The 109,555-nt window shown below is 44.1% G+C and overlaps 1 protein-coding gene across 2 annotated transcripts; it reads left to right on the forward strand.

Moving 5' to 3' along the window:
* The first annotated feature begins 2,563 nt into the window (after positions 1 to 2,563).
* Positions 2,564 to 89,603, forward strand: CD36 (CD36 molecule). Of its 2 annotated transcripts, XM_033162433.1 has the most exons (14): positions 2,564 to 2,644; positions 44,699 to 44,932; positions 61,073 to 61,233; positions 63,373 to 63,517; positions 65,823 to 66,005; positions 67,187 to 67,278; positions 69,406 to 69,452; positions 77,808 to 77,877; positions 78,903 to 79,090; positions 80,789 to 80,907; positions 82,864 to 82,937; positions 84,576 to 84,630; positions 86,309 to 86,473; positions 88,172 to 89,603. In XM_033162433.1, exons 2-13 carry the CDS (start codon positions 44,813 to 44,815, stop codon positions 86,471 to 86,473), a joined length of 1,419 nt encoding a protein of 472 aa, XP_033018324.1. In that variant the 5' UTR covers positions 2,564 to 2,644; positions 44,699 to 44,812; the 3' UTR covers positions 88,172 to 89,603. The 2 variants fall into 2 exon arrangements, with proteins under 2 accessions (XP_033018324.1, XP_033018323.1); XM_033162432.1 differs by lacking the exons at positions 2,564 to 2,644; positions 44,699 to 44,932; positions 61,073 to 61,233 and having other exon boundaries at positions 63,357 to 63,517; positions 88,189 to 89,603.
* Positions 89,604 to 109,555: the final 19,952 nt, after the last annotated feature.

Consider the following 109,555-nt stretch of genomic DNA (forward strand, 5'->3'; position numbering starts at 1 on the left):
GGATATTTTGATTTTTTTCTTTATTAGCAGCAGTTTAAGGGAAAGAAGATGTCTGATATGATTTGATTTAAGAATAATATGTTAAGATATGAAGAATAATATGTTAAGATATGTTAATAATATGTCAAGATATGAAGAATAATATGCTAAGATATGAAGTTTTGTTATTAACTATATGAAGTTATTATATGAGTTGATTTTATCCAAGATAAGAAGTGAAATATTATTGTAAACTAAAAAACAAGATTTTAAGAAGAATGTTAAGTTTTGAATTTTTAAAAGAATTTAATTTTAGAAATGGGAAGTTATTAAAGTAAATTTGGAATAGGAGCCGAAGGAGAGAAAGCAGGGGAAGTCAATAGTGATGATTCGACCAAGATTTTTTATTATTATTATTTAAACAAGAAGAAGAATCGTTGGTGTGTTTGTATTTGTTTAGTTATAGTGGTGGGTAAGTGTTAGGGTTAATGTTGGTGAAGGTGTTGGAGTGTTCTTTGTTATGGAAAAACCAATAAATTCTTTATAAAAAAAAAATTTTTTTTAAAGGGGAAAAGTTGACAGCTATGCTGGTTTCCCATGCTGAGGTGATTGCCTGAGTGACGGACCACTAAGAGAACAAAAGCTCAGTGGAAGAGAGCAAATGGGTGGGTCTCCCCCTCCCTCAACAGACAAAGCCAGAGTTCGAAGTGGAGTTTTGCAGGGATGTGGCCAAGAAACGAAGCAGCGAGTTGGAAAGCCAGAGAGGCAGAGCAACGCTGTGTTTCTGCTTGAATCCAAGGCTGTGGCTATGGGAAAAACACGACCCTTTGGGGTGTTGGTGCTGTGAAGCCCTCCATCATGGGCTCAGGTTGTACATATGTGTACCAGCAGCTTCTCTGGCAAAATGCATGGACCACAGCATCGTACCTTGAGATGATGTGAGGCAGAGGATTTTTTGTGTGCAACGGTACTCACCAATACAGATACTGTCTCCTCTTATTTCCCTGCCCAGGTAGCCATTTTGTGCACTGCACTTTTATTAAGACACTAGACATTAACCCCGTTAAATTAACGGGCGCTAGAACATATGCGGTCAAACTGTTGCCCTAGCAACATCGGGGACATGCGCAGAGCTGACTGAGTGGCTCTCGCTTGACATCGCTCGCCCGCCGCCACTTGTAACGGCCGCCGCCGCTTAGAAGTACGTCCACGCGAGCGCACACCCGCCACGTGCCCGCGCACACCCGCCGCTTCAACAGTTTCGCCCGGCCGCCCGAAGTCTCTGCGCTCCAAGTCCCAACGGCTGTCCGTGGGGCACCTGCGCAGTAGCGCAATCCCATGGACACAGGGACTGGACGCAGAGACACTTGCACTTTATTATTGTAGATGAGTATCAATATGACATCCTTTTATATATTTGAACATCCTTTTATATATTTCCGCTTCTCTGGAGCAGCAGAAAACAACCTTTCACCCTCCTCTATATGACATCCTTTTATATATTTCAACAAGCCTATCATATCACCCCTTAACCTTCTCTTCTCCAGGCTAAACATACCCAGCTCCCTAAGCCGTTCCTCATAAGGCAGCATCGTTTCCAGGCCTTTGACCATTTTGGTTGCCCTCCTCTGGACACATTCCAGCTTGTCAGTATCTTTCTTGAACTGTGGTGCCCAGAACTGGGCACAGTATTCCAGGTGAGGTCTGACCAGAGCGGAATACAGTGGTACTATTACTTCCCTTGATCTAGATGCTATATTCCTATTGATGCAGCCCAGAATTGCATTGGCTTTTTTAGCTGCTGCATCACACTGTTGACTCATGTCAAGTTTGTGGTCTACCAAGACTCCTAGATCCTTTTCACATGTACTGCTTCTCTAACCAGAAAAAGTTACATATATGGGGTTAGTTTTCTGAGGAGTCATTCGCTTTCTCACTCCCACTCTCACACAAATCATCACTTGATACTGAAGTCACCAAGTGACTAACGGGCACAAGAGGATCAGGTTTAAGAGTTACACAGAGGGGGAAGTTGCACTCAGCGTGGGTTGGTCTGTTTTTCTCCAGAATTTGAAAGCTCCGCCTGGTGAAATTCTACTTCCTTTGGCACTTGGGGATCTGGACCCGGCAACCCTATATTTAGCTAACCATGCTCTACTGCAAGTGTGGGGAAAGTTGGGCCCTCCAGTTGTTGATGACCTGAAACTCCCATCATCCCAGACCATTGGGCATGCTTGCCAGGGCTGACGTGAGTTGTACCTCAACAGCAGCTGGCGGTTGTCAAAGTTTCCTCACATCTGCTTTACTGGTTTAGGCTGTAATCCTAACCATGTCTACTCAGGCACAACTTTTTATTAAATTCAATGGGGCTTACTCCCAGGTAAGTGGGGTTAGGATTGCAGCCTTAAACATTTCTCTTTAAGCAGAAAAAAAACAGAGAAGCAAGCTGATGTGTTTAAGTTGTTGCAGAGTTTGATCTTTCTGCAGATTTCTTGGAAGTGCAGCTGAGTTAAGCTTGATTAGCATTTTACCCAGATGGAGGAGGTTAAGTACTTGAGAAACAAACTTTTAGGACACAGCCAACTTCCCGGCTAGGCAAGCTGTAATATTCTGGTGATTGGAAGAGTGATATGTATATTTCATGTCCTGCTAGGCCTGAAGGAAGGTAGGTACTTCTGAAAAACTACATCTCTCCACATAGAGGGGAAATAGCATTTTAGGAAAATAACAGCTATTAATAATATATTAAAACAAGCATTGCTTGGTGTATGATTTTGAAATTTATTATTAAGTAGGCCAAAGTAATTGATTTTTCTCTATGAATGCTTATGCTTTAGTAAATCTCTGTTAAAAGTAAAGCTTAACGAGAGTGATTTATTCAAAACTTCATGCTGTTTATGAGCAGTAACATCTGGGGAACTGTTTGGTGAACATTTTCCAGGAGGCTTCTGTGACACTTTTCCTCCTTAGTAGATGTTGCCATTGGCTTGAGAACCCTCGCCCCTTTCCCCTACGTTTTGTTCTGTTTTTGCTGTGCTTGTGTGGGTATCCCGCCCACATCTTGTTTCCATAATACAATTTCATAGTATTGTCTGGACACAGTGGTGGTTGACACACACACACACACACGTCAGAAATCTTGGGGAGAGTTCATCAAAGAGGCAGTTGCTTGTTCTCAAATTTTACTGGGAAATATGTGTCTTGAGTAACTTTTGCTTTTTATCTAGTTAAAAGACAAAGTGGCTGGAGAGCAATTTCACAAGCTCTTTGATTTTTAGATGTGCATCTAAGATAAATTTCAAGGGTTCCAAGTAGACCTCTTTAAGTTAATTGGGTCTACTCTGAGTAGAATTTATGTGGCTACAACCCTAAGTGTGTGCCGTAAAGTAATTGATAGTTGTCTGTAGGACTGCATAAAGCAGGTTGAAGTAACAAGGTTAAATATCACTAAATGCTAGTTTTCATGAGCTAATCAAATGAGGTATAGGGATTAGAGTGGTCAAATTGCCACTAGACGAGGGGGATAAATCTGATTCTGTTTGCCTTTTAATGCGAAACTACCAAAATTCATGCTTCTGAAACAAGAAGTGACCTGAGATGCAGTAATCCTTTGAGTTCCCTGACCCCAAAGTGTGTATGAAAACAGTGCAGTGTTGTGTAGTGGTTAGACTAGTACCTGGGAGAATGGGGCTCACATCCCCACTCAGCCATGAAGCTCGCTGGGTGACCTTGGGCTGGTCACTCACTCTCAGTCTAACCTACCTCACAGGGTTGTTGGGAGGATATAATTGCAAAAAAACCCTAAGTAATAAATAAAAGCATGTGTACTAGGGCGAAATGTGAAAGGGGCTTGTAAAAATGGATTACATTAGGAGAAATTGCTAGGCAAAAGTACTAAAAGCATTTAAAAATGTGCCCTTTATGAGTTAAGGACAGTTTCATGCAAATTTCACCCACCCCAAACTAAAGCGGAAATGTTAATGACAGGACTTAGAATTGGGGGGAAAAGAGAAAATGAAATGGACTTGTCATTACAGTTTCCTTTCCTTTAGAAAAGTTTCTTTGGAGAGGGAACAACTGAGACTGGAGAACTTGCAGAGGTGCATAAATAAAATATTGAATAATATTGAATATTGAATAAAATATTGTGGGTGGGGGCAGGCCTGGCTCTCTCAAATATTTTATTGGGGGCTGAAGGGACCTAGGCCCTAAGAGTTGGCTCCCATGAGAAGTTGTAATGGGGGGTGTAACCCCTCCTCACCTGCTCTTTCTTTATCCCATTATCAAAATTGTGGGGATGGCCAGCAGATGGACGACCAGTAATTGTGGAGTTCCTGCTCCCACTGCGCCGTGAAAAGGTCCGCTGGCTATGATCTGAAGGTTTTCTGTTGTGAGTTCTGAAGGTTTCTGGAGTTTCTGGGGGTTTTCTGCAGGTGTCTGTAGGTTCCGAAGATTCCAGAGGTCTCCGGAGAAGAAGTTAAACTAAACTAGATAGCGGCCAAAAATTAGACGGCCAAAAGAACTTTTTTTAAATAAAATGAAATAAATACAAAGGAGACTGCAGTCTGTTGAAGATGCTCTCAACTGCTCTGTGCGGCTGGTTTTGGTTTTGGTTTCTCTCTTGGCTTGCCACACACCGATGTTCTCTCTAGCTTGTCTCGCGCGTTCTCCACACTCGCTCCAGAGAGCGGAGGCTATTTATTGAATACTCAAACATCGTCATAACCATTACAATAACCAATCACAACCTTGTTACTGTGCTAGCTTTTGGGCCGGAAACTAATCACTGACCGTTGCATTGGCTAAATTACCGCGCTTCGCCCAAACGCGGAGGGATCCACACAGTGAAACTCCCTGTAGGATCTTTTACCCTTTCTCCCAAAAGCGGAAGGATACCTAAAATAAACCCAAACAAACAGGTGCAAAAGCACCTTTAAAAACATATTCCCACACAAAATGATATTAAGCTTGAGAACATTCAAAATGTAATTCCCCCCACCCATCATGAAGACTGAGGATGGGCAGGGAGAGAATAGCCCCGGGACTCTTTAATGTGTACAGTTTGCAGACAGTTTGTCCCTTAGAGACTGCTTCTAAGTCCCTTTATCACAATCTGCAAAGTTATCGGTGGAGTGTTAAGCTCGCAAATAAGCAGAAATGCCATGTACAATAGCTGTGTCTCTTGAACATCAGGTGGTGGGAAGGGAGAGAAGAAATGTTTGCTGAATACCTTTTCCTGATTTTTCTTTTCTTGATCAGCACATGGGCTGTGTCACAGTTGGGAGGAAAACCGCTCAATAAATGCAAGAAACTTATTAAAAGGCTTATGCAATATGCTTCTGGTACAGTGGACTTCCTGAGTACGGTGGCTGCCGATACGATTTAACGATTATCTGTCTGAGACTTTCCAATAGCCCTGACTGATTTGCCCTAACCGGGCCACTAGTTACAGAAAGGGATAAGAAAATGCAAGATGGAACTAGGAACAAAACAGAAGGCTTTTGAAGCTGCAATGGTAAACAAAAAGGAATTAAGATGCAATTAAAGCTTTATGAGCCTGAGTCATCTTTAATCTTGCTTGTCATGTGCTTCTCTTGTTAACGTTCAGTGAACTCTAGTGAACTTCCATTCTAAGGGACTGGAACTTTGTCCCCAAAGTGACATTTCTGCAGAAAACCACTTTCAGATGTACAGGTCTCCGTGAATTTCACTGACGCTTACGGGGGGGGGGGGGTTGGACAAATTCAGGGAGAGAGCTCTATCAAAGGCTATTAGATTTTTTTGTGTGGTGTGAAGGGAGTGTTCATATTCTCTTAATTTCACTTTAGACAAAATTTGGCAATTCTACTGTTGCGGAGAATCTTTGAACTCAAATTGTATAGCTCAGCTTTGAGTGCTGTTGTACCCATTAACACAAAGCAAGATTGGGAGCATAATATCCAGTGCTATTTTTCTAGAAAAAAGAGGTGCCAGAACTCACTGTGAACACTTCTCTTCTTCTCTTAGAATGGCAGTGGTGCCCACATGAGAGGGGCCAGAATTGAGTGCTGTTGTGTTCTGTCTGGGGGAAAAAAAAGCTCTGATAATAACTGTAGGTGAAGTGATCTGGGAAGGGTTAAGACTCCTGTGGTGAATCTAGGTGTCCCTCCTCAGTCATGTTTATTTGGATGGGGAAACTCTGGTCCTCAGATGGTTTGGCCTGTGTAAGAACCCTGAAATTCCAGATCATTTCTTTATTAACCCACAAGGTCAGGAGGGGTGGAACATCATTGTGAAACTTGGCATTTGTAGGCAATGTAATGTACCAGTAAGTTGGGGAGTTTTCTTCGCATGTTTGGGCAATGCTTGTGGGCTTGTGGTTGACACTAGCATATTTTGGGTGCGAGAGCAGCAGATGTGATGTTGTGCTCAAAGATAAGAAAAAAGCAAAGCACTTTTGATATGCTTAGGTGACTGAACATGTGTATGGGAGAGCTCTGTTGAGAGGGCCAGTGGGTGTGAAAGATGAACGCCGCCTATGAAGGAGCCAGGACTGTGCTGCCACACCTTTGGAAAACACACCGCAAGGTGGGAAGGTGGGAAATGATGTGTATGGTTTGAGCACTCTGAGGTTCTAGTGCAAATAAAATGAGCTTCTGTGGGCAGGAAGGAGGCCAGCTTATGTGGGAGTTCACGCGGTACGAGTCAGGCAAGCTCTCCTCCAGCCAGCTGCAAAACATTAGCTTCTTGTTAAATGACAGGCCAAGCAAATGCCTTCACTTCTGGCTTGGGGGAAAAAATGATAACGAGGCATTGGGAGTACAGTGGAAGAGACACGTGGCCTTACTGACTGTGAAAACCTCTTCAGTTTTCAAGTTCTGCTTCCCCCCCTAAAGGAGCAGCCTTGAAGGACGTCACTCTCTTGCAGCAGAATGTGCACATTTTGCATGTGGGGGGGTGGTGGTGGTGGAGAGAATGAATGGCCTTCATTCGGGAATGGAAAGGCAAAACTCTGCTTTTGCAAAAAGGCTGCTGTTTCCTTGCTGAATGACAAGAGGTGGTGGATCCAGAAGGCAGCGCTGTGAGTCAAACTAAATATGACTTCAAGTGCCGTTTTGTATTGTAATTTTAAGGTGTGATTCATGCTGATATCTACGGATGGAGGGTGGTATAAAATTTTAATAAAATGAATAAAATTTTAAGCAGCATCTGCAAGACTGGCTAAATCAAATTCTGTGGCTTTTTTAAACAGCCAGGGGCCTGGGAACAAGGTGTAAAAGGAGGAAATCAGCGCTTCCTGTTTTCCCATGCTTTCTAGGTACAGTTCTGAGCGTTTTTCAGTTCACCCCACTGCTTTCCCCAAGAAAACCCACTGTTTACCGCTGAGTTGGAATAAACCTCAATCTGCATAAATACAATTGCTCACTTTTTAATCTCGACAGCAGCCTGAAGTACAGAAAGCTAGCAAAGCTTTTCCTGGCTTGGGCTTCAAGAAACCAGACTCCTGCAGCCTCTCTGGTTGGATGTTGTTGGACCTCAGCTCCTGTCAGCTCCAGGCAGAATGGCCAACAGTAGGAACCGCAGTTCCAAATGTCTGGGGAGCTGCTGTACTCCGTGGGGTTAAGGGTTGAAGACGTAGGGGTGGAACTAGTAAATTGGTATGCCTCTGCTCAGATGCATTTCTTCTTCTTTGGCGATCACTCGTAGCTGAGGAAGATTGTCTTCCATAAACACGGTTTTAACAATGAGTCCGTAAATGACTGTGGAGGCCAATTCTGGATCCACACTTCCTTCCACAGTGGGGACAGAGGTTTCCGGGTGGGGTTGATCATGGTGAGGGTTTGCCAAATGTGCCTTCCTCTTAGTACGTTTCTCCCTTTTGCCCTGAGTTTGAGCATCTTCAAAACCCATGACACCTTTGGTAAAGGCTGTTCTCCAGTTGGAGCGCTTGCAGGCAAGTGTTTCCCAATTGTCGGTGCTTATACTACATTTTTAAAGATTTGCCTTGAGAGAGTCTTTAAACTTCTTTTGTTGACCACCAGCATTACGCTTTCCATTTTTAGGTTCAGAATAGAGTAGTTGCTTTGGAAGACGATAATCCGGCATCGGCACAACATGACCAGTCCAACCATGTTGATGTTGAAGAATTGTTGCTTCGACACTGGTGATCTTTGCTTCTTCTAGTATATTGGCATTAGTTCGCCTACCTCCCCAGGTGATGTGTAAAACTTTTCAGAGACACCGTTGATGGAATCTTTCATGGAGTTGGAGATGGTGTTTATAAGTGGTCCACTGTGGGAATACGTTTTCAGGTGCTCCTGCACCTTGCCGCGACACAGTAACCTTCCGTGCTATGCACGGAAGGCAAGGAGATCAGGCAAAGGTTTGTTGCCTGGATCCCTCCGCGCCTGTAACAAAGTGCGCCAAAAAAGCCTTTAGTAACGGTCGGAAAGCAGTTTCCCGCCCAGAAACTCAGCCAAATACACTGTTGTGATTGGTTTATGATAATGTTATGACGTTGTTCAGTTTACTAATAAATGGCCCCTGCTCTCTGTAGCGGTGTGTAGAGTGCGCGAGACAAGCCAAGAGAGAGAAAGCGAAAGAGAAACCAAGCCGCACAGAGAAGTAGTCGGGAGAGCGCAACTCCACCATTGACTGCAGTCTCTTAGTCTCTTTATCTTTTATTTCTTTATTTTATTTTTGGCTGCCTTCTTAGTTTTGGCCGCACTTTCTGCTGCTCTTTTTACTGCCTATCCTTTCCTCTTTGGAACCTCAAGCCTTTGTATCGACTCCAGAGAAACCTTCAGAACTCCAAACAACTCCTCACGACCTTCAGCTTCATAACCAGCGGACCCATTCACAACCAGTGGGAGCAGGCACTCCGGAATTACTGGTTGTCCCAGATGTTGGTTATCCCCAAAGTCCACATTTCACAAGCGTACAGTAAGGTTGCATCTACAGCTAGCTAGCAAGAGTGGCTGTGGATGAAGTCCTTTGATGGGAGATCTGTGACTGACAGCAGGCACATGGCTCAAATGTTAAACACATTGCTTTTCTTCTAGAAAAAGAGGTGCTGGTACTGCATACCCTTGAGGACCCCCACAAAAAGCAGTGGTTAAACCCTACTTATTGTTTGTTTCTGTTTTCCTTATTCAAAAGGACTGTCTCTACCAAGCAAAATCCCCCCCCCCCATTCTTTCAGTCTAGAATTCTTCTACTAGGGCTTCCATTCTCTCCTTTGGATGCAATCCAAGATGCTGCAGGATTTTTCCTGACCATATTCTGAGGCCTGCTAAATGAGCATATTCGATTTCTGTATAATTTAAAGATTTATTGGAACAAACAACCAAGCCTTAAAATGCTACCCAGCTGTTGCCAATGAGGACTCTCTCTCTCAGGCGTCTAAACTGCATGGTGTTCTGCATGGATAAGTGTTGGATAAGGTTTCCAAACTTGTGTACAGGTTAACTTATAAAATTATTGTGCTGAAATGCCTTTCTCTCTGTGTGTAGGCATTAATATCAAACCTGTATGCAGAACATAAAGGCTGCTCAAGTGGGGACCCATCCTACTGGGGAGAAAGGGGGCAGGCTTCTGGTTTTCCCCAATTCTGTTGCAGCCATTGCTACTGACCAGATAGGCATTGACAACGCAGCCTCTTGGGCTTGTGAGGGACTTGGACTGCAAGACTCGTTTCTGGTCTGTCGTCTTATTCCTGTTCTGAGTGCAATCATTTTCTTCGTTAGCAGTTTGGGGCCACAAGGATATCATTAGGGATGGCGATTCAGCTCCCCTTTAAAGATTAGTCTACCTAATTCACATTTTCTGAAACAATATGCAAACTGAAACGCAGCCATTCTTTGACATTTGCTCTTCCTCTGTAAAAGTGCAAGCCAAGCCAAGTGTGCATAAAATGCATTTATTGGTGAGAATAACATACTGTTGCATCCAACCCAGTCTCTGAGTGGTGCAAGATTCTAGCAGTACCAGCTCCTTACCCAGTGTTTGTGTTTGCTTTGTAATGAGATATAATGCAGACTATGTTGTCTTTATGATACATGGTTTATTTATATATATATTTCCAACCCGAGCTTAGGATGGAGGGGTTCACAGCATTTACACCCCAAGAGGGTCTTGCTTCTCCCATAGCCACCACCTTGGATACCCCTTCTTGGGGAAATTGTTTTGTGCTGCTGGAATCAGGTGCTGGTGGGGAGTCCAAGGAGATGAGTCTTCTCCTGTGTTGGGCCTCTTGCTACACGCCAGGTTTTCTCAGCTGTTGGGTTGTGCTTGTGATCAGGTGAAGGTGCAGGTTAAAGCCTCTTCTAATTGTTACATACCAAACCAACTAGAAGTGTGGTTAGGCACAGCTGTGTTCTGTTAGTTCTCCTACTTCTGCTTTGTGTTCTCAGCGATTTTGGAATATCTCCCATCTGTTTATGCCCTAAACCGAAGGGCGTGTGGGAAAACCTTTTAACAACACTCCACGGGCGACTAGGTGTGGCCACCGCATTGAACCAAAATTTTAGTGATGGATTTTATACTTTGGTAAGAAGGTAACAATTGAAATGATATCACACACACACACACACACACACACACACACACACACTCTGTGTGTGTGTGTGTGTGTGTGTGTGTGTGTTTGAAGAGTCTACATTTAAAATGGGATGGGACGCGGGTGGCGCTGTGGGTTAAACCACAGAGCCTAGGGCTTGCCAATCAGAAGGTCGGCGGTTCGAATCCCCATGACAGAGTGAGCTCACATTCTGTCCCAGCTCCTGCCCACCCAGCAGCTCGAAAGCACGTCAAAGTGCAAGTAGATAAATAGGTCCTGCTCCGGCGGGAAGGTAAATGGTGTTTCGGTGCACTGCTCTGGTTCGCCAGAAGCGGCTTAGTCATGCTGGCCGCATGACCTGGAAGCTGGCTCCCTCGGCCAATAAAGCAAGTTGAGCGCCGCAACCCCAGAGTCGTCTGTGACGAGACCTAATGGTCAGGGGTCCCTTTACCTTTACATTTAAAATACACAAATTAGAATGTAGTGGCAGGTTAATTCTCCCTCTGCTGACAGCTTTTCTGGGAAGATCTACTCCTGCATACTCCATAATAATTTGTTTAAGGGAGGTATCCTGTTGTGCCATTCTGAACTTGATGCAGATGCAGGGAACTGGTGACGAGCAGCTTTCTTTGTGTTCAGAAGCCATTTCTTCTGACCCTCTAATAGGCTGCAGTTCCAGGCCCCATGAAACCATCTCCATTCTACCCTGTAAATGTGGCTTAATCCATGTAACATGATTAAACAGGAAAATGTGGCAGTTATTTCTCTGTTCTCTTTCTTCAAGGGCTATTCTTTCTCTGTTCCATATCAGCAAGGATGGTGGAGAGTGATTGATTACTTATTTCAAAGGCTTCCATTGTCCTCCAAGTGCCTTCTAGCACAATGCTTAAGGTTTCTTAGGAATTCGTCTTACAGCCATAGTTTTCACAGTGCAGTAGATCTCTCCCTGCCCTGGGCCACCTAAAGAGGAATGGGAAGAGATTCTAGACTGGAGGTAGCCGGTAGGATTGTCACCCTACTTTCTGGCAGGGCTTCAATGACTTCGACAGTTCACTGAATGATACAAGATTCAGCAGGTGACATTCTTTCTTTGCATTGAGATTTGCAGTGCAATCCTGTGAACATCTACTTTGAAGTAAACACAACTGAGTTCAATCGTTCTCACTCCAAGGTAAGCATGTAGAGGTTTTCAGCCACAAAGACAAGTTGAAAAGTTGTAGAAGGGCACAAGGGTCCTGCGAAAGAGTTAAAAGAAAAGACTGGTGGCTTGCTCTTTATGTCCAGTAGGTTTTATAGTTCAAAATAGACCGAGCACAACAAACTATTTGAATATTTCCAGGATTGTTGTTCAGTCAATTGAATGTAAATGAATCCTATGCAAATTTGGTTAACTGCCTGCAATACTGTGGAACCTCTCATATTTAGATGACTACTTGAAGATTTTAAAAATTTGTTTTAAGCTCCATAAAATAAATGGGATTCAGTCTTAATGTGTCAAGTCCAAAGTCGCTGTACGTTTGTATGTTGGCTGCCTCTAACTGTGACTGCAAGCCATGGATTGATTTTATGTTTTAGTGGACAGACAGTGGGCTAACGGAGCCCTCTGGCCTTTCTTTAGCCTTGGTCTTAGGTCAGTTCTCTTACCAATAAGTTCCTTATCAGGTGCTTCTTAGATAGGGATGGATGGTGTTGTCTTACAGAAGAAGTGGTACATAACTCACCCACTTAGTCAAGGAAGTCTTCTCATGGAAAAAAAGACCTCGGTTCTCTGGTGGGTGATGAGGTGAGTTTAATTATTTTGCTTCTGAATGCATCAGTTGGATTACAGTGTTCAGCATTCACATACAAGAGATCCCAGCGATTAAACCCCTACATTGACAGATTGGAGAAAAAGCCTTTGAAGTATTTTGGGATGGTGAGGGGGGGCGGGGCGAGGAAGTTTCCAAATGCTTAAACTGGAATCAGTGACTTTTTCTAATGTTGCCATCCCTGGGGGTGGTAGCAAGCTGGCTGTCACTGTCATTAGCCACCCTGGGCTGGATCAAAGAAGCGTTTCAGTTAGATGCGTTGTAAATTTAAACAGGGAAAACGGGTAGAGAAAAACGGGACTCCACAGCGCCATCTGGGGGCATAATGTTATATCACATACACAACGTGTATAAATCACTTTTTCTTTACCAATTTAGCTGAGTCTTTGATATTGCCATTCCTCAGTATTTTTCTCAGTATTTTTCTATCTTACCCAAAGGCATGTAATGGAAGGCATTAAAACTCCTGACCCATCTCCATTGGCTAAGGGGCAGCTATGTGTACAGATGAGGGAGAAATTTGCACTTCTCCTAATTTTGCAAGGTAGTTTTCCAGCCAAGTGATGTGCACACAAATGCCTGTACTACGTTAAAGTGTGCATTACTTTAAGTAACACAAATCTATTTGACAGACTAGCATTGGTTTGCAAAAATGTATGCACTGGGTAAAATATGTGTATATGAGAAGAAATTTGCAATAAACTGCTGGTATCCCCCCCTCCCAATTTTTTAAAGTCACACTTTAAAAACAACAACACAGTATTACTAACTGATAAGGAATTGTGGAGAACTAAACCTAAAATTGGGGGAAAAAACGAGAAACTGAGAGAAACCAAAATGGACACATTTGCCCATTTCTAGCTACATGCAATGGGAAGATTGTGGGTGTCATTAGCCCTTAGCACCTCAATAAATATAGAGATGTACCACCCTTATTCTGTGATTCATGAGGTGCTGACTGCAAGGGAAAAGAGAGGCTATTATTGTGAAGCAGAATTCACAAAGTGTTGGAAGCTTTTAATGTTTAATATATCATTGCATTTAATATTCTGTTGGAAGCCACCCAGAGTGGCTGCGGAAACCCAGCCAAATAGGCGGGGTATAAATAATAAATTATTATTATTATTATTATTATTATTACTACTACTACTACTAAACAACCTACATCCTCAGCCCCAGATCACTGTAGATTCAGGTTGGTGGCATCAGGGGATCTTGCTATAATGTGTAGTTTGCTAGTTGTAGGTTGCGTGTCGAGGTCCCCAATCCACCCCTCAAGTAAAACACACTTCACACCAGATATAAGTTTTAGGTTTTTGGCATTAATTTGGCCACAACTTTATTGAATACAAATTAAGTGAGTGGTTGCTTAGGCATTGGTTAAGACTATCTGTTCCCCTGGGGACAGAACTGACACCCACCCACCTGTGGAGTCAGTATAGGGGAAAACACTTTGGGGAGAGAATGTGCGCCCGTTCTCCCCAAATGCTCCCAGGGGCTCTTGCGTGGGCCCTGTCCCCCGACCGGGGGAAACGGACAAGCATGGTGAGCCCCTGGATTCCTGTAACGGAATTCCCCTCGCAGCAGCAGCTTTGAAGGGGCAACCACAGCCAACCTGCCCCTTCGCAGCATAGGAGGGGCAACCACAGCCAACTCTGCCCCTCCTAAATCAATTTATAACCAATGCCTAACCGCCAACCTTACAAGTTGTGACTAATTGCTACGCAGTAGGCGAAAAACCAAATGGCAACATCCAATCAGCCAAGTGGCAAAAATTCCTACCAGGTCCCTGCTCAACGCAGACGACCCCATGACAGGCATAGCAAGGTCAATGCAGAGGCCTAATAACAGGGCGGGCGATCCGATGCACGAAGCCAAGAGGGCTCCGACGCTGAGTGCAGGGTCATTTATAGGCTCTGGGCTGTCCATCAACAAATTGCAACATATGAATCTCCCCAACGACATCCAGAGCCCAATCACAGTAGTGGCCATCCAAACTAACCCGCCCAGCAGCAGAGGGGTGACTTGTTAGCCCCCACCGCAACACGTGCTCTCCATGAAGGAGAACACGCTTTGTCCTTTTGGCTAATTTGAAGCCCCTCAGATGTATTGGGACCAAAACTTCCATCAGTTCCATCCAGCACATGACCATGGCGCACAAATGCTGCAAGGGAGACAGTTATACCTGCTTCAAAAATTCAGTTTAACCTCTCTCTTTCAGAAGGCCAGTGAAAAACATTGCTCACATTTCCTTTTCCAATGCTTATGTATTAAAATGGAATGTAAAAAAAACATTTAAAAATATGAGAGGGGTGTATTGTTGCCCATTCTACATGCTGGTTGTTTAGTGTTTCTCTTTTTATGAACTTCTGTATTCCTGTTACAGGTAGGTAGCCGTGTTGGTTTGCCATAGTCAAAACAAAATAATAAATAATAAAAATCCTTCCAGTAGCACCTTAGAGACCAACTAAGTTTGTTCTTGGTATGAGCTTTTGTGTGCATGCACACTCATACCAATAACAAACTTAGTTGGTCTCTAAGGTGCTACTGGAAGGATTTATTTTTTATTTTGCTCTGTATTCCTGCATTTCTCTGTTGAAAAGGCCATTGGGGTGCATGTTTGCAGTAGCATTTGGAGACATTTCGTCCTTGTAAGTTGTGGAGTCCTTGGGGCAATTATGGTTTTATACAGATTGCTTAATGGATATGACCTCGTGTACTTTAGGAACTGTTAGGCTTCCACCCCAGTGCTTTGTTTTGTCCCTGGAAAAGTTTATATGGCAGTGGTTCCCTTCTATTTAATGTACTTAATATTCTGGCTTTCTTTCCATTTCAGGGTTACCAGGAACCATATCTGTCAGCTTTCAAGCACCTGGGTCTATTGTTTTATGTTACCATATGTTCCAGAGGGCAGAATATGTCATGGGAAAATTGTCCCAAATTATTTTTATAGGGAAGCCTGCAGTTTAAATCTTATATAGCAACAACCTGTTGGGTCACAGCCATACTTGGATGTAGCCCATTACATTAAGTGTTTTTAAACTAATTCACTACAGCCCTTTGGGTGGAAGTTATATAACTTCTGTAATAGTCAATAATGTTTTGGATGGTTGGTGGAGAATTTGCCCCCTATCTGAGCCCTATGATCAGCCGCAGAGGCCTTGCTTGCAGACCTTGCATGGTGGGAACATGAAGTGAGGTCTTCTTCATGGCGGCTCTGTGGTAAAACAGAAACCTGTCAGAATGGAGATGGTTCAGTATCTATCCAAGGATGCTAACTCTATAAAATAAAGTATAGAGGGGGGTGTATTGGTGGTGATGGGTAACACTGTAAGTGAGAGGGCATGCAAACTAGAAAAATAAGAGGAGCAGCTGCCTCCACGGATCACTGCGGGTAGTAATTTTAGACCCAAATAGAAATTTTGTACTGGAAACTTTCTAACTAGCCCTTGACCAAATTTCTAAAGAGGATCTCAAGCTGGAGAAAGAAAACAGGAAGTGAAAGCGCTGTAAGGAGAAGTGACTTCACTTATCCCCACATGATCTCAGTTTGCAAAACAGCACCCTCCTGCTCTCTGTGGTCAGGATGTCCGGAGGAGGTGCAGGGTTTTAAAAAGCCCAATTAGCCCTGCCCCAAATAAAATTCAGCTCAGGTGTTCCCCAGGTGGTGATCGGCGGTCTCTCATTGGATCAGGGAAAGGGGCACAGCTCTAGTATTGTCTGTTCCATAGGCCTGGCAAAATGGTGATTTTGTTTGTTTGTTTGTTTCTAAACTTGTGTATGCGTCTCATATATTACTTGAAACATTTGCGCTATTTCTTTAGGAGTTTTAAGGTTTGCAAATGTCAGGAGCTGGAGTCAATGGTAGATTAATCAAAGGAAAACACAGTGTCAATGAAGTTAACCAAAACAGTGCAGGCCTAGTGATCCTTTTTTTTTTTTTAATAAGAGTTTATTGGATTTTAACAATAACAATACACAAAATACAAATACATACACTACAAAAAGTACACAAACTACACACAAACAAAACACTTATTTACTCATCCTTATCTTCTTTATAATCCTAAACTTGGGACTTCCTCACATCCTCTCTTTTGCGTTCATTTCTAATCTTCTTTAGTAATTTTGTAACATTGTAAAATCTACTTTCTTACATCTAAACTTAGTCTTACAATTGTAATCAACATATCTTAAATCTTATTCTTATCAAATAAAACATCAAATTCCACATCTCAACTTCTTTTATCCTCTCTTCACTTAACTTTGTTATGCTGTAGCCTAGTGATCCTAGCAACTCTTCCCAATAAGGCAGTTGCAAGGACGGAAGGTTCCTGCCTTCCCAGCACTCCCTAAGGCTCCTTCCTTGGCTCCTTCCCCAGCAGCCTAAAGCTCCTTTGCTTGACTCTTTGCCCACTGCCACCATTTTCCTGTGTGTTCTAGGAGACTAGTGGGGAGGGGAGCTTGTCGCAGCAGCAGGAGGAGACCCCCTGGCTTCTTCAGCAGCCTGCCTCATCTCTGCCTCTTTACCCCCTCCTCTCCAGCTTCCTCTTCTGCTTCTGATTCTGGACTGCTGTCTGCCACGGTGTCTTCCTGCTCACTAAACCCTGTTACTGCTTCCGACACCTCTTCCTCCTTGCCTGCTCCCTCTTCTCCCTCTGACCATTCATTGTCATCCCACCACCAATCCCTTGGTTCTGAGCCTTCTTCCCTTGGGTGTGTGTGTGTGTGAGAGAGAGAGAGAGAGAGAGAGAGAGAGAGAGAGCATGCCATAAGTTTCCATTTACGTGGAATGTTTCCTGCACTTACAGGGAGGCATAGCTTCTCCCCCATCCACTCACATGCTTATTAAATGAATTTAATTGCATAGATGCTTATAGAACAAATCCACATTGGGATTTAACACAAGTCATTAAACGGGCTGAAATGCAGTGGTTAGTTTTAATTAGAAATGCAAATAATCTGGGGTCTCTAAGCCTATACCTATTGAGTATACCGTTGAGACAACGGTTGCGTGAAGGGTAAAAACCCACCTCCAAAACCAAGTTGGGGGCAAAAACCCTCCAAAGCCATACCATACAAGGGAATCCTATGGGGGGTGTCATAAGAGGAGAGGGGAATCCTAAAATGGGGCACGACTTATGGTGAAAGAGCGTCAGCTGTCACTTTTAGTTTGTGATGGATGTATACCTATCATGTTTTCTTCACTTGGGTCAAGCGTAAATCCATAAATAGTTTAGTTAGGTAACAGGTTCTGCCAAACTTATATAAATGTTTGCATAACTGTCTGAAACTGTCTGATATAGAGGACTTGGGCTGAACCTGATTACTACCCAAGAGTGAAGGAACTTCCAGATGAGCAAGGGTGATTTCTGTTAGCTGGTACGCCTTGCATTATCTGTCTGAACCAGAACTGCGTGTCATGTGTCACATAGCTAGCAATTGCATTGGTTAACAAATAGACCTGAAGGGCTTATATCACCAATGTGGTGCATGGGGGGGCGGAGAGAGAAAGGACCAAGCATGAGGCGACCTAAGACCCTGTTCACATCTGACCAGACCATTAACCTGTTTGGAGCAAGGGCTGGAGAGTTGGTGAGTCTGTCTTGTTTTGTAGTAGATAGGCGAGAAGCAGGGTTACTATTCATGTATATTGTGTGAGCAATGAAGTCTTTGAACTTTATTGCTGAATGAAGTATTCCCTTGGGATGGAGGGTGCCTGGCTATTTCTGGGAGAAATATATAAGATCTGCTGGAGGTGATAGGATTTCCTGAGCTCTACACTTGTGTACTAAGCATCTGCAGAAGAGAGATGTCTCTGAGAGGTGAGATGAGGTGACCCTGCCCACTTGCCTAAGATGGTTTGATGTTTTGAACAAATAATTAGGAATAATAATAATAATAATAATAATTATTATTTATACCCTGCCCATCTGGCTGGGTTTCCCCAGTGATAAATTGTGTGCATCTTTGTTCTGCACATTAGATTGCAGAAGCTTTTTCCAGTCCAGTTTATTAAGTAAACATTTAGGGAATAATTGCTCTGTTTCATTAGCTGCTTTCATTACTAGAGCTTTGGCATTGGATGGTTTTCTTTTGGTTTTTGGTTTAGCTGTTCAACAAAAGACTAAATAGTTTCTGGGCTTTATTCTCCCCCTGATAGAATCTCTCTCTTGCCTCCTTGCTTCATCTGATGTAGTATTATTTCATGGGATCAAATTTTGGTAGACCAAAAATGTTGGGGGGGGGGGGAGACAATGTGTTCCTCAATGTTATTGTCCCACTTAGCACATTTTCTAGTTCAGGAAGCATTGGATTTCTGCTTCTACCCTTTCCTCTCCATCCAGTTTTCATTTTGCAAATTTCTGAACTTATGACTACGCCAGAGGACATGAAAGGAGTAAGTAAAAGCTTCTGGCTTTTTGACTGGCTTTCCCCACTTGCTCGTGTGCCAAAATGGAAATAAGATCCAGCTCACTCTTTCCATCTTGTTTTCTTCAGAAGTTATCCATGCACATCATACATGCTTTGGCACTTGTATGATGGTAAGTGTGCTCTTCTCCATATTTGAGGGCTGTTTTACAGCCTAGGTTTGTTTCCTTAAGGGTGCCTGTAAAATGTGGGTGGTAAAACGATGTTGCAAGCATGTGGGTGCGTGAGGCAGCAAATGGGGAGTTTCCGACAAACATAGGCTTGTTGGCTAACAAAGGTTTTGCAGTGTCCATGTGATGTATGAAACCATCCAAAAGATGGGAAATCTTGCAAGTGAGGGCAGCATATATTGTACCCAAATCACTTCAGCCAATTGTGTGGTGGCTGGATTGCAAGGAAAATTAGCATATTTAGATTGGCATTACTTTAACCCATAAAATAGGCGGTTAACCTAGTCACCTGCAGTGGTAAGAATTTCCTCCAGGTGACCAGGAAGAGAAGAGAATTGGAGGTCTCCCTCCTTATCTTCAGGATGGTGCAGGTGCATGAAAAATAGTAGATTTAACTATGCATTCATTACCACTAACTTTACTTGGATACTTTGATCTATTGCTCCATGATTTCTTAAAGATGAATGTTGTTAAGAGGCCTTATCGCCCCAGCACTTATCTGAATGTTTTTCTTATAAGTCTTCAGGCGCCTGATAAAGAATGCGGTTTGATTTTCTGCAGACCTCACTGAATCTGTTCCTTTCTCTTCTGAGCTTTTAATAACAAGCAATAAGGCTCTGTGTTGCTTTCTGTCACATGCTTGGAATTTGATGATTAAGAAGAGCCAAGTCGACATGTCTCAATGACCTCTTGAGAAATCTTGGCATGTCTTCCGATTGTCGTTCATTGCCACTTCAAGAAATATCCACACTGTTTCTTCTGCTTCCCCAGTGAGCTCCAAACTCTGACAAAGTGAAAGGGGTCTTGCAGTGTGGGCATACTGTCAACCTGGGGACCACTGAATGGGTTTCTCCTTATGATCTCTTTAGGTTACTACAGATTGTTTTAGCTGTGGAAACATTTTCAGGGAAGCAAAATGAGGGCATCCCGATCAAGTTTGCAGATGACACCAAGTTGGGAGGGGTGGCTAATACCCCAGAGGACAGGATCACACCTCAAAATGACCTTAACAGATTAGAGAACTGGGCCAAAGCAAACAAGATGAATTTTAACAGGGAGAAATGTAAAGTACTACACTTGGGCACAAATACAGGATGGGTGACACCTGGCTTGAGAGCAGTACATGTGAAAAGGATTTAGGAGTCTTGGTAGACCACAAACTTGACATGAGTCAACAGTGTGATGCAGCAGCTAAAAAAGCCAATGCAATTCTGGGCTGCATCAATAGGAGTATAGCATCTAGATCAAGGGAAGTAATAGTACCACTATATTCTGCTCTGGTCAGACCTCACCTGGAATACTGTGTCCAGTTCTGGGCACCACAGTTCAAGAAGGATACTGACAAGCTGGAACGTGTCCAGAGGAGGGCAACCAAAATGGTCAAAGGCCTGGAAATGATGCCTTATGAGGAACAGCTTAGGGAGCTGGGTATGTTTAGCCTGGAGAAGAAAAGGTTAAGGGGTGATATGATAGCCATGTTCAAATATATAAAAGGATGTCATATAGCGGAGGGAGAAAGGTTGTTTTCTGCTGCTCCAGAGAAGTGGACATGGGGCAATGGATTCAAACTACAAGAAAGAAGATTCCACCTAAACATTAGAAAGAACTTCCTGACAGTGAGAGCTGTTCGACAGTGGAATTTGCTGCCAAGGAGTGTGGTGGAGTCTCCTTCTTTGGATGTCTTTAAGCGGAGGCTTGACAGCCATCTGTCAGGAATGCTTTGATGGTGTTTCCTGCTTGGCAGGGGGTTGGACTGGATGGCCCTTGTGGTCTCTTCCAGCTCTATGATTCTATGAATGTAAGACCATTCATGAGGGATAAGGCTAGTCACATTGGCTATGTCCTCCCTCCACTGTCGGAGGCCCTGTGTCTCTAAATACCCATCGCTGTGGTCCACAAGTAGGAGGAGGACTGTTGAGGAGCTTTCTGTTGGCCTATGTTAGAGTAGGATGCTGGACTAGATGGGCCTGTGCACTTAGAGACCTATTCCAAGCATTTTTTCCTTTCTTCACCTGTTTTGTGCAGCTCCTTTTCTGTGCTCAAAGCAATTTACAATTTAAAGCAGGCTTCTTCAACCTCGGCCCTCCAGGTGTTTTGAGACTATAATTCCCATCATCCCTGACCATTAGTCCTGCTTGCTAGGGATCATGGGAGTTGTAGGCCAAAAAACACCTGGAGGGCCAAGGCTGAGGAAGCCTGATTTAAAGTAACATAACTTTATATGGTCTAATGGACAGAGAACGGAATGAAATCTGGATAGGGAGAAAAGCTGCTTCAGGTATACCAATTTTTGCCATGCAATGGCACCTGGCACCACTTCAGTGGAGGAGGGCTCCAGCCAAAGTTCAAAGGCTGTTCAATACCCCCAATAAAAACACGTGTGTTGAATAGCTGTGGTTGATAACATATCTGTAATTATGATCTATGTTAAAGAAATCAGTTTGGGTAGAAAAGTTTTTCCTTTTGCCAACACAGGTAAGCAACTGTTCCTTCTTGCTGAACAAATAGTACTTGCCCTTTTTACCTTCCTCCTGTATCCAGTAGGAATGGGCAAATCTGCTAGTTTGCCTTCTTTTTTGCTTTCTTACCTTTCCAGTCTCAAACACGGTTTTTCACATTTCCACATCAGTTTATTTTATTTTTTTAAGTTCTCTGGAAGATTCACCAGCATTTTAGAACAGTTTTCCTCCTATAAACATTTTGGTATGTGACTTTGCTCTAATCTTCATATTTTCCCCCCAAAACGTGATGTATTTTTGTGTGCATGTCTGGAGAACTGCCTTGGAGAAGGGCAAATTTTAAGGGATTCAGTTTGCCTATTGTTTTGGAATGTGCACATTAGGTAGGTTTGCCTTTAAATAAAACCTGAATTGAATTTACCTACCATCCTTAGTAGTAGTGTGTCAAAGCAGTGTCTGTAAGAAATACAGGTTTTCCAGACTATTAAGGGAATGTGGTATGAACGTTGCCTAAAATGGCATTTCTGCTGGTGGGAACTCTGTGGGAATGGCCTTGTTTGTTTTCACTTTGGGCTATTCTGTGGCAACTCGGATTCAACAGGGATAGGTTGCATGTAGAAACGTGTCTTGCATATTCAGAACGTTTCCCCATAGAATGGATTTTTTTTATTAAAAAAATGCTGGCTCTATTAGCACTTGATATGGGAGGGCTACCCTGCTTGCTCTTGACTGGGGATGGGCAAATAGGTTAGTTTCTCATTTTTCTAGTCTTCAGTTTTCCACATTTCTGCATCAGATTGCAAATTGCTTTTTAAAAAAGTCTTTATGAAATTCCATTATTTCAGTGTGAGTTTCTCCTAATATTTGTATGCCTAATGCATACAGTTTTTGCAAAGCTATGCTCTCCAATTTTCTGCAGTGTTGCATGTATGTTTTCACTAATATGCACATGGCTATGCACAGTGTACCTCAGTATGAACATTTTTTATGCATTGTGTGGCCGAAGAGCTGCATTGCAAAATTCAGAGCTGTGTGGATTTTAAATGGCTTCCTTTCGGTTTGCATCTTGTTTTGAAAAGTGCAAATTGGGTACAGTGGGGGGGGGATATTTGATCCCCTGCTGAATTTGCCCATTTGCCCTCTGACAAAGAAATGACCAGTCCATAATGGTAGGTTTATTGTAGCTGTGAGAGACAGAATAACAACAGGAAAACCCCCAGAAACCCAGAAGACAAAAGTCAGAGACTGATGTGCATTATAATGAGTGAAATAAGTATTTGATCCCCTTTGCAAAAGATGACTTAGTACTTGGTGGCAAAACCCTTGTTGGCAATTACAGAGGTCAGACGTTTCTTGTAGGTGGCCACCAGGTTTGCACACATCTCAGGAGGTATTTCGTCCCACTCCTCTTTGCAGATCCTCTCCAAATCAGTAAGATTTCGAGGCTGATGTGTAGCTACTTGAACCTTCAGCTCCCTCCACAGATTTTTCTCTGGAGACTGGCTAGTCCACTCCAGGACCTTAATGTGCTTCTTCCTGAGCCACTCCTTTGTTGCCTTGGCCGTGTGTTTTGGGTCATTGTCATGCTGGAATACCCATCCTTGAGCCATTTTTCAATGCCCTGGCTGAGGGAAGGAGGTGTTCACCCCATATTTGATGATACATGGTCTCGTCCATTGACCCTTTGATGCGGTGAAGGTGTCCTGTCCCCTTAGCACAAAAACACCCCCCAAAGCATAATATGTCCTCCTCCATGTTTGAGGGTGGGGATGGTGTTCTTGGCATCGTAGGCAGCATTCTTCCTCCTCCAAACATGGCGAGTTGAGTTGATGCCAAAGAGCTCGATTTTAGTCTCATCTGACCACAACACTTTCACCCAGTTCTCCTCTGGGTCATTCAGATGTGCACTGGCAAACTGCAGACAGGCCTGTACAAGTGCTGTCTTGATCAAGGGGACCTTGGGGGCTCTGTAAGATCTCAGTCCTTCACGGCATAGTGTACTACCAACTGTTTTCATTGTGACAATGGTCCCACCTGCCCTGAGATCATTGACAAGTTACCTCTGTGTAGTTCTGGGCTGCTTCATCACCGTTCTCCTGATCATTGAAACTCCACGATATGAAATGTTGCATGGAGCCCCAGACCGAGGGAGGTTGGCAGTTATTTTGTGTTTCTTCCATTTGTAAATTATTTCACCAACTGTTGTCACCATCTCACAAAGCTGCTTGGCAATAGTCTTGTAGCCCAGTCCAGCCTTGTGCAGGTCTACAGTCTTGTCCCTGACATCGTTGGACAGCTCTTTGGTCTTGGTCATGGTGGCTACTTTGGAATCTGCTGGATCGATTGCTTCTGTCGACAGGTGTCTTTTGTACAGGTACTGTACCGAGCTGGGATTACAGGTAAAACCACTCCCTTACAGCAGGTGCTTCTAATCTCAGCTCGTAACATTCAATGAAGATACCAGGTAGCCTGACATCTGGCTGGTTGATAGGGGATCAAATACTTATTTCACTCATTATAATGCACTTCAACCACTGACTTTTGTCTTCTGGGTTTCTGGGGGTTTTCCTGTTGTTATTCTGTCTCTCAAAGCTACATTAAACCTACCATTAAATATATGGACTGGTCATTTCTTCGTCAGAGGGCAAACAGGCAAATTTAGCAGGGGATCAAATACCCCCCTCATTGTAGATGCCTTTAAATTTTTTATTTATTTATATTTATTTATTAAATTTGTATACCGCCCTTCACCCATAAATCTCAGAGTGATTCCCAGCATAAAAATACAAGAGCAAAGCACAAGATGAAGTGATCAAGTTTCTGTACTGATGACCATTATTTTATTTTTATTTTATCAAAGCACAGGTAGCCAGCATGTTTGGGGGGCTAAGGGCTGCAACATCATAAGTTGTTGGCATTTGTCTGTCTTGAGGTGAGTGGAATGATAGCAGCACCAAAGTGACCTCCTTGGGGCGCAAGGCTGGGCAGTGTGCATGGAGGTCCTGGGCTGCCCAGACGATGACCCACCCCGCTCAGCCTCACTGATGTGGTCCAAAGGAAAGCAGAGCAAGATGTTTGTCACCAGCTTGGCTGCAGGACTAGTTGCCAGAAGGAAGCGTGCAAGGTGCCACCCAACCATCTTAGGGACTCAACTTTGGATTTGTGTAGGGTTTCCTCCTAAGTCCTTTCTTCTCCTGAAGATGTCGCTGGGTTGCCTTCTCTGGTGGATGAGCCCCACCTGCCCCTCACTTTCTTCTACAGCACATTCAGAAACCACCTTCTTGTCTGTTGGTCTCATTTGCTCAATCCACCAGAGCCTCTATTTGCATGCAGGGGGAAGTCACCCCGGGTTTTAGACCCATCAGCTACACTCACCTGGTTTAGCTGACCAGTAGAAGCCATTTCCCGGGGTGTGGCCTGCTGACAGCTTCTCAGAACCACAGGTGAGAGCTGAATCTGGCGTGGGGAATGTGTCCCTAACACCTCATACACCCCATGATAAGTTGATGTGGCCAGAGAATAGAAACAGGCATGACAAGAACCGCTGTTCTCAAAGCTGCCTTCCAAAAGGTCTTATCAGCTATTCAGCAGTATTTTAAGCCATTTTATTCTTCATTGTTTTGTTTGTAAGAGACAATTTGTGGGCCCTGCAAAACATTTTTTGGTATCACCATAAGGGATTTCCAGAAATACTAATCCTTTTCAGAATACAACTATTTTTAAATGACAAGCTTGGGGGAACCTTGATGGCCTTCGCCCATTTTTTTAGGAGGTCAGATATAGCCCACAGGTTGGTCACCCCTATTGTTGTTGTTCAGTTGTGTCTGACTCTTCATGACCCCATGGACCAGAGCATGCCAGGCACGCCTATCTTTCACTGCCTCCTGCAGTTTGGCCAAACTCATGCTAGTCGCTTCGAGAACACTGTCCAACCATCTTGTCCTCTGCCATCCCCTTCTCCTTGTGCCCTCCATCTTTCCCAACATCAGGGTCTTTTCTAGGGAGTCTTCTCTTCTCATGAGGTGGCCAAAGTACTGGAGCCTCAACTTCAGGATCTGTCCTTCCAGTGAGCACTCGGGGCTGATTTCTTTAAGGATGGATAAGTTTGATCTTTTTGCAGTCCATGGGACTCTCAAGAGTCTCCTCCAGCACCATAATTCAAAAGCATCAATTATTTGGTGATCAGTCTTCTTTATGATCCAGCTCTCACTTCCATACATTACTACTGGGAAAACCATAGCTTTAACTATATGGACCTTTGTCAGCATGGTGATGTCTCTGCTTTTTAAGATGCTGTCTAGGTTTGTCATTGCTTTCCTCCCAAGAAGCAGGTGTCTTCTAATTTCGTGACTGCTGTCACCATCTGCCGTGATCATGGAGCCCAAGAAAGTGAAATCTCTCACTGCCTCCATTTCTTCCCCCTCTATTTGCCAGGAGGTGATGGGACCAGTGGCCATGATCTTAGTTTTTTTGATGTTGAGCTTCAGACCATATTTTGCGCTCTCCTCTTTCACCCTCATTAAAAGCTTCTTCAATTCCTCCTCACTTTCTGCCATCAAGGTTGTGTCATCAGCATATCTGAGGTTGTTGCTATTTCTTCCGGCAATCTTAATTCCGGTTGGGGATTCATCCAGTCCTGCCTTTCGCATGATGAATTCTGCATATAAATGAAATAAGCAGGGAGACAATAAACAACCTTGTCGTACTCCTTTTCCCTATTTTGAACCAACCAGTTGTTCCATATCCAGTTCTAACTGTACCTTCTTGTCCCACATACAGATTTCTCAGGAGACAAATGAGGTGATCCGGCGCTCCCATTTCTTTAAGAACTTGCCATAGTCACCCCTATACCGCTGAATAAAGTTCATTCCATTTTAAGCAAGGAAGTTTTATCCTGCCTTTTCAGCAGAAATGCTTTTAAAGTAGCTAATAAATCCAGGAAGTAACAAATTTTAAAATAGCATAAAAAACAAAGCAGAAGTAAATTGTAAAAGCATACCAATTGTTTAAAATCATGAGACACAAAGTTTTTAAAGGCGATAAGGTTAGGCCAGCTTTCTTGGGGTGAGCACTCCAGAGATGTGACTGCAAGTAGAACCCTTTCTTGGTTGCCAGGTACCTGATTTCAGAAATCAGAGTACCTTGCAGAGGTGCCCGTGCAGAGAGCCATCAGAAGAGGATTGTCATTTATAGACACGTTTAAAGGTAAAGGGACCCCTGACCATTAGGTCCATTCGTGTCCGATTCTGGGGTTGCGGCACTCATCTCGCGTTACTGGCCGAGGGAACCGGCGTACAGCTTCCGGGTCATGTGGCCAGCATGACTAAGCCACTTCTGGTGAACCAGAGCAGCGCACGGAAACGCCGTTTACCTCCCCACCTATTTATCTACTAGCACTTTGACGTGCTTTCGAACTGCTAGGTTGGCAGGAGCAGGGACCGAGCAACGAGAGCTCACCCCGTCACAGGGATTCGAACCGCCGACCTTCTGATCGGCAAGCCCTAGGCTCTGTGGTTTAACCCACAGTGCCACCCGTGTCCCACTATAGACATGTTTATGCGAATGTAAATAAGAAGCTGAAAAAGCAAACCCATTCTCAGGACAGAATGTGAGGTTCATGTGCAAATAGAGTAACCCCTTCCTGTTTCTGGAAACTATTGCTGGCCTTTATATGCTCCATTTATCCTGTTTGAAATGAATTCATTGTCCTGTTTGCTTCATATCTCAAAGGGAAGGCGATAACAGGTCTTCTCACAGTTTTCTGACAGCTCATTGCTTCCCTGATGCTTGCAGAGAGAGAGTCAACTTCCTTTAAATAGAAAAAAAAAACAGTGCTGGGTGATTAGAACAATGTAAAAACAGAGGACACAGCAGAGATACCACGGGGCTAGGAAATAGTTCCTTCCCCCTGAACTACAGAAGTGGACAGGGCTACCAACTTGAATAAAATATGGGGGGGGGGACATAATCACAACACATGATGCATGCACGGCATTTGAATGGCAGTGCCCATCAACTTGGGGCTGCCCCCTCAAATATTTTATTGGAGCATGAAGGGACCTCAGCCCCTAGGAGTTGGCTCCTATGGAAGTGGATGTTTTTTTAGTAGTTGTCATTTCCTGGTCGATAGCCCTCAAACCCCATAGCCCTACAGTCTGTGGACTCTTCATTATGCACCCATCTGGACCTTGTGAAGCATCAACATTTAATGACCTGCCAGTTGTTTGTGATATGATCACAACATGAGATACAGCTTGCGAACCTTGGCAGGTCATAAAGCACATGACTGGTGGGCTGCCTTCAGATTGGTGAGTCACACAACTTGTGTGTCCGTACTGGGTAATCACTAGACATGGGAAAATGTGTCAATTTTGATGTCTCCCGGTTTCTCATCCCCCCCCCCCAAGTTTAAGTTCCATTCTCCAGATTTAGGCATGTTTGTATGGGGAAAGGTGTCAGTCTGTTAAATGCAGCATAGCATAGCATTGTTGTTGTTCAGTCGTTCAGTCGTGTCCGACTCTTCGTGACCCCATGGACCAGAGCACACCAGGCACGCCTATCTTTCACTGCCTCCCGCAGTTTGGCCAAACTCCTGTTAGTAGCTTCGAGAACACTGTCCAACCATCTCATCCTCTGTCGTCCCCTTCTCCTTGTGCCCTCCATCTTTCCCAACATCAGGGTCTTTTCCAGGGAGTCTTCCCTTCTCATGAGGTGGCCAAAGTACTGGAGCCTCAACTTCAGGATCTGTCCTTCTAGTGAGCACTCATAGCATAGCATAGCATAGCATAGCATAGCATAGCATAGCATAGCATAGTATAGTGTTAATGTTAAAAAATAACAATACTGCCAAGCAGTCATATTAACTTTGCAACACTGACTTTCAGACATTGTGTATGCAACCATTATAGAAATATAATGGTGTTTTTTTTTTGGGTATCCTTTTCTCTGACCAAGCAGAGCTCTTGTGTTCTCATGATCTGAGTAACTGTTGAGCATGTTTGTTATGGCTTTAGACATGACGGCCTGACAAGTCCCTGAGCTGGCTGCGCCACTGTGAATCCATGTTCTTTGGGTTCCTAAGAGATCTGTAGGGTCTCTTGAGCTGGGGTGGTGGTGTTTTTTTAACCTACCCCAGCTGTTTCCAGTTTGGCACCCTTATTTGTAGAAGCAAAATTGGTGTGTTTAAAATTGGAAACAGAGAATTTCAGCAGGGCAACTGTGTAGTTCTGCTTTTAGGCAGCTATGATACCATGAATGAAATAAGGTTGAGTGGGGTGATGATGTATCATACACAAAACCCTAACTAGAGAGAAAAGCTGTATGTTCCTTTTCCCTTTTTTTTTAAGAGGAAACTTCCTCTAGGGCCAAGGGATCTTGTGACTGTGCTTTCTTTAAAAGACAGCTTTGCTTTGCTGGCATGCTTGCTTCTCCCCACTCCGATGCCATTGCAAAAGTGTGGCTGTAACCACTGCTTCCTGAGAGGGTGTGTCTGTTTGGGAACAGGGATGTAATTACAGGGAGCGGTTGCTTGTCACACCGCAAGCAGGCTACAAGACCTTAAGGTCTGGAGCAGTCGGTTCATTATGCTTTCATCTCATTTCTCTCTCTCCCCACCCCCTCCATATAATTTCAAAAAGTGAAGTTGTATAATGACGCCCCTTTCCCCCCCAAACAGTCCCACCTCCAGTGGCATTTTAACTGAATGTTTAAAAAGGGGCAGAAGAGACCAGATTGTGTGCCAGCCAGGCTGAGAGAGGATCGTACAGTGTCTCCATCGAGACATTTCTCTCTGTTGCTGCGCCTTCCTTCCTTGCATTTCCTCCTATGATGCATCCTTTCCTCCCACCAGATCTTATCACTCTAGGCAGAAATCTCTTCCTTTGGCAGCTGTTGAACAGGCAGGTGAGTGGCTAGCAAGTGTGTTGCTTCAGCCTGCTCATCTGGTCTGAGCAGGTGTGTCTCCTCATTCCTTGTTGTGGACCAGAGTCTCTAGGCAAAACTGAATCAGTCTCCTTGAAGGAAGCAGCAGCTCCACAGCTCTCCTCCAGTGTGTGGAGAAAAGGAAGAAGACTAGAGACAATCTTGCTGGTGGGTTCTTAAGAGGACACTGTAGGGAGGGGAAGGGAGAGCTATTTACCTGGGACAGTGGTAATGTTCTCTCTGTAAACAGAGAGTTGGGAAAGAATGGCTGATGAAGCAAAAAAGTGTGCCATGAGTCACTTTGAGAGATGCCAAAGTGAGCCAGTGTAAAGGGATGCGGTAGGTGGACTAGAAGGATGCGGGTGGTGCTGTGGGTTAAACCACAGAGCCTAGGGCTTGCTGATTAGAAGGTCAGCAGTTCAAATCCCTGTGACGGGGTGAGCTCCCGTTGCTCGGTCCCAGCTCCTGCCCACCTAGGAGTTCGAAAGCACACCAAAAGTGCAAGTAGATAAATAGGTACCGCTCTGGTGGGAAGGTAAACGGTGTTTCCGTGCGCTGCTCTGGTTCGCCAGAAGCAGCTTAGTCATGCTGGCCACATGAACCGGAAGCTGTACACTGGCTCCCTCGGCCAATAAAGCGAGATGAGGGTCGCAACCCTGGACCTAAGGCTCAGGGGTCCCTTTACCTTTAGGTGGACTAGAGGACTTTAAAGGGGTCCCATGGCTTGGGACCCAGTTGCCTAAAGAATCGCCTCCTCCCACGTACATCTGCGTTGCCCTTGAGATCTTCTCCAGAGGTATCTCTCTGGATGCTCTCACCAAAGGACCTGTGGCTGGTGGCAAATAGAGAAGAGGGTCTTTGCAGTGGTAGCACATGGCTGTGCAATGCACTTGAAAGACTAGCACTTATGGTGGAGACCTTTTCTAGTCTTCTAATTTTTTCAATCTTAAAACATGTTATGGTAATATATGGAGATGTTTTGGGTATTCTTGGAATTAAGGTGTATGATATTTTGGTGTTCCTGGTTTAATTTGCTGCATATGGTTTTCTGCTCTCTTATTTCAGCGGTTTCAGATCCTGCATTAGCATTGGAAGCTGCCTAGAGAACCTTTGGGTGACATATAAGCATTGGTTGTATCCATTGAAGTTATCCTGTTTGTGCGAGGCATTATACGATGGAATGTCCCTTTCCTCAACTATCTGGAACAGATTTGAGGGTGTATTGGGAGAGCATGGGGAAAGGGACATTCTGTTGTACAAGTTGCTGTCCTTGCACTAATTAATGGAAATGGAAATGAGAGAGAAACATCAAAAAGGTTCTCTGTTTAAGTGAACATCTGGGAAGGACCAGCTGGACCAGAAGAACCTATGCTCACTGCTAATGGACCTGGCATACTGTTTTGACACTTAAAACAGACTTTTCTAGAACTTTGTAATATCTTTGACAATGAAAAATTGCTAATTTTAACATTATGAGCCCTCCTGACATATTACTATATTGCCTTTGCTGAAATTGTGGATGCTCCTTCTTGGTTTTAAAGTACCCATTTCCTTCCATTCCCATATTTAGAGAAAAAAAATTTATGAAGCTTTAATGGAACTGTTTAAAGGGTAAGTGGCTGCAAATTTTGTTTTGAATGTGCACAGTCTAGCTTGGCTGTGAGTTTGTAGGAAAAGGTTCTCAAATGATTTCCATGGTTGCTTAACCATTTGCTTGCATGTAATATGAGCTTTTGCTTGGTAGGGTAGCATATTATATCTGGTCTGTGGGCAAGATCCTTATCTCTCCTGTTGCCCACGGGCAAAGATTGACAGCCCTACCTGTCAATGTGATGTTACAATGATGTTGAATGAATTTTACAAGGGTGGTTGGAAATTAAACTATGTATGGCGTAGTTTATCTATTGATCAATCTATTGATCATTGGGGCTTCAAAGCACTGTGCAGGGCTCTCTGCAAGCCCTGACCATCTCCTGATTTGTCAGGGCTCTAAAAGGTGGTGCAGATCAGCTGATTGATAGTACTTTAGTGCCTAAAAGGAATAAATGCTGTACCAACCACCTGCCATATTAGGCATCTCAGGTGGATAGAGGTCTTTCTTTAATATGCCTGCCTTGTATCTTATCCCTTTGTTTTCCTTGATATTTCTGGAATAGGTCCATTTTGAAAGGAAGACAAATGTTTTCCAGCAGCATTATAGTGCTACAAAATGTGGTAGTACTCAATTTGTCTAGTTGTTTTTAAACTGATTTTCAAAATTTTAATTTACAAAGTGGTTTACAATAAACAACAGGGATCTTCTCCCCACCAAAAAAGAGACTAAAGACAAGGCAAGAATCATGGAGTAGGAAGGAACTCCAAGGGTCATCTAGTCCAACCCCCTGCAATGCAGAAATCTCAGCTACAGCATCCCTGACTGATGGCCACCCAACCTTTGCTTAAAACCTCCTAGGAAGGAGAGTCCACCACCTCCTGAGGGAGACGGTTCCACTGTCAAACAGCTTCTACTGTCAGAAATATTTTCTTTGTGTTTAGTCGGAATCTCTTTTCTTGTGACTTGAAGCCATTGGTTCGACTCCTATCTTCTAGAGCAGGAGAAAACAGGCTTGTTGTGTCTTCCATGTGACAGCCCTTGGGTATCGTATCTCCTCTGTCTCCTCTTGTCCAGGCTGAACATATCCAGCTCCTTCAAATGCTTCTTGTAAGGCTTGATTTCCAAACCCCGATCATCTTGGTTGCCCTCCTCTGCACACGTTCCTGCAGAAAGTCCCAAGTTCAACCCCCAGGTGGGGCTGGGAGAGAATCTTGTCTGAAAACCACTGCTGGTCAGTATAGACCAGGGGTCGGCAACCCGCGGCTCCGGAGCCGCATGTGGCCCTTTTACACCTTTGCCGCGGCTCCGGAGGCTGAGGGCGCTGCTGCTGTGCTGCTCTGCTCATGCGCCGTGCCTCGTTTCTGCCAGCGCAGGCGCAGCAGCAGGCAGCAGCAGTTTCCCTCCTTGGTGCCTGTATCGGAGGTGTGGCTGCTGCTGCTGGCGTGGAGCTGCCGCTGGCTGCTGCGTCGAGGCGACGACGAGGTAGGCAGCTGCGGGCTGGGCCAGGGGCGGCGGGTGGCGAGCGAGGGCGAGGGGGGAAGCCCTCTTTTTAAAAATGGTCGAGGAAGCGGCGCCTGTTTCCCTGCCGCTGGTTCCGCTTCGGCGGGCACGCTCCTGTGCGCAGAGCGCTGGAATTGGTGTGCCCGCAGCGTCCAGTGGCCCCCGCCCAGGAAAGGGCAAGTCCGGCAGGCGGCAGCCCCGCTCGGCGAGTCGGCCCCACCATGCGCTGTGCACGCCCCCGGCCGCGCCTCATTCCAGAGCTGCTGCTGCTGCTTTGGCTACTGCTGGCTGTAGCCTGTGGCGGTGGTGACATGCCGCAGCCTTTCCAAGGGCTGAGCCGGGCTCGCGCCTGCCTTGCCTGCCTGCCTGCCTGCCTGCCTTCCGTGGACTCCTCCTTTAAATCAAGCAAAGTGCTTGCTATTGCCCCCCGCCTTTGTCTTGATGAAACTTCCGACACTTTGAGTGGGGACACTTCGGGTTCCTGCAGCCCCCCCATCCTGGCTAGCGATGCTCCGGCTTTGTCTTACAACCCCCCCACCTCCTGCCACCCCCTCATCTCCCTATGGCCCTTTCCTTCCTTCAGCCACTGCCCTTTCCAGGCTGCGGGGGTGGGGAGGAGATGGGGGGGCAGGGAAGCTGCTGCTGTGCAGTGGAAACAGCTTGACAGGAAGGGGCATGGGGGGGGCGTTTGCTGTGCTGCTTTTGTAGCCCCAGAGCAGGAGAATACAGACACCTTTGCATTCCCAGAGAGGGAGGGGATTTTGAATGGGGAGGTGTGGGTCGCAATGGTTTTGTGGCTCCCAGTTTTTTTCCCCCTTCGGAAACTTCGGGTCCAAGTGGCTCTTTTTGTCTTAAAGGTTGCAGATCCCTGGTATAGACAATGGCATGCTAGATGGACCCAGTGAACTGACTCAGGGGTCATCCAGAGTTCTTTTTGTACTACGCTTTCCAGGTACAGGTCTGAGATACAGCGGTAAAACACAGGGTTTTTGGGGGGGAGAGCACTGGGAGGGGGGGAAGCCCCACTCCACTCAGACATGGAGCTTTGAAGTCTGGACCTGTGCCTAGAATTGCAGAACAAAAGCAAGTCTCAGTATGAGATATACTGGAAGCTAAAGCAGTTGCTGGAAAGAAAGGATATGTTATTGTACCACTCAACCTATGGTCCCATTATGTACTAATTGAAGCTTTGGAACTTTCTTGAAGTCCCACAAAAGAGTGCATTGCAATCATCTAATCTCTGTGTTATCAAGGTTTGAATTAAGGTGGCCTAGTCTTTGCAGTGTAGCTGGCAAATCAGCCGCGGCTGAAAAAGGCCTTCAGGGCTATTGCACTTCCATAAGACATTTCATGATCCAACAGGAGAAACTTGGCAGTCCCTCAGTCATTTGGGCTAAACCTCAGTTTACCTCAGTTGTTTGGAGCATCAGTGATTCTGGCACATGTTCAGGGACTTCACTACTCCATCCAGATCCAATGAAAAGGGAAATGGCATTGGAAATAATCAGCATACTGTTGGCTGGATATTTCAAACTATGGCACCTAGAGGAATCTCGTAGGTGAGGAATATCAGGCCTGGGATCGGAAAGATAGGGCTGCAGTTTGGCTCTGAGCAATCCCACAGCCACAGCCACAACCCTTGCTGTTCCAGCTTTACAACTTGTGCTTTTGTATGGCTGTGATGCGTCCTTGAATTCTGATAAGCCTTGCTTCTCTGGATAGAGAGGAGTATGTGTTTAGGCTAGAAAGTAGCCCAAAATTCACATTTGTTTCTCTGTCCACATTTGCTCCTGCCCTTCACTGGCATCTAGACTTAGGGAGGTGGCCCAGAAGGGGAAGGTGGCCCTCAAGCTAGCCCAGAGGCTTCATGGTAGACAAAAATGGTACCCTGAGGAGGACCAAAGACAACTCCAATAGGGTGTCAAAATAGCGTCCTAGTGCTGCCTTCTGAAACTTACTGCCCCATGAAGAACTAGAGTTGCTACAAAGCAGTGCCCTTCAGCCATATCCCCAAGTGATTTCAAGGGACCCTAGAGTTATCAGACCACCTAAATCTCTTGGGAGGTGCAGGAGAGATCACAGTTCTCTGGGTGGAAGTAGCTAACACTAAGGAAGACTGACTGGGTGGCAGAAAGCCTTGACTCGGCTGGTAATGGACCACCAGGGAACAGGAGGGATGGCAGCCGTGTTAATTTTGCGTAAAGTTCTTAAGCTTCAGACCATTACCAAGCCAACTTTTCAGCACAGCAACCTTGCTTTCCTGTGTGTCTTGTGCTCTCTGTTTTCCCTTCTCTCTCAAGTGGTAACCTGAGCAGGCTTGGTATACTGAGTGTGGAAATAAATACAGTGCCTTCCCTCTTTGTTTACCTCCCATGTATGTTGGAGAGGATTAGTGAAGTATTAAGGTTAATATCGGGGAAGAGTTTAGTAGACCAAAAGTGCCACATAATTGTTGAGAGTGATTAGTGAAGTTTCTTCATCCATTCAAACCAGTTCTCCTGGATTGTCCAATCCAATATATACTTGATACCTTGCCTTTTGGTTAAAGGCTACTGTACTGGAAGGAGAGAACTGGATGCAGTGTGAGTTTGTCTTATTCCACCACCACCCCTGCTGTGGTCGGTGCTTGTTGTGAAAAGTAGGGGAAAGGGTTTACTGTCCTGACTTCTGGCAGCACGTCTTGATCTCTGGAGACCATTAAGCCACTCAGGCATTTAAGTCTCTGCAACTTGCCTTTTTTTTGTCCCTACTGAGGCTGATGAAAGATCAACGGACTCTTGGAGAACTGGGCAGTCTTGTGGTGCCCTAGGTTGCTATAGGGTTGCTACAGCAACCTAATTTCTCTGTGAATAAGGGCTCGGCAAGCTTTTCTGCAACTCTACAACTCCTCTTGGAAGGGCTATTGAGAGAGAGAAGTTCATCCATTCTTCATCCAGGTTTGTTGGCATCTTCAGACAAAGATGGTGCAAGCCCTCAACTAATGGATAAGCTTTGTAGTGGTCTTAGATGCCAAGGGGCTATGTGGACTGGGAGATAGGTGTCAAAACTCATCTGGAAAGCTAAATTTTCATGTGAAAAGAAACTTCACATGTGAGGACTCCTAAGAGAAAATGTTAACATGTGTGCACGTGAACATACATAAAACTTTATGTGTTCCTCTTGATACTTGGGAATAGGTGTATTTTCAATGTCAAAATATTGTTTGGATTTGGGCCTGTAGGTAATCATGTATGCATTGATGTTTTTTAAATTACTCTAAGAGGCCAACAAGTGCTGAAAGATGCATCCAAATGCTAAGTTTTAAATTGTTTCTAATCATGTTTATAATCCGTTTGAGCTAAATGGCTTCATCTAATTAATTTCTAAAGCTAATGGGTGTATGAACAAGTGGCACTCTTTTCTATCTTTGTGAATCTGTGGTGCTGCAATTCTAAACATGCTTGCTACAGAGTAAGTACCATTTTGAAATCTATGATTGAGCAATGCTAAGTTTCCCCCTTGTTTCTAGTTTTATTTTCTCTCCAGCCTTCCTTCGTTATAACTACTTGGTAAATTTAAAACATGTAATTTGAAAGATGCAGCTAAATTACCATCTGGGAGTGTTTTCACTCACAAGAAAGTGTAAAACTAAGGAAGGCAGTGTCAATCCCTTGTATTCAATATTTTTCTGTATATGGGAGGGTCACTGCAGGAAAATAATGACCTGGAAATATTTTAGGCATATTGCAGTGGGATTTTTTTTTTTTAAATAAAGGAGTCATGCAAAGTAAAGTAGAATCTGACCGGAGAGAAATGACTCCCCTCTGCCCCCTTTGTATGTATGGACCTATCCCCTTGTGGACTCTTATGGGCTTTCAACATTGTGCTTTCCAGATGCTGTGGACTACCAGTCCCATAGTCTCTGACCTTTGAACATGCTGGCTGTGGCCAATGGGACTTAGAGTCCAGCAACTTCTGGTGGGCGCCCACAATGGCTACATCTGCTCAAAGGGTTCTTCCAGCGTCAACACTTCTTATCCTTGCAGGTGTTTTTTTCTCTTTCTGTTGTGTTTCTATCCCATGATGGATTTTGTTACAGATAAGTGCCCTAGTTAAGTCACCTGATGTGCTGATATGGTCGCATGCACCCAACTTTTTGTGCCGCAACCTATTCTTTCCAAATAGTTTCCATTTCCTTGGAATCAAGGAGGTTAAGTAGGAGAGAGGTCAGCACAAAGAGAGTGCCTTTTCCTGCCTTGCATAAGCAGAAGTGCTTCCTCTAAGACAAATTCACTATTGGATATCACATTTCCTGTTTTCTATCATGGAATCAGAGTATGATATCTTCTGTGATGGCAAAGTTGTGCCCCGAGGAGGGGTGGGAGAATTTGTAAGTTTCTATTTCCCATTTTTCCAATCTGAAGTTCAGCTCTCAACATTTCAGTTTGGGCAGGGGGGAGAAGCAGCCTCATTAAAATTCCACGTTCTAGGGCAAATCTCTTCATTTTTGCAAAGCAATTTTGCAAATACTTTTTTTGCAGTTTTCAACAACTTACGCTGTTTTGTATACAGCTTGCCCTCGTTGTATGCTTTTTTTTGGTAAACATAGCTTGGCTAGAGAATTGTGTTACAAAAGTCAGAAGAGTTTGTGAATACTTTCAGAAAGCACAGAGTAGGTAGATTTGCCTTTTAAGTGCAAACTGAATCAAATTTCTACCTCACCCCTAGCCACAAATCCGTAATTCATAAAGCAGACTATATTAATAATATACTGAGCAGACAATAATCATATTCGAATTGTTCAAAACCTCATCCCCTCTGAAGCCATGTGGTAGCTGCACATTTATCTGCCTGCGAAAGGGCAGCACAATCTGCACACAGCACACCTTGGAGGTGGGTGGAGGATCCAAAGGCAGGGGGCCACCACAGAGGAAGCCTGTCCATGTTAGGGTAGACAAATCTGAAAATTTTGGTTTCTCACTTTTCCAATCTTAAACCCAGTTCTCCATAATTCTGCAACATTTGGTAATACATCATTTTAAATCCTTGTGAATACAGTGGTACCTCTGGTTGCAAACAGGATCTGTTCCAGAGGTCTGGCCGCATCCCAAGGAATTCGCAACCGGAGGACTGCTTCTGTGCATGTGTGCACGGCGAATCCCGGAAAAATGCTTCCGAGTTTGCCACATTCACATCCCGAAGTTTATGTATCCAGAGGGATCTTAACTCATGAGCGAGTCAATACGAAAGGAAGTGCTCCCTCAGATGTTTAGGTCCCGAGATGCTGCAGGTTTTATATATCCATATCAGCACCTTGACTTGGGCTTTGAAATAATTTGGCAGCAGGTGCAGTTTGTTCAGTATGTATGAGTTTGAACAGTTGTGCCCACTAGGATGCATTTTGCACAAACTGGATAGCCTTCAAGGCTCACAAACTATGTTGCACTGCGTAGCAACTCACGTGCCATTTGCCAGCCCAGGTGACTTCAAGAAGCTAGTTCTGTCCCTCAACTCCTAGATACGTTCGCCGTTTATTTCCCCCACCCCGCCCTCTGATTTCTCCCCCCTCCCCATTGATACCCTGCTTTTTAAAAATATTCTTTTCTGTCCAAAACATTAAAAAAATGGGGGATTCTCCTTTTCCCCAGAACGGAATCCTGTGTTGTCATGTTCAAACTTTCTGTGGGGAGGGGGGGGGGGCAAAAGCTAAATTCACTGAGAGAGACAATAGCTTATTTCCTTTTTGGCTCTTTCACTCTGGAGGAATTTGATTACATTTATTTGACAAAAGAAGGAGTTGAGATAGCATTGTGATCGCATGCAGGATGCTCAATTTAGCTAGGAAAACAATGGCCTTACACAAATGTTTACAAAGCTCCAGAAACTGTCCAAAAGGAACATGAAACTGGAACATCTTACTATACTGTGTGAGAGGGAAGCAGCATTGGGTGTGACGCTTGTTACAGGGACAACTGATCTGCTTAAGGAGTTTCCCTTCTCTCACCCTGGCCCATGCCTTACTTGGGTCACCAATTCAGCCCCCTCCTTGCAAAAAGCAACACTGTCAGTGAAACTTTTTTTGCTGGTATAAATAGCCATTAAATGGCAATGCACATTCAGAGCATCTTCTGGCAATAAATGGAGAAGTCGAATAAGCCATCTGCCCCATGAGTTAATGGATTTTATTTTATTTTATTTTTGTCATTAGAAGGATATGCATTTGTTCTGTTGACAAAGTTTCTCTCAAACTCCTTTACAAGGAGGGGTCTCTTCTCTCTCGAGGTAAGGAGTTTAGAAGTTGTTTAAACATATTCAATATTTGTGGCAACTTCTAGGCTATTTCATATATTGGAAAAACGGTTTCTCTGCATTATTTGTAAGACATCTGGCTATTTAAGCAGCTTCAGTAGGCTTGTTCTGTGTGTTTATCTTTGGTTCCTTTATGATTTTAGACAATTGGAGAAACACAGTTAAAGACTCCCTCACCTTCTGTGCCGAGGGAGTTCTTCTCTGAGTTTTGGATTATTCCCTGAATACTCAAGAAATGCTTGGCAATTTTATTTGAGTACTTGTATTTAATATCCTGGGATATTTGGGTTCAGTATTGGACAGCTTATGTGTACTGGCATTTTGTTACTGACCATTTGGCAACTGAGAGATCACATTTGTTTGCTAAAGCAAGATATGCCCAGAAGTCTGGAGCATTTAATTTTGAATCCAAAACTTGAATGGAAGGATTGGAAACTCTTTTGTTGTTCAGAACTTAGAACCTTTCTAAATACTCCATTTGGTGCTGCTGTAATTTTCACATATAAAATGGCAACACCTTAACTTGAGTATTACAAGATAAACAAATAAACTCCAGGTGTATACAGACATCATTTTAGCCCTTTGTTGCTGCCTGATGTACTCGGGTTTCTCAGGTGCAAAGGAGGACAGGGTTTGTAGGAACAGAGGAAGCTGGCTCATAAGGAGCCAGACCTTTGCTCCACGCAACCCCATGTTTCATACACTGACTGGCAGCAGGTCTCCTACCTAGGGCTGGAAAAGATGCTAGGAATTTAATCTGTGACCTTCTGCATTCAAAGCATGCATACTGCCACTAAGCTATAGATCTACTCAAAGAATAGATAGTCCTCATCTAATCAGACCCTACAAGGCTTCAATTTCCAAATGTACCTATTAAATAGAGTCAAGGGTCAGAGAGGATGTCCCTGAAATTCTACCAAGGATGTCTGCAGCATGTCACTAATGAGGGGAGAGACGACTGCAGCTTCTTCAGTAAAACTAATGCATAAATATTGTGAAACATGAGGTTTGCACAAGCCTTCTGCAATATGCCCTCTGGCTCAAATGATTGGCAGAGATCCCGTAGCGCTGTGGCAGCTAAATGAATATCTGTCCAGATAGAAAATCATGTAGGATTCTCTGGACTTCCTCACAAGAATACTGTGTGCAAATATAAACAGACTGTACTGAAAGCTTCCTTCCTTACTTTCTTTCCTTACTTTTTTGTAAGATCTTCTGAAACCTTCCAAGGTTTGTTTGCATACTTGTGAGTTTTACCCCAGGGGTTGTCTTTTTTTAATTGTTTCCTTAATCTCCTTCTAACAACAATCTGTGTTGTCAGTAGCTCAGTCACTAATGGTCTCTTATTGACCCTCAACTGCAGTTATCAATAACCTTGTTACTATCTGAATACATTGAACTATTGTGAAATATTAATCAACATTGTGTAACTTGAAGGATGATTCTAGACTGGCTGTTTTTTTTTTACAGTTACAGTGGTGGATAGAATTTTCAGTAGCTGGCAGACTCTGCTAAATAGCTTGTTGCAAAAACTCGACAGTAGTTCAGTGCACACTGAACTACTGTCTGAAAAAAAGATTATGTGCTAGTACCAATATGTTTTCCAAGAGGTTGTTTACCATGCAGCCTCAGGAGAGTGTTGGGTAGACAAATATGGAAAAGGTGTTTCCTTCTCCTGAAGTTAGGATGACTTTTAAAAAAAAATGAACTGAGGATAGAGACTTCTTTCTTGTATCCCTAATCTATCAAACTGCTGCTTAAGTATCTCACAGCATGGACCCAAATAAATAGTCATTATTAGGTGTGCACTTATAAGGAGGAGAACCAAGATCACACCTGCTGTACCTAACGTTTACATGGTGATCCAAAGGGGGCCTTGTGCACATACAACTATGGGTTCACCCGCTGTGCAATTGGATAAACACTTCATTCACATCTATGGGTGACTGCATGGAGGTCAACACCGAGGGGGTGAGGGTGGGGTGGGAGCTCTCCTCTCCTTTCTCCATAGCCCCACTTCACAAGTGGTCCTTAGAGTGACTTGTCTGCTGCACTCATCTGCTGTTGTCTCTGTTGGAATTGCTGGATGCAGCTGGGGTCCCATCTGCACTACGCTGTTATCAGTGGTGGGTTTAGGGTATCATGACTGGTTTGATTGCACTGGGCATGGAACTTTGGGGTGCCACAAAGGGTGCTACAACTATGATGTAGCAAGGAAGGTGAGAAGCAGGCAGGGGCAGTGGCGGAGGAAGGCTCCGCGGTACCTGGGGGGACAAAGGAAACACCACGGGGGCAGGGCGCCGTGGCGTCACGTTGTGACATCACGACACCCCGCCCCTGGGGCATTTCCGGGAGTGCCGCCGCCGCTTCTGCAGCTCCCTTTTAAGCCGAAGAGCCCCCTTTTAAGCTCTGCGGCTCAAAAGGAGGCCGTGGAAGCGGCGGTCCGACGACAGAGGCGCACTCTGTCGTCGGGCCGTGCGCTGCCACTCCCAGGGTGACAGAGGGAGCGGCAGCGTGTGGGAATGGTGGGAGGGGCTGCCGCTTGTCACCCCCACGCGCCGCTGTTCGCTCCGTCGCCCCGGGAGCAACAGCACCGCACACACTATGTGCTGCTGCTCCGGGGGGACGGAGCGAACAGCGGCGCGTGGGGGTGACAAGCGGCAGCCCCTCTCGCTACTCCCCACGCACCGCCGGTCACCCCGGGAGCTGCAGCTCCTGGGGTCATGGAGGGAGCGGCAGCATGTGGTAATGGTGGGAGGGGCTTCTGCTTGTCACCCCCACGTGCCACCGCTCGCTCCATCGCCCCGGGAGCAACAGCGCACGGCCGGGGGAGCACCCCGTCCGTGCAGCCCTGCTGCTCCCGGAGTGACCGGCGGTGCGTGGGGAGTGGCGGGAGGGGCTGCCGCTTGTCACCCCCACCTTCCCCTGTCACCCGGGGCGTGCCGCCCCCACCGCACCCCCCTAGCGACGCCCCTGGGCAGGGGCACCAGATATTGGCACCACCACTGCTGAAATTTGAAAGCCCCACAGTCTGCCACTGCTGTTATGAGTTTAGGAGAGTGGTTAGGCTGCATGCCTGAGACTGCCTTTTAAATCTAGCATCTAGTCATTAAGGTAACAAAGGGTGTGGCACAGAGGGGGCACCTGGCCTGCCAGTAGTACATGTAAAAAGGGTCTAGAAGTCTTGGTGGACCACAAGCTGAACATGAGTCTTCAGTGTGATGCAGCAGCTAAAAAGGCTAATGCTATTCTAGGCTGTATTAACAGAAGTCTAGTGTCCAGATCGAGGAAAGTAATAGTACCACTCTATTCTGCCCTGGTTAGACCACACCTGGAATACTGTGCACCGCAATTTAAGAAGGATGTTTGCAGAGAAGGGCAACCAAGATAAAGGGTCTGGAAACGAAGCCTTATGAGGAAGAGTTGAAGGAGCTGGGCATGTTTAGCCTGGAAAAGAGGAGACTGAGAGGAGACAGGATAGCCATCTTCAAATATCTCGTGGAAGATGGAGCAAGCTTGTTTCCTGCTGCTCTGTAGACCAGTGGCATCAAGTTACAAAAAAGGAAATTCTGACTGAACATCAGGAATAAGTTTCTGACAGTAAGACCTATTTGACAGTGCAGCTGACTCCCACAAGAGGTGGTGGACTCTTTCCTTGGAGGCTTTAAGCAGAGGTCAGATGGTCATCTGCCGTGGATGTTTTAATTGACATTCCTGTACTGCGCAACCCTCAGGGTCCCTTCGAACTCTACGATTCTCTGTTTCCATGATTCTATCATAAACATCTTTGTAGAATCATGTCCCTGCATCTCAAGCTACACAACTACAGTTTGGAGTGTATATAATCTCCAGTGCGGCATTTGAATCTTGAAATTAACTTTAAAAATAGATTTTAACTCCTCTGTCTCCTTCACCAGACTCTGCAGCAGACATTTTGGTGCTCTGTTCTTGCCAGGAAGCAATGTTACACCTGTGGAAAAAAACTCTCAACTGTAATCTTGAAAATTAGCATGCAGATATCTGCATCTGTGTGTTCTCCTATGAACTGACCCAGCCCCAAAACTCATAATCTGGGGCCCTTCTTTGTGTGCTCTTTCCATGAGATGTTGGGGGGACGGACAATAAGAGAATGGGCCTTTTCTGCCTACTTGGGGAATTCTCTCCCCGGGGAGGCTCAGCTTGTGCTTTTGTGACATATCTTTAGGCACCAGGCAAAAACATTCATCTCCTCCCAGGCCTTTGGCTTATTCAACAATCTATGGTCTTTTAATCATATTTTTATTGTTGGGTATTGCTTTGTTTAGGGATGTGGGTGGCGCTGTGGTCTAAACGACTGAGCCTAGGGCTTGCCGATCAGAAGGTCGGCGGTTCAAATCCCCACGGCGGGGTGAGCTCCCATTGCTCGGTCCCTGCTCCTGCCCACCTAGCAGTTCGAAAGCACGTCAAAGTGCAAGTAGATAAATAGGTACCGCTCTGGTGGGGAGGTAAATGGCGTTTCCATGCGCTGCTCTGGTTTGCCAGAAGCGGCTTAGTCATGCTGGCCACATGACCCGGAAGCTGTATGCCGGCTCCCTCGGCCAGTAAAGCGAGATGAGCGCCGCAACCCCAGAGTCGTCCGCGACTGGACTTAACGGTCAGGGGTCCCTTTCCCTTTCCCTTTCCTTTTCTTGCTTTGTTTGTTATTATATTACATACCTATATACTCGAGTAGAAGCCGAGTTTTTGAGCACATGTTTTTTGTGCTGAAAAAGCTGCCCTCGGCTTATACTCGAGTGAGGCGGGCGGCGGCGGGGGGAGGAGCAGCCCGTTTCGGCCGCTGATCCCACCAACGCCGCCTGCCTCTCTCGCAAGGGCAGGGATCGGAGCCGCGGTTGGGAGGGGTACTGCGGAGATGGAGAAGCAGCAGCAGAAGCAGCAGCTCGGGGGGGGGAGGTGTGGAGAGGAGCGAGCGTGGCTCCTGCTTGCCCTTTCCACCTTCCACCTTTCCACCCTCCTTGCCTTCCTCGCTGCTGCTGTGGAGAGAGAGTCTGCTTCCCGCTCAGCAGCTGATTGCAAGAGATAGGCAAGCCAGATAAGAGACACTAGCAATAAAGGAGGCTGCCTGGGAGAGGGGAGGTAAAAGCATATGGATCCTCAGGATTTTTGCATTGGGTCACCCTAAATTCACCATCAGCTCACATAGCATGTCCATGGCTACAGCCTGCACCAAAAAAATCATGCATCCACTGTTTCGTGGGGCCACAATGGTGCAAAAACGTATATTAATTTGTCTAATCTCATTTTGGGCTGCTCCTTCCTCCTCTTCCGCCTTTGTCGCTGTTGGCATTTCCCACCCTCGGCTTATACTCGAGTCAATAAGTTTCCCCAGTTTTTTATGGTATAGTTAGGTGCCTCGGCTTATATTCGGGTCGGCTTATACTCGAGTATATAAGTATTTCTTTATACTGTGGTCCTTGGATTGTGTATAAATTTAATAAAGAAAGAATTAATACAGACCTGCTGAAGAATGCAGCAACTGATGAAGAATTGTGTGTGCAGGTTATGTGCAGGTTCAAATTGGAGCTTTAAATGCTTTATTAAGCATGGTGCTTTTCAGTGTTGTTGGTCTCTCATGTTCAGCTGCAGGTTGAGGGTTGAGTGACCACAGATGAACCTGGCCCCCTAAGACCAATCTTTTGATCCATTTTTCTGATGCTTCTTGCTCCAATATTGGGTACAGTGTTTCCTGTGTGGAGAGAGGGCTTAGGGCTAAGTAGTCAGCAATCGGCACATGAGTATGCATGAGTATTTGCTGTGCTTGAGTACTTACTTTTTAATGTTGCGAAATGTAATAATACATGCGAAAGGCTGCATAACTGAATTCTCTGCTACGACCTGCAAGAAAACGAGTGTGTGTGTGTGTGTGTGTGTGTGCAACAATTTTTTTTAATGGTTGGATTGGTGTGAGTGTGTTGGGTGGTATCTCCAGCTGTTGCTCATATTGTACTTCGTACTTTGATCTCTTTTGAAAGCTCATTTAGGACCTTGCTGTGTTGAAGGCTGCTGCTGGCGAGAAGGGTGCATGTGTTCCTGGACGGCAAAGTTGTAAGAGCTCCCAGAGGTGGAAGAAATTTCAGGCTAGAAGGATGGGCGGTTTCCTGAACTGTGGTTTGCTGAGTGGAGCAGTCATTGGAGCGATTCTAGCCATCCTTGGAGGTGCCTTGATACCGGTTGGAAACTATTTTGTTGAGAAGACAGTAAAAAAGGTAACGAGCTTCTATAAATCCTGTACATTTTGCTGTTGTTCAAATGCCCTCCTTGGTCTCCTAATGTGGTTATTACAGTGCCATTCCCCAAACACACCTAAAACAAAAGTGGGTTTGCGTGTGAAAAGAGTAAACCCTGTTCCAATACTAAAAATGAACTCCAGGATTGAGATGCATGCAGAAGTGTCCCAGTTCTATGCCCTTGTTTTGCAGTCTGCTTTAGCTTGTGGACTTTGGGTTTCCAGCTTGAAGTCCTCTCATCTTTCCGTTCCAGAGATGCCTTTATTTATTTTTGGCAGCCAATGTAACTTGTGATATTCAGTTAAAGGAACTTTTCCTAAATCAATCTGCACCTATGAATGAGGGAGGGAGGGAGAGGATACTTAATTGCAATTACTTGCTTCATTTTAAATTACTTCAACACTCTATTTCTGAACAAAATAAAATAAAAAAATCCTTCCAGTAGCACCTTAGAGACCAACTAAGTTTGTTCTTGGTATGAGCTTTCGTGTGCATGCACACTTCATACCAAGAACAAACTTAGTTGGTCTCTAAGGTGCTACTGGAAGGAATTTTTTATTTTATTTTGTTTTGACTATGGCAGACCAACACGGCTACCTACCTGTAACTCTATTTCTTGATAGAGTAGAGGGTTGGAGACCATTTTACCAAATCTATCCAGGGAGAGGAGAAATTCAGCAGTTCCTTGTGAGTGGAGCCCACCATGTAGTGTCATTCTGGGACATTTTGTGTCATGTGGAAACAGTGGGAAGTGGCCCTTTTTCTTGAGGAGAGTGAAAGAAAATAATATAAAAATGACTTCTGAGAAACTTCAGCTATCTATCTGAAAATCAAAACTTTCCTATCCCCATTCCAAGCTCTTTGGTATGAATTTGGAATGCATTTAATGAAATTTGAAGTTTCAGGCTGACAAGACCAAACTTTCCCCACGACTTTCTTCTGGGCACTGGAACCTGGGGGAATATTCTTAACCCCCACCCACCCTACTGAATGTTGGCATGCATATGTCAATCCAGACAATCTCTGCGTATGTTCAGAAACTCAGACACCGTGATAAATGTTGACTGTCATTGAATTCTGGTTGGCACCAGATCAGTGCAGATCAAACTGAGGAATTTATGTTTTATTTTTGGTCCTTGGAGAAATTCATTTGGGATTGTTGGCATTTATTCACATGTGAATTTCAGTGTTCACCAAGGTTTAGATGATCACTGTACACACTACAGCCTAAAATTCTGTCAGGGAACTGTCCCCGGTTCAGCGTGAGGTGGTGGAAGGGCTTTTGGGAGGCTACAGGGAGCCCTGGCCCCACCTGACTAGCAGCACCTCCTCCAGCAGAGGAAACAGCGATGTCTCCAGTGGGGAAGGGCAGGCGACCAGGGGCCATGAGCGTAGGGGCTCTGGGGATGCTGTAGAGACCCTGCACTCCCCTTGCCCGACGGGCAAGGAGGGAGGCACGCCATTTCCATTGCCCAAAACGCTCAGAGGGGTGAAATGCAAGGAGGAGAGGTGGAGACTGCAGGTGCCAAAATTCTTATGTTGGGGTTACAACCAGAAGGGCCCACTCCCAGATTCTGCGAGCGACTGATACGGACATGGAATTGTAGCTCTGCACTGTACATAGTATGCACAATAAACCTGTTAAAAGACAGGCGGGACTTTTGCCTCGTTACTCGCGAGCAACCATCACACGGACCTTACACATTCAATTGTATGTTAACAAGAGCATGTTATTGAGGAAGTTACTTTGACTCCCCCCCCCCCCAATAATATACATCTCAAATCTGTGAGCATACAGCTACTTTCTTCGAACACTGAATACTTGGGGTGATCATTGAATGCTGCGAGTGAAAGTCCACTTGTGCAATGCAACTTGTTTTCCTATCTGCTCCCCACATCTTTTCCATAACATTTTCTGGAGGGTCCACTACCCCCACAGAGCTGATTTTAGAGGGACACAAGGGGCTTCAATGGGGAAGAGAGGAAGGAGAGTCCTTTTTCGCTAAGGGAAGTCCATTCTGCTGGTGGATGGACTCAGCTAGCTATCACCTGGAATGTTTAAATATATATTAGTTGCCAACAGCAACACGCTTTCTCAATCATCATTTAACAACCTTTTGTTGTTGTTCAGTCGTTCAGTCGTGTCCGACTCTTCGTGACCCCATGGACCAGAACACGCCAGGCATGCCTATCTTCCACTGCCTCCCACAATTTGGCCAAACTCATGCCAGTCGCTTCGAGAACACTGTCCAACCATCTCGTCCTCTGTCGTCCCCTTCTCCTTGTGCCCTCCATCTTTCCCAACATCAGGGTTTTTTTCTAGGGAGTCTTCTCCTCTCATGAGGTGGTCAAAGTACTGGAGCCTCAACTTCAGGATCTGTCCTTCCAGTTTATTCCATGCTGCTAATGACACTGGCAGAACAGAAGCTTTATTTGAATCTAAGATCTGCGACAGATTTTGATGCGTGATGTGTCTTTGCATTAATCAATTTTTTTTGGCACTGTACAGGAGTGCCATTTTGACCCTGTGACCATAGGTGCCCGGGGTCATGGGTGCCATGCAGCATGCATGGCCCCGGCCCTGAAATTGGTGGGTGCCCAGCCCCTTCATGGGGAATTTTATGGGTGCTTAGACGGAATTGGCACCTATGGCGCTGTAGATGACATTTGAAAAGTGGTTTGCTTGAAATTTTTGAAACCCGGTTACAACAAGCCATGTGAGATCTTAGGGGGTGGAGCTTATAGTCACTGTAAAAACACCCCCCCCAAAAAACCAACCCCACTGTAAAGTGCATGTTTATGTACTGCTGTGTGCTGAATTTCTCTGGTATCTTGTTCAAGAGCCAACATTTCATAACACTTATCTTTTTATCGGTAGCTAAACTTTATGGCACAATACTCCATGGTTGGTTCCAACACTGAGTCATAAAAACTAGGGAACATGACTTTAAATACAGATAAAATGGGTTTCATTCCGGGAAGATGGAATCAGCTGGTGGGGAACTGTATAAAGTGAGTTTTTGCTCAATATTAGCTGCGGCAGAATTATTACTAAAGTGTTTTTCCAATAAAGCACTTTTGATTTCAATGACTCTTTTTGCTTGTACAGGGGCTCTTAGAGCAAAATGAGTTCCAGTGTTGTGGATATTTTTTAAAAGCATTGAGGCATCCTAAAATTTTAGAAAGCTAAATTCAGACTGGAGGCTAGAATATTGTTCCTATTGATGTGTGTTTGTCTTCCTGATATGAAATACATTTCTTTGAACAGTGGTTTCCAAATGGGCTTTAAAAATGGGTTAAAATAAAACCTGGGCTTACTCTAAACTGCTTGGGGTTCCTTCCAATGACAATATCAAAGGTGTTTGCCTATAATTACTAGTCTTCGAGGAGGAGGAGGAGGAGGAGGAGGAGGAGGAGGAGGAGGAGGAGGAGGAAAATTCTGGGATGCATTCTCAGTTCATGCAAAGTGATCGTTTTGCCCAACAATGTTGGCCAGATTTCCATATGAACTTTATGTTACCTAGAACACTTTGCAGAAAGCTGGGCATTACTTAGCAGGCTAGTTACTTGTGTAATGTTTTTTGTTGTTGAAACGCACAGGGTAGGGTGCTCCCAGAGGGTGGATGTTGTGGGATTTGTGCTCCTCAAGCACACAAGTTTCTTTTAAGCATCCACGTGATGTTTTATTTCTTTGTTTACTTGTTTTTATTATTGTCCAGAGCATTTGCTGCCTGCTTTTTAGCCAAGAAGGCTCCCAGAATGACTTACGCACAGTCGGTTAAAGCAGGGGTGAGCCCCTGGATCTATCTCACCCCCACCCTGGGATCCAATGTGGCTTGTGAGGTCGTTTCACCCAAACCACGCACACCTGTCAATCGGTTGACATCACTTGTGATGTCAGCTGGTGGGTGGGAGTGTGGGGGTCAATTCTGCACAGCTGTGAGTGTCTGTTCCCAGCAAAAATTAAACAGCTTAACAGTCTACAGGTGATGGTTAAGCCCTGCATAATTCAGCCAAGCCTGATCTCTGGGAAGAGGCGACTGTGGTGAAAGCAAGCCGGCATCATTTCAGAAAGGAGAGCTACCATCTCCTTAGAACTGTTTTGGGGAGGCTGGACCGCGCAAAAGGGTTTATCGTTCTCCTTTCCCTGGGAGGTATGTATTGAAAAAGGGTTAAGTTCTGCTCAGTTTTACTGCATGTAGCTCCCCGGGAAAGTAGAAAAAGAACTGCTTTTGCAAGCATCAGTCTTCCCCAAGTGCTGTGGTGAGGGGCCCATCCACATGCCAATCATGCCACACAGTGATGACATCACATGACTGACAGGTGGGTGGCCCCTCCCACATGTCAAAGTTGACCTGCCAGGCTGATCCTGACCAGCAACACTAAACACCTGGCTTCTAGTTGAGGCCAGCTGGACCTCTGTAACACGACAGTGGTCCTTATGGGGCCTGGAATCGTCCATTTAAGATTTACACCATTGCCAATCCAAAAACTGCATTGCATAACCCTTCCACATTTAGATACTGGGGTTCCATGTAAAATGTTTGGTACTGCATGTGGGAAATAGAGTTGGTATGAGCAGGGAGCCACGGTGCTTGGAACCGGAACACACCCACAAAGAGCACATTTTAAAATATTTACTGTGACCCTCATGAAGAGCAGTCTTTTGGTGTTAGGACTCAAAAGTGGATTGGCAGCATTGTACAGATCTCTTGGCTGATTGTGTTTGTGCTCTTGAACAGTCACTCAGTCAATACTTTTGAAGTGTTGCCAAAATACTGATGAAATTGTGTTCTATGGGAGCTTTCTTGTATTCTTTGCAATTTAAATTACTTTGGGTTTTTTTCGTTGGTTTTTTTTTAAAGTTCAAAGGGAAGAATTCAACTTTGTCCAAAGGTGCTTTTTCTGCCAGGGCAAGCATTTTGGCTTGTCAGACTCTCCTTCCTCTGTGTTCTGCTCCAGGGGGTTCCCCAACCCTCCAAGCCAATTTCAGGGGCACAGCAGGACATGGGGTGAGGAGAGGGGGAAGCCCCATTGCTCAAGCAGATGCCTTTGCACAGGGCTTCCGCTGATGGGACTTGTTAGTCGAATCCGGACCAGTATTTTTAGGGAAAATCTTTGAAATCTATTTGTAGGACATCAGCTTTTCTACCAAAGGAAGCTGAGGTCTGTTCAGCATGAGAACAGGGTTTGGGGAGGTTTGGAGTGCAATATTGGTGGCGCTGTGGGTTAAACCACAGCGCCTAAGGCTTGCTGATCAGAAGGTTGGTGGTTCGAATCCCTGCGATGGGGTGAGCTCCCGTTGCTCGGTCCCTGCTCCTAAGAACCTACCATATTTTTGCTCCATAGGGTGCACCAGACCATAGGGCATACCTCGTTTTTAGAGGAGGAAACAAGAAAAAAAATTTTTCCTGGTTTTCCTCCTCTAAAAGCCCTGTTTTTTTGAGGATCAGCTAAAAGTTTTGCAGCTTATTTGCAAAGGGAAAAGCCCTGGTTTTTTGAGGATCAGCTAAAAGTTTTGCAGCTTTTTTTGCAAAGGGAAAAGCCTGGTTTTTTTGAGGATCAGCTAAAAGTTTTGCAGCTTTTTTTGCAAAGAGGGAAAAGCAAAGCTCCTTTTGCGAAGGCAGAAAAGCAAAGAGGAAAAACCCCATTTTTATGGGGTTCAACTCACATTTCTGCAGCTTCTAAAGGAAAGGGAGCCTTTTCTACAGTTTCCAAACAACCTCCCTCTGCAGCACATTCAACAAAGGAGGGTGGGGCTGAAAGGGAGCTGGGGACTCTTATCTCTCTCCTGATCTCTTGCTGATCAGCTGCTGAGCGGGGTCCTTTCAACACCCCCTTTTCTCTTTGTAAAATAAAAAGCATGATCCTCTTTTGGCCCCTGGGCAATTCAGTTCCAGGGACCACCATTCGCTCCATAAGACGCACAGATATTTCCCCTTACTTTTTAGGAGGAAAAATGTGCGTCTTATGGAGCGAAAAATACGGTAACAGTTCGAAAGCACGTCAAAGTGCAAGTAGATAAATAGGTACCGCTCTGGCGGGAAGGTAAACAGCGTTTCTGTGTGCTGCTCTGGTTCACCATAAGCAGCTTAGTCATGCTGGCCACATGATCTGGAAGCTGTACGCCGGCTCCCTCGACCAGTACAGCGAGATGAGTGCTGCAACCCCAGAGTCATCCGCAACTGGACCTAATGGTCAGGGTCACTTTACCTTTACTTTTATGTCTAGTGCTATAAATTAAAATTCATCGTGAACGTCTACTCTGCCTTCTCCATAGAACTTCCTTAAGTCATCTGTGGCTCCACTGCACTATTCTTGTATCCTGTGATTTTTGTGTGCCGATGAAACACAGCTTTGCTAATGTGTCAGATTTTCTCCCCCCCTCCCCCTCCGCCTCCATCCAGTCCCCCGTCTTCATATACCTGTGTGGTTTCTGCTTAGATGTTCTGCTCCATCTTGGAAATGTCTAAATGTAGATTGTAAGCTCCGCAGAGCAGGGATTGGACTCTTTGCATTTGTATGTTCTGTAAAGCTTCAGACATGCTGATAGAGCTGCATACATTAATTAAAGCAGAGGTTTTCAACCTTTTTGAGTCCACGGCTCCCTTGACCAACTGCATTATTTCTGCAGCAGCCCTGTGGGGTTCAGGAGCCCAGTTGTGTTGTCCCTTTCCTGCAGAGCTGGCAGCCTCTCACCCTTTCCCAAACACCCTTCCTTGTGGAATGTTCTCTCAGCCTCCTCTCCTCTCCCTTCTCCTTGGGAATCTTCCAGGCAGCAGAGGCGTAGGAAGGTCAGGTGGTACCCAGTGCGGAAAATTTCTTGTCACACCCCTCCATTGATCCCCCCCCCTGCAAAAATGGTTTTACGTTGTTTCATATTTTCTTACAAAGGAATAATAACAAGTAATAATAATAAAAAACTTTTATTTATATCCCGCCCTCCGCGGCCGAAGTCGGGCTCAGGGTGGCTAACATCAGATACATAACATTGGTATAAAATCAAACAATAATTAAATTACCTCCTAAAAACATCTCAAAATCAAATTAAAGTCTAATTAGATGGCTTTCCACAGGGTTAGGGTTGGGAACAGTAAGTGCTCCACTGAACTGAAATTTCAGCCTTCACGACATAGGAAAACACATAAGTAAACAGCTATTTTTAAAAATACATTTATTAAATTTTATAAAAACAATTAACAAAAACAAACAAATACAAAACAATACAACCAAACAAAGAACAAACCTACAATAAAAACAAAAATCCTTATTACTGTCACTAACTTCTATTCTTTACATTGATTATTGACTTCCTCTCATCTCCCCTTCCTGCGTTCCTTGTCAATCATCTTTAGTAATTTCTATACGTCTTGCAAAATCTTATTTTACTATAAAAATACCTAATCATTAGTCTTATCTAATATCTTAACTCATTCTCTCACAATTCCTAAACACTTATCCAAACTCTAAATCTACAGTTTTAGATTTTCTTCCAAATTATATCAATTTTTCAATCATACAATGATTTTTAAATACAATTTAAATTTCTTCCACTCTTTTTCCACCGCGTCGTCCCTCTGGTCACGAAGTTTCCCGGTCATCTCAGCGAGCTCCATATAGTCCATCATTTTCATCTGCCATTCTTCAATCGTTGGTATTTCTTCTGTCTTCCAGTTTTTAGCTATCAAAATTCTTGCTGCTGTTGTGGCATACATAAATAAAGTTCTATCACACTTTGGAAGTAAACAGCTATTTTGGTGGAGGATGGTCAAGATATTAACCGATATGCATGAAATTTCATATATAGCTATATAATCCCTAGTATAGTGAGATAAGACCTTTGGATCAGGCATTTTTTTTTAAAAAAGTTTTTTTTTTATGAACCACCCTAGTAGGGCAGTAATAGTTCCTTGCTAATTTGTCACCCCCTCCATTATGGAAACTGGGGAGGCCCGCCCCCTATGCCCCCCTTGCTATGCCCCTGCCAGGCAACTCCTGCTTCCATCCCTGGTCTCTGAGCTGTACCCCACCTCACCGTAAAGAGAGGCACCTCCCAGAGGCACCAATCGCCTGCTGAGTTTATAGCCAGGGTTGCTGCAATGAATACCTGTGCAAGCCTTTGGGAGGCAGAGACACAAGAGGGCATCAGAGGAGGGAGGGGAGGAAAGAGGGACAGAGGCCAGTGTTGCCTGCGGCACCTCTGACCAACTATTCAAGGCACCCCACCGTGCGATGGTACATTGGTTGAAAACCACTGCATTAAAGTGTTCAGCCTTCATCCTTGTTCTGAGAATCTGTGTTGGGGAAACCCTGGTCTTCCGAGACTTTGCAATACTTGACTGTGTTTAAACAAATTCAATATAGCAGGCTGGTAGTTCTGAACAGAAGCTTCAAATTAAAGCGTAGGACTCCAGGGCAACCAAGGTAGAGCAATGTGAAATGTCCAGGTGTGTATAGAGTATCGTCCAAGAAACGAAGGTGTGCCCATATCTCCATTATTTACGAGGCTGAACTGCAATTAAGCTTCCCAGTAAGGGGTAATTTTCTTTAACCAGCTTAGGTTTCGGAGGCTGGTGGCATGAAAATGTAAAGGAAACTGAAACCAGCTTGTTTGGGGTTTTGGAAGTAGGGAAGGAGATTGCTAAGTGGAATTGGCACAGAAGTTTTAAATTAGATGCATGGAGTTCCTGTGTTCTCTTTTAGAAATGGGTTGGCAAAAGGGCATTTTTAATGTGGCATTTTTGCCGTATTTCCTTGAATTGCTTACTCCAGAATGAGCAGCCAAAGAGCCATTTTTTTTTGTCAGTCTAGATAATTATTTAGCACTACTGGAAGACATACCAATAGTATTGCAATGTGTGGGGCTATTTTATCAGTTTTGGCCTCCCCTTCTGATCTTTAAATAGTGGCTTGCTGAAGATTGACTAGCTATACGGATTACAAGGGACAACACGGCACAAGTCCTTTAGCCACTATTTGTTCTGTCGTTCAGTCATGTCCGACTCTTCGTGACCCCATGGACCAGAGCACGCCAGGCACGCCTATCCTTCACTGCCTCTCGCAGTTTGGCCAAAATACTATATTGACACTATACTGACACTAATTTTTAAGTGCCCCACTCTAAAGGAAACAAGACATAACAAGCAATATTATCCATAGCACTCTTGGGTCAGCTTCTTGATCTTCATATCTGATAGGCAGGATCTGGTGGGTTTTGTGTTTTGCAAAGAAAGTGGTTCTTTATGAAAACTTACTCTGCAAACTGCTATCTACTGATTTGAAAAGTGACCTGACTTTGCCCTTGGCTATATAAATAAAATGACTGCAAGCTATTCTGAGATAATGACATGCATTGCATAACTGACTTGGGTTACTCAGTTTAACTTTTTAAAAAAATGTAGTTGAGATACCCCTACCCAAACTTGTAACAGTTAACTCATCTCTGTTCTGCAAAGTGAGAAAAAAGCAGCTCATGAGTGCCCTGCATCAGACTCCTGATCCAAGAAATATGATGGTATGACGTACGTGTAGATCTATATAATGGAATTGTGGGTGATTCCCCACTTCTTCCTCCATTTCATCTGCATATTTGCTTCTGTTAGGGCTGTGTATCCAGTGCCAATTCAGGGAGAGTGGCCGGCAGGAGGGCCAATTGACCAGGGCCTCAAGCTCAAAAGTGGACCTCAAATTTAGACACTTGTTAATGTTTTGGCGAGACGCGGGTGGCGCAGTGGGTTAAACCACAGAGCCTAGGGCTTGCTGATCAGAAGGTCGCCAGTTTGAATCCCCGCAATGGGTGAGCTCCCGTTGCTCGGCCCCAGCTCCTGCCCACCTAGCAGTTCGAAAGCACGTCAAAGTACAAGTAGATAAATAGGGACCGCTCTGGCGGGAAGGTAAACATTGTTTCTGTGTGCTGCTCTGGTTCGCCAGAAGCGGCTTAGTCATGCTGGCCACATGACCCGGAAGCTGTATGCCGGCTCCCTCGGCCAACAAAGCGAGATGAGCACCGCAACTCCAGAGTCGTCCGCGACTGGACCTAACGGTCAGGGGTCCCTTTACCTTTACCTAATGTTTTGGCATTTGATCAGTTTTGCAACTTGTTTTTATGTGCATTGGACCAAAATGTGACACAGTCTCTTAGCTTTGAGCTGCAAATTACAGTGGTACCTCAGGTTACAGACGCTTCAGGTTGCAGACAAAGCAACCAACCAGAGGTCAAGTGACTACTGCAGTCCTATCATGCTGTGCACTCCTGGCAAACAGGATTACAGTGGTACCTTGGGTTACAGATGCTTCAGGTTACAGACTCCGCTAACCCAGAAATAGTACCTCGGGTTAAGAACTTTGCTTCAGGGTGAGAACAGAAATCACGCGGTGGCGGCATGGCGGCAGCGGGAGGTCCCATTAGCTAAAGTGGTACCTCAGGTTAAGAACGCACCATTTTGGCTCAGGGATGGGGAAGCTGTTGCTCTCTGGGTGTTGCTGCACTGTCTGCAGCTCCCCTCATCCCTGACCACTGGGCTTGCTGGCTGGGTCTGATGGAAAGTTCAACAAAACCTGGAGGGTCACAAGTTCCCCATCCCAGGTTTAGCATAACAATCCTAGTTTATTTCTCTTTGAGAATTCTATTGCATATGAGAGACTGACAACATTTAGCGTATCCCCAGGAATGCAAGCCTCAAAGTGTTTCAGGCAATAGCCATCACTACTAGCAGGATATTTTAAAATGGCATATAAGTAACTTCCAAGTAGAAAGTCACAATCTTGTTTTACTGTTTTTTTTCTTCCCACATAAAAATGCTGGGTCTTGCAGAATATGCAAAGCCCTTTTGCCAGGAATTGCAAGAACACAATAGTCTCTTTTGCCCACTTACCTCTGCCACAGTTCCACTGTTTCGAGAAAAAAGAGGGAAAATAGGATACACAGGAACTGCATGCGCACACACAGATACACACGATGTGATGCATTGGATGTGATCCAGCCTTTATATTTATCCTGGTTTAAGAGTGTTCAGGATTAATGAGGATGTGGCTAACTTGACCAACTCATTCGAAGGCCAACCCTCAGTGCTGGAGTGCAGAAGGTCTCTGGGTCAGACTGAGTAAGCCTCGTGTCTGATATCTCAGAGAGTTGTTGCCAGTCAGTGCAGAAAACACAGACTCGTCCATTGTGTTTACATAAGTCAGGAGATGAAGCAGAATAGTCACTATGCTAAAAAAAAATGAATTCAGCTTCATTGAATGTCCCCAAGTTCTAGAAGAGGAAAACCAATTTGATAAGGATATAATATAAATTCTCACTGAGGTGCATGGTGTAATTGAGATGCTTCTTATTGCAGGTTTCCCCGTGCAAATCTAGACCCCTGCTCATAGGAAAAAGCTCCAGGAGAAAGTTGTTCTTCCTAACAGGCTGGTTTTCTCTGTGTGGATCATAGCGAAGCACCTGAGGTCCCACCTGCAGTTTGAAGAGGGAGTCTCAGGAATACCGTCACAGAATTCTCTCTAGAATAAAATGACGGAAGGCTTGGGTTTCCTGTCCAACCTTACAGCTCAGGGGAGGTGGGGAGCATTTTCTTTGATGCGCATTTCAGGGATGTGATCGGAATGGCAAGTGCTAGCATGTGCACCATGGCTTTTGTTGCTTCACGTTGATGCTGTTAACACCCTTTTAATCGGTTTGTGGAGATTATGGATTGTTCTGCAAAGGGCAAGGAGGCCTTTGCTATAGGCTGGTTCTGAATGTTGAATTTCCATCAGGGTGACTGTTGCTCCTTCCCTTCCAGTTGTGGCCCAAATCAGGCTGCCAGATGAGTTTACCAAGCAGCCTGACTTCCCACTCAAGGAATTAACTTTACCCCGTTAACATGGGATGAGCAATAGGAGAAAACGGCTGTCAGCTGTTTAGCAGCGGTTGGTGCCAGTGAACTTTCTGTATGTTTGTGTCTCATAGGTCATGTAAAGATGGCCTTTTTTCCCCTCTGAAGGCCTTATCCAAAGTCCCAGACAAAGCATGTTGACCTTTCCCCAGTAGATTCCTGACTTTTCATTTCAACTTCTCCTCTTTCTCAGTGCTCCACATAATCCCTGGCCTCCTGGGACCTGCTCAGTGTTAAAATGCTAGGAATGTTGAGTCAGGGTGACACGAGGAATATTGCCATCAGGATTTTGCCTTCTGGAGCACTTCAGGCAGATCCTGTGACAAAGCTTTTTAAATAACAAAAATGGGTTGCCCTCTCTATCAAGTTCTGCTTACTCTCCCCCCCCCCAATGCATGTTACATTTCTTTTCTGTCTGGCTCTCTGTGAAGGGACTACAGACTCTGAAATGCAGTGGTTCCTGCATTAGATGGAGTTGTGGCATTTGCTTAGCAGGTTTTGACAGCACTGGGAAACACACACAAAGTGCATTGAAGGTCTTAAGGATGAGATCTTTTCGGAACCATTTGGTCCCAAGAGTCAACTTAATGAAAATAAAATCCGCTTCACTTAGCTGACAGCATTCCATGTTGAACTGGCTGCCTGCAGGGCTTTTTTCCAGCTGGAACTCACTAGAACTCAGTTCCAGAACCTCTCAGGGGGTGCCATTGCCATTAAAAGAGAACAAGGGAGGCGTTCAAGGTGAGTTCTGGCACCTATTTTTCTAGAAAAATAGCACTGGCTGCCTGTATGTGTTGCACCTGTGCATATTGCCAGATGCCAAATGGATGTAAATTGGCAGGAGGGCCACATGGCCTTGCCTGACTCTGAATAGCTCAAGTTCAGCTCAGTGCAGTGTATGCCTGCTGTACAGACACAATCCTTTGTTGCATATTTTAGAGTGAAGGTTAAGTCCTTGGCAAAAAGATGAAGTAATTATTTCCCACAGGAGCCTTATGGGGACTTGCTCAAAAGCTGCTCTTTTGCAAACTTTGAGAAGACATGTGAAAATCCTTCCTTTATTCACTCTGACTTTAAGTCTTCATTTCCTGTTGTTTAAAAAATAAATTTCCAGACATTCCCAATAATGGCTAAGGATGATTGCTCAAAAGATGGCAAAAGGATATTTCTAAGTTTATCGGGGGGGGGGGGGGGAGGCCAAGGATTAAACATAAGATACTTACATATATAAAAGAAAGAGGAGGCTTCTCCCTCCCAGATATTAAATTGTATTATGAGGCTGCATGTTTGGTTTGGATTAGGTACTGGATAAAACTGGAAAAGGAAGAAGCATTAGATTTGGAAGGTCATGATAACAGATATGGATGGCATGCATACTTATGGTATGGGAAAGGGAAAGTATATAAAGGATTTTACAATCATATAATCAGGAGATCACGAGAGTGTGGGAGAGGTACAAAGATTTAATATAACAAAAGACACTATGGTGGTTATCACCAGTTGAAGCTTCGTTGCTCAAACCACTTGGCAAAAATGGAAGTGGCCTACATACAGAGACTTATTGAGAGATCAAGATGGAAAATGGAAATTAAAAGATTAAGACAAAATTAAAGATCATGTTCAGAGTTGGTTGCATTACAGACAATTAAATGAGATTTACGAGGAAGATACCAAAAAGGGGTTTAGCTATACAACCTCTAGATTCCAAAAGGAGGTTATAGAATAGGAGTAGGCAACCTAAGGCCCATGGGCTGGATGTGGCCCAATTGCCTTCTAAATCCAGCCCGCGGGCGGTCCAGGAATCAGCATGTTTTTGCATGAGTAGAATGTGTCCTTTTATTTAAAATGCATCTGTGGGTTATTTGTGGGGCATAGGAATTTGTTCATTCCACCCCCCCCCCCCCAAAAAAAGGAAGAATGGGAACTTTTTACAAATTATTTAAAAAACCAACAAAAGGATTTGGACTCCTTGGCAGGTTTTGAATAAACACCCACAAATTTATTAGTAGAACATATGATAGATAAGGTAATGATTCTGTTGTTGTTCAGTCGTGTCCGACTCTTTGTGATCCCATGGACCAGAGCAGGCTAGGCACCCCTATCCTCCACTGCCTCCTGCAGTTTGGCCAAACTCATGCCAGTCGCTTCAAGAACACTGTCCCACCATCTCGTCCTCTGTCGTCCCCTTCTCCTTGTGCCCTCCATCTTTCCCAACATCAGGGTCTTTTCCAGGGAGTCTTCTCTTCTCATGAGGTGGCCAAAGTACTGGAGCCTCAACTTCAGGATCTGTCCCTCCAGCGAGCACTCAGGGCTGATTTCTTTAAGGATGGATAAGTTTCATCTTTTTGCAGTCCATGGGACTCTCAAGAGTCTCCTCCAGCACCATAATTCAAAAGCATCAATTCTTCGGCGATCAGTCTTCTTTATGGTCCAGCTCTCACTTCCATACATTACTACTGGGAAAACCACAGCTTTAACTATATGGACCTTTGTTGGCAAGGTGATGTCTCTGCTTTTTAAGATGTTGTCTAGGTTTGTCATTGCTTTCCTCCCAAGAAGCAGGCGTCTTCTAATTTCGTGACTGCTGTCACCATCTGCAGTGATCATGGAACCCAAGAAAGTGAAATCTCTCACTGCCTCCATTTCTTCCCCTTCTATTTGCCAGGAGGTGATGGGACCAGTGGCCATGATCTTAGTTTTTTTGATGTTGAGCTTCAGACCATATTTTGTGCTCTCCTCTTTCACCCTCATTAAAAGGTTCTTTAATTCCTCCTCACTTTCTGCTATCAAGGTTGTGTCATCAGCATATCTGAGGTTGTTGATATTTCTTCTGGCAATCTTAATTCTGGCTTGGGATTCATCCAGTCCAGCTTTTCGCATGATGAATTCTGCATATAAGTTAAATAAGCAGGGAGACAATATACAGCCTTGTCGTACTCCTTTCCCAATTTTGAACCAATCAGTTTACAACTGCAGAGAACAATATGTATAAACAAACCAGAGAGGGGAGCTGAGGGAAGTCTTTGGACAGTGGGAGAGGGAGGGTTGGGAGGGGGAAAAGAGGGGTGGGAATGTAATTGGTTATATTGATTGATAATATGTTTGGTTTAAACTTGATTATTAAAAATAATTTTAAAAAGAAAAGAAAAGATGGTGGCAGGAGGGGGAGCAGTGAATAGATATAAAATAGGACTGAAATTTTGCAGGTTTGATTCTTCGGAAGGCTAATAGTTTGACCTGAATTTCATGACAATAGGATCTAAAACAGAAAAGTTATAAGCAACAGGAGATTGGTGAGGTGTCCATTGAATTAAATGAGAAATGAAAGTGAATGAACTGCTTCAGTTATTCAAATGAATAATTTATAGAATTAATTATAGTTTATCCTATCTCCACACTTCAATTGTCACTTGAGTAGTGAAGCCAAGTGGCAAAAGGCGTATCACCAAAGTTATGTATTTAATGGCACTAAACAAATGCTAAGGCCAAAACCCTTGGGGGTATGTTTGTATTAGCCCTTCTGTTTGCACAGAAGATTCTGATCTGCTATTTTCTTCTAATTTAGAAATTAGGTCTAATTAACTTTCAGGCAATGTGCTAAAGTCTGCTTCGAAAATCATGGATCTAAGTTTTCAATGTCTTGTTTTCAAATGAGATTTTGTATCAATATCTGTACATTACTAGTTCAGAGTCTTCAGTAATTCTTATTGTTCTCTTAACTTGCAGGATTATTCTTACAAAGTGTGTTTCTCTGATTTGGGAAAGACCAGTCCTAGAACAGCTATTTGTAATTGATGAGCACTATTTTAGGAAATGTTAGTGAAGGAGAATCTTGCTAGAACCAACACAACTCCTATCTTATCAAATAAGATAATTTTAAGGCCACTATTCCTTAATGCAGTAGTTGAAATAGTTTCTCTTGACTTCACTAGAGGTCCCCCCCCCCTACCCGTCTCACACCTACATATTGATCTGGAATAAAAAGGAACACAGTTTAAATCTGCACTGATAAACGGAGCACTTAATTAATTAATACATCTTAGGAAACATTTTAACTATTTGTTTGAGCAATTATCGTCTACTTTCATAATGTATTTTCCAATTCTTGTCTCTTTTTTTTTTAAGTAACATTTTTTTTTTACACCAGGTTGAAATGTATGAAGGTTCACACTACTGTATTAGCCTGATTTGAGAGAGAACAACACACAACACTCCTCCTTTTCTCCTTGTTCTTTTCTTCCAGGAAACAGTCCTTGAAAATGGTACAATTGCATATGAGAACTGGCTAGTGCCCGGGAGTCCAGTCTATAGGCAATTTTGGATCTTTGATGTGCAAAACCCAGCAGAAGTAATGGAAAATGGATCACATCCAATACTCAAGCAGAAAGGGCCTTATACTTACAGGTATACAAGGTTTTTTGTGTTAAACGTGTGTGTATTTCTGTCCTTTTTTGAGGGTGGGTTGGTGGGCACACCTGATTATTCCAAATCTGCTGGTTCTGGTATTGTGCCAAAAACCTCTTCTCCAATTACTCAAGTCTTCTGTGAAAAAGGAGTCCCCCCCCCCCGCCGTGTTTTTCCTAATAGTTTACCCTGTACACCAGGGGTCAGCAAACTTTTTCAGCAGGGGGCCGGTCCACTGTCCCTCAGATCTGGGGGGGGGGGGTGGACTATATTTTGAAAAAAAAATGAACAAATTCCTATTCCCCACAAATAACCCAGAGATGCATTTTAAATAAAAGGACACATTCTACTCATGCAAAAAACACGCTGATTCCCAAACCGTCCACAGCTTGGATTGAGAAGGCGATTGGGCCGCATCCGACCCCTGGGCCTTAGTTTGGGGACCCCTGCTGTACACTCATCCAGACTCCCAAGCAGCCTGCATTTCCTGAGATTATTTTTAATCTCCATGAGAGGAGCTACTTTGTGCTGCCTTTCCTGAGCTTTAACACCTGGCTTGAGAGCAGTACATGTGAAAAGGATCTAGGAGTCTTGGTAGACCATAAACTTGACATGAGCCAACAGTGTGATGCAGCAGCTAAAAAAGCCAATGCAATTCTGGCCTGCATCAATAGGAAGTAATAGTACCACTGTATTCCGCTCTGGTCAGACCTCACCTGGAATACTGTGTCCAGTTCTGGGCACCACAGTTCAAGAAGGATACTGACAAGCTGGAACGTGTCCAGAGGAGGGCAACCAAAATGGTCAAAGGCCTGGAAACGATGCCTTATGAGGAACGGCTTAGGGAGCTGGGTATGTTTAGCCTGGAGAAGAGAAGGTTAAGGGGTGATATGATAGCCATGTTCAAATATATAAAAGGATGTCATATAGAGGAGGGAGAAAGGTTGTTTTCTGCTGCTCCAGAGAAGCGGACACGGGGCAATGGATTCAAACTACAAGAAAGAAGATTCCACCTAAAAATTAGGAAGAACTTCCTGACAGTAAGAGCTGTTTGACAGTGGAATTTGCTGCCAAGGAGTGTGGTGGGGTCTCCTCCTTTGGAGGTCTTTAGGCGGAGGCTTGCCAGCCATCTGTCAGGAATGCTTTGATGGTGTTTCCTGCTTGGCAGGGGGTTGGACTGGATGGCCCTTGGGGTCTCTTCCAACTCTATGATTCTATGATTCTAATTGAAGCATCAGAAGTTGGGGGAACTGAGTTTGGCAAGTCCATTGCACTATTTTCAACTTTGTTTTTAAGGAGAACAAACCTTCCGTCAGGTGGACCGTAGTTCACACCCCTGCCTTCCCCTGCTTATGGGACAGACTGGCTGGTGTCACTGGCGAGGTTTCAGGAAGTGCACATGGGTGGGAAGGCTGAACAGTTCAGATCACTGGAGAGATTATTTGTAAAGTAAACAAGTGTAGCGCCCCTCGACCAACTCAGAGCAACAAAAACCCTGCACCCAATCTATGACTTAGAATAGGTAAAAGAAAGGACTTCTTCCCGCAACACAAATTATGGAGCCTGCTCCCCCCAGGAGGCAGTGATGGCCACCAACTTGGATAGCTTTGAAAGAGGATTAGGCAAATTCCTGGAGGAGAAGAGGACTATTGATGGCCACTAGCCAGGATGGTTGGGCTCTGCAGCAATGCTTTCGAATACCAGTTGCTGGAAACCACAGGAGGGGAGAGGGCTCTTGTGCTCATGTTCTGCTCCCTGGTATCCTACAGACATCAGGCTGGCTCCTGTGAGTGCAGAATGCTTTCCTAGATGGGCCACTGGCCTGATCCAGTAGGCTCTTGTGCTCTTAACTCAGAGTAGACTCATTGAAATTAACCAATAATAATAAAATTAATAGTCATGTTCATTACTTTCAGTGGGTCTATTCTGAGTAAAACTTAGTTGAATACCACCTATATATTTTTTGTACAAAGCACTGTGATGAAAACTTATACGCAAAGCAACCCGAAAGATGTTAAGTGTGTTGGGGTAGAGGGAATGCTCTGGCACTGGAAATAAATGCTGATTCAGCTGGCTGGTGCTAAACAGGCATTCTTTCAATTCAGCTTTTGCAGTTAAATTTCTTCTTTGATTTCTAAGGATGCGCTATCTGCCCAAAGAAAACATCACTCAGCATAACGACTCCACCGTGTCTTTCTACCAGCCAAATATTGCTCTCTTTCAGCCGCATCTCTCAGTTGGGCCAGAAAGCGACACCTTCACAATAGTCAACCTTGCCGTTGTGGTACGTAAGACAGGCAAATTACCTCATTATGTAACATTCAAACTTTCTCATCTCCAGATTACCTTTTTTCTCACACATGCATCTTTCCAAATGCACAGGTTGAGTAATGAGGACCAAAGTTGTCTCCAGCTACAAAATTAAATCAGTTGAGCAATAGCGTGGTTGCCTTTTGGTTTTCTTTTTCCGCCACAGAAAAGGCACTGTGTGGAGTTTGCGTGATTCTAGCCATACTCTGCTGCCTCGGCCCTCTTTGCCTTGGCCGCTGGGGATGGAGAACCTTTCGCAAATCCCTTGTCCAGCCTATACTTAGCTTCTATGACAAGGCTACTAACAATGGTGCCAATTAGTGCCAGAGTGAGGCCTCTCCAGAGCCATCCAGCCCTACTGAGACTGTGGCTCTTAAGAAAAGCACATTGCCAAACCCCCTTGGGACCTGATTTGTAGAACGATACACTGCATGTTTGCATCAATTTGAATTGTTTGTTTCTTTATACGGGGAGAGTGTTTCACCGTTCTTAATTACACCACAGTAACGCTAATTTCTTCCAGAGTTGACTGCTAAAACAGGTAGGGCTGGGAATAGCCTTCATTTTCCCAGATTAGAATTTGAGGTTAGAGATCTAATGAGACTACTTTTCTTTGTGAACTGATGTTAAAGCTGCATAGTTATATTGATGATTAGGTGAATGTCGTTATGTGAAGGGCTTGAAATTATCTCGGAAATCTTGAGCATCCCTGTCATAGGCCTCTCCCCTCATCTCTCTCTTCTGAGGCTGAGAAAGTAGTAGCTAAGTAGATGAGATTGGATTGCCAACAGTGGTGCAGTTGCACCATTGACTGGCTGTCTCTCCCTCCTCCAATATTTACCAGAAATATCCCTTCAGGAATTATAATGCTCCGTTCTATATTTAGAGGCAGAAATGAAAGGTGGTGTGTGCTCTCCATTATAGCTGGGAGAGCCAGGATGGTGTGGTTTCAGTGGGGAGATCAAGGCTGAAATCCCCACTCTGCTATGAACTTCACCTGGTGGCCTTGAGCCAGTTGCCATTTCTCAGCCTCACCAATCTCTCAGGTTGTTGTGGGGACACAAGGGAGTGTGTGGGGAGAACCGTACTGGCTAGAATTCTTGGAGAAAAGGTGGGATTTAGGCACCTTTCCACAGATCTGTAGCTACGGGGGGGGCAATCCCAGATGAAGCCTCCAGAGGAGCACCATTGAGGCTTCCAGCCAAACTGGGTCTTTGACAAATAGGTTTCATTGCATCTCGACTGTAGCAGCTTCCCCTTAAAGAATCCTGGAATTTGTAATTTTGTGAGGCCCTAAGAATATGCTCTTTAGAGATACCACTTTCATTGCATTAGTCAATAGAGGTACTGTGGGAGAAATAATCATTTAGCCAGGGTAAGTTTGGCCTTGCAGTTGCCAAAACAGAAGTTTCCTCCCGGCCCTTCGTTGTCTGAGCCTTAAACCTCAGTTTTCTCTTTCCTTCTCACTGATTAGATATCCCTAATGTAGACAACCACCATATTCTGTCATACTTAATAGCGTGAAATCATGTCAAGCAATTAGATTCCTTGTAGAATCAGAAGTTGGAAGGATGTTGTGTGTGTGTGTGTGTGTGTGTGTGTGTGTGTGTGTTTAAAAATCCAGACATATATTTTTTTCATAGACTAGAAGACTAGGGCAGGCTTCTAGTTCTCTTTGTACACAGTGGGCTTTTAAAACATTGGGGAATGCGTCAAGATTTCCTTCCAAAATTAAATACAGCACTGCTCTGTTTCCAATCAACCACAATGGTTATCACTAATGTTCAAAAGTTTTCGTTGCCTGGTCACTGGCAGGGTTATTGCAGCCTCCCCAAAAAAGAGAGGGAAGGCATCTTGGTCGCAACCTGGGTGCAAGAGGGTTAGGTAAAGGTAAAGGGACCCCTGACCATTAGGTCCAGTCGCGGACGACTCTGGGGTTGTGGTGCTCATCTCGCTTTATTGGCCGAGGGAGCCGACGTACAGCTTCCGGGTCATGTGGCCAGCATGACTAAGCCGCTTCTGGCGAACCAGAGCAGCGCACGGGAACGCCGTTTACCTTCCCGCCGGAGTGGTACCTATTTATCTACTTGCACTTTGATGTGCTTTCGAACTGCTAAGTTGGCAGGAGCTGGGACTGAGCAATGGGAGCTCACATTGCAGGGATTCAAACCGCGAACCTTCTGATCGGTAAGCCCTTGGCTCTGTGGTTTAACCCACAGCGCCACTGCCAGTGCAAGAGTGTTAGTCAGAGGCAATATATGTGTTTGTGTTTGTCTCAGGCTGCACCTGCCTTGTATCAAAGTGGCTTCATACAAGCGTTGCTGGACATTTGGGTGAAGTCATCGAAGTCCCAATTCCTTCAAAACAGGACTGTGAAAGAAATTCTCTGGGGCTATGAAGACCCTTTCTTGAAGAAAATTCCGCTTCCAGGAGTTGAAAGGGTCGTTGGCATATTCCTTCCAGTACGTATGCATCCCAAAAGGGAAATAAACCGCTTGTCTTGGTGGTGGGGTGGTGGAGGAGAATGGAAAGGCCCTTAGAAATTGGATCTTAAAGCAGGCTGGGGAAAGGGAGAAAGTAGGACGGAAGAAGGGGAGGGAAACAACTCATCTGGGTCTTCCTTGGCTGAGCTTTCTCTTTCTCAGCCTTAAAGTAGCAAACCTGCTCCTTGGGGGCTTATTCCGCCATTGCCGGGGGCAGCAGCAAAGATTGTCCTTCCACAGGCCACCATGTTGCCTCAGTCCACCCCCGCTGGACTAAACAGTGATCATGGCCTCTCCAGACCACAATTCCCATCCGCCTCAGCCAGCATGTTGGGAGTTGTAGTCCGGCACCATCTGAAGTCCACCCCGTTGGCTAATTCTGATGCAAAAGGAGCAGGCGGTCTCGTTCCATTAGTGCCCACCTTTGAGAAATGAATAGGGTGATTTTCATTTCTGTGTCATCCTGTTGACTGAGACTTTACTTTGAACATTATTATTTCAGTATATCTTACTTTGGGTTATTTTTAAAAGATGCAAATTATTGGTGGTGCCTGACCCATTTTAAATAGATATATTGCTGACATATCTACTTTTCTTGCCTTCAGTTTTGGCAAATCCAAACTTTAGAATTGTATGTCTGCATGTAAAAATGGGTAATAGAAATAAATTGACTGCTAAGAAGCATGAAATGAGGAATAATAATAATAATAATAATTTATTATTTATACCCCGCCCATCTGGCTGGGTCTCCCCGGCCACTCTGGGCGGCCACCAACAAATATTAAAATACAATACAAAGTAACAAATTAAAAAGTTCCCTAAACAGGGCTGCCTTCAGGTATTTTCTAAATGACAGGTAGTTGTTTATCTCTCTGACCCCTGATGGGAGGGCGTTCCACAGGGCAGGCGCCACTACCGAGAAGGCCCTCTGCCTGGTTCCCTGTAGTTTTGCTTCTCAGTGAGGGAACCGACAGAAGGCCCTCGGCGCTGGATCTCAGTGTCCGAGCTGAATGATGGGGGTGGAGACGCTCCTTCAGGTATACAGGACCGAGCCCAAGAATGGTGCACATTTATTTGAACGTAGAAAAGAACCCTGGGATTTACCTTCATTATCAAACCCGTTTGTACTGAGAATTGTGTATTTTCTCTCCTCTCTCAAGTTTAATGAGACATTGGATGGCCTTTATAGAATCCACAATGGGAAAAATGACACAAGCAAGACGGCACTCATCGAGACTTATAAGGACAAAACGTAATGTATATTTGAAAAAGATCCAGGAATCGTATACTGTGGATCCTTTCTCACTTTGCTGTTGCAAACTTCCGTGTCTCTGTATGATTAGGCAGCCACCTGTTAGAAAATTCAGGATAGAACAAAGAAAGGACTTTCTCACACCATTGAAATATGGAATTTCCTCCCCCAGGAGGCAATGATGGCCGGCCACCAACTTGGGTGACTTTGAAAGACAAATCCATTGGGGATAAAGCTATGCCCTGCCTCGACTGTTGGAGGCAGAATGCTTCTGAATGGCCCTTGCGGGGAGGGTGCTGTTGTGCCCAAGTCGTCCTTTCAGGCTTCCCATGGGCATCTGGTTAGGAGAACAGGATGCTGACCTTTGGCCAGATCCAGCAGGTTCTTCTCAGATTGTTATTTCATTGCAGAATGATTGAACATAGGAGATAGCTTGGCTTGAAACTACTCTATTGCAGAGATGTGTTTGACAACACTTGTTCGGGATAAATATATTCTGTTGGCTTAATTAATTATTGTTAATAATAATAATTTATTATTTGTACCCCGCCCATCTGGCTGGGTCTCCCCAGCCACTCTGGGCGGCTTCCATCAAATATTAAAATACATTTAAAATATCACAGATTAAAAACTTCCCTAAACAGGGCTGCCTTCAGGTATTTTCTGACTGTCAGGTAGTTGTTTATTCCCTTGACCTCTGACGGGAGGGCGTTCCACAGGGCGGGCGCCACTACCGAGAAGGCCCTCTGCCTGGTTCCCTGTAGCTTTGCTTCTCGCAGTGAGGGAACCGCCAGAAGGCCCTCGGCGCTGGATCTCAGTGTCCAGGCTGAACGATGGGGGTGGAGACGGTCCTTCAGGTATACAGGACCGAGGCCGTTTAGGGCTTTCAAGGTCAGCACCAACACTTTGAATTGTGCTCGGAAACGTACTGGGAGCCAATGTAGATCTCTCAGGACCGGTGTTATGTGGTCCCGGCGGCCGCTCCCAGTCACCAGTCTAGCTGCCGCGTTCTGGATTAATTGCAGTTTCCAGGTCACCTTCAAAGGTAGCCCCACATACAGCGCATTGCAGTAGTCCAAGCAAGAGATAACTAGAGCTTTATGAGAAGATACAATGATTGTCGTTGGGTCCACATGCCTCCCTGCCTTGAAGCTATGGAGATCACTGCTTCTCAGCATAGACTACCTCACAAGATGGTTTTAAATATAAAATCAAATGTCCTATCTGCACCTTCCTGAGTTCTTTGTTTGGAGGAAGGGATACAGATGAGATTTTAATTTTAATTTTGTGGATGAACAGCACACTAAAGCCAAGCCTTGATTTTTGCACTAGTATTATTCTTGACAGAGGTGAATTTTGTAGACCTTCAAAGCCATTCCTACCTGCATGATCATCCTTTGGCTCATAGAGGCAGGTTCTTCAAATGCATTGTGTATATATAGCAATGCTTAATCTAGCACAGCATCCACCGTTCTAATGCACTGGTTTGGGCAGTTCTGTTTTGTTAAATATTTCACTTAGGCTGGTTTCACAGTTCTTGAAAGTAGTGTAGAGGGCAATGGGGAAATAATCACCTTGAAGTGGCTTCCCTCACTAACAAATAAGATGTAAACACAACCTTCAAATGACGAGGCTCTGGCAGTAAGAATGCATATGTACCTTTTTTGCGAGTTTGCCATAGAATCCTAGCACTGTAGGATTGGAAGGGACTACGGGGGCCACCAGGTCCCACCCCCTGCAATGCAGAAATCTTTTGTCCAATGTGGGGCTCGAACCCATGACCCTGAGATTAAGCATCTCATGCCCTACTGACTGCGCTCTCCAACATGCACGACTCCTTTCCGTTTAGCTGTGCCTGAGGCATGACGCGGGTTGTCCATGCTTGACACGGTTGCCACCTGCCAGTGTAAGCCCAGCTTGCGAATCCTGTAGCAGCCCTAGACTCTGGGTTAGGGAACTGCGTCATTGAATCATGCCTTTGATTTCCACAAGAGAATCCTTTTTAAAAAAAGCACTGTGGCATGAATCAGACTCCTATATTAATAGAGAAAAATGTATAGCAAAATGGATCTTCCTTTGAAGTTCTGTCACCTGACCTGCACCATCCCCCCTTTTTCTCTTTTAAAGCACCCTTCCATACTGGCCCGGAGGTTGTGCTATGATCAACGGCACAGGTAAGTTAGCGTGGGTGGCTGTAAACTACTGATATTTAGGACCAATTTCTTACTAAAAAATCTTGAGCCAGAGAGTTAAGAGCACAAGTGTTCTGCATTGTCAGTACACTTAATGGTTCTTCGATATGGATCTGTCCCAGGTTGCCACCAAGCACATTCCTACATGCCATACACCTTTCCAAAGAAAGACTCTCTGTCCTGGAAATGCATTGTCATATCCATGGGGTTATTTGTGGGCTGCACTGCGGATCTCTGTAGATAGAAGGCGGAGCAGCAGACCTGCCTGTTCCCATAGTGCTGTGCATGACAAGCTGATGCTCCAGACCCTGAAGAGGTTTGCTTGAAAATAAGACTATGGGGGGGGGGGGACCACACAGGAGTGCTCTTCTACAACTTTGGATTTAGGGGCACTAAAAATAGCGCTGGCAGGGCCTTCCCCTGGTGACCAATTCAAGTGCATTGATGAGCACAGAAAACAAACAAACCGTATCAGAAGGTTGTTGTTTTTTTAATTTGTCAATTTGTATTCTGCACTGCTGTTTACATTGCGTTTTGGTGGAATCTACACACGCATACAAAATGCTGTGAAAATGCTTTATTTTAAGACCTTTTAAAAATACATTGAATCTTGCACTGTCGCCATCTAGTGTCACATTTGTATATTGTACTTTACAACACCTTTAGAATGTTTTATTTGCAGCTGTGTAGCTGAGTCCCTAATGTGCTGTAGCCTGCCCTGAGGCCCTCTGGTGCAGGGCAAGTAGGAAAAATATAACAAATAATATTAAGTGGTACACAAGGCCTGGGGTGAAAGCTTTGAAAGGTCTTCCTGGGCTGGAGCCACTCTGCCGAGAGAATCATTACCTTGCTTTAGCTTGCCTCTTCCTCCCTGTTTTGGCTGCTGCTGTTCTCCTATTACGTGCGGAAATGCACAGCGAACACAGGAGGTTGATGACGTTTGTACCTTAGATGCCTTATCCCACGCGCCTCAGCTTTAGGATGCCTTTTTGGGGGGGATAGAGAAAAATGGAGCAACAAGACAACTAAGCTTAAAAGCAGACAAGTGCCAATAAACAAACTTTGTGAGATTTTATTGCAGCAACATCTCTTGGGAGCTCCTGTATGCTGTGTTTGTCCTTCAGCCATATGCACTGGCTGTGTGTTCCCTGCAGGCCATGGAAGCCTGTGGGAATTGAAGGAGCGTGTGTTTGTTATTAGTCAATAGAGACAGTGCTCCTTGAGGCGTGGGGCAGGCAGCCATAGCTCTGCTATGAAATCAGAGAGAATATTCAGATTTAGGTAAAGGGTAAAGGGACCTCTGACCATCAGGTCCAGTCGTGTCCGACTCTGGGGTTGCGGCGCTCATCTCGCTCTATAGGCCGAGGGAGCCAGCGTTTGTCCGCAGACAGCTTCCGGGTCATGTGGCCAGCATGACTAAGCCACTTCTGGCGAACCAGAGCAGCGCACGGAAACGCCGTTTACCTTCCCGCTGGAGCGGTCCCTATTTATCTACTTGCACTTTGATGTGCTTTCGAACTGCTAGGTGGGCAGGAGCTGGGACCGAGCAACGGGAGCTCACCCCGTGGCAGGGATTCGAACCGCCGACCTTCTGATCAGCAAGCCCTAGACTCTGTGGTTTAACCCACAGCGCCACCTGGGTCCCTGGTTCAGATTTAGATGTGATCAAAAAAGCTGGTGCTAACCTCTGCAGCTCATTTATTTCAACAATCACAAACAGGAGCACTCCTTACCCTTGGAATTGGTTCAGAGTACCTCTGACCTAGAGAATGGTAATTGTTCTTAATGTTGGCACCAATTATGAGTTGTCAATGCTGCAGTCAAACAAGTACCCACAAGTCTAGTTCAATGAGGTAGTAAAGTCCCATTCACTTATAGGAATGAGTCATCTAGGAATGCTTAGGAAATTTCTACAGTACTTGGCTGAACTCCACCTATTTTGGGTTTCTGAATTACGCACACTTAGTCCTTGGATTGGCACCAATAAATTAACCTAGCATTATCAGGTGACATCTATGTTTTCTTATTCTATTGTAGATTGTTTTCCTGTAGGTGCGTGCTGGGTCATGATAATCTTTCCTCCAATTTTGTCGGTGTACATTTGATTTCCCTCCTCAGGGCTCAGTTTATTTTCAAGCCACTAAACAGTATTATTGAAAACGCTTGCAAATATGAGCAAAGTGTTAATTGCTGTTGCTCTCCCCATATCCTACAATAAGGGTGAGCCTGGGTGGTAAGAAGGTGGCACCGTCCCTTCTGTCATTCTGCATGGTGTTACCATTTGAAATTGTTACAAGTAGGTAGCCGTGTTGGTCTGCCATAGTCGAAACAAAAATTTAAAAATCCTTCCAGTAGCACCTTAGAGACCAACTAAGTTTGTTCTTGGTATGAGGCTTTCGTGTGCATGCACACTTCTTCAGATATGCTCTACCCTTGCCCACCTCTTTAATTATAATGTCTGGGTTGTTCCTGAGATTATCTATGGCTCTCAGTATGGTTTAGATTTATCTGAAGAAGTGTGCATGCACACGAAAGCTCATACCAATAACAAACTTTGTTGGTCTCTAAGGTGCTACTGGAAGGAATTTGTTTATTTAATTTGAAATTGGTAGCTGTGCTCAGTGAATGATTTCCAAGCACTCTTAACTTGCTTTTCTTAAAAGAGAAAGAGAAGTGGCTGAATTGCAACTAATCACCAAACTTAAAACCATGGAGAAACCTGGTCTGAACAAAGACATTGGATTCTTATCTCATTGTACATGACAAAGCTATCTTTAGCCATCTCACCCCTTGCCTTTCCCTACAAGACTAATTGCAGCCGTTAAGAGTCGTCAACAGGTTTTCCTCACCTATCAGCTGATCACCCATTCCCACCACCCTTCTGAGTAATACCCCTCCCCACTCCCTCACTATATTTAAGGATCTGGTGACTTCTGTTTCAGTGTATCTGAAGAAGTGTGCATGCACATGAAAGCTCATACCAAGAACAACTTAGTTGGTCTCTAAGGTGCTTTGTTGTTCAGTCGTTCAGTCGTGTCCGACTCTTCGTGACCCCATGGACCAGAGCACGCCAGGCACGCCTATCCTTCACTGCCTCCCGCAGTTTGGCCAAACTCATGTTAGTAGCTTCGAGAATACTGTCCAACCATCTCATCCTCTGTCGTCCCCTTCTCCTTGTGCCCTCCATCTTTCCCAACATCAGGGTCTTTTCCAGGGAGTCTTCTCTTCTCATGAGGTGGCCAAAGTACTGGAGCCTCAACTTCAGGATCTGTCCTTCTAGTGAGCACTCAGGGCCGATTTCCTTGAGAATGGATAGGTTTGATCTTCTTGCAGTCCATGGGACTCTCAAGAGTCTCCTCCAGCACCATAATTCAAAAGCATCAATTCTTCGGCGATCAGCCTTCTTGATGGTCCAGCTCTCACTTCCGTACATTACTACTGGAAAAACCATAGCTTTAACTATACGGACCTTTGTCGGCAAGGTGATGTCTTTGCTTTTTAAGATGCTGTCTAGGTTTGTCATTGCTTTTCTCCCAAAAGCAGGCGTCTTCGAATTTCGTGACTGCTGTCACCATCTGCAGTGATCATGGAACCCAAGAAAGTGAAATCTCTCACTGCCTCCATTTCTTCCCCTTCTATTTGCCAGGAGGTGATGGGACCAGTGGCCATGATCTTAGTTTTTTTGATGTTGAGCTTCAGACCATATTTTGCGCTTTCCTCTTTCACCCTCATTAAAAGGTTCTTCAATTCCTCCTCACTTTCTGCCATCAAGGTTGTATCATCAGCATATCTGAGGTTGTTGATATTTTTTCCGGCAATCTTAATTCCGGTTTGGGATTCATCCAGCCCAGCCTTTCGCATGATGAATTCTGCATATAAGTTAAATAAGCAGGGGGACAATATACAGCCTTGTCGTACTCCTTTCCCAATTTTGAACCAATCAGTTATTCCACATCCAGTTCTAACTGTAGCTTCTTGTCCCACATACAGATTTCTCAGGAGATGGATGAGGTGATCAGGCACTCCCATTTCTTTAAGAACTTGCCATAGTTTGCTGTGGTCGACACAGTCAAATGCTTTTGCGTAGTCAATGAAGCAGAAGTAGATGTTTTTCTGGAACTCTCTAGCTTTCTCCATAATCCAGCGCATGTTTGCAATTTGGTCTCTGGTTCCTCTGCCCCTTCGAAATCCAGCTTGCACTTCTGGGAGTTCTCGGTCCACGTACTGCTTAAGCCTGCCTTGTAGAATTTTAAGCATAACCTTGCTAGCGTGTGAAATGAGTGCAATTGTGCGGTAGTTAGAGCATTCTTTGGCACTGCCCTTCTTTGGGATTGGGATGTAAACTGATCTTCTCCAATCCTCTGGCCACTGCTGAGTTTTCCAAACTTGTTGGCATATTGAGTGTAGCACCTTAACAGCATCATCTTTTAGGATTTTAAATAGTTCAGCTGGAATATCATCACTTCCACTGGCCTTGTTGTTAGCAAGGCTTTCTAAGGCCCATTTGACTTCACTCTCCAGGATGTCTGGCTCAAGGTCAGCAACCACACTACCTGGGGTGTATGAGACCTCTATATCTTTCTGGTATAGTTCCTCTGTGTATTCTTGCCACCTCTTCTTGATGTCTTCTGCTTCTGTTAGGTCCTTTCCACTTTTGTCCTTAATTGTGGTAATCTTTGTACGAAATGTTCCTTTCATATCTCCAATTTTCTTGAACAGATCTCTGGTTTTTCCCATTCTGTTATTTTCCTCTATTTCTTTGCATTGTTCGTTTAGAAAGGCCCTCTTGTCTCTCCTTGCTATTCTTTGGAAATCTGCATTCAATTTCCTGTATCTTTCACTATCTCCCTCGCATTTTGCTTGCCTTCTCTCCCCCGCTATTTTTAAGGCCTCATTGGACAGCCACTTTGCTTTCTTGCATTTCTTTTTCATTGGGATGGTTTTCGTTGCTGCCTCCTGTATAATGTTACGAGCCTCCATCCACAGTTCTTCAGGCACTCTATCCACCAAATCTAAGTCCTTAAACCTGTTTTTCACTTCAACTGTGTATTCATAAGGAATTTGATTTAGATTGTATCTTACTGGCCCAGTGGTTTTTCCTACTTTCTTCAGTTTAAGCTGGAATTTTGCTATAAGAAGCTGATGATCAGAGCCACAGTCAGCTCCAGGTCTTGTTTTTGCTGAGTGTATAGAGCTTCTCCATCTTTGGCTGCAGAGAATATAATCAATCTGATTTCGATGTTGCCCATCTGGTGATGTCCATGTGTAGAGTCGTCTCTTGTGTTGTTGGAAAAGAGTGTTTGTGATGACCAGCTTGTTCTCTTGACAGAACTCTATTAGCCTTTGCCCTGCTTCATTTTGAACTCCAAGGCCAAACTTGCCAGTTGTTCCTTTTATCTCTTGACTCCCTACTTTAGCATTCCAATCCCCTATAATGAGAAGAACATCCTTCTTTGGTGTCATTTCTATAAGGTGTTGTAAGTCTTCATAGAATTGGTCAATTTCAGTTTCTTCAGCACTGGAAGTTGGTGCATAAACTTGGATTACTGTGATGTTAAAAGGACTGCCTTGGATTCGTATCGAGATCAATCTATCATTTTTGAAATTGCATCCCAGTACAGCTTTCGCCACTCTTTTGTTGACTATGAGAGCCTAAGGTGCTACTGGAAATAATTTTTTATTTTGTTTTGACTATGGCAGACCAACACGGCTACCCACCTGTAACTTGCTTTTCTTAAACACACACCAGGAGTTCTCTTATCACACGTCTTTTAGTTCCTATCCTGTGACTATCTAATTGCAGGTCCAGACCGCACACTTTCTCCTCAGATAAAATACCAGTAAAAGACACAACAGTAGAACAGTGTCAATCCAGGCCACAATTGTATTGACTACAGATGAAGAGGCTTGGGATAGGCAATGGGTAACCATTTATTTCTGACCCGCCTGCCAGAAATGACATCAAGGTCAACCCAGTAGCGCGGATTCCTATGACTTACATCAAATAGAGGGATCCCCACAAGGATCGCTGCTGAGGCCCAAAGACCCTGTCGGGGAATATGGACAGAAACAACTTCACTGATACCCTCTTTTTTTGGGGGGGGGCAAGGGTACAACTAAGGTTACCCAGTGTCTAAAGTTGGGTTGATTGCTATGAGGTAGGCAAAACCTCCAGTCCATAGCCAATTCGCCTGATCGACAAATTCCTACCCAGCCCCGCTAATATGGCGACCACAGCACCCATAGCAAGGCCAATTCATTAAGCGAAATACAGAATTAATGGAGTGGGTGAGTGGTTGGCACTGATGCAGAAGAGCTGGGAGTCGGGGGGTGTTTAAATCCCCTGGGAGCGGACCTGAGGGAAGTCTGATTGTACCTTCAGGCCCGCCCCCCCAAAGAGCCCTCCCCTCTGCGCCAGCCTGCCATTGGCCAATTTGGCAGGCTGGCATGGAGCCAGATTTCAATCTGGGAGTGTGAGCTGACGCTCCTACTCCTGCCAGACTCCCCCCAGCATCCCAGCTCTGCATCACTGGCGGGTGGGGGAGGCACTGGCTGTCCCCACAAAGCTGCCACACACCCCAAAAGGGCTAAGCAGACTTGTGTGATAGATCTGAACCTTGAAGGTCTTTGACATCTTGCAAAGTTTGAGTTAAAATCCATGGTTTTCAGGTTCCTGAAGGACCTCCCTCTCAAAATACTGTTTTTAATAACAGACCAAAGCTTGATATTTTTAAGCAGCTCGTGAGAAAAACAGCGACAACATACCTCTGCACTCCTTTCCCCATTTTGTCATTTGGAGTTTTGAACAATAGCTCAGTGCCATACACAAAAGCAGGCTGGTCAGCATTTTGAGCAGTAGTCACTGCAGTTTTCGCTGAGATGTATGCTCATATTTAGGGACGCGGGTGGCGCTGTGGTCTAAACCACTGAGCCTAGGGCTTGCCGATCGGAAGGTTGGTGGTATGAATCCCCGTGGCGGGGTGAGCTCCCGTTGCTCGGTCCCTGCTCCTGCCCACCTAGCAGTTCGAAGGCACGTCAAGTGCAAGTAGATAAATAGGTACCACTCTGGCGGGAAGGTAAACGGTGTTTCCGTGCGCTGCTCTGGTTTGCCAGAAGCGGCTTAGTCCTGCTGGCCACATGACCCGGAAGCTGTCTACGGACAAACGCCGGCTCCCTCGGCCTATAGAGCGAGATGAACACTGCAACCCCAGAGTCATCCGCAACTGGGCCTAACGGTCAGGGGTACTTTTACCTTTACCTTTATGCTCATATTTAAACCAGAGGTAGTCATGGTAATCTTCAGATGTTGTGGATCACAACCTCCATCATCCCCAGCCAGCATGGTGATGATGGTCAGGGATGACCATCCGCCAAGGATGATGGGAGTTGTGGTCCACAATATCTGGAGGGCACAAACCCATTAAAACTATTTCAAAGATCCTACCTATGTGGACAGAATGTATCTCGCCTACTTTTTATGATCCATGTCCGCAGTCATTGGATGTCTCTAGTCTGTCACCCCTAATCATTACAATAAAATGCAAACTGGTCTGTTGAATGAATAAATGAATATACTTTGTTCGGTCACAGACCAGCATAAAACAAGATATTTGCATTTATAAAAACAATGTAAAAACAATGTAAAAAATATATGTTTAAATGGGTACTCATTACATGATGAGGGCATATTCAACATATCCAGCCTGACTTAAACCATGTCCTTAAAATCATTGATTAAACATAGATATAAGTAATAAAATTTAGACTCAGGTATCGGTTCTATGAGATAGGCTACTAAAATATAGATCCAACAATATTTTAGGCCACTATTTAAAGTTGATTTACATCACAGAACTGGTCTGTTCATTATCCTGTTTCCCTGATATCTAGGATATCTGAGAGGTGGAATCAGCCTCAGTTGCTAGTCAACAAGATGTGGGTGGTGTGTTTTTTTAATCACACCCTGCATTTAAATCCAAGGAATGATTTCTTCATTGCCATGGACTCTGTGTAACCTTAGACGACTTTCTGTATCTTGGCTTCAGGTCAACCAATGGGTGGTTTCCAAATTAATTCAGACAATACTTTTAAAAGTACCATTAAAAAGCTTCAAATCTTGCACTCTAATGTTAAAAGCCTTGGAAAGATGTCAGATGCCTTTGTTTTTGCCTTCCTCTGAAACGTCTGTCTGCAGTGTCTCTTAATCCAGTTGCGAAAATTGGCCAGATTTGATAGATGAACACAAGTGAACTGGCAGCTGAGTTTTGCACTTACAAGTGTGTTGTGAAACCTGATACAAGCTGGGAATTTATATGACATTTCTCATTTTATTTGCAGATGGGGCTTCCTTTCCACCTTTCGTCCAAAAGAGTGCAAGACTTGATTTATTTTCTTCTGATATTTGCAGGTAAAGAGCATCATAAAGTCCTTTTCTATACTTGAGTTATGAAGGATATAATGGTTAAAAGTTGTTTTTTATTTTTTTAAAAATCTGGCTTATAGTCAGCCTGGGGTAACATTGAAGAGAACCAACAACATTGATCTGACAAAGCTTCTGGATTGTTTGGGCCAAATTTGGGCATCACATGAGAGATCAATGACCAAATTCTTCCACATTTTTTTAAGTTTAAAGGCAGGCACAGAATGCCCCAAACCACACAATTACAGTGCTATTTGCCAACAAAAACGCTCCCCCAAAGTTACTATTTGTTGTTGTTGTTGTTGTTGAGTCGTTCAGTCATGTCCGACAATTTGTGACCCCATGGACCAGAGCACGCCAGGCACGCCTATCCTTCACTGCCTCTCGCAGTTTGGCCAAACTCATGTTAGTAGCTTCGAGAACACTGTCCAACCACCTCGTCCTCTGTTGTCCCCTTCTCCATCTTTCACAACATCAGGGTCTTTTCTAGGGAGTCTTCTCTTCTCATGAGGTGGCCAAAGTACTGGAGCCTCAACTTCAGGATCTGCCCTTCCAGTGAGCACTTAGTAACAGTGAGTTACTATTTACCCATATGGAAAACTAGTGTGTTAACTCCTCTGGTACCATTCTTTTCACCAGTTATTTTTTATGGCAGCCCATCAAATTTTTGGTCCCACTGTATCAAAAACTGCTGTGTGAGGTAATACTACTGAAGCAATATTTCTTCAGGCCTTCCCAGGAGGAAAATCATCCATAAGGGTTGCAAATTCAAATGTGTTTAGGCTTGTTTTGGTCACCTCATGTTTTGGAGGTGTTGAAAACACATCAAAAATAATGGGCACAGCTAGAAAATAATGGGCAGGTTGAAATCTCTGGATTGTATTTTAATTTTGCGGATAGCCACCAAATGTATGGGAGGTATATGGATAGCAGATTAGGATCATAGAAATTATGAAATATGTATGTTTGCTCTTAAATTAAGATGCTACCTCCCTGTTCCATTTCATATCCAGATCCATCTACAGCCTCTTTGACAGTGAACAGACTGTGAAGGACATCCCACTCTATCGCTTCGTGGTCCCTCCAGGTGCTTTTGCATCTCCTCTTGTCAATCCTGACAACATCTGCTTCTGCACAGAGAGAGAGATATCCCTGAATTGCACATTAGCTGGAGCACTGGACATCAGTTCTTGCAAACAAGGTATCTGCCTGCATTTTGAGTTGAGCAAGCTACTGGAGTTGTTAATATAGAGATTTGGATGTCCGGACAATATGAACTTGGGAAGTGGTCCTGCCATAGGCTGCGCCCTCTGTTGTCCAACTAACAGCTCTTTGGTAGGAACGGAGGCACCAGAGGCAAGGCTCTGTATTGGGTCCAAATTATGTTACTTGCATTGAGCTCTCGTTGATTTCATTGGAGCTTAAGTCATGTCTTAAGGTGTCCCATTAGATTCAAAAGAAAACCAACAGCCCTTTTTCTATAGCAACACTGCTAAAATGGAGTTGATCTGTTAAGAGTCAATCTATTAAGGGCTGCATCTGAACTCACTTGAGAGGGCACGTTGTGATTGAGGCTTTATAATGTAAAGCTGAGTAAAATTCAACAATGGGGTAAATTGAAAAAAAGAGAACTGGAATACTTGTGAGAGTTTTGTTTTTATTTTTGAAAATGCGACAGATTCCATTTGCTGTACACAAACTTTCAATACTTCACATGTACACACATCCATACATCTACATATAGGTGTGTGCATGTGTACAGGGAGCAGAATTCATTCCACATTGTAAAAGGTTTGCTTGCATATACAACAACCTGTACAACATTACTCATAAGAATTGCAAGTGTGCGTGGACTTTCACTGGAGAGAGGGTGAGATGAAAATGAAATAATTTGCAAAGTCTTTCTTGTTTGATGTTAAGCCATTTTAGCATTCAAAACTTAGATCTGATCATGTGGTTGGGGCAAAACAGACCTGAATTGTGGTTTCATGTCAAAAGTTTATTATCTGTGGTTGCATCATGTTTATTTACAGTATAAATTAATGCATATCTAAATTGTCACTGTTGCACAATGCAATGTCTTGTGTAATTTAAGTAGAGAGGTCATTATACTTGCCTCAAATGTTTTGAAAATAAGGATAGGCTGTAAAATTAAGGTTGAGTTAAATGATTTGGATTTAGGAGTGAGGTAAGATGTAGAGATAGAGATAGAAATTGTTATATTGTTATATTTTTAAGTAAGTGATAAGAGAAGGTAAGAAAATTGTTGTTATTAGAAGAAGGTTAGATATAGTTTAGATGGGAAGTTACTTAAGATATTTGCAAGGGACGCAGAAGGAGGAGACAGGAGGAAGTCCAATTAAGATGTGAGGAAAATATAGGTTGTTTAAGATAACAAGTTTTTTCTGTAGTGTTTTGTATTTTTTTCTTTTTTAATGTTTGTTTGAATTGTTTTTGTTGTTGTTTTATGTTTTGTTTTAAAATTCTTTAATAAATATTATTTATTAAATAATAAATATATATATATACTTGCCTCAAATGTTAGCATTGTGAGTCCAAAATCCTTTTCCAACTCAGTTTTAAAAAATGAGAATAACTGAAGAACTTCTGCCTTTTCTTTCCCCACTACCTGCATACCTTTGATCCCCCTCCATCTCTTACCCAGCTGCAAGCATGAAGAAAATGGCCTTCAATACCATTCTGAGCCCCTGGCCGGCTGCTGCATAATGTGCTGTTTGGTGGTGGCCCCTGGAACAGATGTAGTTTCCCCCATATAGGCTGAGTAGCATGGTTGTTTTTTTTAGCATGCTAGGTGCTAGAAAGAGAAGGGAGAAAATAATCTTGCTTGCTTACTGCCATGGGATTGTACTGATGTTTTTTTTCTCCTCTTCCTCTGCAGGAAAACCTGTATACGTTACACTCCCCCACTTCCTCTATGCAAGCGAAGAAATTGCTCAAGGCGTTGAAGGCTTGCACCCAAATCCGCCTGAGCATATGACCTTTTTGGATGTAGAGCCAGTAAGTAACCACACTGTACCCTTTCGCTCTCTCCTCGCCCCCCTTCCTAAGTGGTTCAGTTCTGTCATTTAGAGAAACTAGGATTTGGCTTGCAGTAGAGCTCAGACTGATATCCTTTACGTGCATAACTTAAACATAACTTAGATGTAGCCCCACAAAGGGGGTGCGGTGGGATCCCAGCATCTTCTGTCTTGTCACACAGGATCTTGGCACCAGCGCTCTGCTGCTGTGGCAGCCTGTAACCTATGGACACTGCATGTGATCTTGGGATTAACTTTTGGGGTTCGTGAAAGAGTGGCCTGAGTGTTTGCCTTGGGAAAAGCTCCCTGAGGAACCTCTTTGTTGTCAGACATTTCTGAACTTGGGCAGGGCCTAGTTTGCTTTGGAGTTTTAGCAGCCAGCCATGTGAGACGAGGGAGAAATATTCTCCACTCTTGGCAGAGGTCTCTCCTGCCTCCCGCGCCCCATTTCTTGATATCAAGGAACACAGGAAGCCGCTTTAGACCAAGTGAGACATCTAGCTCAGTCCTGACTACACCGACTGTGTGCACTTCTTCATGGTTTCAGATGCAGAATATTTCGAGCCCTAACTGGCAGTGCCAGAGACTGAACCTGCGCACAAAGTCCTTCCCATATTGAACAAAAGCCTGATACAAATCTGAAAGGGAAATGTCTTAAAACTGGCTGCCATCACTTTAGGGCTCTGGCTGAATTTTGCACTGTGGGCTCATGCACACCTCCTCTTGTGTGGGCTGGGCAAGCCCATGTCTCGCAGGCTGGATCAGGCATGGCGACCCTCTTCCCTATCACAGCACTTCCAGCCCAGCCATGCAGATGGGATGGGGGATTCACTGCCTGTGTTCCCCCACCCAGCACTGCACAGGGGCATGGGGGGGGGGAGGGGAGCAAGTGAGTGCAGGTTTGGGGGCACTTATCCCTGGGAGGTTTGACTATAACCCTCAGGTCAAACAAGGAGCTAGCTACCCTGATGTAACCCATGTGGAATGATGATAAATCCCCCCTGTTCAAGGTGCTGCAGCTAGGAATTCACTCTTCCCAAAAGAAAAAGTGGACTGAAACATAGCCCTCCTTCAAAATTCTTCATAGCACTTCTCCAGATTTTTGCAATACAGTTCTCTCTCCAAGTATTGTCTGCAGAAATGCATATACGACAGTTAAATCTACATAAAAAAGGTAAAGGGACCCCTGACCATTAGGTCCAGTCGTGGACGACTCTGGGGTTGTGGCACTCATCTCGCTTTATTGGTGTACAGCTTCCGGGTCATGTGGTCAGCATGACTAAGCCACTTCTGGCGAACCAGAGCAGCACACAGAAATGCCGTTTACCTTCCCGCTGGAGTGGTACCTATTTATCTACTTGCACTTGATGTGCTTTCGAACTGCTAGGTTGGCAGGAGCAGGGATCGAACAACGGGAGCTCACGCCATCACGAGGATTTGAACCACCGACCTCATCGGCAAGCCCTAGGCTCTGTGGTTTAACCCACAGCACCACCCACATCCCTTTGAGTCCACATAACAATGCTTATATTGCCAAAAGCATCTTAAGGACGCATTATAGTAGGGTAAATTGCATGCAAACATGTATATTAGAAGGAATTTGCACATAAATGCTGACAAATGTTCATGAGAGTTTCAAAATGCTGTGGAAATGTGAAAAACCAGACCTAAGATTGGTAAAATGAGAAACTAGGGAAATCTGAAATTGCAGCGGCACTGGGATTGCCAATCTCTAGCTGCAGCTAAAGTAACAAGATAAATCATGTAACTTTGGCTATTTCCTATTCAGCTACTCTTAAAATAGGAAATGCTCTAATTTTGGATCCAAATAAAAACATGTTACTGTATTTTAATGCTGCTAATCACTAGTGTGTGTATGTCCCCACAACATCAATTGTTCATGGCACTTCATATTTATTTGTGTTGTGTTTTTAAGACCACAGGGTTTACACTACAGTTTGCCAAAAGACTGCAAATCAATTTGTTGGTGAGGCCTACTACAAAAATTACGTAAGTTGCTGTTTTTATTGAATTAAAAAGTAGTGCATGTTGCTTCTCTGTAAATTCTCAGTGTTGGGTTTGTAAGTCCCTCTGCATACTTGAACCTGATCCTTTTCAGGGTTGGGCACTTCGTTTCTCAACATGTTATGGATACAGTAGAAATTATCACTCATTTTATGTCTGGACAGTTAATTCCAATATGTAGCGTGACATAACTGGACCCAACTCTATCCCGGGTCCCCTGCAATCTAAGGTAGAGTTTAGATGACAAGGAAAAAGACAGAAGTTTCCTGGTACTCGGCTCCTTTCTGAAGAATACACAGTATTCAAGTCAATATTATTGGCTTGAATAGGAATGGAGAGAAATCAGATGCAGTTTTCAGTTAAAGCCAGACTTGCAGAAGTTGCACTTTCTGAAGCAATAAAACAAACCAAAGCAGGTCCATCCTGTGATGGCAGAAGGGGCTGATGGGAGTTGGAGTCCAGCAACATCTGTAGAGCACTCAATTCGCTCCCGCTGCTTTAGATTTTCCGCTGAAGATGAAACTTCGGAAAGAACTTCTATTCCTGCTTAACGCAACATCATTTTGAGGAAAACCAAAGGAAAAGCATCACATGTGCTCTGGACATCTGTAGCTTCCCACCAGACACGCTGAAGTGAAATTTTTGGGAGAATCTTTTTTAGGTTTCAACTTGGTGAAAAATGTGAGGAAATTCGTGACAAGTCATATAGTTATTTTCTTCCATGCACCTTGAAGAATATTCACGTCTATCCTTAGGACAGCACACAATAGTGACAATATTGTCTAAAATGCAATAGGAAATACAGATCATTCTCTGTAGCCATCTATACTGGGCTGGTTCCAATGATCATAGCTATATATGTATGCAAATAATTTAATAATTTGGTTTGTTAGAGAGATGTGTTATTATTTTGCCTGGTCACAGGACCTTTGCTCCTCCCTTTGCAGCACAACCAATCAAACCAAGAAACCTCTGGAACCATAGTCTCCTCTTCTGTCCAAAGCAGGGAACTATATTAAATTGTATTAAAAATATATATATAGTAAGATTGAAATTTAGAAGAAACTTGTAAGAAAAGTTAGACTGCAGATTTAGGACTATGTTAAAGAAATGTGAAATAATGAATTAATAGTATAGTTAAAGAATTGGATAGGATCTTTTGAAAAATAAGGTTTATATAATGCAAAGAAATTACTAAAGATGAATGACAATGAACGCAGGAAGCGCAGATGTGAGGAAGTCAATTTACAATGTTAAGGAAAGAATCAGTTTTTAATGAAAGATTTTTTGTTTTTCATTTTTGTAATTTGTTTGTAATAGTTTTTATTTTAAATTTTTGGTAGTTTGTTTGTAATAGTTATATTTGTATTTGTTTGTTGTATGCATTTTGTTGAAGTTTTGAAAAAGTTAATAAATATATTTAAAAAAACAAACAAAAACAAAGCAGGGAACTATGGTTACCAGCCTCAGACACTAAGGTTAGAGTTTTTTACGGTTTGATGGCTCACACTGTGAAAATTTATTCCCATTGAACATGCAAAAACTGCTGCATAAATGCTATTCTGACTTACGGATTTTGCCCACTTTTCCATTCTAATTATATTTCCATATGTTTTATTGCAGCGCCCTAAAACAGATCAAGCTGCCATTTCTCTTTCCTATTTTGTGGCTGAATGAGGTAAATTCTGTTTGTTGTTCTTCTCTGTTGCTCTTCATTAGTTATGTAAGTACTGTTGTAACTAGCTATTCCCACCCCAACCCTTTTAAAAATGCTGGCCAAAATGTGAAGACTTCCTTTCTATCACAGTTAATCTATATGTTATGCTTGTCCTACTTCTGTAGTGTTGACAAGTTCCATGGGTGCAGCAGTGGTGGAATTTAGTTTTTAATATTTGAGTTTATTTGCTGCTGAGGCACTTGCAACAGCAAATCCACCTGCTCCCCATCAGATCTCCAGAGGAGTAGCAGCTGCTCCCAAAAGACACTCTCTTGTGTTTCTCTGTGATTCCTCGCTCAGAGTAAAGCCTCTTCCCAAAATTCTTTCTATTGTTTTCTGCTTAGACTTGCTTGCAATATGGCTGGATGTATGGGAAAATAAGTCTGAGTCGTCATCTTCAAGTGTCTCCCTGTGGCTGCCTTGGGCCACTTTTCTGTTGATTCCCAAATGGAAGATGTGCCGTGCAAACTTCACTGCATGAGAGATGCCTACAGCTCCCATCATCCCTAGCTAACAGGACCAGTGGTCATGGATGATGGGAACTGTAGTCCCAAAACATCTGGAGGGCCAAGTTTGGCCATGCCTGGCCTAAACTCATCCTGGCTTCCTTAACCCTCTCCAATCCAACCTGCCGTATCCCAACACCATTGGGCGAACTGAAGTGGCACAGTCTTGGATGGTGTCCCTTCCCTTCAGGAGCTCATCTGTTTTGAATGCTTTGTGTTGTAAACCAGTTACCCTATTAGAGATGTTTACCACAGCCTTCTCCTCTGTGTTTGGCTACCCCAGCTGCCTGTCTGTCTTATCTATCTGGTCACCTTCAGAAATGCTGAACTACTGTACATGATCCTTAACCCTTGGCCATACTAGCTGGAAGTCCCAAAAGCACCTGAAGGCCAATGCTGCTGTAGAGCACCTGGGTTCCCAGGATGTGGCCTTGAGGCCATCACTTTGTTGACTAAGTAGGTGTGAGTCTGGGTCATTGCCCAGATGGGAGATCCCCTGGAAACCACATTCCTGAAGCAATAACTTCAATCAAGAAGATAGATAAATGTGACACTATGGTTTCCTCCCCTTGCACTGCACTATGTGCAGCATGTGTTGGTAAAACATTTTGAACAATGTATGGATAACCACTTAAGTCCCTGACTCTCTTCTCGCACCGGTGGTGTCCATCCTGGGTGGGGAATCTCCAACACACGAGTCTGTATAGGCCCACTGAGCCTCCCCAGTTGTCCTTCAATGCTGTATTCACTGAGCCAAGCCCACCTGCCCTACATGATGCCAGGTGTGGGGCAGGGAAAAACCTGATGGCCACGAGCAGGTTTGCAGGCCTTAGGTAGCACTTTGAAAGGGGATTCTGAAGATGTGACAACCAGCTGATTCCTCACCCCTCCCTTCAGCATTCCATCCATTATTATTATTATTATTATTATTATTATTATTATTATTATTAATGCAATGGAACTGGGTGGAATCAGGGATGTACGCAGGTTCCTTTTCATAGATCCAAGATGGAAATAACTTGACATGGCAGTTCCCCCATTCAAAAATAACATGGCGAGAAGAAACTGCTTGTGGACTTCTGTGTGGAATAATGTTGCTCTTGGTCTCCCTCTTCTTCTTCTTCTTCTTCCAGACGGCCACTATTGATGATAATAAAGCTGCGTTTTTCCGAGAGAAAGTGACCAACAAGATCAAGCTTCTGCATCTGTTGGAAGCGGTGCTCATCATTGCTGGCAGTGTGATGTTCCTCGGATTCCTCGTCTCGTTCTTAGTATGCCGAGCACAGAAATCAAAATAAGTAAGGGAACAGGACTGTGGCAGGATTTTCTTTGATGATTATTTCTGTGATTCTTTGGTTGAAATAATAACAGCAATTGGGCACCCACAGTTCTGTGTATATGCGACCATGTTGCACATGTCGAAGGCAAGGCTTGGAAAAAGATGTATTGATTTTTATCAAACAAATCTATACCTTGGCTGAACATTAAGCGTGCTGCTACTCTGATCCCAGACACCGGGTGGTATATCCAATGAAACTGTACTGTCAATAGCAGATAGCTTTTAAGAAGGGTTGTACATAGAAGGTGCTCAGAACTGAAACTTCCAGTGGCCTCTTGGGCTGCCAATATCCTTCTGCAGTGGCTTAAGGCTTAGAGTGTGTCTTCACAAAATCATCTTAAATTTCAGCTTTAAATAAGCACACGTTTAAAAAACATAATGCAATAATTACATTTTTTAAACAGTGAATCCAAATTTGCTGCAGTTTTCCAGGGAGTTCACGTTAATGGGAAGCTGGAAAACTGAAGCAAATTTGGATTTGCTGCTAAAAATCACGAGTTTTGCCTCCGCATGATATATGGGTTGCTTCCAAACCTACCCCTCTCTTGCCCTCATCACTCCCTTCGGGAAATCCATATAGACCACCCTTGGTCCCAAGAAGTTGTTGGACTTTGATTATGGGAGTTGCAGTCAGCAACATCTGGGGACCCAAGGTTCAGAAAGGCATCTGTATAGACAGTAGTGGTTGATCCTGGAGCTCTGCTTTTCTGACCTCCCATCCACTGGGCTTGAGGCAGCAGTGAGCTTGGCATGGTGTAAATGCACCAGTGGGAGCACCAGATCCACTATGGCATTTGCACTGTGCCAGCCTTGCCAACCCCCCCCCCCCCTTCCTGGCAAGCCACAGCAATGACAGTGATGGGAAGTCAGGCAAGCAGTGCTGCCCCATCAACCACTACCAACAGCCACTGACTCCAGCTCCTGATATATGTGGGGCGGACCATCTCCAACGCTTCAGGCTTTGGCCTATAAGAAGTGTTGACATTCATAGTTCTGTCGCTGAATTTTCACATCATGCTAAGTCATGGTTTACTGTTAATACACAGATCACTTCTGCTGCACTTCTCCCTAGCAGCTAGTGGAAGCAACCCCCCACCCCACCCCCCTTGGCTTAGTGACACATCTGACCTGGGGACTGTGGTGCCAGAACAAATATTGGCTTCAGATCACAATTCACAATTCAGATTCCCAATTCCCAATTCAGATGTAATGCTTAGTCAAGAAGTGTTGTCTTCGTTCTTGCTTTTTATCAGGGAAGAGTGATGTGGGAGAAATCTGCATATTCATGGGAAAACATTTACAATGACAGAAGAATCCAGCCATTGTCCTCTCCCCAAAAGTCAGAAACATACTTAACAGAGTTTGCCTAAGGTATGAAGGCCCTGTGCAATACAAGTTTCAAAAATTACTGAAGGGTCAGTCCTTTCCCCAAGGAATGTTGCATTTCGCATTAAGCGGGTTTCTATCTTTAGCCCAATTAATACAATGTGAAGGAAGTTATCTGATAAATGATCAAAAGGCCTTAATGGTTCTATTATAGAACCACAACCTCTGCTGTGATATGTCTGCTAAAGCCTTCCATGAGAAATTGAAGCACCATCAACCATTCAGATACCTTGGGTCTGCTGAACTAACTTGGGGTGTTTTCTGTTCTCAGGTATCAAGCTGCTTCAGGTATCAAGCTGCTGCAGATGTAGGCGATAGTCATTTCAGACTTTAAACAAGGGAGGGTAATGAACCTTCTGGGTGAACCTTCCTGATGGCATTGCTGGACTGTGCTTTGTATGTGGCAAATCAGCTTTGGAAGAAGTCCCGCCTCAGTGTGTTGAGTGAAGTACGTGCCTTTTGTCTGCTAGAACCCCAAAGATGTTCAGAAGAGCCAATTCTGATATCGCTAGAGAGACTGTCGTTAAATCTGGCCTTCTGACATTCTATGAGAATTTAAGACATCTGATCTGGACTCGAACTTTTGCTACCGTTTATGCAGCTTGCTGTTGCTGCTGCCACAGTCTCTTCCAACCTGGGGAATTCAAGAACGGGAAGAGAAGTTCTTTGCGTTAACTGTGTCCAGAAATCACAGTATCCTGCTCCCAAACATGTTCAATCATTTGTTTTTCATTCACACCTTCAAGAAGTTGAAGAAGCATCTAAAATTAAGCTGCTGTTCTTTCCCCCCCCCCAAAGATGTGAATTTAGAAGATGAGAAATGTAAAACACCATTAATTGTAACATACGGATTTCAGTAAAGGGTTTGTCAAAAAGACTGTCTGTATTTCCTTGTTTTTGTACCCACGCTTGCAAGTCTATGTGCAACTACACTCCTGCTTACTGCCAAAGTAGGGATGGGTAAATCTGCTAATTTCAGTCTCCATTTCACCTCCACTGCATTTTAGTTCAGTTACCCACATTTCCATACCAGCTTGTGGATTTTTATTTTTATTTTTATTTTTTAATCGTTGTGAAAATTCACCTGAAATTCCTCCAAATAAGCACCTTTGTTTGCAATTGTGGCCTAATGTAACACATTTCTGCAAAGCAATTTTGTGTACTTGTGTATGTTAGTTTCACTAATACACACATATTTATGTACATTTGCATTTTTGCACACATTACCTGGCTGGAGAACTGCATTGTAAAATCTGAAGAAGTGCTGATTTCAAAGGTTTCGGTTGGTGTCTTGTTTCAGAAAGGGCAAATTTTGGTAGGCTCACCTTTAAATGTGCAAGGAGTTGAATTTATCCCCTGTTACTGTGTTGCAGCCCTGAAAAGTAGACTCTCTAGCATATCGGGGGCTTCTCTTCACCAGATATACTGGTTGCAAAAAAAAATAATAAATAAATAAATGTACAGCTTGAGTTGGAAAAGTCTTACAAAATTCTCCCTGGCTTTGGGTGTATGTGGCCAGTGCAAATATTATTGGGAGGTGTTAAATCTGGAGCAAATATCTTTCCCTGGTCACCCCTCCCTCTGCTTGCAGGCTAAGAAATGTTGTTGAGGCCAAGGATTGTGGCTTCCTTTGTTTCAGACCACTTTCTCCTCAGGTGCACCTATATTAAAAGTAATCTCAATAAAATGCAGTACTCTTAAAACACTCTGGTTTTTGTTTTCCTTTCTGCCTTTGTGTTCACGACTGAATGTCAGACTGTATCCAAATGGCATCCACTGGACTAGCTGTGTTTTAGCTCTCAAAGCCCCCATTTGTGCTGCTGCAGATCTTCACATGGGAAGGCAGGTCAGCCCACTGTTCCACATCCATTTTCAGATACATACATCATCTCATAGGCTGCCGTAAGAAGTGGGACACTGCACTTAGATTCACCTTTGGTTCCTGCAGCAGGCCTCTTGCGTCTTGTCCGCAAAACAAACCCAGTGATGGTTCAGCTACAATTGCCATATTGCAAATGATGGGGCTGGGAATAAAGAATGGAGTTTTTATTTGCTTGCTTACAGTAGTTCTCTTGGTTGTCCACTAACAGTGTTTTGGGTAGATCACAAAGATAAGATAAAAACAGGATATTAAAAGTAGAAGACAGTTGCATAATAAAAAAATATCCAGCAGACAACCCTAAATCTAAGTTCACCATTTTTTTAAAAAAAGTATTTTTATTAAAGATTTTCTTGATTTACAAAAGTATGTGCAATGTCTCTGTCTCGTATTTTGTTTCATGCAACATTTTTGCAAATCAGTTGCATTTGTTGAGACATTAGGAAGAAAAGGGGGGAAGAGGTGGAGGGGGGGAAGATGGGTGGGGGTGGGGTCGGGTGATGATGTTTCCCTTTTATTTAATATACGTAGGGTTTATCTAAGTTCACCATTGAACTGTAAATATGCAATATACAGGCAGTGAGATAAAAATTCAGATTTCACATGGTGCTGAGAAGACTGTATTTAGGGTGCCAGACAAGCTTCTCTGAGGAGGTTCATCCATAAGTAGGGTGCTATCACTGAGAAGGTGCTGTCCCTGGTTGTCATGCCTCCCCACAACCTGTGCAACCTTAGCGGCTAAGGTGAAATTTATACTAAATTTAGATCTAATTACAGCTAAAAAGGTCATCAAACAAAGATTGGAGGAGGTTGATTTGCAACGAAATCTTACTACAGGTGGAGGTACATGTTCTCCGATAAATCTGGGCATTACATCTATGTCCCAGATACCTCGATATCTGTCTACCTTATTGGTTGCGTCGCACAGATTCGCATTTGTTAGAGCCAGATTTAATGTGTTCCCCTCAAATGTTCTGAGCAATAGATTTTCTAACGGTAAAACCTCTGTTCTATGCGCATGTGATAACAAATCAATAGAATCCCTTTACCATATCTTGCTTAATTGCCCATTATACATTGTTCCCCGATCAAGGATTCTGAGTTCAATCATTCTGGAAATTGTTGCTAAACCACCTGAATTGCATCTAGCTTATGTTCTTTCATATAAAAGACTTCATGGAATGCTGCATGATTATTAAAAATCTAGTAAACTCTATGCACCATCTTTATCTTCAAGGCCATAATACGGTACATCTAGAGATTGTAAGTAATGCGAAGGAGATTATGCGTTGAAATATTTTAGTTAATATTTTAGAATGTAAAATGCTGTTTTATTTATTGATGTGTTTTACCTTGTGGGCTTATAGCCGAATAAAGTATTATCTAAGGTGAAATTTGAGCTGCCCATCTGCTCCACCCAGTCCTGCTAATGCACAACTATAATTCACTTCTGTGCAGGGCAAGTAGACTTCATTTTTCTTGCCTGAGATTCTCAGAGCCTGTGTGTTGTGGCTTGTGCGCTCAGCACCAGAATCAAATCTTGGCCGTGGTGAAGTAATAAGGCATGTTTGCATTTTTAACTAGCCGCAACATGACATCAAGGCATCAATTAATTTGAACTCTCATTTGCACGTTATCTGGGAAGTGTGAATGTTGAATAGGTGCAATGTAAGCGATGACCGCCAGGTGGCAATGGTGCATTTCAAAGTCAACTATTTTCTTCCATTCTAGTCAGATGAAATCTCTCACATTTTCCAGAATGCTGAACACCATCACCTCAGCAAAATGATGAGGTTGAAATATTTGGAATACTACATTCCAATGGACAGATTCCAAAGGAAGTAAAAGATAAAGGATTAATATTGAGAAGTATTGTAGCATACAAGTTAAGGCTGAGCCAGTCCCTGTTTCACAGTTTAAGTGAAAATGCCCAGGACAGAAGCAGTAGGAAAATTAAGTCGGATTTCTCTGCCACAATCTCACTAGGCTGCATCCAGATTCTCAGTATTTTGTGGGAGGAGTTTGACTGCATGCTTTAAATTTAGGGTTCTGCAGTCAAAGTGGATTAAAACTCTGGCGCAACAAATCCACTTTAAAAGAAACAGATTACTGGTCCAGGTAGGTAGCCGTGTTGGTCTGCCATAGTCAAAACAAAATAAAAATATATTAAAAATTCCATCCAGTAGCACCTTAGAGACCAACTAAGTTTGTTCTTTGTATGAGCTTTCGTGTGCATGCATACTTCTTCAGATACACTGAAACAGAATTCGCCAGACCCTTAAATATAGTGAGAGGGTGAGGAGGGGTGGTGGGAAGATTACTGGTAGTTTGTGAAACTGATGCACCAAAATGTGTGGGTTCATGCTTGATAAATGGGGAGGCATAAGATCTCCAGGCAAACTATTCTGAACAAATGCTCTATAAAGAGTGGGTGCTGTAGGACTGCCACCTAAACATTCTGCAAGCCAAGCAGGATGCCTGTTCACTTCAAGGCTCCCAGAGGCAGTTGTTCCTCTTTCTCATAGTAATGCTGACTTGACTCCAACAGAATTGTAAGGATCACCAGGGGATAAAAAGCATGTGAAGGGTTCAAAGCACTACACAAACGTTAAGTGATAATATTCGGAAAGCTCCATCACTTTTATCATGTCTTTTTCGCAAGATATTAGAATCCAAATACAGGGTGTCGATATTGGCGTATGTTTATATTATAATCCAATCCAAGATCAGGTTTGTGCAAGTAATAAGCATGCTGAAACATTATGTGGTCACTCCATGTCTCATTTTGAACTAGTTCTCCCTGCCAACAACTTTGCCCCAATATTGAAGGCCAACCTCTTGTATCTGTAAAGGTAAAGGGACCCCTGACCGTTAGGTCCAGTCATGTCCCACTCTGGGGTTGTGGTGCTCATCTCGCTCTATAGGCTGAGAGAGCTGGCGTTTGTCCGCAGACAGCTTCTGGGTCATGTGGCCAGCATGACTAAGCCGCTTCTGGTGAAACCAGAGCAAAGCACGGAAATGCCATTTACCTTCCCGCTGGAGCGGTACCTATTTATCTACTTGCACTTTCTGTAGTGGAACTATTTGTGCCATAATGTGAGTTTTCCCTATCTGACCAGAGTTTTTAATTCTGCTGAGGAACATGAACAAGTCATGCTGGCCCATTAACTCTACATTTGTCCAAACCCCAGATTATTCAAAGCAGCTGGCCTGTTCTTGGCTGTAATCATTTTTATTTGTAAGAGTTTAGGTTCCTAGGTCTCTGTTATAAGCACCTTTCTACTGTGTGCCTGTTGTTTCTGCAGCACATTTTATGGTTCAGGTCTAGGGAAAGGCTCCTGGGTGGTTTTTGCTCTTCTGCCAATAGGGCATGTTGAATTTTTCAACTTTCAAATTCCAAAAATGAGGGGTGCTAAAAAGTTGTAACATGACTTGGGGATTCAACAGATATTTGGGTTAAATTAATATAATTCAGTTTTGCTTGGCAGGTAAAATGTGTGTAAAAATCATTAAAAATGATTGCCAGTTATGTTATTAGCTGGCACTTTCAGAAGGTAAAACTAAAATTCTTTGGTTTTCCAAGAGCAGTTTATTTGCTCCTTCACCAAACAAAGACTTACCAAGCTAAATGTCCAATCACAAAAACAATAGCAGATTTGAATTGCTCACACCCAAAGGCATACTTTTAAGATCCCTCGCTGAAGAAATGTGCAAAAATTAAGTTCCACCTCCTAAAATCACATGCCCTGCTCTGCCAGTAATGACCAGATTGTCTTCTAGTTCTGCTCCAATGCTGCTTCTATGAAACTATGGATTATCATTATCTAAGCAGATGCCAATTGATTTTCGCAGGGTGGGGGGGGGAGAGATAGTGCAGGATATATTTTGGTTCTGCTTTATCTAGTGGTACTTAAAATGCCTGGCACTAAGTGGTTTAAAGCTTATTGCTTGCTGGCATTTGCCGAAGTGCAAAATAACACTCTGGGGGAAGAATCGATCCATTCTGAGAGCTGCCTGCACTTTTGTTTAGTCCCTGCCTGGATTTATTAAGACACACCATCTTTGAGCATCTGGAGTAGCAGGAGTCCAAAACAAATTGTCCGCTCCACACATTGTTTAGCTCTGGCGTGGCCATTTGATTCCTGAGAAATGAACACATTCGGCATGTGCAGGACAAGCTCTTCACCTCCAAGAACGGCCGTCTAGCAAACACCAGCTGCAGAGAGCGTTGAGCCAACTGAGCAGGGAGGGGGGAGCCCAAACGCTGTGTTCACAGCTGCATTAGCACTTAATAACAGGGATGTCTTTTAAACACCGACCAAAATTGGCCAGCAGGAATTAGGAGATTTGGGTATTAGAACAGAAGAACATGACCGGGTTTTGTGACAAGCCCACTTGGATCCCTGGGCCCGCAGCCACCCTTTCATATGGTTGCATCACCATCCCAAGGGGATACTAAATCCATCTCTCTCTCCCACCCCCCCCCACACCTCCTTGGTTTGGACAGAATGGATTATGCAGTGCTTTCAAGTAACAAACATAAAGTCAGACAGACGTAATGATCTTGCAATCTGTGGTGCAAAGTGCACCGAATCCTGAGACTGGCTTGTCCACATAGCTCTCCTTGGATAGTTAGGGAGACTAAATTTCATTCTATGAAACAATTTCGCTTCCTTAAACTGCCCCAAATAGGCCTTTCTAGTTAATAGCAATTTCACCACTGAAGGTGATGCCTCAGAGATATGCAGGGGCGTCGCTAGGGGGGTGCAGTGGGGGCTGTATGCCCCGGGTGACAGGGGTAACAAGCGGCGGGTGGGGGGGGGGTGACAAGCGGCAGCCCCTCCCACCATTCCCATGCGCTACCGCTCCCTCCGTCACCCTGGGAGCGGCAGCGCACGGCCCGACAACGGAGTGCGCCTACGCGACATTTCGCGCAGGCGCACTCTGTCGTTGGACTGCCGCTTCCACAGCCTCCTTTTGAGCCGCAGAGCTTAAAAGGGGGCTCTTCGGCTTAAAAGGGGGCTGCAGAAGTGGCAGCGGCACTCCCGGAAACGCCCCGGGGCAGAGCGTCGTGACGTCACAATGTGACGTCACGATGCCCCGCCCCTGGGGTGTTTCCTTTGCCACCCCGGGTACCGCGGAGCCTTACTCCGCCACTGGAGATATGGCTGTGATTAGGGGACATTGGACAACTGCTTCATAAAATTCACACAAGGCAACCATGGTCACCATCTTGGATGGCTTTCAAAGACGATTAGCCAAATTCACAGAGGATAAGTCAGAGGCAGTGCGCCTTCGCATAGCAGTTAGTGGGAATCATAGAAGTGGGGAGGGAAGGCTGTTGCCCTTAGGTCCTGCTTGTAGGTTTCTCACTGGCATCTGGCCAGCCACTGTGAGAACAGGATGCTGGACTAGATGGGCCATTGGCCTGATCCAGCTGGCTTCTCCTAGGTTCTTAAGCTCCGGCGTGGCTAGCCAAGGGACATTGTATTAGTAGTAGTAGTAGTAGTAGTAGTATACTACTACCCGCAGGTCTCAGGGTGGTTCACAGGATAAAATCACAATATAAAAACACAAAATACATAATCAAATAAGAACAAGAACAACCCAATACATCTGAGTGACCTTGCTTCTAGCTGCTGGAAGAGTGCAAGGTTGAATTTCTCCCACAGTCTATATGGCACTCAAAAAGCTCTCTTCTTCCCTGCCAATAACCACGTGAGACTGAAGCAGCTGCCTTGGGACAGCAGGCGCTGGACACCATTTAAAAGCCAGCATGCTGTTGGTGCCCTTCCAGCGAGAATTACAATATCTGGATTTTCTGCCTTTGGGGTGGCAAAATACCTTGAGCCAAATCTCCCAGTGACCTGTTCTGTACGACTCTCTTCGGGAACTGCAACCGGCTTCCTTTCTCACATGTGCATGGCAGACAGAGTCGAGTCTTGATTCTGAAATGGGCTAATTCTCTCCATGCCCGTTCTGGACTAGGGGTGAGCAGCAGCATCTGCCCAGTGTCAATCACCTGCTGTCAGGCAACCTTTCTGCCTGAAAATATCTCACAGAGAGCTTTGAAAGGGGCTTCTCATGACTACCAGTCGACTGATTGTCGGGTCCTCCTGAACCCCATTCAGCTGATTGGCAAGGCCCACACACTCCCTGGTTTTTACCTGTTTACCCCAGATGTCATACGCAACATCAGGTGTAGGACAGTGGGCAAGACTTGGGGGGGGGGGGGCTAGGACGTTTAATTTGGTCCTAAAGGTTCCCAAAGCTGAAGGGGTGCCACCTTGAAGGGCTATGTGAAGGAGGTGTGAGGGCTCTGGCAGGGTCCTAGAGTCCTCTCAACTCCTTCCCAAAGCCTAGGTAGCGCTTTCCCAGCATGGGGAAGGAATTGGGAGGACTCTGGGGTGCTGCCAACGTCCTTGTGCCTCCTTCCCAACACCAGGCACCTCCTTTCCCAGCGCGAGGGCTGGGGTGTGTGTGTGCTTCACATAGGATGCCATATTACTCAAGTCCACCGCTGTCTTTGCTCTTCCATAAGGTTTACCTTCTCGTAGGGCAGGTTTTGCATCCATGGTGCCAGGCGCTCTGAATGTGGTACTTCAATGCGTCCACAAAGCACTGCTTAAAACTAAGTCCTTCTTCTTCCAGCTTAGCAGGGCATTCTGAATCAGGAAGGAGTTTGCACCGAGTTCCACTGTACTGAGCAGTATTTAACCCCTGCTCATTAGTGGGGCTGGAGGTTCGCCTTCCCTGAAGTAGGGAGTCTGTTTTTAAGGCGGTTAGGTCGAAAGACCACTCCTCTCCTCCCAGGCACATCCCACAAAATACCCTTACAACTCAGTTACAAACAGTTTTTAACTGCTGAGAGGCTGAGGGCCCTGATCCACCTGGCCCAGAGCGGGGCCTGACAGGGTTTATAAGGACTGCTCCTGCTGCTGCTGCTCAGCAGAAAGGGCTTCTTCTTTTAAATTGCTTTTTATATCCTTTTACATTCTTTTTAATGTTTTAAACTCCTGCGTCCATCTACTCGGAAGTAAGTTTGGCTAGAAATCAATGGGGCTTACGTCCAAGTAAGTGGGCATAGGGTGGCAGTTTAAGCTTCTTCCAAAAATAAGGTATTTATTATTTCTTTATTTTATATAATGATACAGTATTATAAATAATACTAATCTTAATCATTAAATTGAAAACAAACAAGCAAACACCAAGTAACACATAGTTCATTCTTTTGGAATCCCCAGAGCAAATATAGGAATGAGCTCCTTTAAGGTCTCCAAAATAACCCCCTACTGCTTTTAATTTGCTTTTTAAAAAATTATATTGTAAACCGCCCTGTGATCCTTAGATGAAGGTGGAATCCACCCACCCTCTGTTTGGAAATCTATCTGCTTATTTTTTCAGAACTGCTTTGCAGTACTGGCAAACCATTTGGCACCAGCCCCACCTAGAGACTGCTTCTAAGAATCACACCTCTGAACTTGAAATGTTCTAAAAGTTTTCAAAGCAGACTTCCTGCTCTGTTCAGCAACTCATTTCTCCAAATTCCTTCCAGTAGCACCTTAGAGACCAACTGAGTTTGTTCTTGGTATGAGCTTTCGTGTGCATGCACACTTCTTCAGATACACTGAAACAGAAGTCACCAGACCCTTATATATAGTGAGGGAGTGGGGAGGGGTATTACTCAGAAGGGTGGTGGGAATGGGTGATCAGATGATAGGTGTGGAAAACCTGTTGACGACTCTTAACGGCTGCAATTAGTCTAGCAGGGAAAGGCAAGGGGTGAGATGGCTAAAGATAGCTTTGTTATGTATAATGAGATAAGAATCCAATGTCTTTGTTCAGACCAGGTTTCTCCGTGGTTTTAAGTTTGGTGATTAGTTGCAATTCAGCCACTTCTCTTTCCAGTCTTTCCAGAGTCGTCAACAGGTTTTCCACACCTATCAGCTGATCACCCATTCCCACCACCCTTCTGAGTAGTACCCCTCCCCACTCCCTCACTATATTTAAGGATGTGGTGACTTCTGTTTCAGTGTATCTGAAGAAGTGTGCATGCACACGAAAGCTCATACCAAGAACAAACTCAGTTGGTCTCTAAGGTGCTACTGGAAAGAATTTTCTATTTTGTTTCGACTATGGCAGACCAACATGGCTACCCACCTGTAACTCATTTCTACAAGTGCTGCATCCGAGTTGGCTAAGTGGCTATGGACCTGATCAGAAACTCGGGTGGAAGACTATTGTGAAGCCCCTATGTGTAACGGAAGTATAATACTTCATTTAATTATACTTTGTTGCTATTAAAAATGTTTTTTTAAAAAAAACCACTTCACCCAATTGTGCACTCTAAATGCCTTGCTTGTGTCTGGTACCCTCAATAATCAATAATCATGTTCTTTCTAATCTACAATCTGTGAGATGGATGCATATCCATAAATGGCATTGGAACGATTTATTATGAATCCCTTCAGCTGTAATCAATGGGAAGCAATAAAACATGCAAGGCCCACAAAAAAAGAAACTTTAATTAACCTTAGAATGGACCTTTGCTAAAGGGGATTTACTAATGGGACACATTATGGAAGCATCTTGGTCACAATGAAACACATTGTTGGATAATATAAGCCATATACTGCGTGGTGTGTGAAATCCTCAGAAAGTTACAGAAATGGGAAGGTCAAATATCACTACTGAACTGAAGAGAGAGTCAGTTCAGTGGTTGCAGAACAAGTGAATATAGAATCATAGAGTTGGAAGAGACCACAAGGGACATCCAGTCCAACCCCCTGCCAAGCAGGAAACACCATCAAAGCATTCCTGACAGATGGCTGTCAAGCCTCTGCTTAAAGACCTCCAAAGAAGGAGACTCCACCACACTCCTTGGCAGCAAATTCCACAGTCCAACAGCTCTCACTGTCAGGAAGTTCTTCCTAATGTTTAGGTGGAATCTTCATTCTTGTAGTTTGAATCCATTGCCCCGTGTCTGCTTCTCTGGAGCAGCAGAAAACAACCTTTCTCCCTCCTCTATATGACATCCTTTTATATATTTGAACATGGCTATCATATCACCCCTTAACCTTCTCTTCTCCAGGCTAAACATACCCAGCTCCCTAAGCCATTCCTCATAAGGCATCATTTCCAGGCCTTTGACCATTTTGGTTGCCCTCCTCTGGACACGCTCCAGCTTGTCGGTATCCTTCTTGTACTGTGGTGCTCAGAACTGGACACAGTTCCTATGTTCCTGTCCAAACATGGTGTGAGCTGTTCTTCATGGGCAGCTGTCCCTAGACAAGAAATTGGAAACTTGTGGCCCTCTAGATGTTGGACTACAACTCCCATCACTCCTGATCATTGTCCGTGCTGTCTGGGGTGCAGGGGAGCTGGAGTTCTACAACAACTGGAGGGCCAAAGGTTCCCTACTCTTGCCTTGGAACAATCTTTGGTCCAGAGCCTCCCATTTGAACGTAGCTGTTTGGAGACAGGCAACACTTTCATCTTCCCTTCAGGCTCTCAGTTTGTTTGGCAAGCGAGAGATGTGGGCTTATGGCTGGTACTGCCTACTTGAGACAGATCCAGTTTCAGCATCAAGTACCAGTTTGATTTACAATGATTAATGTAAAGATTTTTGCCCAGGGGTGGTTTTTATTATTATTCCAAAATCCAAACTCTTGGCACTGTGCTGTGAAAACTCTCAGGCAACATTACTTGTACGTTTTCCAAGGGTGTTGCTGGCTTGACTTGAAATCGGTTGGAAAGATGTAGAAACCATTTCTGTTCACCTTAGAACATTTTTCTCCCCCCGCTTTCCCATTCCACTGTATCATGCCATTTATCTCCTCTTGACTTGCCTTCTTAACAGCAAAGAATAAACAAGCCTGGCGGTTCTTTGCCAGACTAATGGCAACACTGAGAAATGATGTGTAATTTTCCACCCTTTGAGGTGAAATTAGGATGAGTCTTTCGTGTGCAATCTCTCAGTGGAAGCAGGTAATTTTCAAGGCTCTTGTGCCTGTGGCCCCCTCCAGAGTGGTGGGGGTTTTGTGCTAGTATTGTGCAACATGTTGATAGAATAATCGTGTGTCAGTGGTGGACTTACTTTGGATTGTGCACACGTCATTCTGATTTATTAGTTTTTTGTGATGCTTCCCCAATGTTGCTGTTTTATTGCCATCTGGACAGGTACTCTTGGCACTATAGCGCAACAGAAGCAGGACAGAATCTGTGGTATAAACTGTTGCAGGATTTCCACAGGAAGTTTTGCATACCCTCCAAGTATCCCGATTTCCCTGGGACACCTCAGAATTACAGAAGCCACCTCAGCTTCTGATTTGGTCCCAGAATGTCCTGTTTCCTCCCTCCAGCGCTGCCACTGCTGAGCTTGGGGAAGAGGGTGAGTCAGAGCTTGCAGTGGTGCCACGTGAGCCAGCTGGCTCCCACAACAGCGCTGTACCCAAAGGCACGTTTTGCGCTGCGCTGCTGCACAGGTCAGCTGGTTCCCGCAAGAGTGCCACACCAAAAGACACACGTCCCAATTTTCATCAGGCTAATGTATGAGTTCTGGGATGTGTGCCCATTGGAAATGAAGTGGTATGTCCGCCCTAAAACTCTTGCAGGCACACAGAGTATTAAAGTGAGATTGCCCTGTTCCCATCACAAGCACAAATGGTCATGAATGCCCAAGGAAAAAGAGTATGTGGAAGAGCTTTGCGTTCCTTCCAGCTCCAGCTAGGATACCGCAGCAATATCCCTTTTGCTTCCTTACTTTTCTTTCTCGACAGGCCAGCACCTAAGAGGCTCCACCCAAACAGCAGAATTACTGTACAAGGTACAACTTGTCACTTCAGCCTGCAAGAGGCAAGAGATGACATGTTTGAGTCCTCCTGTGTATTAAAAAAAAAAAAAAATCTCATTGAATGTGGAAAACTTGCATGTGGTGACCAGGCAAAGGACCTGACTTGCTATTTTTCTATAGGCAGGGTTTTTTAAAAAAATAAATAAATCTGAGGCTGCCTTCGCTCAGTGTGGTTCTGTTCCTGTACATTGGCATTCCACACTGTGATGCTGTTCTTCCTCCTCCTCTGATGAAAGGCAAAGACCTATGTAGACAGAGATGGCTGTGGTGTGGCGCAGGAGACCCACTTTTCCTGCCTCTGCCCTCTCTTGGACCAGGCGGAGCCTCAGATTTGAGAAGGAAGGGCCAGAGGTTGTGTATGTGTCATTTGTTATAGTAAATATTTAACTCTGAGACACATTATGGTTACGCTTGAGCCCTTTAACAGGCTTTCAGACCTTTTAAGACATCGTGGAGCCAGGCTGCATCGCATCTATGTGCACGCACCTGACCATCTGACACAGACACTTGTTCATAGGCTCACTTCAACCGCTGAAATGAAGATGTGTAGTTCAGGGGACAGAGCCTGCCACTGCAGTGCTGATTCTCTATACCACCAGTGCATTCATTTGATATGAATGGGCTTTGGTAGCATTAATTGTGAATTTGGTGGGCATCGTGGTCCTTGCATCTTTTGAGTACAAATTGCAAGGTGCATGCCACAATAAACTATTTAATTCCCATGAGCACACAACCTGCCCATATGAAGAACAACATGGACGCCTTGCTGGATTTATGCCTGGGTACATCTTGTGTGTGTGTTGGCTGCTATGCTGTAAACAGTGGACTTGAAACATGGCTCTTTGGTTGAGATCAAGGACCACTGTCAGGAGTGCGTGCTGGAGCCAGGCGCTGGGACCAGCAGGGCTTGGCAGGACTAGGGCCTATTTGGCTTGTTCTAGGGAGGCAGGGTGCGGCTGCACAGGTGCGGCTGCTTGACAACTCACTGTGGCTGCACAGGTGAGCCTGCTTAGTAACTCACTGCACCTGGTGGCAGGAGCCAGCAGGGATATAGGTCAGCTTTTTCCCCTCAGCTCTTTGCCACAGCAACACATTCCCTGCCGCGCGCCTCCTTGTTCATTGGTTGTGACCCTCGTGCCATGACCCTTGGACCTTGCATCTCGGACTGAGACTTGTACCGCGTGCTTCCTGGCCCCCAGCTCCCAGCTCCTCGGACCCTCTGCCCTATCCACTTGCCTCTGGTCCTGGCGTTCTTTGCTGCCAGCCCGGACCATGACAACCACAGCCTACCTTGGCTTTGCCTGCCACTAGTGATGGGACCCCTAACTACTGTGCTGGTCTTTACTTGTTGACACTTATTTGTGGGGAATCCAACATGTCGGACGCAGCAGTGCAGCTAATGTGAACAGTTGCACTGTGGTTTGGTTCCTGAAGGGAAATGTACGGAATGCCCACCAGCAGAATTTCTGAGGTTGAGCAGCTGCTAATTTAGCAAGCTGCTCATGGGGGGGGGGGGGGGACAGATGGTCATCTGTGAGAAACTTTTGAGAATTAGTAGTGGTCTTTTGCTCCAAAGGGTTTGGGAATGGTGGGGCAAGAGCCTCGGCAATTATATGCATCTGATGAGAAACTGCGTGGGACAAATCCGATTGGGCACTGAACAGAATTCATTTTGGGAGTTGGCCGAGCTTTCCTATATCCACCTCTCCCTTGCTAATCTTGGTTTCGCACAGCTGCGTCTGATTAGAAAGATTAACTCTGGTGGAGATGGTGAAATAGTCCTACAGAATCAGCACAATTAACACACCATTGCAGCTTTATCCCAAGAGAAACATACCCGGATTGATCAATTCATTTGATTTCTCAGCTGCCCTTTATGATGAGATCCTAGAACAGATTACAGCAATTTAAAAATACAGGATTAAAAACTGTTAAATCAGGTTGCATTCAATGGAACAGGGTGGATCCTAAAATGTACTGTATATATCAGGTGTCAAAGGTTAGGGTATACAATGAAAGCTACATAGTGAAGGTGCCAGACGGGAATTCCATCATTTAGTGGTTGCCGCAGGGAATCTCCTCTCCCAAGTGGCTACCCCCAAAACCTGTAAGGGTGGTAGAACTACTGGGAAGCTCCCACTGCTGATCTCAACACTTCAGAGAGTCTGTAGGGAAGGAGGCCTAAGTCATTTAGGGCTTTAAATACTAATTACACATCCTGAACTAGGCCAGGAAATGTACTGACACTAGTGCATCTGTTTTAAAATAGGGGCTTCGTGAATCCTAAATAGAACCCTGGTCAGTAGTCTGGCTGCCACATTTTGGACAAGATTAAGTTTCTGAATCATCTTTAAGGCAACCCGGCATAAAGTGCATTGCATGAAACTTACCAGAGCACAATGGCTAAGTCATTGCTGTTTCAGGATATTGCAGAGCCCATGGTCCTAGTTGGTGGGAAAAGATACACTACCCTGGGCTGAGTTTTCTACTGCATTGTGTATTTTAAAAAGGACAATTGTGTGTGGTTGATGTGCTGCCCGTGATTTGCCCGTGCGATTTTAAAGAATAGGGTGCAGAATATTATACCATTTTGATGGTCTTTCCGCAACATTTGCATTAAATTGCAAAGAGAAAAGTGACATGGGTGTCTTCTGATTCAAAGAGCCTGCATTCTCCTTTTTCTCATCTTGCCTCTTCTTCCAAAGAGGAAGATCAGTGTTTGATGTGGAAAGAATCCAGAAATGAGTTGGAAGGAGAGGCCAAAGGCTAGGTCATGAGTAAAACAGATCTGAGGCCAAGATGCTTGGAAGACTGTCTACCACAGGCAAGAGGCTGAGGTTTAACTCTATATGCAATTTTCCTTTATTCCTACAAGCAGTCAATTTCCTCTTGACACCCTTGTATACATAATCTCTTAATTTGGTAAATATGTTTGCCAAAGTTTAAGCATCTTTTAATTTATGCCAGTTCAACTTGTTCTAGCATACTTAGCAGTGTAGAATTTTGTTTCAAATCCCCCCCGGCTTTACACGTTGGGCCTACAGCTTCCTTTAATGCAAGGGCCAAGGTATCTGGTTCATATTTAAGTCTGGCATTCACATCTGATTTAATGAAGCGGATACAGTTCGAAGTGCTCACAAAATGCTTATTTGCTCTGTACATTGACTCCAGTACCAATCCCTGAGACACAAGTGCAATCCCTTAGTTGACTTGTTTGTAAGGCAGTTTGAGTTGAACCAATTTTCTTTGCTTCCCCAAATTCCATCTCAGCCTTTAATTTATCATTGGCACAAAAAAGTCTGATTGTAATCAGTTGATTCCACAGACCTAGAGGCTAGGAAAGAACTACTTCTCTTTGAAAACTGACAGCTTCTACGCGGAACACAAAAGACGAGGAAGTAGGCAAGTTATAAAGTTGTTTGGTTGCTTCCTTAGCCTGAAGCCTCTATTGTTTGATTTAGTTGCCATGAGACTGCATTCAGACGTGAGGTTTATTGTGCTACTTTTCCTACTTTAATGCTAGTGCTTCTGTCCCAATTTCTAACATTCCCTTTGCAGTACCCGTCACATTATAGAACTGTGGCTTTTTGACTGATATGGTGCACTCCTTCTATCTGGGATGGTCGTCCTCTTCCACCGAGCGCGCAGCTTCGGTAGGGACGCACATGGAGCGGTGAGGGAGGAAGGGGACACCCGCCTAGCCAGCCAGATCAGCCGAATCAACCCTGGCGATCAATGAGGTGATAGATGTCACAGCCAGATCGTCCTCACATGCTGAGGGATGATTCTCCGGAAGTGACTAGAGTTATGGCACAATTTTAATGAAGCTGTGTTTGGAATTGTAGAAGGTTTTGGATAGAAAGGATACAAGAAAAATGTTAAGTACTTTCACAAGTAGAAAAGGAACGCTTATCAGGAAAGATAGGAAGTCTACCTGTTAGTGATTTAAGTATTAAATTTAGGTTTAGGTTATGTATAACCTAGGTTTATGTTAATCTTTCTTTTTATTTATTCACAAATTTACTCATCTATTCAGTTATTTATTTTGTATTCTTCTTTCATTATATTGTTTATATAATATACGATATGGAGAATATGTAAAATATGCAAAACTATGTAAACGATTGTAAAAGGATGGATTTATACCGATAATAAAATTAAATAAAAGCAAAATAATAATAATAATAATTCTGACCAGGATTTTTGAAGTTAAATCTGGGGGGCTCTGTCCTGTACAATAGTGGGGATTCCCCTTTCCTTCTTTTATATTGTATGCTCTAGAATTTTAATATATACTGATGGTTTTATGCTTATTGTTTTATTTATGCCAATAAAGGTATTGTATTGTATTGACTGATACGTTGCCATGTCCTAGTTAATTTTGAACAGTTTGAAAGAAGTGTATGCTACCTCATAGTTTATCACATGAAATTACAATGCAAAACTCCTGGAATTTTACAAGTTAGCTGGTTTGCAAATGGATTTTATATATATATATTTACAATTAACACAGAAATGAATTCTAAACCTCCACTAGATTTCCAGGACTGGCTTTTGCATAAAACGCAGAATTTGTCAGGTAAGGAAGCATCAGGAAAACAGCGTAAGTCTGGAGTGTGTGAGAAGCACAAATGTTGACAAGGCCTTAATCAAGCTAAGATAATGCACCAGCGAGAAGAAGGTGCGATATTTGTTACTCCCTGTGGCTAGCAGCACGGAGTGGCCTTCATGTCTCCCTGTACCCCAATAAGACTTGGGACCATGTCCACCAATGGAAAACTGTTTCTGCAGATGTTTGTGGCCTTTCATTTGCCAATAGAAAGAAGTTACGTTGTGATAAAAGGAGGAATTAAAGGGAAGCAATCAGTGAGGAGCGAAGGATTTCTGAGATGTTTGGTAATAGAGAGTTAAGTAGTAGTTAATATTAATCTGGCATATTGTTCTTCTGAGTAGAGTACTGTTTAAAAGCATATTCATATCCTAGTTTGCATTTCCATATAATCATTATTTGCATATGCTGTTCATCATTTCTCCCTTATCCAAGATTCAAAACCGCATAATGTACTTTTTTTTTCTTTGGTGTTATGCTTATATCTGAAATGCATTCACTAGTCTTCTGTTGAGGGACTTAAAATTATATTTCCAAACGGATTTTAGCCTCTTGGGTCCTGTTTGGCCTCCATCCATTGGAACAAATTAAGAAGTTCATTCTGTCTCATTTTCAGCTCTGTATTACATGGTCAAATGCTTGTAGCAAAAGAGTTACATTTCCCCACCCCCCCCCCCCCATGCAAAACCATTCATGAAATTGATCGAACACCCTTTATTTTTCAAGCAAATAACATTTGGGATATCCAGTTAAATAGTATTGTGTTACTTTTATTTTTAATCCAGGGGCTACTGAGTATTCACCGTAATGGGTTTCATCATGCTAAATTTGTACACATTACCATACTTGGTTGAAAAAAGGGTGGTGGTGTTGTTGTTTAAAAAAATGAAATACACATCTACAGTAGCAATTATCACAAAAAGAACACATGGTTGAATGAAGATTTCAATCCAACTTTACAAACGACAACAAAGGCGTCATAAAACAAATTCCGTACACACTGATGAATAGTATTGACTTTCTTTACATTTGGCAAAGTTATGACCAGAAGATGGCATTTAAAACATTTTTTAAACAAATGCAAATATATACAGGGGTTGCTTCCAATGCCTTTTTTCTGTTCGTGCAGCGGAGTTCCACTTGCACAACAGAACTTCCCCTTCCCTGAAGCCCCCTTCACACCCTCAAAATCTTCTCCAAACAGTTGCAGACACCCCACCCCCCAATAGAGCAGATTTTGGGGGTGTCAGGAAGAGAAGAAGGAAGTACCCATTGGATACAACCCTTTTGTCAGTATCCTCAAAATAGGAAGACATTAAATAGCAACAAACAAACAAACAAATATTATAAACATAATGTTCATGTTACGTATATGGGGATAAACTCTGCACATGTCAAAACTCTTAACGGAAACTACCCTGTACATGTAAAAATAGGTTTGTTCATCACACTTTAGCAACTCTGTGTTCAGAGGTAAACCTGGTGGGAGGGTCGCAGGACAGAAAAGGCCAAATATTCCCAAGGCTTGTTGCCCTTAATTCCAAATGAGAACAATGACAAATTAATCATCATGTGAGTTCATTTCGATTGCTTCCAGTGGGACTCCAGCTTAAAGCGTCTTTGTGGGATGGTGTACACACTCGCTAGGAATAGAACAGAAAGAAAAAGGTCTGGTTTCTTTCCATTTGGCATGTGTTGATGGCAACTTGTTAAAGCAGAGGAAGCAGAGAGCAAGAAAAATGGCCAGTTCCCATAATAAAGGGATGTAGGAAATCCTCCACTTGCTTTTAAACTTGTTCATAAATGATCTGAAGTGAGGGATGAACAGTGATGCGACCATTTTTTCCCCAGTGGCATCAACTTATTCAGGGTGGTCAAAACAAAAGCGGATTGTGAAGAGCCCCAGAATGATCTCTCCGAGCTAAGCAAATGGCAATGAAATGGCAAATGTAGCTCCAGGCAAGCAAGTGCAATGTCATGCATATTGGACCAAAAAAAAATCCTAATTCCGCATGTCCACTGGGGTCATGGTTGGCAGCTTAACTGAAAAGACTGACCCAGTGTGGCAGCTGTGGATTCCGTGTTTGGAATCATTAGGAAAAGGATTAGAAATCGAACCGGCAATACTGTAATACCTTTATACATAGCTATGCATTGTGTGACAACACTTGAAATACTATATACACAGTTCTGGTCACCACATTCAAAGGAGATCTTGTAGAGCTGGAAAAGGTGCAGGGAAAGGCAACCAAAATTTGAATGGGTTGCGGCCATGCCCATACCTTGGGTTACCTACCATATGTACATATAAGACTCACTGCTGCTATCTATCTCTGACAAAAAAGGGATTAACACGTTACTAGATTTGGGCCAAGAAAGCAGGCCTTGCTTCGTACAAGATGGTGAAGGAAGCTAGCATGAGCACGAGACTGGCTTCCAAGCAGGACATTTGGTTTATTTCCATGACCCTGGGGTTGCTCTGCTCCACAGGCTACTGTAAGCATAATGGATGAACAAAGCCTTAGACACATTATTGCCATCTAGTGTAAACTATTTCACAGTCCTCTATAATGATTATAAGCTGAAGACCTGGATTTCATAAATGCTGGAGATCTGCTGGAGTGGCTACAAATCAATAAAAGGTCTTTATCTAGAGACATACATTTTTCATGCAGCAGGTGTGTGTGGAGGAAGTTTTATCCCTTAAACAGTCATACCATTGTAACTATATATATATATAAAGCAGCTTTAAAAATATTATTATGGAAAAGAAAGCTCTACTGATTTTGTTAACTGAACCCACACATTGCCAACATTTTGTTTTTAATAAAGCATGTTAACTGTTGTCATTTGGGCCTAATGGGCGCCTAGTCAGATACAACCATACTTGGCTGTTAAGAGAAATAAATTGTGCCCTTGAAAGCTTATCAGCCGCCGTCCTTCATCTGGAAGCAATTACAACATTATAAATGATATTAAATGTTATATCAACTGTACTTTGAATGTGCTTGGTAGAAGAAGAGAAAGCCAAACGAGTAACTGCAGCACTCAGAATATAGGACCTATAAAGGACCAGCATTCAGACTACAGGAGGTAGCTTTATTTTCTGAAGGCCCAAAATATTTGGTTTTGTAACTTGGATGTCTCTGTGACATTGTATAGTTATACACACACACACACACACAACATGATCCCATCATGCCATGGTTTAGTGTTCCTAAATGTTGCAAGGAAAGGAGGACAACTCACAATGTGGATTCTGCTTTCAATAGCATCTCATGATGCACCAGGTGCATCAGTTCTGTGCTTTCCAATGACAATTTGGGTGTCATGTCTAAGGCTGGAATGCACTGAGGAGCTGTGATGACTGGAAGGCGGGTGATATAGTTTGGCAGAAGTGGTTTCTCCACGATCACTGGGAGAAGAGCAAAACCTCTGGTTGACAGAAGTTACTTGAAGGTAGAAGGAAAGATTCTAAAATGGCGGCAGTCTTAAATATGCTTACCTAATGGAGGCTGCAAATTCTATGAAGTCTCATAGAAGTTTTCAACTTCAAAATTATCTCTCCCTCATTCAAATACACAAAGGGGGGGAGGTAGGTGTGTTTTAATACAGGGGTGGGCAGATGGTAGATCAGTGGGTGATTTGAAGCAGATCAGCAAGGATTTCTGACACTCGATTGCTTAACAACAACGACAACAACAAAATGACTTTCCTCTTGAAATTATACTGCTGACATGAGTGAAAGGGAGTGACCCCAAGTCAATTTTTGAATGGGAGGACTGTGAGCTCTGTTCAGTTCTGTTACTCAGAACAAATTCCTGGGTTCTTTTAACTCTAATCCTTTACCTCTGGATCCACTTGGTGAGTGTCAGTGTCCCAGTAAGAAAATAAGGTAGATCCCACAAACCTGAAGTCCTGCGCCTCCCCATGTTTCAATGTGTTCAATCTCCAAGTCTGCTGGAGTCATCAAAATTACAACATTGCCAAAACACAGCTCCGCCGAGTTCAACAGGACTGAATCTCGGGTAGGAATGGGTGAATTTATGCATTACTTGGTTGTCGAACTGCATTGCAAAATCGTGAGAAGTGCAAACTTTGAAGGATGCCTGTGTATGGCTTCCGAAAGCGTGAATTAGGTAGCTTCTCCTTTCAATGCAAACTGAATCGAATTCCTCCCCCATCCCAACTCCCAGGTAAGTGTGGATTGCAGCCTCAAAAGTGCTTAACTTTGGTCCTATTGCCCTCCTGCACCCACCTTTGCTGGTTTCCCAGGGCAGATTCCCTCACAAAAAATGAAATACCAAAGGGCACA

The sequence above is a fragment of the Lacerta agilis genome, chromosome 10 (genome assembly GCF_009819535.1).
Source record: "Lacerta agilis isolate rLacAgi1 chromosome 10, rLacAgi1.pri, whole genome shotgun sequence".
Classification (NCBI taxonomy): Eukaryota; Metazoa; Chordata; class Lepidosauria; order Squamata; family Lacertidae; genus Lacerta; species Lacerta agilis.

Excerpts from the sequence above, each read along its gene's own strand:
- CD36 (XM_033162433.1), top strand. The coding sequence starts at position 44,813 with ATGGGCGGTTTCCTGAACTGTGGTTTGCTGAGTGGAGCAGTCATTGGA. Across the intron at positions 77,878-78,902 it reads TTTTCTTCTGATATTTGCAG|ATCCATCTACAGCCTCTTTG; the intron begins GTAAAGAGCATC and ends TTTCATATCCAG. Across the intron at positions 84,631-86,308 it reads CTATTTTGTGGCTGAATGAG|ACGGCCACTATTGATGATAA; the intron begins GTAAATTCTGTT and ends TTCTTCTTCCAG.